We start from the raw sequence: 144,179 nt of genomic DNA on the forward strand, positions 1-144,179 counted from the left end.
GGGTCATTAGACTAGTGTAGGTTAGTGTATGAGAGACCCACCTATTGGACTTTGCCAGCAGATGCTAGCGAGGCCTTCTTTGGTTGAATAGTGCTGCATGCGGGAGGCCATGCTAGGGTCAGGGATCCCAGTCATAATAGGGGAGGGAAGGTTTGACGGTGGGCATAGGTTACGAAGACAAGGACGGAATCAGAGATATGGAAATGCTCAAACTCCCTCCAACCTGTGTCGCATCCCGAGGCATATTGATTGTGGGGCTAGGACGAATTACCCATCTCCTTCACTGGTGTTGATTAATGCCAGGTCCATTAATAATAAGACCACTACGCTGCGGGATTTCATTGTGTAGCAGCAAGTGGACCTGACATGTATGATGGAGACCTGGGTACAGGATGGTGAAACTGTCACCTTGAACCAGCTAACCCCGCCTGAGTTTGCCATCCTCCACCAGTCTCAGACAAGTGGGCCGGGGGGGGGAGGGTTCTGTGCTCATCCAAGACTCTTTTTCTTTCAGGCATAGAGTGCACTGGCCTGATGTGGGAAGCCGAGGAGAGTGTGGCAATCTGGATGGACCACCTAATGCACCACCGGAGAGCCTACCTATCCTGCTGGACGCGGCATCCACCTGGGCATTGTACTTCCCCAAACTTTTAGTTCTGGGGGATTTTAATGTCCATGTTGATGATGTGGCATCCTCTCAGGCTCAGGACCTGGTGTCATCCATGGAGACACTGGGACTCAGCCAATTTGTGTTGGCTCCCACACACCAGGCCAGGCACCCACTGGATTTGATCTTTGGGAAGGGATATTGGTGGATCTGGTTACAGCAAATGCTGTTCCATGGTCAGACCACTATGCCTTGAAAGTCCGGCTGAACTTGCAGCCGTGTTTAGGCGGCGAGCGGATTTATGCTCGTCCGCAGAGCCAAATGGACCCAGAGCAGTTTCAGAAGGCCTTGTGTGATCCGATGCCCCCTGGTGGGTCATTAGATGAGCTTGTGGTATTCCTGACTCTCCACAGCCATTGACAACATCGCCCACAGGTGCCCTCTTCACTGTCGTACTAAGGCAATTCCCAAGACCTGCTAAGGATGAAATGACAGCTTAGACGGTAAGAGTGTGGTGGTGTGCTCGTGATGAAGAGTCCAGAACTTCTTATAGAATGCTTATGAAAGTCTATGAGAAGGCTGTGAAGTCCGCTAAGAAAAATTTCTACACTGCCTCCATAGAGTCTGCGAAGTCACGCCCAGCTCAATTTTTATCTCTGACAATTCTGCCATCGAGCAACCAAAAAGATAGGGAATTGGATATTGGTTCTGAGGCCTTTGCGACATATTTCACAGATAAAATCTTGACTCTCCACCAGGACCTCCTAGCCATGGTTGATACAATATATGAACTGGAGCCCTTGGCCGTCGCACGGTCCAATATTGAATCACTTCAATCGATTCACATTGGAGGATGTAGACAGGATCCTGGCTGCAGTGAAGCCTACTACCTGCCCCCTGGACCCCTGCCCATCCTGGCTTGTGAAGGCTTTCCAGGATGATATCAGGGTTTCTCTGGGTGATATTGTTAACCTGTCCCTGACAAGTGGGACATTCCCAGAGAAATTAAAGAAATTAAAGCAGGCGGTGATTTGGCTGCTTTTGAAGAAACCATCGCTGAACCCTAGGTTCTAGATAACTACCGCCCAGTTTCAAATTTATCATTCCTGGGAAAGGTAATTGAGAAAGCAGTGCCTGAGCAGCTACAGGTTTTCCTGGATGAAACATCCACCCTGGACCCATTCCAATCCGGTTTTCACCCTGGCCACAAGACAGAGACGGTATTAGTCGCCCTCACAGATGACCTAAGAAGACACCTGGACCAAGGCGGGTTGGTGCTGCTGACTTTTCTCGACCTGTCAGCAGCGTTTGACATGGTTGACTATGATCTATTGACCCACCGCCTTGCCGTTGCCAGAAAACGGGGGATAGCCTTGCAATGGTTTTCCTCCTTCCTCCAGGAACAGGGACAAAGGGTGATGCTTGGTGAGCAAATCTCCCTGCGACACTCACTTATATATGGAGTACCGCAGAGAGCTATTCTCTCACCCATATTATTTAACATCTGTATGTGCCCCCTTGCCCAGATTGCCCAAGGCTTTGGACTGGGTTGTCACCAGTATGCTGATGACACCCAGCTCTATCTGCTGATGGTTAATAGACTGCTTTCCGCCCTTGAATATCTGAGGCGTTAGGAGCCATGGCAGGATGGCTGCAGCACAGCCGATTGAAGTTAAATCCCACTAAGACGGAGGTACTGTGCCTGAGTTGAGGGGGGGGTGAGTCCATTCACCCAACTCCCAAACTTGGACGGCACTGTTTTAGTGCCAACCCAACAGGTGAAGAGTTGGGTCGGCACTAAATCCTGGATGCCTCACTTTCTATGGAAGCCCATGTCATGGCAGCTGCCAGGTCTGCCTTTTACTACCTACAGCAGATCAGGCAGCTAGCACCATATCTATCCCCCCCCCCCAAGAACTGGCAACAGTGACCCTTGCAATGGTCACTTCCAGTCTAGATTACTATAACTCACTCTACGCTGGCTTGCCCTTGAAACTGATCCGGAAACTGCAGTGGGTGCAGAATGTGGCAGCTCACCTGCCGACAGCATCACCTACACGGGTGAGCATACAGCTGGTGCTCCGCGGCCTGCACTGGCTGCCTATAGAGTTCCAGATCCGTTTCAATATGTTAGTTTTGACTTTTAAAGCCTTACGCAGCCTGGGATCAACATACCTGCAGGACCATCTCTTCCTGTATATGTCCTGGAGGTCACTTCGTTCGGCCTCCCAAGATAGATTGACCATCCCAGGCCCAAGAGATGCCCATCTTGCCTATACCAGGGCCAGGTCCTTTTTGGTCCTGGCCCCAACCTGATGGAATCAGCTCCATAAGGAGATCCGGGCCCTACCTGGCTTGTTAGCCTTCTGTAGGGCCTGTAAAACAGAGCTGTTCCGCCAGGTTTTCGGGTGAGGCAATGGCCATCTATCCATTAGATCGGTTGGCCTCCCCTACTGTACTATCCTACCGCGCTGATTTGCTGTACTGTTTGGACTATCCTGCTGTACTGAATATTGTAATTGGTTTTTATTATGATATTATGATTTTATTTTTTATGATGTACTCCGCTCTGAGCCCCTATGGGGGAATGAGCGGAATATAAATAAACAAATAACAACAACAATAATATGCAAATGAGTTGTGCTAATGAGCTCCAGCACCTCTTTTTCTACAAAATGACCCCTGCTTAGTAACATGAACTAAAATGAACACCAAATGTTAATACTTCTTAAAAAGTATTTGTAAATGACTGATTGTTTTGCTTACTATTGAAATAATTGGTTGTGGAGCAATATGCAGAGATGACAGGTTCATGTTTTTTGGGGGCGGGGCAGGAAACAAGGTCTCTCATTGGGCTGTGTCAGAACACACATCCATGAAATGCAGCTGATGGCACTGTACTGTTCTGTGTCAATATACAGAAAGTAAACTACCAAATGGGTGATGTCACTTCCGGTGATGGCAGAGAGTGTGGCCTAATATGCAAATAAGTTCCTGCTGGGCTTTAGTTCTTATGTTTCAGGCTAATAAGAGTTTCTTAAGCTTTTCACAGTGATTTTAATTTTAATGTTGAGAGTTTTTTGTTCCAGTGTTTTCCTCAAACGTTTCAATACACTTTCTTTGAGTATTCTCTTTTGATTTCCAGAAGGCTAGTACACTCTTTCCAGTACCCAACCCCCTTCTCTTGAAACATCAATACTTGTCTTGAGTTTATAACTTATTCTTAAGGTCTCTAAAGGTAGTTCTAGTCATATCAGACCAGGTATCTCTGTACTCTTCAGAGCTAACTCTACTTCTTGTTTGACTGGGTAGGGAAATTCTCCTCTGACTAGGAGATCTATCCCCTTTCTTTGGCCTGAATAGGAGATTCTGTCTAACTTCTCACTTGTCCTTGTCAACTTTCCCCAGTTCTCCTGTCTGTGTTAAACTGCTCTCAGTAAGAAATGAATTCTGAAAATTCAATATTTAACTCTTCTCAGCTAGGGCTGAAATCAGACTGTCAGTAAATCAGCTCAGTCAAGGCAGAAATCTGACTAACTCTCTCCTCTCTGAAGGTTTTCTCTGCTCAGCTGATGCTCAGATACATTGGAGCAGCCTGTCATTCAAGCTTCTCTCTGTCAGTTAAGAATTAACCCTTCACAGTCCTTCAGCTTTTTGTACAGTTCTTCTAAGCTTTTTAAAAAGTGCACTCCATCACACCTGCATTGGACAACAATTTTTAAGTGTACCAAGGAACAGAACTACATGTTCCTGACACCTTGAGGGGGCAGCAAAGAGGTGGCATTTTGATACTAGTTTTAGTAGTCAAAACCCACTGATATAGGAAGCTTGCTGGCAAAGCAGACACTTTTTATATTACATTTGAAATACACAAGTCCATTCAGGCACTAAACATAAAACTGTTTAGTACCAAAGAAAACCTACCAAATGTCTCCAAAGTTAATTCATTGCCATGACAAGATTGGTAGAGTTGCTCCTGAATTCCAAAGAAGCTATTATAGTTTTAAAAGCAGAAATTAACTGTGTTTCCGTTTATATAAATGGGCAGCAGGGGGCGTGGGGAGGGGAAATACTGCAAGTGATTTTCCCACTGCTTATCATTAGATATATTTACTGTGGTTTTGCCCCAAGTGTTGCCATGATTGGAGCATTGTTTACCATAGTGGAAAGGGTATAGATGTACTTTGCATAGAGACCCTTAGGAGCTAGCTAGTCTGAGTACTGCAGGAAAATATTTGCAAAGACTTGACTTTGATGTCTGAGCCATTTTAAGTTCCACCTGCCTTTCCCCAATTTTTGAAAGAGTTGCTCCAAATAAAGACCTCATTCCACAGCTGCAAGGCTTGATCCCTAAGCTGCTGATTCTGAGGTTTTGTTGTGGTTTCTTTTAATATTATGTCTTTATTTAACAGCTGAGATAGCAGTTTTAGGCTCAAGTGCCCTTGGGGAAGATTTTAACATTAACAGTTATAAAAAAACACCTAAGAGGTGTAGGAAAATTTTTTAGATGTTGTGGGAAATGGCCATCTACAAGCTTTTGTCAATGTGGCAGGGACAGTCACCACCCAACATGCAGACTTACCTATGTTTTCTCTTATCTCATCTGCTGTCTTAATTTGACTGAGAAATTAATTTGGCGAGCAGGTATAACAAAAGGCAGAATGTTAGTGGTTTGTTATAACCTACCACCTTCCCACATTTGCCAACCGTTTTGTGTATTGGGGGGTTTACATAGGGCCTCTTAACAAAAAGAGACCAGCCTGCATGACTGTCCATTGCTTATTTCCTTGGAAAGGCAACGCCTTTTAAAATAAAATGTTAATATCTGATGAAACACCAAGAAAGCTAATACGAAATGTGTTTTGATGGCTAGGATGAGCCAGTTATGTCATTTTCCATAAAAACTGTAACTCTGAAACTAGTTGTACTCTGCAAAGTCACCAAAAAAGCAGGTTTAATTCATAGAACTGTTTATAAATCTGAAAGTTTACAGTCCTTTTAGGTCAACAAATATGTATCATCTGTGCTTCCTGATTTCATTCTTGTATCACCCCCTTCCTCAAAGACCACCTTCCGCCACCATTAACACAATAGCAGATGAGTGGGTCAAACTGTTCTTTGTTGTATCATTTTAGTCTGTGGATGGAGAAGTCTCTCGACTGAATACTGCACTGTACGTACATTGAAAATTAAGAGGGAGGGAAGGACTCCAGCACAGACTTCTCACTGATGTGCTACTTTTCTCTGTTTAGTTTCAGAGGGTAGCCATGTCGGTCTGCAGTAAAAGAGCTCTATACTAGTCCATTAGCACCTTAGAGACCGATAAGATTTTCACGGCATACATTTTCAAGCATCAGAGGTATCCAACAAAGGGAGCTTTGATTCTAGATAGCTTATACCCCCAAAATCTTGTTGGTCTCTAAGGTTCTACTGGGCAATAGGATCAGAATGGACAAAAGGAAATTCTGCTTCACACAGAGAGTGATTGAAATGTGGAATTCACTGACAGACGATATAGTGATGGCCACAGAAATAAACAGCTTTAAAAGGAATTAGATTCATTCAGTAGCTACTAGCCATGGCAACTAAGGGTCCACATTCAGAGGCACTAGACATCTGAACCCCAGAGCCAGGAGGCTCTGAACCACCGTCGGGAGGGACGGTGGCTCAGTGGTAGAGCATCTGCTTGGGAAGCAGAAGGTCCCAGGTTCAATCCCTGGCATCTCCCAAAAAGGGTCCAGGCAAATAGGTGTGAAAAACCTCAGCCTGAGACCCTGGAGAGTCGCTGCCAGTCTGAGAAGACAATACTGACTTTGATGGACCCAGGAGGGTCTGATTCAGTAGAAGGCGGCTTCATATGTAGGAGGGATGGTGGCTAAGTGGTAGAGCATCTGCTTGGGAAGCAGAAGGTCCCAGGTTCAATCCCTGGCATCTCCCAAAAAGGGTCCAGGCAAATAGGTGTGAAAAACCTCAGCCTGAGACCCTGGAGAGTCGCTGCCAGTCTGAGAAGACAATACTGACTTTGATGGACCCAGGGTCTGATTCAGTATAAGGCAGCTTCATATGTTCATATGTTCATATATGTTCATATGAGGCAACATCAGGGAAAGGCCTTGGACTTTAGGACCTGTTGTTGGCTGTCCAGAGGAACTGGTTGGCTGCTGTGTGAGACAGGCTGCTGCACTAAATGGACCACTGGTCTGATCCAGCAGGGTTCTTATGTTCGTATCTTGTGTTTCTCTGTTTAGTAACTTTTCTTCTTTATGTGGAAAGTTCAGACATAGACGGCCAATCCTCCTGGAACTTACAGTAGGCCCTGTACTAAGAGCCCTCTAAGCTCTTGGAGGATTGGCTACATCAGGGGAGCGTGGCCTAATTCGCAGAGGAGCTCCTGCTAGAAAAAGATAGACCCGCCATCTCACCTGTTATTTCTGTATGTGAAGTCAGTGTAACTTCCTCTTTAAAAACCCACAGTGACCTTTTACATTTGCTCCAGCTTTCTGAAACCTTTTACATTTCTTGGATAGCCATAATGACAGTCTGAATGAGACTGGAAATGAGGAGTGTCCTGACCTAAGATTTTAGCCAACTCAAATTCTACAGTGCAGTTAGGTTTGCTGCTTGCCCCTATACACCCTGTATTTTTGATAGGAAAAGTGTGTCATTATTCAAACAAATTCATTTCTATTGTGCATTTATGGACCTATGTTCACTTTATATTAGGAGGCACACAATACATATATTCATTAGGAGGAGTTCATTAGGAGACACACAGTAAATATGTAGCTAGTTGTCTCTTAGGTTCTGTTGTAACCCAGAACATTTTCAAATCTCCACTGTCTCATGGTATACTGTTAATATTCAGCAACCATTAACTATTTAACTATCTGATATTTTTCTAGGTTTTGCTTAAAAAGAGCATGTTGCTTCTTTAAAGATGATTTTCAACTGAAGACAGTGGTTGGCCCTTTTCTACAACCATATGTGGAAATATATAGCATACCTGCTTTGGAGAGTTGGGGGATTGTGGGGGTTGGGAGAATGGAAAATATGCAATGAAGGATCTTACTTTTTCTTTTTGCTACTACAGACTAAAATTGAGCTATTAGAGAGCTTTTCCCACTGAACACCCACTAAGCACATTTTTGAAATCTGATTTCTTGGCCTTCAGGGAAAACAGAAGCAAGATCTCACTATGTTTTTCTTGCCTCTTGGAACTGGGCCTTCCTTCATTAAATTAAAAGGGGCAGGGAAGACGAAAAACAAATCAACAAAGGAAACAGTATAAGCAGCAGCTTCTGCAACATTCCTATGACATGATGTCTTTCCTTGTTGGCTCTCAGTTAGGAGTGGATTGTCAGACCAGGGAACTGTGTGGTGTAGAAGTTCTGCTGGAGTCAGACTGTCACTGGCTGTTTGCGACAAGGGATTACATCACGCCATACATGTACCTATAAATCTTGTCTTGCAAAATGTGCCCCTGAGAAGGACATTGCAGATTGGATCCTTTGTCACTTGTCTGAGGATAAGAGGAGCAGCATGTCAGACGCACTCAAGGATGCTGAATGCTGGCTGCTGAACTGCTAGAAGAACAGGCTCGGAAAGATAGGGATTTAAGTTTAATTATATCGAGCACCAAAGTGGGTGCAAAGTGCTTGGCAAAGCAAGCAACAATGTAATTTCATTTGCCGAATGACCTTACTGCCCAAATGACTTCGTTCTTAAAATCTTTACTCTCAAGAGGCCGCAGCTCTGAAGACACTTTTGCAAGTAACTATTGAGGAACACATAAACTTGTGGTTCTTTTACATATACAATTGGCTTTGCTTTGGAATTTTTTTTGAGAACACCAATGTGATATTTTTTTTTTGAAGTGTCATTGTTTGCACAGGGTTACAAAAACAGGGGAACCTAGTTAAACTAGTCAAGAAATGTTGATGGGGAAAGAGGACAACACATGAATTGTCTTTTTGAAATCTGACGTCTAATGGCACTTAACCTAGTGCATTAACTAAAATTAGTCTCCAGCTTTGTTAATAGGACTACTACATTTCTTCCGCTCCTTGCCTTATAAGGGGCCTGATTAGTTATGGAGAGATAACTGATAGACTATTGCCTTTTTGTCTCAAAGGGAGAGTGGCCTTTTTATTGTTTGGTGCATCTTGAAATCTGTTTAATTCAATTAAATCTGAAACAAATCATAGATACCCCATATACCCTGAAACAACCTTTTCTCTTTCCCTCCTGCAGCCTTTTTTGGGGGGGGTGGGGGTGGGGGGAGAATATTTGTTACATGAGTAATGTGAAGAGTTTGGAGAAACATAAGCTTACTCAAACTACTATGTGTGATCCAACCTACCACTGTGTTTGAAATATCTCAATGCAGCAGCACAGCTACCTGAAATCTGCGCCCAGAAAACTACATGGGATCCAGGATCAAAGATAAATGGGTGATTAAATCCTTAGAAGTATTATCTGCTGGGCAAATAGGACACGGCCAAATGAGTAATCAGTCAGTAGATGTTATCTACTGAAGTACTCCATGGGCCAACTGCTTCCATGAAGACACACTCAGTATCTTCCATTCAATCTCCTGAATGAGTCAATCCTTCATTTCCATCTGCCAGTTCTGAATATTTAATCCATGTTTAGTGTATTAAGCAAGCAGGCACTAAATCCTTCCTATTTAATTTACAAAGAAGTCCAGCTTGTCTAAGGATAACATGCAGAATTTAGCGCTGTGATTGCTAAACTGGAGGAGGGGCAGCAAATGTTAATATTCTGCACACCAACCAATTCCTATTACATTGCTTTTACTTAAACGGCATGTTGTACCTGCAAGCACACCTTTTTATATAAGAGGAAGACATTAGCCTGGCTGCTATTTCATCGTCTCACCTTCTATTTCTGCTCGAAGAGCATAATGTAATAACCTGTTCCAGCCTGTTGCCTGCATACATGCTACATGACAGCTCTCACTCTATCCTTGCCAGCAGTCAGGAGAAAGCTCGTTATTAGTCAGCTCCAGAGATGACCAATTAGGTACCTCAGTTCCAGCAGATTTCTCTTGGCGGGCAATCATTGTCCCATTGAAAGAAGGTGGAAGAAACCCCTTGTGCCAGCACATATAGCTCTTGCTTTTTAATTTCCTCTGACCCTGATTTCACACTCTGTGGGGGACCTTAAGCAACTAAAATTGCTCGCCTAGAGCCCGCCTCTTGCGTTTCTACCCTCCCTGCATGCCCACATGGCTCCTGAGCGGCTTTAACAGCTACATATTTATTTCAATTAAAATCATGAGCAGATGCGAGCTGCAGAGGCTCTGAATACTGACTATGAGCGCTCCACTGTTAGCTTTCAGAAGGTATGTGGAGTTTTGCAGGGGCTAAGGACATGTGATTTATTTTGATTTTATTTATTTGTTTATGGTTTCTTGCTCGGACTCGATGTGGATTACACAGAATAAATCAGTACAGTCAACAAGGTGGGATATCCAATGGGCAGTGCCGTCGAACGAGACTTGAAGAAATCTCCAACCAACCAGAGGTGAAGCAAGGCATAATACATTACCTATGTTACAATGATATGAAGATCATGATATGTTTGAAATTACATAGTGGGAATCTTCTTACAGCAATTGATAGTGTAGCGGGAGAGCTATACGTTACTACGAACTGTACACAGCTATATGAACTGTACACAGCAGTGTACTGTACAGTCTAACCCTTTACCTCAAGCTTCTTTCTGAACCATATTGTTACAGTACAGCCCTGCTCCTATGCAAAAAAAGTGTGGGATAATGCAGCTTTAACATATATAGACCTGTTTTATTTTTTATTTTTAAGCAAAAACACGGGGAATGGATGGTTTAAAGGGATTGGTAATAGCATTTATAGATGTACAGTTCAAAGCTGCTGGTTTTAGTCCTCAACTAGGTTAAAAAGGTCTTCCATCATAACAGCTGGTTTTAAACAGATTCTTAGGTCTGCTTTCCAGTAGATAAATGTATGTGCAGACATCTGAGGTAGATTTTTGTCTCGTGTAGCCCAGTAAACACTGCCACCTTTTCCCTTTTATATTGGTTTTTATCCTGTGCCTTTAGTATTATTTATTTATTTATTATGTTAGATTTATATTTCACCCATTCTGCAAAGACTCAAGGTGGCTAACAACATAAAATAAACAGAGGCAACATTAGGAAACAGTATTAAAACAATAAAACAGTCAAATAAAATCACAATGATGCTACTACATCTATTATAGGCAGTATCTTCCTCTCTCCAAAGCCGTCAAATCCTAGGCAGTTGGTACTCATACAAGATAGGTCCAGGTGAGGTGGCAGCCCTTTCACATTTAGATGTCATATGCCATCTGGAACAATTCAGTCTTGCAGACCCTGCGGAACTGTGATAAGTCCCGCAGGGCCCTGATGGCTTCTGGGAGGGTGTTCCAGATTATTGGGGCTGCCACTGAGAAGGCTCTGGTTCTGACGGAATTTAGCCTAGCCTCTTTTAGCCCAGGGACAACCAAAAGGTTTTGGGAACTTGATCAAAGTGCTCTCTGGAGAACATGTAGGGCAAGGCAGTCTTGCAGATAGATACATCCTAGGCTATGTAGGTCTCTGAAGGTTAATACCAGCACTTTGAAATGGATTCAGTATGCAACAGGCAGCCAGTGCAGTACCCTCAGCAAAGGCTGAATGTGCTCCTGCTGAGGGAGCCCCATTAGTAGCCTGGCTGCAGCGTTCTGCACCAGTTACAACCTCCGAGTCTGAGTCAAGGGCAGCCCCATGTAGAGGACGTTAAAGTAATCTATTCTCGAGGTGACCGAGGCATAGATCACCATTGCTAAGTCACTGCACTCAATGTAGGGGACTAACTGCCGTATTCGCCGAAGATGGTAAAAGGCGGATCTGGCAGTGGCAATATGACACAAATTATTTTGCTGTAGGTGCAAATGTTCTGCTTCTCCTATCTCTATGCATATATCCTCACTCTTAATTGTTGTACCTCTGCATCCTAACTTCAACTGGCCCTTCTTTGTAACACCCCTCCCACCTTCTGATCTGGATATAAGAACTGGTGGATCTTCATTCTGTTTGTGGGCTTTGATTCTTGAAAGCTTATGCCCTAGAAAATTGCGTTGTACTTTATTGGACTCAGATTTTGTTCAACATGACACACAGAAATTTTAGTAGGTGAGGTTCTTCCTTGCATAGAGTTACACCGTGAGGGGGAAAAAAATCAACTAGCTAAAGTTCTGCATGCCAGGCTGCTGTTCAGGCCACAGAAGGAAGACAAATTGTAAACCAAATACAGTCCATGGACTGTGAGTCTCCCAGCCTTAAATTTTTCCAAGCTCTACCTGGATTTTTGAAAACTGGCAATGCCTGGGATTAACGCAGGGTTTTGTTCATGTAAAGCACATGTACTGGGTTCAAAGCATGAAGACGCCCAAGAGATAGTGAGTTCAGCTCTTTATTCAGTGATTCAGCATAGTGAGATGGAACAGAACTGTCTGGCAGGACCAAGGGCCCTGCTTATATGCACGCAAACCTCCCTACCCAAAAACCCATTACCATCCTCCCATTACACACAACTATAGGTTAATAGCTGGCCTAATGATCCCTGATGGGCCTCCTTCCTGAATCCAGGTGGCTATTGTTTTAGGGTCTCCAGCTCAGCCAAGCCACTGCTGGCCCTAAGGCCAAACTCCAGTTCCAATACATAACACTCTACTACTGATTGCTCACTTTAACAGAGATGCCAGGGATTCAAGCTGAGGCCTGGAAATGCCAGAGATCAAACCTAGAATAGCTGGCAACTTGCTCTGCCTTGCTGTCAGCCTGAGCAGAAATTACGTTTGAGATAAAGAGCATGGGCAGCAACTTGAAATCCTATTCTTGTGGTTGCACTCTATAGGACTGCATGCACTGTCCTTAGCATTCTCAATAGGACTGGAGAAAATGCCCTGACCCTTTAATAAAGGCTTAAAGTGTGGATTGGCAACTGAAGTTTTTCATAGAGGTAAATAACAACCCCTGGTAAATAACAAACCGTTAAGCCTCCATTAAAGGAACAGAATATTTTCCTCCAGGCCTGTTGGCAACACTAGTTGTCCTCCATGACTGATGTGTGGCCATATTCAAGACAGGGAAAAGCATTCATGGAAATGGAAATTATTCTGTAAGATTTACATGTGAAACTGTATTTTAAAGTGTAGATCTTCCCAGAGGAGGACATGCAGTATTTAAATCTCACTTGCTATGTTGCCTGGGCAACATAAACCTTAATTGCTCCCCCACCATGAAGCAGCAGTGTCTTGAGGGGGAAAATTCTAAAAACATGCATTTTAATTTTGTAATTGAGCAGGACCTGTGGTACTGGATTCACTTCTCTCTCTCTCTCTCTCACACACACACACACAATTTAAAAAAAAACCCCATCACAAACAGGGACATCACTTCCCATGCTAAGTAATGTTTATGCAGAAGCTTATATTATTATATGCAGACGAATGTCAGGACAAATTCATCTATTTCAGTAAATTAATCCTGCAGCGGAAGATTGTCCTGGAAACTGCCTGGGTCACAGGGGCTGCTTGTATCTTGTATCCAGCATGTCCCTAGCATGTTTCTCTTTTGAATTGTTTTAATGACGTCCTGAAGAAGCAAATGTCTTGCAGTTTGTTGTAACTTTTCTTAACAAGCCTTCCTGTCAAAATAATAACAAATGTCAGAAAGCACATTCTGCACGGTGTGGCTTCATGAAGTCTTGTTTGCTTCAACTTCCTCCAATAAACTAGCTTTGGTTAGTCAACCAATTATTAAGATGATAAGCTTTTATTACTAGGCTGATTTTTATTACCTTTGACGTCACTCTGATATGCAGAAATTTAAGAAAGTTAATCTATTTATTTATTTATTTTGCTTCTTGTCTCCGAAGAAAAGCTTCCACTGCTAAATATCTAGGTTGTGTGTGTGAAGTGTCTTCAAGTCGCAGCCAATTAATGGTATCCCTAGCAAGGGGCTTTTGAGGCAAATGAGTAGCAGAGGTGATTGGCCATTGCTTTCTCGGTGGTCTCCCTTCCAAGTACTGACCCTACCTAGCTTCTGAGATCTGCCCAAATCAGACTATACCGTGCCCCCTTCCCTCTCTGTCTAAATTAAAGCCCTAGTAAAGATACGAAAGCAGGGCTAGTGAAAAAAAGAAACGGGCAAAACTTAGATGTAGCAGAGAAGGTTTGTTTTATGTTGTGTTGTTACAACTGATATCTATCCAGGCAGAGTACTGCAGAGTACTCTATATGATGTTTTCAATCAAAATTATTCAGAAATGACAGCTGTATATGGGACTATTTGCTAATGGAGAAAATAACTGCAGGCCTATAACTCTCCCAGCTTGATTCTGCTCATAACTCTTTTGTCACCATTTGGTTTCCTTTGATAGACTTTATATCTCATAATCTGTCCTTATTTAACTTTTAACCTCCTATTGATATTTTACTCTTATAATGCATTGCCCTTTCTGGCTTTCTTATACTGCACATACCTCTGGTTTTGTTTTATGATTGGAATTGCACCTTCCCTCTTTTTCTTACTCCCCCTTTAAAAATGTTATTATTATTATTATTATTTTATTTTATTATTCTTATGGTTGATAATTAATGTTATTTATTTATATATATATATATATATATATATATATATATATATATATATATATATATATATATATATATATATATATCACATTTTTGCATTATATTGTATTAATTTTATTCTCTCTTTTTGACTTGCTAATTTAATATATGAACATATGAAGCTGCCTTACACTGAATCAGACCCTTGGTCAATCAAAGTCAGTATTATCTACTCAGACTGGCAGTGGCTCTCCAGGGTCTCAAGCTGAGGCTTTTCACACCTATTTGCCTGGACCCTTTTTTAGTGGAGATGCCGGGGATTGAACCTGGGACCTTCTGCTTATCAAGCAGACGCTCTACCACTGAGCCACCATCCCTCCCCTTTTATATTGTAATATGCTTCTTCTTTTTTTCAATAAAAGTTTTCAAAAGTTTTAAAAAAATGAAATGACAGCTGACTTAGAATGCAACAGGCAGACTCCTGTTTTGGACAGACCTGGACGACCATAATACATATGTCTTTTACAAACTGCACTTGTTACAAATTGGTTCTCAAACACAACAAAAGATGCTGTTTTAGCCATTAAAGCCTTACACAGCATTTCCCTTTTCTACTTGAAAGGACAGTGTGTCCCATCTTTCTCTCCCCATAAATTAAGATCTTTCAAGGAGGTCCTGTTGCAAATGACTGAGATGACTTAGATAAGGCCAGGTACTGAACCTTGGTGTTGCTTCTGCTTAAAAGAAATTGTTTTGTATCATGTGGCCTTTACAGGGCATGCCCAATGAAGCAAAACTCTTTTCTCTTGTGTTTTCTGTACAAAACAACTCCCACCCATCTTTTAAAAAGTAGTCTGTGCTTCTGTGCCATTGTATTGTGCAATTCCATATCACACAGATTAATTGCAGGTTGCAATTCACATACTCCAGTAAGGAATGGTGTCTTATGCATTGTTGGCTTCTGGTTTCCTACATTAGATGACACTAGCAGAGCTCCTGGTGAATATGGTCCTTGTCTGAAAGCCTCCCCCACAAGTAGCAGGTGTAAGAAACAAAGTAATGGTTAACAAACAAAGTAATGGAAGCTGTAAAAGGTAAGAAAGACTCCTTTAAGCGGTGGAAAACCAGTCCAAGTGAGATTAGTAAAAGGGAACACAGGCTGTTGCAAATCAAATGCAAGACTGTGATCAGGCAGGCAAAAAGGGACTATGAGGAGCATATTGCAAAAAACATAAAGACCAACAATAAAAATTTCTTCAAATATATTAGAAGTAGGAAACCAGCCAGGGAGGCAGTGGGGCTCTTGGATGACCATGGGGTAAAAGGTGTCAATTATTGGCCACTGTGTGACACAGAGTGTTGGACTGGATGGGCCATTGGCCTGATCCAACATGGCTTCTCTTATGTTCTTAATCTCTTAAGGGGATTCTTAAGGGGTTCTTAATCTCTTATGTTCTTAATCTCTTAAGGGGATTGATTGCAAGGTAACACACACTCTGCACTTAGTCTTTATTATTCATGTATTTCTGAATTGAGTTTGGCACTGAAAACATGTTCCAGAGCTATGTCCTGATGATCCATGGTTTAGATTAAGCCAAGTCTGATGATATACCTTGCCATATTTTGCAATTAGCAAGGAATTTGTCACAGACATCTGAAAAAGTGATTCCAGCTATCTATCAGACCATAATACTGAAGTGCACATTTTAAACAACACGTGCTGTCTCAGTCAAATTTATATATGAAAGCAGCCCTGTTATGTGACTCACATGTAACTAGATTAATGATTCATTTTCTGTGACAACCCAGAAAAAATGTATTTGGGTTTTTGTTATCCTGGAAATGATTGTCATAAGAAGGAGGTGAGGTATATATAAAAATCTGGTGGATGATGAGCTACAACTGCTTTCTTTGGCATGATGTAAAAGTCTAGTTTCCTTTTATCAATGCACTGTGTCCTGAAAAACTGGACCATTCCCCCCTTCTTTGAATGTGTTCCACAGCTAGTTATTAATACTGGGGGGGGGAGATACAGAGGTCCTATAAATAGGACTAAACCACTGAAGTCAGTTTGTCCTGTTGAACCCAGCGGGACCTAAGGATGCCTTAATTGTTTCTAAACTGTGTTTGCCAGATAGGAAAGGATGGGGGGGGGGAACCATTTAACCACCACCCCTGACACCCATATGAGAAAGCTGTAGCATGAGTAAACTCTATTGGCATTTTGTTATTTTCATTATGTTTCTTATCAATAGTTCTAGACATTCTGTTTGTTAGGAAGTTATATAAATGGCATGCATGGCACAATTCTACCGTGGCGAGGAGGAGAAGGACCCTCAATACATTTTCCTCTCAATGATTTCTGCAATGCAGTCCAGAGACAAAGTATTTTACAGTCAACAATACTGATTATCTGTAGAAACATTCAGTGTAATGTAATCCTTTAACAATATATAAGGAAAAGGCTGCTCGTAATTTATGTAGCCCACAGGCTTCTGTCACAATGTAAGAACTGACAGTCCTTGAACATTAAATCTGTTCAAAAAGACTCTAGACATCATGATTTATAGAGAAAGCCTGCAAGAGTGAATGAGTAAAGTTGACAGCTTAGCAGCAGATACAGTTATCCCCGATAAGTGTAATTTCAGGAAGGCTTGAAATGGTTTGCAAAGTAATAAGGTATGAGTTGAAGGTTCCTGTTGCACATCCTGGCATGAAGGATCATTGGAAATTAAGTATTATAAACAGAGGAGCTCACTGAGCATCATAGAAATGTTCCATACCCACTAGTCACTCACCCCATGTGAGTACCTTTAATGCAGTGCATATCCATAATTAGCTAAATGAAGTGCAACCCTCCAGTTGTGTGTGCCTTTAAATCTCAGTAGGAGCAAGGTTGAATGGGGGGGGTGGGCGGGCTGAGCCAGCAGAGCATCACACTGTTGACTCATGTTCAGCAGTATGGTCCATTAAGACCCCAAGATCCTTTTCGCACATACTACTGTCCAGACAAGTCTCCCCTAAAATCTATATATACAGGATTCAACTTCCAGAAGTTCTTACTAAATTTACAGAGGACACTAATTAAGTCAAACAATTATGATTTTATTACAGAAGAATATAGAACACACACACAAGACAATAGATACATATAACATACAGACAGACCTAATAAAAATAGAGAGAAATATATAGAGGTAACATACGGATGGACAAACAGGGTGATAATTACCGATTGTAGTCTTCGAGGAAGGCTCCAATGGCGACAAACTAGGGAAATGGGGGAAGAGACCCTAAACTGATCAGGAATCGAGGATGTATCTAAACAGCAGTACTGGGGTATTGTTAGATGCACACCTGTGGGGAGTTGGGCCAGAGGTTATAAGGACTACCTTGAGCCCTTAGGGGGTAGGAGGTGCAGGGGCAGATGACAGGTGGTCAGCTGGTATGTGACCTCAGAAAAGGGGAGGCTCCGCAATGACCATAAGGGCTGGACTTATGCGGTGACCAATGGCCAGTTTATTAGGGACATACCCATATCCACCCAATGAGAGGTCCTGGCCCTAGTTACCTGATTGGGCTTCCAAGTAACAATGGGTAAAAAGGGGGAGGCTCCAGAGTGACCATTAGGGTAAAGAATGGGTGAGAGTGTTGGGGTGGAAGTGATTAACAAGCTATCAAACTTATCTATATGTGACAATAGAAAGTCAAATTGATACCTAAAGTGACACCCGATTTATACAATAACTTTGGCCCTGAGTGAAGCTGTTCTTCCTCTTCTTTACTCCTCTACTGGCACCATCTTTTGTCTTGGGTTCTGTTGGACAGAAGCTTAGGCAGTCTGGCAGGATCCACGCCTAAGATAAGCTTGATTGCCTTATGCATGTGACAGATGTTGAGTACGTGAGCCTCTCGCTTCGCGGTTATGGAGTCTGGCACTGCAGGAAGATAATTGCTGATGATGTTAGCCTACCAACATGGTTTTCCTGGTTAAGGCTGGAAGCCGCTTGCCCAGACAGTTCCTGGCGGCGCAACTTCTTTCACTGCAACGGCCGAGATAGCGCACGCACGGAGCGGCTGGAAACCCATCTGTCCTCCTGGCTAGCACTCCTCCAGAGTGCTGCTGCAATGCTTTGGCTGCTAGTATTCACATAAGTCTCTTACACTCTGGTAGACAAAACCCACGCCTCCCTGGCAGATGTGTGTGAGCTGAATCGCCAGGCACCCTGGCAACCAAACAGGTGATTACAATGTCTGTATATTACTGAAATTAGGGGTCTGTTTCTCACACTGGGGAACAAGGAAATGAAGACTGTCTTCAGGGGAACTACACTGCTGTATTTTTATTTATTTATTTTAGGGAATGGGAATGTCTCCGGGCACCACCCCCAAAGTCCCCAAGTATTTTCTGAGTTGGACCTGGCAACCCTAGTTAAGATAAGGGAAGTTACTGTGAGCTGGGTTTTTTTGTAGTCCTGAAACAATTTGGAGCAGTTCGCTGGGTTTTCAATATTACTTATTGTGCAGAATGCAGTTTGAATGTAGGCCTATGCTGGTAAAGAGGGCCAGGGGTCATTTTGTAGAAAAATAGGTGGTGGAGCTCATCCAGGGATTGTTACGCAGCTGCACATACTATTCAATGAACAAGGAGCTGGAACTCTCAGGAAAGAAGGTGGAACTCTCAGAAAGGTTCAGGAGCTGCACTCCTGTGAGCTCCCACTGAATCTGAGGCCTGAAGAGGGCTCTGGGCCACATCTGACTAGCAGACAGTAGATGTTTAGATATGTCTTTGTCCCTAACTGGGAGGTATTATAATGGATGGACTGTGCTAAAAGGGAAATGAAAAAGACAAAATGAGTACTGAAGATTGTACTCTTGCAAGACCCTGTCTTGGAGCCTGTGAGGTAGAAGCCAACCATAGTGGTGTTGTGTGACTGCTGGTTATTGAAAGGAGTGATGAGACAGAGCTGAATTGACTGTTCTGTGACTTGTACAGTGTGGATCATGAGTAGGACTTTCCCCTTCTATAGGACTTATGCTAGTTCTTCTATAAGACTTGTACTAGTTCTTAATGAACCATTTTGATGTTTTCTTGGATTCTAGAATGTTCTTTGTATTGTTTAATTGCATTTTATTTTTTTTTTGAAAATATATATTCATCATTTATTGAGATTAGTATATATAACAAATCCATAGTAATAATAAGTATTTAACAATTAAACAAACAAAAATTACGTAGTTCACAATTATCCACTCATCCAGCACCCTGTGACCCATCACCCTTGTTGCCCATACTTATCTATCACTGCCTATTGTATGCCTAATACTTGATATAGCTCTCTGGACCACCTTGGCCCCCACAGCCTAGAGGGAACTATGTTCAAAATCACATCCCGGACCCTGTAAATTATTGACAGCCGCCAAAAATGGTGCCCAAATGTCCTCGAATTGTTGTTGTTGCATCATTCGTCGGTAGACCAGCCTTTCATCCACCGCCAATCGCAGCATGTCCTCTAACCATTGCGCTACAGTTCCTGAAAAATCCGTTCTCCACATCTGCATGATTATCCTCTTTGCCGTCATCAGTGCCCGAAATCCCCAATATCGCTGTGGGCGAGACAACACCCATGTTGACGGGAAGTAGTTTAAAAGAACTTGCATGGCTGTGAATCTCTGCTGACCTCCCAATACGCGGTTTATCCACCTGAGTATATCGCCCCAGAAATCAAGCAGCACCGGGCATGACCAAATCATGTGGCTTAGCCCCGCTTCACCTCCCTGGCATCGCCAACATGCTGGTGAAGTCAAGAGGTTAAATTTGTGTAGTCGAACAGGTGTCCAGTAAATACGGAAATGAATTTTTTGCTGAATTAATATCAAGCGTTGATCTTTAGAAACTTTTCGGATCGCCCTGTTGATTGTGAACCATTGGAATGGTAGAATATTAAGGTTCAGTTCATCCTCCCATTTTACCCGTAATTCTTCAATTAGCTGTTGTTGTTGCGTCCCATATCGAAAGTACGTGTACAGGGCTTGCACTGGGTTATATTGCTGCCATGTCCGCCTTAATACAGCTAAAAGGGATGGTGGATCAGGGGCAGCCAAGGCATCCGGACCCAGCAGCTGCGTCAGCGCCGTCTTTATTTGGTAATAATGTAGCCATTGGTTAGATTCAAGATTATACTTGTCTTGAAGCTCCTTAAATGTCCAGAATTCTTCTCTGTTTGGGTCTCGTAGATGATCAAGAGTTGTTATCCCTTTTTCAATCCAACCCTTCCAGACCACTTGGCACCCTCCAATCCTCAATTCTGGGTTTCCCCAAAGAGTCATTGATCCATGTAAGAAGGCGTTAAAGCCTTGCTTGGTACCTATTAGCTGCCATAATCGCCTGGTGGCCTGAACTGTTGGAAGCAATACTTCCCCTTGGTGGTGCTTCGAACCCAAAACCTCTAGCGTAGAAAGAGGGGCCACTGTTGAAGCCTCGAGAGCCACCCAGTCTGGAGATTCCTTCCCTACATCTTGCCTCCACTTACTAACACTTGCCAACATATAGGCCCTATGGTATACACTTAAGTCTGGCATACCAAAGCCACCTTGATCAATTGGAAGCTGGAGCCTAGCCAAGGAAAGTCGCGGCCTTTTCCCTTCCCACAAGAAGTTTGTTATTAGAGTTTTGACTCTTTTAAACCACTTCTGTGGAATATACTGATGGAGACCTCGGAGAACATAAAAGAAGCGGGGGAATGTAACCATCTTGAGGGCATTCACTTTACCCCACAATGACAATGGGATGGGTTTCCATCGGGTAAAGTCAGCTTGTGTTTTCTCCAGGATCTTTCTAAAATTCATCCCCACTAAGTTTTGACTTCGATTGGGAATTTGTATTCCTAAGTATTGAATCGAGTCCTCCTGAAGTCTAAACCGCCTTCCAACTGCCTCAGGAGTCTTCTTACCGCCCACTTGGAGTACCTCTGTTTTCCCCCAATTCACTTTATAGCCTGCAAGTTGGCCGAATTCTTCAGTAAGCTTAATAATTGCTGGAAAAGAGGACTCTGGCTCAGTCACCATCAAAAGGGCATCGTCTTCATATAACATAATTTTAAATTCGCTGAGACCGTGCTTCATACCATATATATTCGTCCTTTGGCGCACCGCCTGGGCGAGAGGCTCAATGCAGATGTTAAACAGGAGTGGGGAAAGCGGACACCCCTGTCTTGTGCCGCATGCCAGATCGACTACTCCAGACTGCTCTCCATTGACTCTAATTCTCGAGGTCGCATTCTGATATATCAACTGGGTCCACCGAAGGAATTCTTCCGGCAAGCCCAGGTATGTCATCGTCTTTCTCAGGAACCCTCTGTCCACACGATCAAATGCCTTCTCAGCATCAATAGAGATTAGAAACGCAGATTCCGGCTTGTCATTATAAGTAGCTATTAAGTCAGTAATTAACCGGACATTATCAGCTCCCGAGCGACCTCGGATAAAGCCTGCTTGAGCTCTGTTCACCACCGAAGCTATTACTGATTGAAGGCGTTGTGCTAATATAGCCGTCAGTATCTTGTTGTCAACATTTAACAAGGATATTGGGCAATAGCTTGAACAGAGATATGCGGGCTTCCCCGGTTTAAGAATCAGTGTAATCCAAGCCGCATTGAATTCTTTTGAAGGCATACCTTTGTCAAAAATTGCTTGATATGTCTTCAGCAACTTAGGAGCTAAGATATCCCTGAATCGGAAGTACCAGACTGGAGAATACCCATCTGGCCCCAGGGCTGAACCATGTCGAAGTGATTCTATTGCAACCATTACCTCATCCAATCTTAGGGGCGCTGAGAGGATCCTTTGAGCCTCTTCCGACAATTGTGGTAAGTCAAGCTGACGTATAAAGGCATCCTGTTTGTCATCTACCTCTTTAACATGACCCATGTACAGCTCTTGGTAAAAGAGGCGGAACTGGTCTGCTATTTCAGAAGGTGTAGCATGAACACTTCCCCTGTCATCACTAATCTGAGTTACCCATTTCTCTTCCTGTTGGCCCTTTAACCTTGAGGCTAATATTTTCCCCTGCCTTTCGCCGAACTCCCAATACTGGTGTTTTATCTGGGCATATATAAGTTCAAACTTGCGTGACTTGAGCAAATTCAGTTGAAAAGTTAACTGTTGAATTTCCGTGTAGAGGGCTGGAGACGGATTCTGAAAGTGCTTTTCCCATGGGTCTTTAATTAACGTCTCTAGCTCTTCCTCCCGTTGGGCTCGTTCTCGTTTCTTTGCTGTGGCATACGCAATTATACGACCTCTCATCACTACTTTAAATGCTTCCCAAATGGTTAAGTAGTGATCCACCGATCCTTCATTACTCTGAAAAAACTGTAAAATCTCCTTTTCCATCTGCGCACAAAAAACTGGATCATTAACTAGTGAGTTATTAAAGTACCATGTAGACTTCTTCTCAATCCGATTTCTCATATCCAGTTCCATGGTAACAGCATGGTGATCCGAGAGGGAAAATGGGCAGATTTGGGAATTCGTAACCAGGTGAAACCTTGACCTCGAAATCAAAAAGTAGTCAATCCTTGCCATACTCTGGTGGACGTGCGAGTAGTGAGTAAACCCTTTTTGGTCTTTATGTTGTTCTCTCCACACGTCCACTAAGCCTAACTCCTTCATTGCTGCCGTTAGCGCTGCCCAAGCCCTTGGGGACCTTAGATCTGACTTGGTACTTCGATCTTTTTCATTATCTAGGACTAAGTTAAAATCTCCGCCCATAATTATCCATTCGAAATCCACTTTCATTAGAATAGAGACCACATCCTTAATAATGGCAGGATCATCCTTATTTGATCCATAAAAGTTTACCAAGGCAACCTTTTGTCCATACATTAAGCCGCTTAGAACAATGTAGCGACCCTGAGGATCAGAAATCTTCATTAAGTTACTCCAGCCCAAGCGTCCACGAATAATTATTGCGACACCATGGGCATTCCTCTCATATCCTGAAGTATAGACCTGGTCACCTTGGAATTTAGCCAGCAAGGAGCTTTCATTGTCCAAAATATGAGACTCTTGGATTAATACTATGTCCGCATTCCGAAGGACCTGAGTCCTTAAAACCATCGCTCTCTTCTTAGGGTCTCTAAGGCCACGTGCATTAAGCGATGCTACTTTAACTGACATCTTAGTTCAACCTCTGGTCGTTCGGCCAGGGGCCAGAGAGCAATCCTCCTCCTCCCATACCATCTTGGCAATGCTACTGCACCCCGTGTATAAATCCCCTCCATGGCGAACCTACACCCTGGAGGGTAGTTTCCCCCACCTATTCTTCCAACTTCCATGTTAGAATCCAGAACAAAGCAAAAAACAAACAAACAAAAGAAAGGCGATCACCCCGGGCTAAAAAAACCCCCATTAATCTACTCAGTTCATAGAAATCAGTAGTCTCTTTTTGGTCTGTACTATAACCTTATATCAGCTTAATGCAAGAGCCAGGAGGGGTTGAGGGCAAGATGTGTGAAACAAGGGAATTTGCAGGATGTTAATTTTAGGGTAAACTTTGTACTGGCAAGGCTGGACGTTGAAGGGAATGAGAAGATTCAATTTGTCTGTGTACTAGGTGATTAAGTAGGACGGAGATGGGCCCATAGAGGTCTATTAGGGACCCTAGAATTTGTTTAATTGCATTTTATTAGAATCTCTGAAACACTGGGAGTAAGTCTTACCTTACACTACAGAACCTGGCCATTACAACAAAAAGGGATTGCACTTGGATAACTACATCTTATGTGAGTTTGGCAGTCTTGTTCTTGGCCTTTTCTAATTAGACAGTTCTGGAACAAATGCTCTGTTACGATACGGGAAGTTACTGTGAGGAAAAACCCCTTACAGAACATCGTAGTCACCAACTTGGTTGCCAGAGCACCCGGAGAAGTAGCTCACACACGTCTGGTCAGAGAGTGTGAGTGAACCTATCCAGGGGCGAAAGGGACTTATGCAGTACTAGTAGCCATAACGCTATGAAGGCACTCAAGACTGGTACAAGAGTGTCCACCAGGAGAATAGAGGGCTTCCCGCCGTTCTGTGTGACGTCCATCTCGGCCGTGGAGCGGAGGAGACTGCGCTGCCAGGAGCTAACCGGGCAAACAGTTTTGAAGCACTGACCATGGAATCCACTGTGGAGGGCTAACACCGCACGCAGCCATCTTCCTACCAGGCCAGACTCCATTCCAGCAAAGCAAACGGCTCACGTACTCGCCAGATGTCACCTGTAATTGCAGGCAATCAACCCACCCCAGGTGTGGTCAACTGTTCAACCGCCACTGTCTTTGTCCAGCAAAACCTTGGACAAAACACTGGTGACAATAGAGGATTGAAGAAGAGGAAGAACATCTTCACCCGGAGTCAAGTGTCTTTTTACTGACTGGGTGTTACCTTAGATAACAATTTGGCCATCTATTGTCACCCTCTTAGATAAGTGTGATAAAACTCAAGCACACCACCACCCAGTGATTTCCCCCATTCTTCTCTGTACTGTCACCATGGAGCACCCCCACCCTGGTCCATTTCAACCTGAAAGTTCACTCAGGTAACCAGAACCCTATTCATTGGTCAGGTATGGGCACCCAATTAGGTGCCACCAATGAACTTTCTATTGACTGTCGCAGTAGTCCAGCCCTTATAGTCACTGCGAAGCCTCCCCTTTTTGGGAGGTCATGCATCAGCTGACCACCTTCCTCGTACTTCCCATCCCCTAAGGGCTCAAGACAGTCCTTATAACCTGTGGACTAGCTACCCACAGGTGTGCTTCTAGCAGTAACCCAATTCTGCTGTCTAGATCCATACCCGATTCTAAGGGCAAGTTTTGGGTCCCCTCTCCCACTTCCTCGCTCGTCGCTATTGGAGCCTTCCTTGAAGACTATGATCGGTAAATATCACCCTGTTTGTCTACCCATGTGTTTCTCTATATCTCTCTCATTTTTCTTAGGACTGTATGTATGATTTTATGAGTATTTTATCTTGTATGGAAGCCTATATTTTTTTGAAATAAAATTTAATTGTTTTACTAATTAATTTTTAAGCATTAATTTCTGGACGTGGAATCCTGTATACACAGGTAAAATATCCTGATTAAGCCAGGTGCCCACCTGACAATTCCCCATCCTCGTTTTGAGGGCATTTTGGCTTACATTACTGTGAGCCGTCTTGTTGCAGTCACTCGTTTGGAGCAGCTAAATGGGTTTTCAGTATTACTTATTCTGCAGAATGCAATTTGAGGATGGAAACTCCTTGCCACACCCATTTGAAACTAATATCAACAAACATGGCCATAATGTAACTCTCCTGCAGGCTTTGTAGACTCCAGACAGGAAACATCTTCTGTTGCTCTGCAGCCAAGGACAATTCAAGATGCTCTCTGAAGGAGGAAGGTTTTCCGTTGACTGCATGGAAGTTCCCTACATCCTCTGACTTAAACAAAACACATGCGCGCACACAAAACCTTAAGAAAATTGTTTCTCTGAATGACCTGTTGAGACCTTGAGCATCCTGTGCTTATGCTGAGAGTAGGGGAAGGAAAACAATTGCTTAGGCTGTGTGGGTGGCATGATAGCTCTGTCTAGGTTGGATTCCTGTACATCGTGTCTTCATTTCTTGCACAAACAGCTCCTGAATGTCCATTATGGGAATTGATCAATTCTCTCCACCATGACTGGCGTAATTATTATTGATGTTCTCTGCTTTATTGGCTTTGAGGCAATAAGATCCCAAGATAAGGAAATGCCAACAGATCTCTGAGCAAGGAAGGATTTGCTCTTAGCTAGTCCTATGATGCTTAAACCAATATTTCTTTGAGTTTGTCAGTGAATGGGCAGATGCAGGACTAAGGACATTCTGTTTGGAAACAGCTATTACCTGCTGGATAAGGCACAAAAGAAATTGCTTCATTCATTGAGCATTCCAACTGAAAACGAGTGGTTCCCATTATATTCTATAGAGTATTATCATTTCAATGTGTTTGTTTCCATGCTTAATTATGTTCTACTGGCGTATTTCTCAGATACTATTCTTCTTTTCTGTGCTTACTATAAATTAGTTACCACCTCCCTCCTTGAACATTCATTACAGTGGAAATGGAGTACAATTTAATCATTTACATTTATATGGCATCTTTCATATCCAATATCAGGAATGACATCAGAGAGATGTTTTTCTGCAAATATGCAAATTCATACACACATGCAAAACCAAGGGAGGAACAGATGCAGCTTAAACAGAATTCTAGCTAGATGAGACAAAATTATTTGCCTTCTCTCTCAAGTCTTGTGTAAGCATGAAAAGGAAGACATGGTAGAAGATCATAGAAAGGAAATATGGGAAGCCTCTACTGAGACTTTTGTGAGAAAGGCAGATTGTAAATAAAATAAAGTAAATACATGAAGTGAAAGTAGTTCATAAGAACATAAGAGAAGCCATGTTGGATCAGGCCAATGGCCCATCCAGTCCAACACTCTGTGTCACACAGTGGCCAATAATAGCCACTGATGGACCTCTGCTCCATATTTTTATCTAACCCCCTCTTGAAGTTCAAGTTAGCCTTTATTGGCATAAAGAAGTGGAAGTAAATTTTCATCTGTCATCATTGCAGCCCCAAATTGGGACTGCGCTTGCACAGGCCTGCCCCGGGTATGTTTGTTCCCTAGCTTAATACAATCAAAGGGGGAGCTCCTTCCCCTCAGAGCTAATGCAGTGGTGCTCTGCACCCAGACCAGTGCATTCCAAGGTGGCATGCCCCCTTACCCTCAGTTCCTTTTCTGCTGCCATGTAGATAGGTTATTTTTGCAATTACTCCATGCTTCCTGCTCGCTTTTCTCCACCTGTAGGTCTTTCCTCTCACTCCCTTGGTGCTTCTGGGCTTCTTTAGTCATGTTTGGATTGTCAAGAGATGTGTTCTTTGTATTGGTGAGGTGGGTTTTGCTGACCTACCCCTCCCTTCTTATTTTGTTGACTGGCCAACATCTCCCCGTCAAACCATCAGTGGCATCCACCTAAATCTTCTTTGGGATCCGATGTCATTTTTGTCCCTCCTCATACCCCATCGCTGCATTTGTCCTTCCTGGATGTGCAGATGTCGGAAAATCACTTATAAATTGTTTTATATGTGTTTTAATTTTATAACCATAACATATTGTACTGCTGTATTATGACTGTGAGGTGCCCAGAGTCCATATACGGAGTGGGTGGCATACAAATTTAAAGTAAGTAAGTAAGTAAATAAAATGAAGGGGGAAGAAACAGCCTTCCATGAGAGGATACACTATCAAGATGAAACTGGAGAGACATGCTCCATCCACAGTGGCATCCATACTTTAAGTCTCCAGCCTATTTGCAACAGTTGAGATTGTTACTCACAGCATCCTTACCCTGGTTCAATACGTTATGCCACTCTCAGCGAATTTTGGTCAATTTTGGTCTCAATGCCATGTGATGCTCTCAGCATTTTTAGAGTCTGAACCTGAAGAAGGGACTGTTGTTTCATAGAATCATAGAGTTGGAAGGGACCTCTAGGGTCATCTAGTCCAACCCCCTGCACAATGCAGGAAACTCACAAACACCTCCCCCCTAAATTCACAGGATCTTCATTGCTGTCAGATGGCCATCTAGCCTCTGTTTAAAAACCTCCAAGGAAGGAGAGCCCACCACCTCCCGAGGAAGCCTGTTCCACGAGGAATCGCTCTAACGGTCAGGAAGTTCTTCCTGATGTTGAGCCGGAAACTCTTTTGATTTAATTTCAACCCACTGGTTCTGGTCCGATCTGGGGCCACAGAAAATAATTCCACACCATCCTCTATATGACAGCCCTTCAGGTACTTGAAGATGGTGATCATATCACCTCTCATTCGCTGCCTCTCCAGGCTAAACATCCCCAGTTCCTTCAACCTTTCCTCATAGGACTTGGTCTCCAGACCCCTCACCATCTTTGTCACCCTCCTCTGGACTCGTTCTAGCTTGTCTATATCCTTCTTAAAATGTGGTGCCCAAAACTGAACACATTACTCCAGGTGAAGTTTTACCAGAGCAGAGTAAAGTGATACCATCACATCATGTGATCTGGATACTATGCTTCTGTTGATACAGCCCAAAATTGCATTTGCCTTTTTAGCCACCACATCACATTGTTGACTCATGTTCAGCGTATGATCCTCTAAGACCCCTAGATCATTTTCGCACGTACTACTGCTAAGATAAGTCTCCCCCATTCTATAACCATGCATTGGATTTTTCCTACCTAAATGCAGAACTTTACATTTATCCCTATTAGAATTCATTTTATTGGTTTTAGCCCAGTTTTCCAGCCTGTCAAGGTCATCCTGTATCCTGTTTCTGTCTTCTTCTGTGTTTGCAACCCCTCCCAATTTAGTATCATCTGCAAATTTAATAAGCACTCCCTCTATTCCTTCATCCAAATAATTGATAAAGATGTTGCACAAAACAGGTTCCAGGACAGATCCCTGAGGCACTCCACTTGTCACTCCTCTCCAAGAGGATGAGAAACCATTCACAAGCACTCTTTGGGTGCGATCTGTCAACCAGTTACAGATCCACCTAATGGTAACAGTATCCAAACCACATTTTACCAACTTGTCAACAAGGATACTATGTGGAACCTTATCAAAAGCCTTACTGAAATCAAGATAAACAATGTCTACAGCATTCCCCCAATCCAGCAAGGTAGTCACTTTCTCAAAAAAAGAGATCAGGTTAGTCTGACATGACTTGTTCTTGAGAAAACCATACCGGCTCCTAGTAATCACAGCCATTCTTTCTAAATGTTCCAGGACCAACTGTTTGATGATTTGTTCTAAATTTTTTCCAGGTATAGACGTCAAGCTGATGGGTCGGTAGTTACTCGGATCCTCTTTTTTCCCCTTCTTGAAGATGGGGACAACATTCGCCCGCCTCCAATCTTCTGGCACCTCCCCTGTTCTCCAGGAATTTTCAAAAATAATAGCCAGAGGCTCAGAAATTACATCCGCAAGCTCTTTTAGAAGCTTTGGATGCAGTTCATCTGGCCCTGAATACTTTGGTTCAGAGAATCAAGCAGAAATCTCACCAGATGATAGGGTGCAGGACCTCACTCCTGTTTCTCCTAATGAGGATCTATCTCTTTATGGGGAACAAATGCTAAGTACTGCCAAGGTGCTGGATGTAGATGTTGCCATATTTGATAACAGGCCAAAAGACAAAATCGTGTGCCATCTCTACCCTGATTCTCCTGTCCTAGAAGGCCTGGCAGATTTTAGGTGTGGCAGAAGCCTGCCTCCATTCTGGAGGCTTTGCAAAGGGTTAAAATGATCTACAAGACAAAAGGACAACTCTTGTGAGTTTCTAGTCAACCAAAGGGTTGCCAAGTCCCCCACGACGTCTGGCAGCGGACTATTTAGCATGCGCGGAGTGATGTCACTCAGAAGTGACATCATCACACTGCTGATGTCGCACGCTTGACGCACTAGCGATTTGGGAGGAAAACTGTATGGTACCAGTGTGGGGAGGTGGGTTGGGAACCTTCAGGGTGGGAGAACCCCTATCCGGACCAGGAATTTGGCAGCCCTAGCCAACCATCCTCCACCTTCCTCATCATCCTTGGGATGCAGACACGTCAGAGGAAGAAGCATGACTTGCCCCCATTGGACAAGTAGAGCAGACACTTAAACTGATTAGGCTTGTTCTGGTGTTGGAGCTCTTTTCCCTGATGCTTCCTTCTGATTTTGCACAAGCTGCTGCACTGCAGCAACTTGGCCTGCCTCTTTCCCAGGGCAAGCAAGATCCTCTGAAAACCAGTTTCTGCTTGCTGTGGGGAAAAAGCAGGCCAAGTCGCAGCCATGGAGTAGCTTGTGTGAAATCGGACAGAAGTGTTGTGGGGGGGAGCTCCGACACTGGAACAAGCCTCGTGGGGAATCGGTCTTAAGATTCTTTTTGACAGAAGCTATATTTGTCAGCAGGCTTGAATTTTCAAATCTCAAATTACCAAGCAATCATGGAGGGCTAACAGGGGTGGCCAAACTTGCTTAATGTAAGAGCCACAGAATAAATGTCAGATGTTTGATAGCCACAAGACAGGAAGGAAGGAAGGAAGGAAGGAAGGAAGGAAGGAAGGAAGGAAGGAAGGAAGGAAGGAAGGAAGGAAGGAAGGAAGGAAGGAAGGAAGGAAGGAAGGAAGGAAAATAGATGGAGAGGGGAAGGGAGGGACAGGTGGAAAGTAAATTTTAACATTAAATGCAGCCTGGCCATATGCATGATTTAGGCCTCCATATTCAAGGGGGTACCCAAAATCATGGCCAAACTCTTGATGGACTGTGCCAGTGCCAATGGCACCCTGTTGAGAGTGGGAAGTCTATGCCCCAGCACTAAAGCGCCCCCCCCCCCACTCCACCACAGAACCTCCATCTTCGTTGGATTCAGTCTCAACCTGCTCTTTTTTAACCACTCCACCACAGCCTCCAAGCCCATGACCAAATTCTGTGGGGTGGTATCTGGGTGGCTGTCCAATAACAGATACAGCTGACAGGAGAATCAAGGTAGAGATGGCACAGCTGGGTGTCATCAGCATACTTTAATGTCTGGGGGGAAAACCCTCAGAGTTCCTCACTTTACATTAACTGGATATATGATACTGTTTTTATTTCATTGTTCTTAGTTCTGTTATCAGTTTTATTGCACTGTTATATATATTATGCTTTTGTGTGTGTTGTATATATTACTGCATTGCATTGCTTTCTAATTCTGTAATCTGCCTTGAGCGTCAACAAGAAACGCGGGCTTTAAATTAAATATATAACTAAAATGTACATAAGGCAACTTAATGAATACAAACAATCACCAAAAATAACAGACAATTTAAGAACAATTTACATTAATTCACTATTTAATGCCTTGTGTCTTATTTCTCCTCCACCTGCAGGATGGCAATATTGAACTCATTTGCCATGTTTTCCTCAGGACTGAGGCCCTGAACTAATGTATGCCAAGCAGCTTTTGAAACATAACAAGTGCTGTATGAATTCTCCACCCCCAAGCTGTGTCATATGAAAAAGGAAGTAGCTCATAGCTTTTCTTGGGTGAGGGGGTGCTGGGGAACTAAATTTATTTTTTTCTGGATATTGTAATTATACAGTAATTATTAAATTATATTGTAATTATAAAAGGTGCTTAACGAGCACCTTTTGGAGGCATATATCACATCATTTATATAACAGTTGACATAAGATTTAAAAAATGGCAAAGCTAGACAATATTAAGGGTGTAACTGAAACAAAGTAAACAATTGTAAGAAGAAAAGCCTTAAGTCGTGAGAAATGGATTTCTTGGGGGATACTAAGAACATAGCAATTGGCAATTCATTATAGGCACATTAAGCAATTGGAGAAGGCCCTAGTCATTTCCCCCAAAGCAGCTGAGAAACTAGGTTGCTGGCATTATAATCTGCTGTTAATAAATTAGGTTTGTACTGATGCTTCATCTTGGCTGTTGCTGAAAAGGATTCGCCTATAGTTACATACAACTTCTCATTAAGAAATTCAAGAATGTTGTCTGGTAGCAATGGTAATTTAAATTTCCATAGGAACTTATATTTACATATGACCTTTCCTCCCACAGAACCTGAACCCCAAGGGGATATACAGACTCCACATAAGTCATTTTAAACATCCACACAAGCTCTCTTTCCTTAGGTGCCAGTAAATACAGTTTAATTCATTTAAATATGATCCCAATCTTTTGAGGAAAATATGCTTGTTTAGCAGCAGAACTCTGTAGCCACTTGAGGCCCAACCAGATGTGGGAGTTATGTGTCTATATAACTCCTGGAGATTTAAAAAAAAAATTCAGTTGTGCACAGACTTGATTTGGATCAGGACCACAGCACATGGGGTGGGAGTTGCCTCTTAAGTAGGGTTGCCAATCCCCAGGTGGGGGCAGGGGATCCCCCAGTTTGGAGGCCCTCCCCCCGCTTCAGGGTCGTCAGAAAGTGGGGGGAGGGGAGGGAAATGTCTTCTGGGAACTCTATTATTCCCTATGGAGATTTATTCCCATAGAAAATCATGGAGAATTGATCTGTTGGTATCTGGGGCTCTGGGGGGGGCTGTTTTTTAGGGTAGAGGCACCAAATTTTCAGTATAGCATCTAGTGCCTCTCCCCAAAATACCCCCCAAGTTTCAAAAAGATTGGACCAGGGCGTCCAATTCTATGAGCCCCAAAAGAAGGTGCCCCTATCCTTCATTATTTCCTATGGAAGGAAGGAATTGAAAAGGTGTGCCGTCCTTTTAAATGTGATGGCCAGAACTCCCTTTGGAGTTCAATTGTGCTTGTCACAGCCTTGATCTTGGCTCCACCCCCAATGTCTCCTGGCTCCACCCCCAAAGTCTCCTGGCTCCACCCCCAAAGTCCCCAGATATTTCTTGAATTGGACTTGGCAACCCTACTCTTAAGCCTTCCCACGCGCTTTTTTCGTGACCAGAAATGGTTGAAAGGAGCCACAATATGAACCTTTGGGCAAACCCCTCTGCTTGCATGCTGTAGTCATCATCATCCTCATAGACAAGGGGTGTCCAAACTGCAGCTCAGGAGCCACATGTGGCTCTTTCACACATATTGTGTGGCTCTCAAAGCCTCCACTGTCCTATTGGCTGGCTTGGAGAAGGCATTTCTCTCTTTAAATCATTGCTCCAAGCCAAGCCAGAGAATGCCTAGAATGCATTTAAAGCTAAAGTTGCTTTCTTTCTACCTCTCTCTCTCTCTCCATTTGGCTTCCTTCCTTCCATGTGGTTCTCAAAGATCTGACGTTCGTGTCTTGAGGCTCTCAAATGTCTGATGTTTGTTCTGTGTGGCTCTTAGGTTAAACCAGCTTGGCCACCACTTTCATAGACCTTTATTGGCATATCAACAGTCATAGAATACATAAAATGCCCAGTCCATAATATATAAAATTAATCAGGTTTAAAATTCCGTACAAAAATTATACCGGATAAGACAATACTATCTAAAATTCCCCTGAATTTTGAGAATGATTTACAGACATTGAACTGCAAAAATTACAACTGACTCAGCCTTATATTTGCTCACCTGCCTGCTTGGTCTCACTAATTATTTAGGCAGAATGGCTTGATATCTCCATAACCTTGATATCCCTCTACAGTGTTGAACTTTTTTTTACTGGCCAGGATAAATGCATTTCCTTCGAAGATGCTTTATGGCAGATATCACCAGATCCCAAGGCAAGAATGTCTGTGCCCCCGTGGTCTTAACTCTTTAGATACAATTGATCATATAATTGTAGAGTGCCCTCTGGATGAGTCCCCTTGGGAAAGACTGCATTCAAATTTATTAGATTCTAAAAGATACCTGAGTAACAGCCTTAAGTGTCAGTTTTTTTCTGAATGAATTGGCTCTTGAAATTACCAAGGTTGTTGCATGCTGTAGTCCTCTCACCCAAATCAGCCCCCTGCTTTTGAACTGAAGGATCAAGGGTGTCAAACTCATTTGTTACAAGGGCCATATCTGACAAAAATGGGACTTTGTGGGGCTGGGCCATGTGTGTCATAAAATGTAATGGCAGGTAGCGAAGATGTAAACGTTATTATTTATTTATTTTAGTACATTTCCATTCCCCCCCCCCCATTCCCCATAGGGCTCAGGGCGGAGTACAACATATGATAAAACAATAAAATGCAATAAAAACATTCTATAAACAGACAACTCAACAGCACTCAGATTACCATGTCATGTCAAAATACAGCTCCAGGATACAGACAAGCACAATTAAAGATATGATTTTTGACTTAAAATACCAACATGCTTAAAACTCTTGTGATATTTTGTTTAAAAAGGAAAGATGGGGGGATAGTGGGATTTGCATAGGAACTTTTAAAATAAAGCATCAAGAAAAAGCACAAGGATCACAGCAGAAACAATAAATATAAACTAAAAAAATATAAAATGCTCTGAGCCTGGGAAAACAATGAAATGGCATTGCAAGCTTGTTCCCCCTCCCCCAGGTCTACTTAGAGTGGCAATGGCTCTCCAGTGTAACATCCCCCTTTGGATGTGGGTTCCCATGCTAGACTACTCACTAGGCACTCTCACTACTCATTAGGCTCACTCTCAGGTCCATTCAGCAGAGACAAGAGGGCTCAAAGCATCAACACTTTATTTGCAAGGAGTTTCAACTGACCATTCAAACACTGGAAAGCTAAACTACTTGAGCACCACTCCATAGAAAAACATTGCAGCACAAACAAAGTTGTAAGGAAAACATGGAATAGATTTTCCATGAAGGTCTCTGGATCCAAACAGACTACTCTGGGAATAGTCTTTCCCCCCTCCCCCTCCTATCTTCCCCCTTCAAAGCTCAGAGACTACCAAAGTTCCTAGCTCCTTCTGCCTTGTCTTTGCCTGCTTCAACAGGAAGCTCTTCTGGGCTTGCAAAGCTGCAAAGAAAATGTGGAATGGGTTTTCCTGGACGCAGAGACCTTAATGGAAAGCCCATTCCACATTTTCTTTGCAGCTTTGCAAGCCCAGAAGAACTTCCTGCTGAAGCAGGCAAAGACAAGGCAGAAGGAGCTGGGAACTTTGGTAGCCACTGAACTTCAAAGGATGAGGACAGGAGGGGGAGAGGGGAGGAGAAAAGAGCTGTGGGCTTGATTAAAGCCCGAGGTGGGCCATAAGTTTGACACCACGATCTAAGAGATGATCAAGTGTCTTGTCCCTTCCATAAAACACAAATTTCAGGCTTGTGGAACCTCAGTTTACCTCAAGATCATGCAGGGAAGGGAGGAGATCTTTAACCTTTAAACTTCAGTTTTATTTTGAAACTAGACTTTCTGTTTTGTTGTTAACATTTGAAAGCGAAAAATAATAATCTTTTTAAAAGGTCATATCGTTTCTCCTTTAATGCTAGTGACAAAACAAAAGAACCCTGTTTTGAATAGTGACAATAAGTGGGGGCTGACGAGTTAAAAGCCCTTTCCCTTCTCTGCACCATGACAAACTGAGGCTGCATAATGCTGCAGGTTTATTGACAAAATCGAAGTTACATGACAGGTACATCGTTTTGGAACTTTGTCTAGCCTGCCCCTCCTGTTCTTTCCTACCTCTTGTTCTTCCAGCTTTTAGCTCTTGCAAACTTTATGCCCCACCAAGAAGCGCTCCCAGACCAGTTATTTATGGGCAATACTGTCTAAAAATACTACATGATACAAGATCATGGAATGCTGCATGCAGCAGTTGTGTCCTAGCACAAAACTAGACTTTACAGTATCCACAGGTATGACCCACTGCAACCATTTCAGAGGTTAACTTGGGCCATTTAAATATGCCACAATGTGGTGGGAACAGTTGCTCATCTCCCCTTACCATGCCTTTTCAAGTGCTTAAACAGCCTCCCATAGCCCTTGAGAAGCACCAGAGGGGGGAGAGAAAAAAGGAGCAGCTGATCTCAGTGCACTGCAGACCTGATCAGAATTGGGACCTCACGGCATATTTAAGTTGCCCAAATTCCAAAATGGCAGTGGCATCCAATGGGTGTGACCTGTGGATCCTGTAACATCTCGTTTGGCCCTTAAAATCAGTTTTGTTGTGTGTGTTCCCACTGTAAAAGGCTTGGGAAGCGTTGTACTAGACATTTTACTATGTTTTGGTTTCTTCCCCATCCCTGATTTGCAGCTAAGAGGGTCTCTTGTAACTTTCATTGACGGGTAGTTGTATCCTGCAGCCTTGTTTTATTTTGATATATTTTGGCCCTTCTTGATCTGTTTAACAATCTAAAGGTACCTACTGTGGAACTTCTCATATTTTGAAGGGTGCATTAATATCTCCACCCGATACATTATAAGCAGAAAGAGAAATAACGTCTCAGAAGTTTTTCATGTAAATGCATCATGGAGAATAAGGAACCCTGAACCAATCGTTGTTGTTTTTTAAAGAACCTTATTTAAATTGTGTTTGGCATTCATTAGAATAATAGCTTATTACTTTTCGGTGACTTATGCTGATGTTCTTCCAGTTGCCTAGTGTTTATATGAATGTAGTTCTGCTGGGAACTGCCAAGACGATTTACTGGTACTTGAGCCTGTACTATCTTTTATAGCACCCAATTTTTATTCTAACATATCTTGGGACAGGAATAATCTTATATTACTTTTTCCCTCCTATGGCACAAAGATGACTCGCCATCACTTCTGGTCTCCTGAAGTCACCTGCTACACCTAGTTTGCTCTCCACTTCCCAAGAAGAATATAATAGGGGCAAAAAAGTGGGTTCAAGAAACAGGAAATGATACCATCTGCTCCCACGTAGTGGTACAGGAGGAGAAATGGAAGATTTTCTGCTCCGTAGCCCCAATAAAGGATATCTGGGCAATGAGAGTGGGATGGGAAGGGTTATGGGTGCAAAGCTCTCATTCAGCCCTCAGTCTGGGTGCAGCCGCCCCATTTGACCATTTTGGTACAATGGAGGCAGAAGAGTAATTGATCGTCTATGCTCCACATTGGTGTAAAACCACAAAATCTGAAAGGAATGTAAGAGGCACTGCTTTTCTTCCCCTTTACGTTGGAAGAGTGAACTGGATAGATGTTTAATTTTTCCAAATAAACATTGCTCTGGCAAAATAATGGAACTACACAAATTCTCAAGGAAAGATTTAGAGAAAGGCACTACATTTATTGCGTTTGTTTCATAAAGGTATGTTCTGTACTTTGTGTAATTATAAATTGGATTGTTCCTCTCTCGTGTAAACTTCTTCCAGCAAACCCCGCCCCCCCAAATATGGAGATTACCCCCCCTCCTAACAAACAGTTCTTAGATGAACAGCATTTGACTTCACTATTGGATGCAAAACAACATGGTTACATTCCTAGGATCCTTCTGTTAGTGCACACAATAAATAAATACTTCTACAGCACAATAGATCGATTAAAGCAACATAAATTCTCCGGTGATTTATTCTTCTTGATGAAAAATACAAAGTAGCAATGTGGCATTTCCTTGCAAGCCTCAAAGAAATAAATGGGGCTTGTGTGGGAGCAACTCATATAATTGTTCCTCAGGAAAGCAAAAGTGAGCTGCTATTTAGAATATGGAAATCCAGCTGCAGAACAATATAATTAGATCTGCCTCACTTCCCCAGAAGTGTGAATAATCTGAAGGAAAGCCTCTCTTCTGAAAAGCAGCTCCTGCCTGTGCTCTCTAATGAGGAGTGTTTTCCCATTCCTCTTCTCTACCCTACCTTCACACACTTCCCTTCCTAAAAGGGAACACATTTCAATCTTGGCTTTTTTGCAGGTTCTGTCTTTGACTTACAGCAACCAAGCTCATGGCATATGTAGTGCCCAAATTGGAGGTTGCCTCTTTTTAAAAAAAGTTTGCATCAAAGATTTTCATGGTGGACATTAGCCTTGTGAGGTGTATCTGCTTGCCATGCTCAGCCAGATTCTTGGTGGCATGAAGAATAAAAAAAAAATACAAGCAGGTGACCCACAAGAACTTGCAGGGGGCATCTCATTTTCCCCTGGATCCTCCTCCCCATTATTTCCTCTTTGGCAGCCCTCATAGCCTCTCTCCTTTTCCTGCTTCCCTCTCTAGTACTTGAGAATTATATCTCAAAATATTTATAACAGGTTAGGCACCAAGCCTCTCTGCCCCAACACCCCACTCCATAATTTTCCTTATAAATGTGTATCAGATGATTCCCCTCTAATTTGCATCTGAAGAAGTGAGTTTTGACACGAGAAAACTCATTATGTTAGTCTTAAATGGGTCACTGACCTTTCTTTGCTACAGTAGACTAACACCGAGGTGGTTTGCCTTTGCCTTCCTCTGCAGAGTCTTCCTTGATGGTCCCCCATCCAAGTGCCAACCCGATGAGATTGGGTTGCACCTCACCATTCCACATCCATATATTCTCATGTACAACAGACTATAAGCCATAATGAAAACCACAGAGTACTTTCTTTTGCATTAAGCAATAGTTGCGTAGCTTTTAGATTAACCAGATGCTCTCTGTATTAGGCTTTTAACATTCATAAGTGGCCAATAAGGAGCAATTTGGAAACTCCATCTCTCAATTCCTTCCCCCTAATTCCGTATGCTTTCTGGGATTTGGGAAGGCTAATCCCCACATTTCCCCCCTTTAACGGCTTTCTATATTATGTCCCTTCTGAGATACTCAGCCTTTGTCAGGGCGGATTTCAAGTTTTTTCCGTCTTCATTAATTTATTAAGTCCTATCTTTCAGCATAGGCAAAAAAGCATCACGATATAGCCTGATCTTGTCAGAGCTCAGACGCTAAGCAGGGTTGGTACTTGGATGGAGACTACCAATGAAGACTCTGCAGAGGAAAGCAATGGCAAACCACCTCTGCTTCTCACTTAAGGTCACTGTAAGTCGGCTGAGATTCCTATCCATATGGCTATCCCTGATGTATCCAGAGAAAGGAGGAAGCTGTACATGTTTACTATCTACAACAATATTTTAGGCAAACTTTCAGTTTCTTATGTTAAAAGTGTGCATGTGACAGAATGAGCAGTTTTTAAAGCCAGTTTTCAAAAATCATCCTACACTGTATATAGGAGAACATGAATATGATGTGAGTGAAATGACCAACATTAAATGCAGTATACATGCAACAAAAAAAGAGAGAGAGAAACATTTTTACGTATTTGAAAAAGGTGGTGCACAAATCTCATGAGTAGCAGAGCTCGCAACCTACTAGAATGACTTTAAAGTAATGTCAGGCAGCTCCATTCAGTCCTATGACACCGTGAAGACGAAGACACTTATCATGGTAGAAAATTTCATGAGCCAGATCCCACTTTGTCAGATGTATCCGGTGTTGAACATGTGAAGCTGCCTTATACTGAATCAGACCCTGGGTCCATCAAAGTCAGTATTGCCTTCTCAGACTGGCAGCGGCTCTCCAGGGTCTCAAGCTGAGGTTTTTCACACCTATTTGCCTGGACCCTTTTTTGGAGATGCCAGGGATTGAACCTGGGACCTTCTGCTTCCCAAGCAGATGCTCTGCCACTGAGCCACCGTCCCTCCCCTAAATTGCATTTAGTTAGCAGATTTGCATTTAGTTAGCAGATTTATACCCAGGTTTCACATAGCAGGGAGTGTGGAGTAAACTTCAAACAAAACTATAATTGATCGACTTTGTGTGCTGGTATTTTTTTTGCAAAAATCACCCCACTTTTAATTAAGGATCTTCAGATATGTCAGTTTTGAAGAAAATTCTCTTTGGAAAATAGAATGATTGTATAGTCACTATTTGCATATTAAACAGAGTTCCATTTGCCATCTTCTATTCAGAGTTCTTGGCAGTCCCCGTCAGAATTCTAAAGCTACCAGCTATAAAGATGCTTGGTTTCATGCACCAAAACGGACCTATCTTAATCTGGGCCTCCTGCATGCAGCCTCGTTGTGATTACACCCGCTGTGCATACATGGCATGGGTCCTAGCAGAGGCTCCGCTCAAGGACCCTCTGGCTTGACAGGAAAGGTCGAAGTAGGTAGAAAGCACAATATGCAATTACTCTAAAGCATCTTTAGCATGCTTATTATAAATATGTGACGTTTAAACCAACGCAAGTTACTCTTGAATGAACCGGATAATAGGTTAGAACTGTAATCATACTCTGATTTTGCACAGGGCAAGAAAGAGACCAAGCAAGTCGATTCCAGCTCTCAGCCATCCTACAACACTGTAGAAATATCTTCTTTAAAAACCTAGTGACACTATTGTGTTCCCACCCCTCCTTTTAAAATCCACACCCATACATTCAGTATTGGGAGGTGTGGGGGTTACATTCTATGCATGCTTGGGATCAGTGTCTAAGGGTGGAGGGGCCACAAGCTCACTAGGTTGCCTTAGGCATCGCCTCCTCTTGTCTGCAATATGGGATCTACGCTATAAGGTGGTAAGGATTACAGAAAGAAAAATCTACGGGAAGCGCTTTGGACACTTACAGTTCTAATATTATTATTACCATTATTATTCTGTAAGGTAACGAGAGAGCCAGCGAAATTCTCAGTTCGCCGCCTTCACTGGTTAGTAACATCCCGTCCAATAAAATTCTGACTCCCTACTTTCCTTGACAGTTCAGCAAATTCAGCTTCCTTAGGTCTTTATGCTTTCTGCGGCAAAATGCCCCATTATCTATCAGACTTAACCATTCCAAGTCATCGCAGGGCATTTATGTTGGCTAGCCTAAATGCGTTCCCCTCCAAAGTTTTACAAGGGAGATATCGAGTCCCTTTAGGCAACAGACTCTGTTCCTGCGGAGCGAATATTCCCGACTCAATTCAGCATATATTGCTTGATTGTCCCTTTTATCATAATCTCCGTAAAGCTTTATTTTGCAAGCTTTTTTTCTCCCCAGATCAGTCTATTCTGCCACCCTGTTATTATTCATGGAATGATACTGAGGGGGAGGTTAGCGAGGCGGTGGCAAAATTTTTGGCTGACCTCCTTAAATTTAAATCCGACCATGTATGAATGCATCTGTAAGCTTGGTTTCATTTTGATTTTATCTCCGGTGTTTACATTTTTTATATTCTGCGTATTTTTCTTTGCGACTGTTACGCCATTAAAGGTTTGGGATGGTGCGGTCTAAGGGTGGAGGTGCCACAAGCTCGTCTGCAATATGGGATCTACAATATGTCTGCAATATGGGATCTACGCTGTAAGGCGGTAAGGATTACAGAAAGAAAAATCTATGGGAAGCGCTTTGAATACTTACAGTCATATTATTATTATTACCATTATTATGCTGTAAGGTAATGAGAGAGCCGGTGAAATTCTCAGCTCGCTGCCTTCACTGCTTAGTAACACCCTGTCCAATAAAATCCTGACTCCCTACTTGGACGGTGGCTCAGTGGTAGAGCATCTGCTTGGGAAGCAGAAGGTCCCAAGTTCAATCCCTGGCATCTCCAAAAAAGGGTCCAGGCAAATAGGTGTGCAAAACCTCAGCTTGAGACCCCGGAGAGCCGCTGCCAGTCTGAGAAGACAATACTGACTTTGATGGACCGAAGGTCTGATTTAGTATAAGGCAGCTTCATATATAGGAGGGATGGTGGCTCAGTGGTAGAGCATCTGCTTGGGAAGCAGAAGGTCCCAGGTTCAATCCCCGGCATCTCCCAAAAAGGGTCCAGGCAAATAGGTGTGAAAAACCTCAGCTTGAGACCCCGGAGAGCCGCTGCCAGTCTGAGAAGACAATACTGACTTTGATGGACCAAGGGTCTGATTTAGTATAAGGCAGCTTCATATGTAGGAGGGATGGTGGCTCAGTAGTAGAGCATCTGCTTGGGAAGCAGAAGGTCCCAGGTTCAATCCCCGGCATCTCCACTAAAAAAGGGTCCAGGCAAACAGGTGTGGAAAAAACCTCAGCTTGAGACCCCGGAGAGCCGCTGCCAGTCTGAGTAGACAATACTGACTTTGATGGACCGAGGGTCTGATTCAGTATAAGGCAGCTTCATATGTTCATGTGTACTTTCCTTGACAGTTCAAGTTCAGCCACCAGCTTGACGAGAAACGGAGTCGCCTCTGGTGCCCAGCGCGGCCGCCCAGGCCTCCTCTTTCCCGGAGCAGCGACGAGCCGTCGGGCAGCCCGAGAGAGCCGAGGCTGCCTCTGCCCGCGCTCATTGTGACGCCACGGCCGCCTCGCCTCCCTCGGGGCCTGCAGCGCCGCGGCTTCCCCGCTCCCTTCCCTTACGTAGGACGAGGCAGACTGTTGCCAACTTTCAAACAATGCGTGCGCGGCGGACTCCGCCCCGGCTGGGCGGGGAGGAGGGTTGGGCGCGGAGCCCTCGGCCAACCCCTTGGAGGCGGCTCCGGCCGCGGGGAGCTCAGGACGCGGCTGCCAGCTTCAGTGCGGGGAAACTCCGAGCGAAGGCAAGAGCGGGCGCCCCCCCCCCCCGTCCCCGTCCCTGCTCCTGTCAATGGCCCTTCAGAGCGCCGGGCAGCTCCGGGCTCCGAGAGCGTCGTGCGCCGAACCCCTTTGCGCGGCGTGAGCGACGGAGAGAGTGATGGGCAACACAGTGCACAAGACCCTGCCAGGTAAGGGGGCAGTAGGGAAAGGCAACGACCGGCCCTCGTGGGGGAGAGCCGGAGCCGTCTGGAGACACCCCCCCGGCGCCTCGCCTTGCTTCGCTCCTCGTGCTCTCCGTGCAAGGGCTGGAGGGGGCGCTCTTCCCCCCTCTCCCCGTGCCGTGCTCCGGGGAGGGAGGCGCCCCATCGCATTGGGAGCGGTTGGCCCGGCAAGAGGCTCGTTTGTGAGAGCAGATGCCGCCCCCCCACCCCCAGTTTCGTGGCCGCACGTGCTTGCTCCCTGGCCCTCCCTGTTTGTGCTGTCGTCTGTCGGAGATGACAGGATACCTCCGGCAACTGTAGCTCGTCCTCGCGCTGTGCTCATGGCAAGCTGTCAAATCCAAATTGCATGGCTGAATATGGAAGCTGGGTTGTTGGAGGGAGGAGAACTTAGCCATGCATTTGTCTGTCTCCCCCCCTCCCCTTTTCCTTTGTGACTTGTTGAAAGGAGGGGGGGGGGAAACATACCCTCCATTTGAAACCGTTTTTTTCTCGAATCGTTACAGAATGGAAGAGCTTGATTTAAGATACAACGATCTCTTGTAGGGGTATTCTAATCCTTTCTGACGCTCAAATGGACCCCGCGTTCTCCCCGTGTGCGCTTCACTGTTGTGTGCAGAGGTAGCGGCTATAGAGATGTGAAACGTTGGTCTTCTCTGGTTTTGTCCTGGAACCTGGGCAAATCCTCGCGCAGCCCAACCCACATGATGCTTATTCAAAAGGAAACCCCATTAGGAGGGGAAGTGGCCACAGTTCAGCGGTAGAGCACCTGCTTTGCATCCATCCATAAGGTCCCAGATTTAGTCCTGAGAATCTTCAGTTGAAAAGGTTTTGAGAAGGCACAGCCTTCCCTTACAACCATGAGGAGCTGCTGTTAATCACAGCAAACAGTGCTGGACTTAGATGGACTGGTAGCCTGATCCATGATGAAGGCGTTTCCTGTATTCTTAGAGAGGAAAGAACTTTACATATATTGGTTTAGCAACGTCTTATTAGATTTATTTTTGAAACCCTCTGTGTTCTGTGAATATATCCCGCACGATGCCGTGTACTGCCTAACAGATTGCTAAACGTTGTGTGTATTTGAAAGACTCTGATCCTCAAGTACATGTGCTTGGATGAGATCGATAGGATTTCCTTCCAAATCAATCAGCTTGGTTTGTGCTGAGGATGAGGTCACAGGGACTGCAAGGCTGGGGCAGACACAGGGAGAGAAAGCTGTTGCTTTGTAATGGGCATGCTTGGTGGATTAGGCGTTGAAGAGGACAGATGCTGAAATGGGTAGCCTTTGTTTGATGGCCAAGCCGAAGACAGAGCTGGACAATGTAGAAGCAGGCGGGTTTTCTTGGACAGAATTGTTTTGTTCTTCCTGTTGGACTGTTTCTGCATAGTAGGAAAAAAAATATATGCTTTTAAAACTTCAGGCCCTTCTAGGGTCCAATCCTCTCCCTCACTCCAGAATTTAAATAAAGACCTTTAGCAGCAACTGGGGTAGATCGTGATCCCCTGCAAACACAACAAAAGAATAAGAAATTGAGTTTCCACATGAAGAGACACTGATGCGATTGAATAGAGAGAGCTGTTGGCCTTCCTTATGAAATCTTTGCATATGTGTGTTGAGCTTTATTTTTCCTTCCAGTAACAAACAAACAAACAAAATGATTTGAAAGCACATCTGAAATTTGTTTGGCGCAGTCAATGGTTTTATTTAAAATAAAAGCTGTATTGCCCTAATATAATAAAAAGCAAATATTCCCTTCCTGCTTTTTCTAATTGGGACTCCCCTTCACCCTTTTGCAGCAAGAGCAGTTGGTTGACGAAGAATTAACAGTGCTATTGAATTACTGGTTGGAGTCCTTTTGAGAGTCGTTTCTTCAGCTGTTTTCTTTGCTTTCCTTTGGAGCACTCTTAACGTGTTGCTTGTGTGGTACCAGATAACTACTACGGCCACATGTATACTTCCAAATTGTGGTTGTCCCACCATTATGAAGCTCTCTTCCAGCACAGAGACAAAACCCATGCCTGAACTTTTTCAGTAACCTTTTGATAGTTCAAGTTTAGGAGCAAGGGTTTCCAAGTGTGCTGTCTATAGCTTGTTTTTTTTAGCTGATTGATAAACACACAGTTTGTCACATGCATATTCTTCAAAAGGCATAGAGATGAGGTTTGCTTACAAGTGCGAATAAATTATCTATAGCATTACCCTTTGATCCAGCAGAGAGGATATTATTTCATCTATACAGTAGCCACGGTATGTAACGTATACTTGTGAAGCTAGTAGGCTTGAGGTGCATGAAAAGCTGAGTCCAGGTCTACAAGCTTTCAGCTCAACAACTTTAGCCACAGACGCTCCACCGTCTTATTTGCAACAGACCACTTATGTGTAAAATGATCTATTCCTGCTAACCAAGGGATCAGGATTGATGTGTTTTCACATACCTCTGCAAATGAAAAGAGATTACTAAAAAAAAACCCACTCTAGAAATACATTTGACAGTATCTTCAAGCCTACCATCTGAAAGAGCGACACACAATCCAATCCTAGGCAGACTGAGTTAGGTGTGTCTCAACCTACTGAAGCTGGAGGAGCTACAGACTAGATGAGATCAGGCGGAAAGCAGCCCTGTTGTAGAGTGGAATGGTCACTAAATCACAGAAATGTGGAAGACAGGGAGGGAGGGTGGGTGGAAGAGAAGGAGGAGGAAAGCTTTACATCATCATGTGACATGGAAAGAGCTAGAAGGTCTCTTAATGTAGACACACATGCACACAATGCATAAGGGTGAAGAGGTGATAAAGGCTTTTTCTGTCATTTTGTTAGGCTTAACCACTTATCTTTACCTAGCAAGTTTTTCAGTAGAACAAGCTACACAAACATTAATGTTAATAGCCGGGAGTTTAACATCCTTGACTTATGCAGGCCCTGTGCTGTTATCTAGCATAGAGCCTTCTCATGCACTCACTCTTTTGAACACACATTTGTCTCTGGAATTGCATGGAGTTACTTTTGCAGTGATCATAAGTCATTGTTTGTGCGCATGGGCTTGTTTGGATTCCATTCTGAACTTGATTGCCCAACTTGCAACATTCATGCCAAAGAGCAGACGATTTGTCTTCCTTGCTTACAAATATTGCCCTCTTCTTATTTGGTTCACACTTTTGTCACACAGTATGTTTATACAAGAAATAAGATCAGAATGTTCTTATTTAGGTGCAAGCAGTTAGTTCCTTAGGGTGAAAATCCATTTCTCCATTTTGTTATGGGGGAATAGTCATATATAGTTTATGACATGCATAATTTTGTTTGTCTTAAATTGAACTGTTTTGTACCATTAAACCCCTGTTCCGCTCCAAACTGTGGTATACTGGGATTGTTGTTTACAAATGTATTTTGCTGCTATTTTGCTCTATCGAAGAGAAATCAAAATTTTAATGCAGAAACAAGATAGCATTAAAATGGCACATTATTTCAAAGAGAGGACTTATCTAGAAATACATAGACACAACACTTATAAATACCTGAGATCTAATAACAGTACCTGTGTCTCACATTCTCCAGATATGCAGAATTGTGTACATATTTTTAACACAGGTGATCCTCCTGATGAAATGGCCATTCCAGACCATAGCATGTCTTAGCATTTGTCTGATACTGTTGCTAAAGAGCTGGAGACTCTGCACATATTTGGTTCCTGGGTGACTTCCCATTTGAAAACAACCATGGGTGTTCAGAATGATTTTGTGACTGATCCATTGTCCTTAGAGGTATTGCTCTCCCTTTCTGTAGAAATCCAAGGGATTCCTCCTTTACACCGCAGCAGAAGGTACTCTTTCTTGTTTAAGCAAAATAGTTTCTCTTTTCATATCATAGGGACAGCAGTACTTTTTAGACAACATAGGACAACCCGGACTAATGTTATCCAAGCATTTAAGCAAAATTTTATTATCCGTTAAAGGTCATCACCACTGGTTTCATTTTTGTTAATTTTTCTGGCTTTTTGGCATTAGAGCTGAGGTTTGAAGCTTGACAATTCCATTTAAAGAGAATCCACATGTGCCATTCTCACTTCCATTCTGAGAGAAAGAAACCCAAATAATAACAATTTCTGATATACTGTCAGTTTTAGTGGGCCGTATTGGGGGGAAAAAATCAAACAATATGTAATCCTTTCCCTCTTCTACACCCCTATATTTATTTGACTTTAAGAACATAAGAGAAGCCATGTTGGATCAGGCCAACGGCCCATCCGGTCCAACACTCTGTGTCACACAGTGGCAAAAAAATTTTATATAAACACACACACTGTGGCTAATAGCCACTGATGGACCTGTGCTCCATATTTTTATCTAAACCCCTCTTGAAGGTGGCTATACTTGTGGCCGCCACCACCTCCTGTGGCAGTGAATTCCACATGTTAATCACCCTTTGGGTGAAGAAGTACTTCCTTTTATCCGTTTTAACCTGTCTGCTCAGCAATTTCATCGAATGCCCACGAGTTCTTGTATTGTGAGAAAGAGAGAAAAGCACTTCTTTCTCTACTTTCTCCACCCCATGCATTATCTTGTAAACTTTAGATATTTGGGTACTTACTTGAGGTTACTACTAACTGTTCTGCTCCTAGAATTCAGAAAATGTTTTAAGGGAGGGTCTTGATTTCAACTTTTGCTTGACCTGCACATTAACAGGTAACATGCAGAAGATGAAGGCAATTGTCATATTAACAGCAGTGGCACAGTATTGGAATGTGTAATGCAGCAGAGCTAATGAAATGCTATTTCTGTATTGGGGATGGTAGTGAAGAGATGTTTGAATGGAAAGAACTAACAGAAACGGCTCCTTTAAAACAGAGTGGTAAAAATTGCTTTTATTTAGATGATGTCTTGCAGATCCATGAGGCTTGCTTCTCTTAGGCCGTTTTCGCACTAGTGTTTACTCCGGCGTAGCACCCCATTTACCTCCGGATCTTTTCCTGGTTTTCCCACCTGTTGCTCCGGCGCTGCGGTTTGCTCCGGCGCTGCAGGGGTTTCACGCCGGAGTATCTAGATCCACCTCCTTCCGGAGTTTTTGAAAACCTCCGGATCCACTCCGCGGAGTTTTCTGTGGGAAATCCATCCACGCCGGATCGACTGCTGTGTGGGCGGCACCCTCTCCCTTTCCGTCCTCCCACCCCATCCACCCCCTTGGCCAATCATCAGCCTTTCGCGGCGCTTCCCCAAAGTGCCGGCACGGCCATTTTTTTTTTAAACTTCACAGTTTTGCATAATAGCGATATTTCGAAATTAACAAATAGAAAAAAAAAAACCCTCCTGGAATAGCCTCAATTGCCACTTCAATTGGTTTCGTTAGAATTTTTTTTTATTATTATTGACTTTAGTTGCGTTATTTCGCTGTTGCGTTATCTCGATAATGCGAAAACGACCATTGTTGGGGGGGGGGGAATCTAGTGCCGGTGCGGGCCAAAGCGTTCATGTGTGTGTGTTTTAAAAAGGGAATGCCTCCCTCAGCTGTGCCACCAGGATTTCTGGACCTGCACAAAATCGCCATGTATAAAATGGGAAGTTGGAGTCCTGCATTCTTCTCCCTGGCTACATTCCGCTCAGTTAGAAAATAGACGCGAGCTCGCTCTTCACACGCGCCACAGAAGGGGAAGGAGAGAATGGGGTGGGTGGGGGGAGCTCTGGCAGCAGGAATCAGTCAGGTCCCCGTTGCAAGCGCCAGCCGGGGAGGGGAAAGAGAGCGGAGGAAATCCCAGCTTCGCCACCCGGGAGGGAGCTGCCACACACACACACACAAACCCTTCGCAACTTCAGAATTTGGGGGGGGGGGAATCTAGTGCTAGGATTCTCCACTGTGAATGCTTCTGTTAATACATAAAGGGCTGTGGAGGATTCTACAGCTGCAGCCAATCCATAAGCAGCAGCAGCACACGTGATGCGGTTTGTCCACGAAAAGAAGGGGAGGGAACAGCTCGATGTTACGTTAGTACGTTAGTACGTCCTTACGCAACCAGACTTGCGCTTAAAAAAAAAATGATTGACAGGGCATCGAACTCAAGTCGATGCCAGTGGGAAAACGATTTGAGCCGGGGCTTCAGGGAAGGCGACTCCGCAAAGTCACTAGTGGGAAAACGAGAAAAATGATCCGGACATAATTGCGCCGCGGAATAAGGGGAGCAAACGCTAAGTGCGAAAACGACCTTAGTGTTGTTGCGTGCACACTTGTTCAATTGTGTACTAACTAAATGCAACACTGGAACTATAGTGGGCTAAACAGCACAAGGACTGTTGCTCTACTTTGTCTCCTGCTTTCACCCTGAAGGGACCACCAGTGTTCCTGAGCAAGCTGTGTGTGTTGATTTAGTTTTATACAAGATGGTATGCCAGTTTTGTAAACTGTAGAACATGTCTAAGAGATTAAAACTCTTCTCCCAGAGGTCCCATTCAATTTCAATAGAAAACATGCGGGGCTGTGATGTTTGTTCTTATTTTGGAAATCCAGGGGAAACAGAATGAGAACACCCTGTCTATACCCAGACTTAAAGTAGTTTAAGATTGGTTTGTTGGGAGAGCGAGTATCTAGAGACCTTCCTCAAAAATCCACAATACTCAAGATTCTTTGGGGGCAGGGTTATCAACAGTCCTAAAAACAAGTGCCTTGGCCCTTGAATAAAGGCTAAATGTGTGGAAATAGGCAGCTGAAACTTTTCTTGGCACGGAGGTAAATAACATCACCTGATAAAATAACATCCCATTAAGCCTTTATAAAAGAGACTGGACATTTTTCTCTCTCCAGGCAGATGCAAACTCTGTTTGGAGGAAGTCATTGCCATTAGATTGGAATCAGACTGATTTATGGTATAGATATGTCATACATTCAGGCCCAGCTGTGCAACGGTGCGCTGACTTCCAGTGCCATTTCAGGGGGACAAACTGCCAATTTCGTACATCCTGCAGCTGATAAACTAGGTTTTCAACATTGCAGTAGAGAAGTAAGACTTGTTCTGGCATGAAAAGCTGGCTGAGAGGTAAGTTGATGTGCTTGGGCTGTGTGCAGAAAGCCAGCATATAATTTTGTGACATTTCAGTGGCTTTGGAGGTAATAATATGCATTTATGGCATGTAGCTAATTTCCCCATATCTAATTTTGCTGATTGCGTGCTTACTTTTAATTTATGGGCTTACTTGCTCATCGTTCACAGGTGGAACTTGTCTGGTTATGCTCTGTAGCTCGCTTCTGACATTTATTTCACCCGTCTTCCTTTTTAGCCCCACTCTGTGTATGTTTAATTAGTACCTTCTTCATCTGTGCCATTTATATGTGCTATATCTCAGAAGCTAAGTAGGGTCAGCCCTGACTAGTATTTGGATGGAAGAGTGCCAACGAATATTAGGATCATGGTGCAGAGGTCGGCAATGGCAAACTAACTCTGAACATCTCTTGCCTTGAAAACCTTACAGGTCCACCACAAGTCAGCTGTGACTTGATGGCAAAAACAAGCAAACAAAAACGGATAATGCAGTCCTAAGCAGAGTTATACCCTTCTTCCAGCAGGATTGTGCTGTGATTGTGGTTCACAGTGAGATCAGACTACTAATCCAATCTGGAGGAGGGTGTTGAGTATTCCTTTCCAAATGCCATTGAAAGAGGCATAGATGTATAAAGAACATAACTCGAAGAAGTGTCTTTTTAGAAGCATGTTTTTATACATGTCCACAGTGCATAACGAGATTATCAAAGTGAGATTTCAGTGCTTAACATTTCTTCTTTCTTAATTTTTGAAAGTTCTAAGAGTACCTTCATTTTTTCCCCTGCATTTTCCTTCAAAGCCCATTAAGGCCTACACTACATTCTTATGGGGAGGATACAAAAGCCAGTGTATCCCATGGCTTCCACTGTCAGCATTTTCTCTGGGAGTGATACTTTGCTCCTACTTTTCCCCACCACCTATTCTTTTACAAATATACTCTCTCCAGCTTCTATTTTCTTCAGTCTCCTTCACCCTTGGTGAGAGTTAGGTCCTTCTCTGTACCTAAGATCTACATAAATCTCTTTTAAAAAACACTGATTGACAGCTCTCTCATTTTCTGACATCCTCAATCAACCCCCACTCTTCCTCTTCTCTACTTTTTAGGAAGCCTTAGAGTTTGCTCTGTATTTCCACAAGTGTTTGAAGTAGGGTTGCTGACTCCAATTCAAGAAATATCTGAGGACTTTGAGGGTGGAGCCAGGAGACTTTGGGGGTGGAGCTAAGAGACATTGGGGTGGAGCCAAGATCAAGGCTGTGACAAGCATAATTGAACTCCAAAGGGAGTTCTGGCCATCACATTTAAAGGGACAGCACGCCTTTTCAATTCCTTCCTTCCACAGGAAATAATGAAGGATAGGGGTACCTTCTTTTGGGGCATATAGAATTGGACCCCCTGGTCCAATCTTTTTGAAACTTGGGGGGTATTTTGGGGAGAGGCACTAGATGCTGTACTGAAAATTTGGTGCCTCTACCCCAAAAAACAGCCCCCCCAGAGCCCCAGATACTCACAGATCAATTCTCCATGATTTTTTATGGGAATAAATCTCCATAGGGAACAATAGAGTTCCCAGCAGACATTTCCCTCCCCCCCCGCTTTCTGACGACCCTGAAGCGGGGGGGTGGGCCTCCAAACTGGGGGATCCCCTGCCCCCACCTGGGGATTGGCAACCCTAGTTTGAAGGGGTGTGAGAGACTTTTTTGAAATATCCCTATACTAGACTATCTTGAATCAGGGAGCCTTTAATGTACAGACAAAGTGTACACTTTTGAGAGAAGGGGAGGCAATAAAAAAAAATTCTAGACAATGAATGGCAGGCATGCAGCATAATCTAAGCAGCTGGTCCAAGCACATATTGAGAAACATACCAGTTGGCTGTCAGTGGAGGTTTGGACTTAGTGCTTTGTTCTCTATTGACATGGTTGATGGTATAAATTCCAGCAAAGAATATTGTAAGCTAGTGGATGAAAGTACATATTTGTTTTCCTTTGTTTGAATGAAATCATAATCTCACTGAGAAAGTTGGGGGGGGGGGGACTCTCAGTTAGCGACTTAAATTTAATTCAGTTTGCAGTCTTAATAATCCGTGGTTTGGGACTCAAACATTCTTTGTGTATCTGAAAATGAAAAGAAGCTTTACAAATACATGACATATAGCATGTATTTTGTATTCAATCATATGGACCAGAGAACAAACGGACTGTGGTCAACTGCAAAGGTTTAGCTGTGATTGGGAATAAATTATTGTTTATAACACAGATTATTCTGTAGTGACTCATGTTCTGAACAGATTACCATCCAATGCATATCCTTCCTTATATGTTTGATCTGTAAGGAACTGCAGCCATGCGGTGATGATCCTTTCTTTCCCTCTAACTGGCGTGGCTGCTGTTGATTCCTAATAGCTTTATTAAGTTTTTCCACATAAACAGAGTAGCCAAGAATATTTAATTGTATCTGTGGGCCTAAGGAATCCAGATGTTGCTGGAGTATTGAGGCTGCATTTACATGGTCTGAGCCATGCATGTAGCTGAAGTTTCAGTTAATTGTTCTAGTATATAACTAACTTCCAGAGTTGGCTGCAGTGCCAAAGCCTAATGTCCAAATGGATCTCTCCATTACCCAATAGATATGGGTACAATCGACTTAGAAGTTCTCCTGAACAGTGTTATTTGAAGCTCTTCTGTGCCTCCTATTCATTGTAGTGGGGTTTGTAAAAAAAAAAAAAAGAAGCCCAGCCCTGGATTAATAATAATAATTATTGTATGCCAGTTTGTGTAGTATAGCCTGGAAATCCTATTTTGCCTCCCACTCTATTAGACTTAATAGTACCCAAAATCTGCCAGCTTGAACTGAATACTTTTCTTATTTTAGAATTATTGAATTGATTGAAAAGTGAAGTTTGGTAACTGGGTTTGACAAGATGTATAATTGGCATACATAATGTGATTAAACAGGAGTGTGTTGCTTGGGTAAGGGTAGGAAGAAAGCGAAATATTGTGGGATGCTAGATTGTGCTACTGCTTCCTTTGTGTCTTTCCCACCTTCCTGTGTTGACCCTGAGTTATAACACATTTTCTCCATTGGCTGAGGCTCCTCCCTTGGGGAGGAAGGGGGGAGGGAGAGCTTCCTTTGCCAGGGTCTCTCAATCGCACAGCAGAGCTACTGATCCAAGCCTCTCTTCCTTCTATTGGCTGAGGCTCTTCCCCCTCCTGGTCCCCTGGGGAAGGAAGGCAAGAGCCAGAGCTTCCTTTGCCCAGTTCCCTGGATCCCATGGGAGAGATACAAAGAAAGCACCTTTAAGACTATGAGTACTAGTGTTTTAAGCATGTTTTATTTTAAGGGTTTTTAAAAAACACTTTGTGTTTGTCTGTATCCTTTATAAAGTTTATATCTCTGCTACCTAATCTTAAATAGGTACACACACAGCACGGCCCAACATGGCCTGGCCCAACAAGGTCTCATTTATGTCGGATCGGGCCCTCATAACAAATGAGTTCGACATGCCTGAAACCTTTAGATGTCGGGAGGTCTCTCTCACTTTTGTCACTGGTTACCCAGATAGCCTTGTTTCTGTGAAATGAGGTAGGGAGAATTCTCCTTACTGTAAGGATGCATATTCCATTTCACTTGAGAAATAAATTCACTCTTTTCTTGCAACATCCACAATGGAGAACCTTTTGTCTTATTCTTTCGCACAAGAAGATTTACTGCTCCACCCCATTTGTGATATGTAGCAGCAAAGCTATTATTATGTCAAACATTCTTTGAATTCAGGTTTCCACCATTATTGGGGGCTCCCTCCCCACTTTCTTTAACATAAGACAACTTGCAGGAGCAAGTAAGATTAGATCCAGTAATCAGGTAAAAATGCACTCTCTCTCTCTCTACCGCTCCCCATCCCTCCAGTTACCGTTTGTTTGACAATGGTTTTGTTCCAGAGTTGGTTGTGTTCTGTTTTGTACAGAGTTGTTCTTATTTTATTTTTGCAAGCACCAGTGCCTTCTCAATTGTTATCAGGCCTCAGATTCAGTGGGAGCTCACAGGAGCACAGCTCCTGAACCCTTCTGAGAGTTCCTCCTCCTCCTTCTGAGAGCTCCACCTCCTTGTCCATTGAATAGTATTGCAGCTGCATAACAATCCCTGGATGAGCTCCACCACCTGTTTTTTTCTACAAAATGACCCCTGGTTGTTATCTTTAGCTTGCAGTGTCACTGCTGCTGAGGATTGTTCTGTGGGTAGGTAGCCCTCTACTCAGCAGTTTAATTCTCATTGCCCACAATGCTTCTGATGAAATAGACTCTTGACTTATTACAGTTATTAATGGACCCTCTGTTGTTTTTGCTATGAAAGAATAATTCAGTCATATTTTTTGATGGTTGCATATGGCAATTTTTGAATATTGTCCCATTTTATTAAGAATAACCCCTAATCATCATACTGTAGGAATTTGTTTGCATGTTACTTATGAGATCATAAATTGTTTTGTTACAGAGTTTCAGATGATGTCATAGGCCATAATAAGTGGAATTCTTACAAGAAATGCAAAGGCAGGGCCAATGGAAATAATGCCACTACTACAATCTCCAGGCAGCAAATTTTCCATTGCCTCTTTGCTTTTTCCAAAGTGAAGTTGTTTTATTTCTTTGTCTCAGAGTACCTGTTAAATGTTAAAGCTGCTTACCAAGTCTGACGAGCTCATGATTAATGAAAAACTACTCAAGGTTTTAAAAGGTAGGAAGAAGGACACAATGAAGTAATTCTACCCATGTTTATCTATTTTTCTCTCACACACATTTAAACATTGTGGCTATGAGGCTGTTTTTTTCAAATGTGTGTGATTTATATCTGCTTTGTGAGGGAGGCCCTTAATCATTCTTCAGCCTACAGGGAACAAATAGAAAGTTCTCCTTGATCTTCTATGATAACTTTAGAGGGCACTTTCACATGTCACAAAATTGGCTCCATAGTAGCGTAGCGCACAGGCATCTTGGGGCTTGCTGAAGTAACACAGTACAAGATGGTGATGTTGTGAATATAAGTATGTAAGACAATAATTGGCATGAATGAAGGACACCCATTTAAGTATTAAATTATTATTAAAAATTAAAAATATTAAGAAACTATTACTTGACCTTTGCTGGCCTATGTAGGCTTGTCAGTCCCAGGTCCCGGCAGGGGATCCCCCAGTTTTGCAGGTTCCTCCTCACCGCCAGCCAGCTGGCTTGGAAACTTGGAAGGTGTGTATGTCTTTAAATCTTACTAGGAGCAAGACTGGGGGTGGGGTGAGCCAGCAGAGCCATGTGACTGTTCCCAGTAAGTCTGTGACACTGTGAGAGCCCAGTCCCTCCATTTGTTTTACACTCCTTTCAGAAGTAGTTTGCATAGTAAAAAGTAAACTAGAATCTTTTTCTTTCCTGTGTTAGTCTGAAGAAATTGGTGAAAATACAGCAGATGGTTATGTTCAGCAACTCCTATGAGTAAATTGCCCCAGTGAGATCACAAAAGTGTGTTTGCAAACTGTGTTTATTTTGGCTGCTTTGTAAGTGTGTCGGGTATGTGTTCACTTTCATTTAGTGGAAGTGTAGCCAGCTGCTGGGGGACAAGGAAATGAAGACTGTCTTCAGGGGAACTGCATTGCTGTATTTGTATTAATTTATTTTAGGGAATGGGAAAATCTCCGGGCTCCATCCCTTAAGTCTCCAGGTATTTTCTGAGCTGGACCTGGCAACCCTAGGCATATGGGATCAAATAAATAGGAAAGAAAAGAGTATGCATCCCATATTGTGTCATGCTACCATGTCAGACCAGTATAGTACAGCTGAGGCCTGTGGAGAGGTTTCCATCAAATAAAGGACATTCTTATTGATTAATTGCCATCTTAATTTGTTTGTCTGTTTTACCCCTCACAACTCAAGCCAAAGAACTTCTGCATTTGTCTCAGGATGCTTGTTAGAAGAATAGTCCTGTGCATGTATGTACTTCCTTGTCAACAAACACTCTGCCTCTGTCCCACTGCACATAGCCAGGAAGCAGCAGAGTTACCTCATATGGAGACTTTGGTAGGTCTGTGTTGGAAAATACCTGTAGACTTTGGGAGTTGGTCTAGGAGAGGGTGGGATTTGGGGAGGGGAGGGGAGGGGCTTCGACATGGTACAATGCCATAGAGTCCACCCTTCAAAGCAGCCATTTTCTCCAGGGGAATTGATCTCTGCCGGCTGGAGATCAGTTGTAAAAGTGGGAGATCCCCAGGCCCGACCTGGAGGCTGGGACCCCTACTTTAGCATGTGGAGAGAAGGATAATCAGAGTTGAAGCTATAAGCCTGCAAAGCACTCAGGAACAGAATGGAATGAGAAACTTGTAGCTAGACATGGCTAGAAATTTCCTAGAATTATTTTGACATGCGTATCCACATCCTTTTATTCTATTTTATTTTATTTATATACTGCTGTTGTAGGGTTGCCAAGTCCAATTCAAGAAATATCTGGGGACTTTGGGGGGTGGAGCCAGGAGACTTTGGGGGTGGAGCCAGGAGACATTGGGGCGGAGCCAGGAACAAGAGTGTGACAAGCATAATTGAACTCCAAGAGAGTTCTGGCCATCACATTTAAAGGGACAGCACACCTTTTTAAATGTCTTCCTTTCATAGGAAATAATGAAGGATAAGGGCACCTTCTTTTGGGGCTCATAGAATTGGACCCCCTGGTCCAATCGTTTTTAAATTTGGGGGATACTTTGGGGAGGGGCACTAGATACTATATTGAAAATTTGGTGCCTCTACCTCAAAAAACAGCTCCCCCAGAGCCCCCGAAACCTCCAAATCAATTCCCCATTATACCCTATGAGAATCGATCTTCACATAGGGAATAATGAAGACGTTTCCCTCTTCACCCCCCTTCCCCCCCCATTTCTGGCAAATCTGATGCAGGGGGACTGGCCTCTCTACTCACGAGTTGCTGCCAGCTTCTCACAGCAACACAGGCACACCAGCTGGGCACTTTATGGCATGGAATAGGAAGCCGGCAGAACTCACTCACCTCCGGAGGTGCAAAGGCACATGGTCCTTTGGAGGCGGGGCTGGGATCCCCTCCCTTCACCGGCCAGCTGACTGGGGGCATGAAGCAGCCTGAGAAAACGGAAAAGCTCTGGCTGCTGCGATCGGGGCTGGGTGGGAAGGGCTGCCATTCTCCCCCCCTCCCGCTTTCCCTTTTTTGCCGCGTGGGGGGAGGAGGCTCCAAATCGGGGGTCTCCAGGCCAAGCGGGGGATTTGGGAAGCCTATGCTGTTGTGAGTAAAAAAACTCAAGGAGAAGTATCAACTGCCAAATCCAGTTTTGGATCCTGAAAACAGGCGATGGAAGTACACATTCTGTTTCTTCTCTCTGGCTTGATTTCTACCCTTCCTCTATCTGGCCTAACCATAGTTAAGTCTTTGGCTGGTATCACTTTAACTGGGGTCAATACCAAACAGATTCCATTTTTAACCAGGGTTTGCAAACCTTGGTTAACATGGTTTACCCGTCAATGTTACCTGCACATAACATTAACATGAATGCAATGCTTAACTGGTAGCCTTCTGTTTCTTACCTAAGCAAAAAAAAAATGTTTACCATGGACAAATATGTGGCTGGGATGTCCTCGATATGTTGTGTGATAGTATTAAAAGTCTCCTTAGCAATATCTCAATGCTGTTTGTATTTTAAAAGTCTAATGTTAACAGTATTTCAAAGCATATGTACTATAGTAAAACTCAGACACACATAAAAGCTTGAGGCCTTACTGTGTTTTCTTCTTTTCAGGAGAAGACAACATTGGTTTATTAAGTCAGTAGCTTGTAGTTAAGGTAACACCTAGTGAAACTTTATAATCTTGACTTGAAAATGGCTTGCATACATACCCCTAATCCCTGGTTTAAGATTCTCTGTACTGTTTGATGGCTGGTTCATCCTGATTTTTTTAAATAATGTCTAATAGTAATGCGACAATCTGCATGTTTTACATTCATTCTTTGAATAGCAGAACTGCCTCTTAATAAACAATTGGTCTGAAAGCCCAATAAAAATGTAGTCTTAGAAGCCATGTAAGTAAAAGAAGGTGGTCTGAGAGGCAGGCATTTTATGTGTTTTAAGTACATCCATCCATATTATTCATAAACTCTGTGAAAAGATCTGACTATGTATTATCATCACAGCTGACAAAAATTAACTTCTCACTGAGTTAACATCCTGGTATTTCATGACAATTAGTGCATTGTAACAAGACGTTGCGGGGATGATGGTAGGGAGTCCAATCTATGTACAGAATGTCTTTAGAAGAACTTTCTTCCTTAGCCATTTGTGCTCAGGCTTAGAGTTTGGGTATTTGTGTTCTGACATCAGAAGACATATTCTCAGCAGAGATGGGGTGCAAAAAATTTCCCTGTGGATTTTTTTTCAACAGCAATATTTACATTTCTAAGGATGCATTGTTTCATAAAAACCTCTCAGCTGCCCGCCCAACAACTTGTAAATTGGACCCATGCCCTTCCTGGCTTGTTAAATCCTGCCAGAGGGATCTCAGATATCCTGTATGGGATATCATAAACAGATCCCTGACGGAAGGGCTTTTTCCAGCGCCGCTTAAAGAGGCTGTTGTCCGACCCCTCCTAAAAAAAACCATCTTTAGACCCGGCCCAATTGGCACACTATAGGCCGGTCTCAAATTTGCCCTTTCTGGGCAAAGTTATTGAGAGGGCAGTGGCGAGGCAGTTACAGACTTTCCTGGATGACGCTTCCATCCTTGACCCACTTCAGTCCGGCTTTCGCCCGGGCCATGGGACGGAGACGGTGTTGGTTGCCCTGGTAGATGATCTTCAACGGCATCTGGATCGGGGTGGCTCGGCAGTGCTGATGCTGTTGGACCTATCGGCGGTGTTCGATACGGTCGACCATCGGTTACTGACCTGCCGCCTCGCCGACGCGGGGATTCAGGGGCTGGCCTTGCAGTGGCTTTCCTCTTTCCTTGAAGGTCGGGGACAAAGGGTCTCGATTGGGGGGAAACTATCCTGGAGGCGCACACTTAATTGTGGAGTGCCCCAGGGAGCGGTTCTCTCCCTGATGTTATTCAACATCTATATGCGACCCCTTGCCCAGATTGCCCGAAGGTATGGGCTGGGGTGTCACCAGTATGCTGATGACACCCAGCTCTATCTACTCATGGACGGCCGACCGGTCTGCGCCCCAGAAAATCTGGATCGGGCACTACAGGCCGTGGCTGAGTGGCTCAGACTGAGTGGACTGAGATTGAATCCTGCGAAGACAGAGGTCCTTTGTTTGGGTCGTCGGGGACCGGGGGGGGGGAGGAAATCCCCTTGCCAGCTTTTGACGGTGCGCCGCTGACGGCGGCGGATAGGGTCAAGAGTCTGGGGGTGCTATTGGAGCCTTCCCTAAAGATGGAGGCTCAGATAGCAACCACTGCCAAGTCCGCGTTTTTTCATCTTAGACGGGCAAGGCAGTTGGCTCCCTTCCTGGACCGCGACGACCTAGCAACAGTGATCCACGCTACGGTCACCGCGAGGTTGGACTACTGCAATGCCCTCTACATGGGGCTGCCCCTGTGCCGGACCCGGAAATTGCAGCTGGTGCAGAATGCCGTGGCCCGGCTGTTATTGGGCCTCCCAAGATGGGGGCACATTCGGCCGGGCCTTCGGGCTCTGCACTGGCTCCCAATAGCATACCGAGTCCGGTACAAGGTGCTGGTCATTACCTTTAAAGCCCTATATGGCCTGGGACCTGCCTACCTGAAGGACCGTCTCTCCCCACATGTTCCCCAAAGAGTACTGAGGTCTGGGACTCAAAACCTTCTCACCATCCCCGGGCCTAAGGAAGTCCGTCTTAAGACAACTAGAGACAGGGCCTTTTCCACAATGGCCCCTACATGGTGGAACCAGCTGCCGGAAGAGGTGAGGGCCCTGCGGGACCTTGCTCAGTTCCGCAGGGCCTGTAAGACAACCCTCTTCCGGCTAGCCTACGCCTGACTGGGAAATAAATGTAGCTTATTAGACTTCTGTGAATCATACTGTATAGATGTGGTGTTAAGATTTTAAGGCTTAGGTTTTTAAATGCTCTGATTTTTTAAATGTTTATATATGTAATAATATTTTAAACTCTGTTTTATTGTTTGCTGTGAGCCGCCCTGAGCCATTTTGTGGGAAGGGCGGGATATAAGTCATGGAATAAATAAATAAATAAATAAATAAATAAATAAATAAATAAATAAATAAATAAATAAAAAAAATATAATAACAATGAATGGATGCCATTGCCAATATAGTATTAGGCAAGACTGGCAGTATGAAAGTTGTAATTCATATTTTTCAGGTGACCATCCCTAGGAATTGTGTGAGAGAATATGTTGAAAATATGAACATATGAAGCTGCCTTATACTGAATCAGACCCTGGGTCCATCAAAGTCAGTATTGTCTACTCAGACTGGCAGCGGCTCTCTGGGGTCTCAAACTGAGGTTTTTCACACCTATTCACCTGGACCCTTTTAGTTGGAGATGCCAGGGATTGAACCTAGGACCTTCTGCTTCCCAAGCAAATGCTCTACCACTGAGCCACCGTCCCTCCCCATGTTTGACTGATTTGTAAACCAGGGATGGGTGGGAAAGGCCACAAATTACAAGCCAAATTAAAAACAAGTTATGAACTCACCTACTGATTATGCAGGTCAAATCACACTAAAATTGTTGTTTATATGACCCCTTTCATAATGTTGGGGGAAATTACAATCACCTGTCTGATATAGAACTAGCAAATGATGAGGTGCCCCAGTGATCTCCATGGATGAGAGTTAAATTCTGTTGAAACAGAGGAGTGGACAACTATGTCCATAGCATATTATGTACCGTTCTTTGCGTTTGCCAAAATTACAGTGCAAACCTATATTTAGAAGTATATCCCATCTGAGTCCAATAGGAATTATTGTCTAGTAAGTGTACTTAGAGCTTTTGTATGTTGACAGCCTTCAATGCTTTTGGGTTCCTCACTTAAATTTAGGCCTATTCCCCACTGGCCCTGCCCCAGTCTTGCGTCCCTACAGCTGCAGAAGGAACTTGGGAAAGAGACAGGGCAAGTTGTGGCCCCATGGCAACATGTGCTGGAAAAAGGAGCACAAGACCGGGGCAAGGCTAGTGGAGAATCGGCCTTAATCAATCTAGATCAGCGGTCCTCAACCTTTTTGGCACCAGGGACTAGTTCTGTGGAAGACAATTTTTCCACAGACCGGGGAGTGGGGGGGCGATGGTTTCAGGATGATAAAATTGTGCACTTTATTTCTGTTAGTTTGGTGTGGTGGTTATGTGTTCAGACTCTTATCTGGGAGAACCAGGTTTGATTTCCCACTCCTCCACTTGCAGCTGCTGGAATGGCCTTGGGTCAGCCATAGCTCTCGCAGGGCTGTCCTTGAAAGGGCAGCTTCTGGGGAGAACTCTCTCAGCCCTACTCACCTCACAGGGTGTCTGTTGTGACGGAGGAAGATGGAGACTGTGAGCCACTCTGAGATTCCAAGTGGAGGGCAGGATATAAATCCAATGTCGTCGTCTTATTATTATTTATTACTACATTGTAATATTATAATAAAATAATTTTACAACTTACAGCCCGGTTGCTAACAGGCCTTGGACCGGGACCAGTCCACAGACTGGGGATTGGGGACCCCTGATCTAGATAATATGCATGTTGTATTGTCTTAAAATTTTTACAAATATTATTCAACTAAAAACAATATCTGCATAGGCCTTTGCACTTCTCTGAATGTAACATTCATACCACAGGATTTGTATGAGTGTTTTACCTAATCATATATTTAGGGTTTTTTTTGTTTGTTGCTTATTGGAACATCAAATTAACAGAAGGCACTTTTAAAATTTGTTTACAAATGATAAGTGAAAATAAGCATGCTAAACCAGTTCATGTTCTATTTACAGCATCAGACAATTTTTTTTGGGGGGGGGGGGTGGAATTTCCAAATGCAATTTTTTCTAGAAAGCTTTAAACACTGGCTGCCCATAATTTTGCATTCGAAAAACTTTCCGAGGCTTCACTTTTGGGCTACATGAGATTGTTTTAAACTAGATACGTCGGGGGGGGGGGGGGGGGTAACAATCACTTTGAAAAGCATGTGTAGGCCCCTCACCCGATTTTTCAGAGAAGGTACATGGGAAGGAACCTCACTTTTACGGAAGGAAGGGCAAGTCCCTCAAGATTCAAACCCACAAATGTTTCCTACTTTACCTTACGTGTACTAGTTGTCAGTGACACAGGAGGCGTTCACACTACACATGGAATAGAGTTTAATCAAATTCTTCCCAGCTTGATCAGGCTTCAGTTTACTGTGTTGTCTGGATCCTGCTACCTCACCACATTGCCATTTATTTCCCCCCACAAATTAGGATTCTGAACCTCAGATTACAAGCACAGCATCCACAAACCCCAAATGTGGGCATAGATCACAGCAGTGCCAGATTAAACCCTGTGGAGGCCCCTAGACAGTCAAAAGCTTGGGGGCCCCCTCGCAAATTTTCTTAGAGTCAGAGAGCCCCCCCACCGCTGCCCAGGACCCCCGCTGCAGCCACCTTCTTAAAAGTCCCTTTTACTAAACTGCAGGGGAGAGGCAGAGAGAGGCAAACTTGGCAACAATGCCAGCAGCAGCCTCACCAGGCAAGTCGGGCAAAGAACAGCTCAGTTGCTGGCTGGGAGGGCTGCAAGCAGGGGGGAAACTGGGGGAGGGGCCGGCCCGGGGCCCCTAAATGCATGGGGGCCCATAGGCCAGTGCCTCCTTGGCCTAATTGTTAATCCGTCTCTGCATCACAGCTAGCTTCTGGTGAATGCCGCCAGAGGGACCGATTGTTCTTTAGCTCTGGTATTTTAAGCCTCCCATACACTGATTATAAGCTGTACATTTACTTCATCAGAGCTTTCTGCCGAAGGTTCTCGCAGCATTTGGGGGCTGACGTAAGTGAAGTATGTTACTAGAACATTTCTTAGTCTCAGAAGTATATTCTGTTCCTCATTTCTTCCTGCAAATCTTGTGGAGCCTGCCAGGTTCTCCCACATATCATCTGTTTGTTGTATCATTTGTCCCTGTAAATGGTTATCAAAGCTGTGGATCTTTCAGGACATTTTGATTGGATTCTTATGCAGTAGAGATGACTCTGATCCTAATTCACAGAATATAGTGGCTGAGCTTCAGTCCTCAGATTATGTTCTCTAGAAATTTTGAAGTGATTAGTCCAAAGCAAGTGGTTGGAGGATTACAGGCTATATATTTCATGACATCCAGACATTGTGTTCAGACACAGTCTGCTGTTGATATTCATGCAAGGAGAGGGTATGATCTGCACCAGGCTGTAATATATGCCTGTGTACTTAAATTCCTGGTTTTTCCTCCCTTCAAAGAAGCAAAAGCTACATATTAAATAATAGATGTTCTTGGTAGAAGGGGGAAACATGTATTTCCCTTTTCTTGGCTATGGTTCTGTCTCTCCTGTGACATCTTCAGAGTCTTTGTCTTCTTTGTCTTTATTTTCCTTAAAAGTGAATTTAGGTGGTTGTGTTAATTTGCCTTGCCTTTTTGTTAATATATTTTAACAAAGACTAGGGGCCCCTTTTGTGCTTTGGTTTCTTCTCTTACCACGACAATTATATTTGGAAGCCAGCACTATGTGGGTAGGGCCAGTTGCAGTTGCAGTTATCCCTGAAAATTAGCTCTCCTTGTGCAGGGAAGGATCAGATTAGGGAAAATCTGCATAATTGAGCCTACTCAGATCTTTCCATCTTCTAGATGTTAGCACAATATTGTGGGAAGCAGCTACAGTCCCTGCAATAAAACACAGAGGATCCCAGAGTCTGGCTATTTTGTAGCTCCTTTTCTTGCTGCATATTTTTTTAAGCTATTCAATCAGATATACAGTTTGCTGTAGTACAATTTTATAAAAACAGCATTTGCAAAGGCAAATTTAACACAAAAAAGTACGTGGTAGAAACATTTGTGCACAGGAAATACACAAAAATTCGTCCTGGGGAAATGAGGAAGAAAACAAGGAGTTAATGCATTGAAATCCAATGAGAGGTTGGTTTTGGATGCCCCCTAATGATTCACCAGCCCACACAGTCTTTGACTCTTTTCACTTTTCTCTGTTCCAAGGACCATCAGTGTTAATCACACATGTTGTGATATATGTCCCTTCTTTTCTTTGTAAACAATACTTACTGTTGGATTCATGTCATTCCCTTTTAACTAAACAGTCAGATGTTCTGTGCCATTATATGGGCAGCAGAACAAAAGGGAAAAAATGCCAGGTGATAGATGACTGGTTTATTATCATACAAAGCCCCCTATGCATTTTGCTGCGCAGGCTTCATCAGGGGGATCTATAAAAAGATAACTTTGCGTTAAATACAAATAATAGAAAACCCCATGATAAAATCATTACAAATTATTACTAAAATATTCTGTATTTTGACATGTTCTGTATTTTGACATGTTCTGTATTTTGACATGTTCTGTATTTTGACAAGTATGTATCTATTTAAGAAATTAATTTTAATCCTGTCTTTTAAACTAACACTCTTTTAATACTGGACCAATGAACTCCGCTACATGTGCATCCTTTGAGTCCAAATATTTAGAATTTCTTCCCTCATTCCCTTCTCTTAGTCCTTTGCTACCAAACCCAGCTTTCCCCAAATCTCTGTGAGATTCAAAACAGTCCATTTCCATTGGTCAGTGACCTGCAAATGCCTCTGTTCTGTTGGGTTTTTTAAAATTTATGCAGGGGTGTGTGAAGAGGATGCTTGCTTGCAAGAAAAAAAAATCTCGCTTCGCCTTCTCCAAGTGAAGAGATTTGTCACTTACCGCTTATCTGTCAGGAGTCATTATTGTTTTGCTAAGAAGTCATATGTCTAATGGGCTTCTAAGAAGCATCTTTGCACATGGGTGGAATAAGGCATGAAATTCTTTGTGACTTGCATCTTAATTTGAAGAATGCTCCAATTAATTTGAATAATTTGTGTTCATAACTGGTTTACGGTAAGTAATTTAAACTCTAAAAATGTTTTGAGTAGCAATCTGGAATCTTTGTTTCCTCTGTAAAGCTTCTCATATAACAGCAAGTTTTTATTTATATAAATGGCAAATCACTTTGCTTATAATTTAATGGTTTGATGTGCAGTTTGAACTGTGAGATGAATAGATGATTAAAAAGAACTAAAATCAGGCAAATGTATGCAGTTTGCAAGTTGACTGTGTCAATTTAGATGACAAAAAATGCTTTTTAAACACATTTTAATATCTTGGGTTTAGCCAGAAAACCAATAAGTCTGTCTACAGTTGAGAAGCACTGTGTGGAAAGGTGAAGAATAAATGCCCTCATTAAGAAGAAAATATTTTTTTTAAAGGCTATGTCTCCTTTAGTGTCTGGGGGCTAATCTAAACATCTGTGAGAGGAAACATCCCCCCCTCCGACTACTAGAGTCACTCTGGTTCTCTCTTAGCACTGCCACTACTAGCTAGGTGCTTGTGTTAGGGTATGCTCTTCCTGAGGACTAGCACCCAGAAACCCTCTATCACTAACTGCTAAAGGAGCAGCTCAGGCTTCTTGTCTTTCTCACCTGTTGCACTCACAATTGTGAATAGACTAGTTATTTTACTCACACATACACTAACAGAGTGGGGCTCAGCTGTTGCCTGTCCTCTGTGCTCTCTGGGTATGCGTGACTGAACAGGACTTGGCATAAGTTGCAATGATCAGATAGACCACTTTCAAAATGTAAAGAATTTAATAACAAAATAGAAAGCACACACATTGTAAGTAACTGTGATAAAAGAAAAAGGTGAGAAAACTGCAGTCCTCCAATCCCAACTCTTACATACCCTAAGTGATGGAAAACTAAGTTAGGCCATTGCTTCTTCAATTGCAGGCACATTTAGAAAACATCCATTACCTTGATCCAGTGCTTATCCCTTTGTAGTCTCAGAAATGTGACCAAGATGGAGTCTAGTATAACATAAGACTGCTTAAAGAGGCTTACAGTAAAATGAAGATTGAGTTTAAGGGAGCCTCTTGGTGAATGTCCGCCCAAGAAAAGACGTGATAACTTTAAAAGGGGGCAGAAATCTCTGAAAACAGAAATGTTGTCTGTACTTGCCCAGACCATACTCCTGAGCTAACCTGGTGGCATCTATCCTTCTCACTTATGTGGGGGACTTCTGAGGAGAGAATATGGCTGCTTGAGCTGGATAGGGCCGGAACCACTGTTGCTTCCCTCTTCTGCTCCCCACAAACTGCCGGGGAGGAGGACAGATGGGGAAACACTGGGCAGCAGGCAAGCAGAGCAGGGAGGGGTGAGTGATCAAGATTCCCCTTCCCTGTGAGTTTGTGAGCAGGCAGGGAGGGGGTGAGAAAGTTAGTGAACAATGGACCCATGAGACTCATGGATGGCAGTTCATATTTTCTAAATTGGACAGTCCTGACTTTGCTCATAGAGATGGTGATCCTTGGTCATTTTAATTGACCCTTTCCAGCTCCACAATATCATTTTTGAGGTGGAGCAATTAGAAATGTACCCAGGATTTTATGGCACAGTCACATGTGGATCTATTCAAGGGCATTACAATAGTGGCCATATTTTCAGTCCTGTTTCCTAATAACCCCTAGCATAGAATTTGCCCTTTTCACAGCTGTTATCTGCATCCAGCTTTTTGCCATTTTGAGAAACCTAAGAATTATATATTTGTGAGAGGCTGTACATTAATGTGGGGCTTTTAAAATATTAAAACATTTAAGTGTTTAAAGAAAGAGTGATCTCATCTACTGATCTACATGACTTTCAAACCAGCTCAGCAATCATAGGCTGTTGCTTGTGTACCAAGCATTCTGCGTAGCCCCGCTTAAGTGAATGGAGGTTGTACTCTGGCATTGATTGCTTGATGGCATGCATCTGGACTTCAGAAACACCATTAAGGATACCCTCTGCTCATCAATTTGCATTGCATCGTATCCTGAATAGTGCCTCATGTTTTGGCCATTGTTTGAGTCCTGCTGATATATAGTGGAAGAAAATCATCAACAAGCGTCTGGGTAGTATGTGAATGCTGTTGCGCTGTGCATTATAACTTCGTTTCTGAATGGGAAAGAAAAAATCATGCAAAATGTCAGGAAATGTAGGTGCAAAAATAGCATTCTGTGAGTTGGGAAAATTTATTTCCTAGTAAGGTGATAGAATCATATGTAACATTTTAAAGACTGTTCCCATTATAGATGATAAGTTTATACTTTCTCCTGTGCTTTTAAACAAGGCAAACGCTCAGCTGCAAATTCCTATCTTGGAGCAATGATTAGTGGGAGACTTGTTCTTTGTGAATGGCTGAAAACAACTTTTGGTTTTAATACTTTGGTATATGCAATTGTGACACATTCGACATGAACACAGAGTATGGAGAACATTAATCTAGGTTTGTGAATTTCAATAACTGATTGCGAGTTTTTTTAGAGAGACCTTTAAATTTGTGACTATGCTTTAAAATACATTTGAGACATCTCCTATGTTCTCTGTGTGCAAGATACAGAGTCTGAAGGGAAAATTTAATAATCATATAAATACACAGAATGCAGTAATTGAAGATATTACTGTATGTTGTGTTACCTTTTAAAGTCATGTCTGTTGAATTTCTTCTTGCTGTTCATTCTCCTCCCCTTCACCAGTGAAATGTTTTACTGCAGTTGATGCTTTAAAATGATGCAACATCATTGAGGAGATTCAAAACGTACTCTGGATTTTGTACACAGAAGTGTCAGCAGCAGAACAGAGTCAAAGAAAACATTTTTTTTAAAGGTTGGAATACTTGAGGGCAGACTTTTGTGTAAAATAATGATTCCCTTTTCCCTAATACATGAGCAGTGCAAGAAAAATAAATAATACAGTATATTAAATGAACCTCATCCTATGTTTTCATAGTGACTGGGGGGACTTTGAAATGCCTGGTGAAGATAACATGCAAATTATATATTGAGGCTGTAGTCATAAGTAATCCTGTATTGGCAGTTAGGTTTAAGTTCTGTTAATGGACTTCCATGTATGGTATGATATAGAAGGAAGGGCCATGAGTTGGTGGCAGAGCTTTACATTCAAAATCCCAGATCGATCCATGGCATCTCCTGGCAAATAGTCATGGGTGGCAGATGTCAGAGAAGACCTGTTCTCTGCCTCAGGCTCTGAAAACTCACTCCCCATTAGAGTAGACAACACTGGCCTGAGACAGTTTCATATGCATACATTTAGAAGATCTTATCGAGAGTAACAAGTTGGATTACAGGTACTGAACTATATTTGAATTGGTGATCTTGTCTTTAAGCCAGACATTTTAGGTCACCTTGATTGAGATATACATGCTGCTGTTGAAAGTGACTTAAAGTTAGAACATGACGTGAATTCTGCAACCGTCCTGCACAAATACATAATTTTGTACTGGCTGCAAGATCTTAAGCATTTTGGCTTTGAAACCTAAATGCTCAGACTTACAGTTACAACAATAGGCTTCAAAGCACAAAAGGTGATGCCCGGTCAAATCCTCCCCTTAGTACACAGAATATGTTTTGCCCAAAAAGGAATTTATTGGTATGTGCTAACATTCATCATTTATACAGGTGGCACAATTTAGCTTTACTTAAAGCAGGATTTCAACTTGCTTCAGAATGTTTGATTTTTGTCGCATGTCGCCTGTATGCAGTCTTGAGCCACCACCCCTAAAAATGGCTTTACAGATGAAGACATATTCCACAGGAGCTCTCATTTCAGAGATCAATAGAAGTTCCTCCCTCATTTTGCTTCGTAGACTCTAAAGGCCTTGTCACGTTGTGTCTGAACAACATAAATGTTTGTCAGTAATTCACGGCTTGTTTTATTAATTTTGTGAGAAGGAACATCTGAAATCTCACGTCCCAGAGGTGAAACAGCTGTGCGCTATTGCCTAACAACCTTCATTTCAAAACTGGCAGTTTCCGCAAGAAATACCTTTCCTTTGGGCACTTATCATTAGACACTTGAAAGCACAGATCTATTTCAGAAGCAGCTGGATTTTGACTGATTGACTGACTGCCTAAAACAACCAGCTAATATGTGCTGCTTTATCTGACAGTCACCTTGGCAAGAAAATCACATTCAGTAACTGGCAAGTACCAGTGTGTGAAGCTTTAAAGAAATGACATTATCCTGTATGAACAAGGTTTTCAAGTCCAACTCAAGAAATATCTGGGGATTTTTGGGGTGGAGCCAGGAAACTTTGGAGATGGAGCTAGGAGTCATTGGGGGCGGAGCCAGGAGCAAGGTTGTGACAAGCGTAACTGAACTCCAAAGGGAGTTCTGGCCATCACATTTAAAGGGACCACATACCATTGGAAATAATGAAGGATAGGGACACCTTCTTTTTGGGCTCATAGAATTGGATCCCTGGTCAAATGTTTTTGAAAATTGGAGGGTGTTTTGAGGAGAGGCACTGGATGCTAAGCTGCAAATTTCATGTCTCTACCTCAAAAAACAACTCCCCTAGAACCCCAGATAACCCCTATGGTAGGGGTTCCCAACCCCCGGGCCGCAGACTTGTCCGTGGCCTGTTAGTAACCGGGTTGCCATTCCCTACCCTCCGCCCCCCACTGTCGCCACCCCCTGCCCTTCACAGCGCCGCAACACGGTGTTGTGCTCTGTCACACCCCCCCCCCCCAAACAATGAGGCTCAGCTCACCTATGTAAGCACCTTGTGCTCCTCCTGCCCAAACAGCATCATTGAACATAGGGAACTACTGACTCTGGAGGGCTTTTCCCACGTTATGACCATCCCTACATTCTCTAGAGCGCTGCCTTAAGCAGGTTTACTAAATCTGTTCCCTGGCACTTTTTCCTGAGAAAGAGTTCTTAGAACTGCACCGTTGTTGCTGTTTTTTTACCAAAAGCTGGAGACTGAATGATAGAGAACTAATCTATGTTCTTGCTACTGCTGTCCATCTCCTGTTATTTCTGTAGCACTTATACAGGTGACTTGTGGTGCATTCTGTACTTATATATTTCCACAACTTCTGACATGTCTTTAAACTGGGAGAAAATGGCCAGTAGATCCACCCAGAGAACAATGACTTCCACCCACACACTGCTTTACTTCTTTCAATTAAGCTTTAATTAGGCTGGGGGAGGGGTTCTGACATAAGATGAACCATATCCCTTTACATTGCAACGTAAGCATTACTAATAGAAGTTTTGTAAGCAAGCCATTTAAGCAAATAGTTTTCTTCAAGCAAGGCACAATTTGTGCCTGAAACTTTAGCAGCTCTTTCCCCACCCCTCCTTTCCTGGTGACAGACAGAGGTTTCTTGTCTTCCCTACTCTTTGGTATGAGATGTTTACTTTGTTTAAAGAGACAATTTGTATTAATTTTTTCCAGCTCCCAATAAAACCTCTCTAGTTTTGCAAATTATAAACAGCCTCATCCTGTGTCTGATTCTTTCTGCCCCAAAGCCACTCATACTTATGTTCTGAAACACAAAATGCTAAGATTATCTGGGAGCAACATGAAAGATTCTAACAGACCATTTGCACCCAACAGTTAGGGTGACCATAATGTCTGAAGGCCAGCCAGGGGACACCTTGGGGGGGGGGAAGGTAGGGGTGTGCGCGCGCAAAGCGCGTGTACGCCGCCGGAAACAGGAAGTGACGTCACTTCCGTGATGTCATGCCACCGCCGGAAGCAGGAAGTGACACCACTTCCTGTGACATCATTTCCCCGCGTCACCTGCCGGAAACGGGAAGTGACATCACTTCCTCTGACATCACTTCCCCCAAATGACATCATTTCCCCAAATGCCACTGCCGGAAACAGGAAGTGACTTCACAGCACTTCCTGTGACGTCCCCAAAAATCCCCCAAATATCACCGCCGGAAACAATTTTGTTCTCAAATCCTGTATATACTTCATCAGTATATGGGATAAGGCACTTTCTCAACTGTGCTGCATAATGCAGCCTATTATTTTGTCCTGTTTGCTCTGTTGGCTCTATCTGCGCCACCTTCATCACTTTCAGGGTGTGGATCCCCCAGTGGGGTGCTCTCCCGACTCCCTCCGCCGGCTGTTTCTGATAGCCCTGCGCCCCCTCTTTCATTTGATATGTGTCCCGTGCGGGTGCCACCCTCCCGACGGGAGATGCCACAAAATGAGCCCCCTTGAGGCTTATGGCGGCAGGGCTCGGGGGAAGCAAGCTAGACTGCTGTTCTTTTGAGGGGTTATAGAGTGTTTCGAGCCCGTCCCTGTGGCATCGGTCCCATCGTTGTGGGACCCAGGGGGCCGGCGCAGCGGCCCGCCGAAGCAGCCTGTCACTAATAACACAGGTCGAGATGCAGGACAGGAACCCGGAAGTGACTGACAGGCTGCTTCAGCAGGCCGCTGCGCCGGCCCCCTGGGCCCTACAACGATGGGACTGATGCCACAGGGACGGGCTCGAAACACTCTATAACCCCTCAAAAGAACAGCAGTCTAGCTCGCTTCCCCCGAGCCCTGCCGCCATAAGCCTCAAGGGGGCTCATTTTGCGGCATCTCCCGGCGGGAGGGTGGCACCCGCACGGGACACATATCAAATGAAAGAGGGGGCGCAGGGCTATCAGAAACAGCCGGCGGAGGGAGTCGGGAGACCACCCCACTGGGGGATCCGCACCCCGAAAGTGATGAAGGTGGCGCAGATAGAGCCAACAGAGCAAACAGGACAAAATAAATAGGCTGCATTATGCAGCACAGTTGAGAAAGTGCCTTATCCCATATACTGATGAAGTAAATACAGGATCTGAGAACAAAATTGCACCAGAAGACACAAACACAAAGCTCCCTTACACTGAATCAGTGCTTGGGTCCACCAAAGTCAGTATTGTCCACTCCAGTCACAAACACAAAGCTCCCTTACACTGAATCAGTGCTTGGGTCCACCAAAGTCAGTATTGTCACATAAGAACATAAGAGAAGCCATGTTGGATCAGGCCAATGGCCCATCCAGTCCAACACTCTGCGTCACATAAGAACATAAGAGAAGCCCTGTTGGATCAGGCCAGTGGCCCATCCAGTCCAACACTCTGCATCACATAAGAACATAAGAGAAGCCCTGTTGGATCAGGCCAGTGGCCCCTCCAGTCCAACACTCTGTGTCACATAAGAACATAAGGAGGGAAGGAAGGGAGGAGGGAGGGAAGGGAAGGAAGGAAGGAAGGAAGGAAGGGGGGAGGGAGGGAGGGAAGGAAGGAAGGGGGGAGGGAGGGAGGGAAAGAAGGAAGGAAGAAAGAAAGGAAGGAAGGGAGGGAAGGAAGGGAAGGGAGTGAGGGAAGGAAGGGAGGGAAGGAAGGAAGAAAGGAAGAAAGGAAGGGAGGAGGGAGGGAAGGAAGGGAAGGGAGTGAGGGAAGGGAGGGAAGGAAGGAAGGGAGGAGGGAGGGAAGGAAGGAAGGGAAGGGAGTGAGGGAAGGAAGGAAGAAAGGAAGGAAGGGAGGAGGGAGGGAAGAAAGGAAGGCCGCCCACCGCCCCCCCCGCTTTCGGCCCCCTTACCTGCTTCCAGGGCGGCGGAGAGTCCAGCGGCGGCGAGTCCTGCGGCGGCGGCCTCTCCCACGCTTCCCTGGCCTCCGCCGGGCCCCGCGCGCGGGCGGGGAAGGCGGCGAGGGAGGGAGGGAGCTACCGGCGCTGGCCTCTGGAGGCCTCCAGGGACCAGCGCCGGCTGCTCCGCGGCCTCCGCTGGTCGCTGGGGGCCCTCCAGAGACTCTGGAAGGCCCCCAGCGACCAGCGGAGGCCGCGGAGAGGCCTTAGCTGGTCGGCGCTGGTCCCGGAAGGCCCTCCAGAGTCTCTGGAAGGCCTTCCGGGACCAGCGCCGGCTGCTCCGCGGCCTCTCCGCGGCCTCCGCTGGTCCCTGGAGGCCCTCCAGAGACTCTGGAGGGCCTCCAGGGACCAGCGGAGGCCACGGAGAGGCCTTCGCTGGTCGGCGCTGGTCCCGGAAGGCCCTCCAGAGGCTCTGGAAGGCCTTCCGGGACCAGCGCGGGCTGCTCCGCGGCCTCCGCTGGTCCCTGGAGGCCCTCCAGAGACTCTGGAGGGCCTCCAGGGACCAGCGGAGGCCGCGGAGAGGCCTTCGCTGGTCGGCGGTGGTCCCGGAAGGCCTTCCAGAGGCTCTGGAAGGCCTTCCGGGACCAGCGCCGGCTGCTCCGCGGCCTCTCAGCGGCCTCCGCTGGTCCCTGGAGGCCCTCCAGAGACTCTGGAGGGCCTCCAGGGACCAGCGGAGGCCGCGGAGAGGCCTTCGCTGGTCGGCGCTGGTCCCGGAAGGCCCTCCAGAGTCTCTGGAAGGCCTTCCGGGACCAGCGCCGGCTGCTCCGCGGCCTCTCCGCGGCCTCCGCTGGTCCCTGGAGGCCCTCCAGAGACTCTGGAGGGCTTCCAGCGACCAGCGGAGGCCGCGGAGAGGCCTCCGCCACCGCTGCCGGCCCCGCGCGCGGGCGGGGAAGGCGGCGAGTGAGGGAGGGAGCGTCCCTGCGCGTGCGCAGGGGCCCTGCGCAGGCGCAGGGACGCTCCCTCCCTCACTCGCCGCCTTCCCCGCCGGCGCCCGCGGCCCACCGCCTCCGGGGCTGGCTAAACCGGGACCTTTAATGGTCCTGGTATAGGCAGCCCGGGATCCGGGATTGGGTGGCCAGAACCGGGAATGTCCCGGGAGACCGGGACGGTCTGGCCACCCTACCCAACAGACATTTCCTTTATTGATGATTAAATGGGGCTAGATTTTGACACATTTGAGACATCCAACCCAAGCTACTTTGGGTAGACACATTCCAGAGAGAGGGGTACGTTACTCTGTTGCAACAAAAGTGATTAACGGTATGGCACCCTAAAAGGTTTATTGTGGCAAATGTTTGCATGGATTCCTTCCTTCCTTCCTTCCTTCCTTCCTTCCTTCCTTCCTTCCTTCCTTCCTTCCTTCCTTCCTTCCTTCCTTCCTTCGAGATCTGCTGAATTGCATTTGTTAAACTCAATTTGAATTCTTTCTAATACCCTACAGGCCATAAACATTTCCTATGAAAGACATCCTTTTCTGAGCTTTTAAATTATATGATTAAGAAGCAAGCTATATTCCCAACCCCCTCCAATGCATCAGCTATAAACAACATTGTTCCTCCATGTAATGTCTGAAATGAGTAGCTGAATTATAGTCCTGATACAGGTTTTAAAGAACAGGCCACTGATTATTCAGCTTCCTCAATCATGCATTCTTCCCAAAGCATTTTCCTTCCTTCTTGCCAGAGTACTGTTTATACAACATGTAAATAAAAACTGAAATGTCAGTCTGTAATCCAGTATCCTGCCAGGTAACATATTCCTTGAAGCCTCAGTACCCTGTCGGTTGTGAAGTTGATTGATGTGTGTCTTAAAAGAAGCTAGAAGCTCCATATATATGCCTTTTGTCTCCCACTAATTTGGTTGCCTTACAAGAATTGAAACAGAACAGTGATTTTCTTGCAAAAACAAAACTGCATCTGCTCTTGGCAGCTGTTCGAACAACAGTTGCTGTTGGAGAAAATGAAGTATAACTAGAAGTGGCTAAGAAAGAGCCTCTTAGGAAGAGAAGGAAAGCACTAGGAGTACTACATGCGACATGGAGTTTCCTTTGAGAACATTTAACAAAGCAAATGGATTCTTTCTAATTTTTTTTGTGCATGGTTTATCAATTTGGGAGGTCTTTGCTATTACTCTCCTTTTTTCCCTTTGTCTTGCACACCTTTTAAGTATCCAGTAATGCAGTCCTAAGAAGAATCACACCCTTCAACTCATTCAGGCCAATGGCTCAAAAGGGCTTAAGTTTGCTTAGGGTTGCTCTGTAAATAGCTGTTGGCATGCAGAAAACAGCTTTAGTCTTGTGTGGGAAAAAATGGAGGAATTCCACTTACTGCCTCCATTAACATGCAATCTGCAGAGTTACTGTTAATAATTCATACTTTTAATGTCCTGGTTGCTTTACAGTCTTTAGTTTCTCTTTGCAGCAGTTCTAGGAAGTAGGTCATTGGTGTTCCCCTTTAAGAAATGAGAATTGAAATAGAGAGTGGAGGCATTTTCACTCCCCCCCCCCAAAAAAAACACCCCTTGAACTCTTTGAATCAATATGCCTTCCTGCCACTGCAAATTCTGAGAATCATAACCTTGTAAGGTCTTAGAATTTCTTGTTGGAATTAGAATGACTGCATAAAGGAAGCAAATAAATATTCTACAGAGGCAAGGATGCGCAGAGGAATTCATATCATTTGCACAACACTGTTGTCATTAATCACACTAACATTTCTCAGTTATTATACAGTGCCATCAATATAATGGCATTTTACAGGCTAGCAAGGCAAAAGCACAAGGTCAGTTCTGTGACCTAAGGAACTTACAACTAAAAGTTTGAAGGGGGGGGGAGATGGGTGAGGAGAGATTGGTGCCAGGGATGGAATGTAAAAGGGTAACTGTTTTAATTATGTCAAAAGCAATGCATGTCTTTGGCTTGGATCTCATTTCTGTTATACACTCACTAGGTGGTCTTAGGCAAGCCATTTGCCCCTCAGTATTCTATTTATTTAGAAAAATGGTATGCTGCCTATCCAGAGATGTGCTTGAGGTGGCTCACAAACTAAAACTACCATAAAATCATTATAAAATTAGTAACAAGCCATAAAATCCTGCCAAAGCATTAAAGCTGCATTATCCATACAATATATCCATATAATAGTTCTTGGTTTAGAAGCAGACCATAAAACGATTTTTAAAACCTCGTATAGCCTTGATAAACGAAATGGTTTGGCGTGATGTTTAAAGGAAGGAGGCAGGATGCCACCGCTGAAAAAAACTGTCTCTGGTCCCCACTTATTTCATTTCTTCAGGTGGGGTCTCATGATGGCTGAACAGTACAGGCAAGAAGTAGTCCTTCAGGTAACCCGAGCCCTTAAGCTGTTTAGGCAAGGACACTGCATAAAGAAACCTGAACAGAAGAACATACAATTTGAATCATGCTGAGAAACAGTCAGCCAGTGTGATATCCAGCCCCCACCAGTGTCCTGGCTGCCATATTTTGGACCAACAGAAGTTTCTGGACATTTTTCAAAGGCAGTTTCCCACCTGCAGTTTGAGGTTAATAATACTAAGCAATGTTACTGGTGGTAATTGATCTAGAGCACATTGAACATTCCTGAGAACTATATAAATGCTAAATATTGAACATTCCTCACCACAACAATTTTACTGGTGGGTAACTTAACGGAGTTACACCCTTTGAAGTCCGTTGAAGCCAGGGGGGTTAGAAGAGTGTAACTGTAAGGTTGGGAAATGAAGGCTTGACCAAAAGTATAATAGGGAAACTGTAAACTTTTGACTCCTAGGTCCCAAGCCGGTTGACATCCCATGCCATATCTCAGACAAAATCACCCGCACTGCTGATCTACAATCTTAAATTTAAAGTATATATTTTTTAAAAAAAAACTTTTCTTTTTGTGCTTATGTAACCATTAATCTTTTGAGTGTAACATGGTGACCATTTGTATCTGTAGGGGATGGTGTGGGTTTCCTGCCTCCCCGGGACAACAAAATTCTTTCCTTGTTCCTGTCTATGCAGAAAAACAATGTATTCGTGCATGGAATAGTGTACAAATGAACACACCTTTTCCATGGCCCACTTCATTTGAATGGTGGAACAGAATGAAAGGTACTGTCACAGTTATTATTGGTACAAACAATTTGAAAATAAAGCCTACTAGAAACCAGAATCTGTCAAGCTACAGCAGAGTTCTGTAGTCTTATTGCGGTACTGCCCCTTGGAAAATACCAAGTTTTTTTATAATATTAAACTTTAGCATAAAACATGGCTTTGGCACCAGTAATGGGAATGAAACATGAGCAACCTTGAATAGCAAGGTACCATTCTGAAACAAAGAGGAAGCTCAGACGCTATCTTTAACGCAGCAAAAAAGTGACGCATCAGCAGTAAAGTCTGACACTTTAACATACAGTACACTTGGTATGCTAATACAGCTTCAAATGTTTCACAAAATCTTTTGGACATACATTCCTGTTGTGGGGTATTAAAATGCTGATATTATGCTTTATCCATGCTGTAACCCCACCACATAAAGAAACCTGGAGATAAGAGCAATTGGCTTTAGCAGTGAAGGGGAAAAGTAGCAAGATGCGAGAATGAAATTATATGACATTTGGACTGAATATTTTGAGTTTTATGAAACATGATATAGTATTTATTTGTAGTTGTTTGAATACATTTTACTTTCATTTCCTTTCTCCCTTTTTTCTTTGTTCAGCATGTGTTTTATAACGTTTTACATTTTTTTGTTTATTATTCTCTTTCAGTTTATATCCTCTTTTTTTCTCCTCTCCCTTTTACTATTCTTCTGTTCATCTTTTCTATACCTGTTTAGGGCCAGGGAGAGGGGTGATTATGGAATAGGGAACCGTTTGTCAAGATTGTAAAAAAAAAAAAAAACGTATAGAAATGATATACTTTAAATGAAAAGACTGATGTACCTGATGTTTATTGAGTTTTCTGAACACATGGTCTTTCAGTCATCTACTGTATCGCTTTTGGTGAAGATCCAAGTTTGGAAAATTCCTATTCACGGTTACTTGAAAGTAAGTTTGAGCTGAATGGCGAGTAAGTGAGCATAGGACTGTAGACTGGATGCCAAATAGACATCTTGTTTATGAAATACTCATACCAAAAGTTATTATTAGGAAGGAAAAATGCCAGAATGGTTTTTTCCTAGAATAAATATCGAAATAAATATTGGCACTCTCTGGCAGCAGGAGTGGGAAGGGAGTGGGACTCTGGGTATCAAATTTGTTCATTGTGGTACTAAGTGGCATTAATTTGTGCTGGTGGAATGCAGTGGTTCCACAGCACTGTAGCACTTAAGCAAAGCCTATTAATGACCATTGTCTAGAAATTGACAAGTAGACTCAATTGTAATGATTAATTGAATGACTTGGTGACAGCACATTTTTCTTTAACCATGGCCAAAGATTTCATCCAACTTTGAATCCTTTATTTTAATACTTTCATTTCCTAGCACATGGACAGTCTGTTGAAGTAAATACAAAAGGAAGAACGTGGCTGTCAAATGGATGTGATCAATTATAACCATACAAACAACTTTCAAGGTCTCCATCCATCTCTTAGGCAGTTGCTTTTAACACATTTGTGCACAAAAATATTGCGGCAGACTAAATATCACTTGGCCTGTCCCCTTGGAGAGCCAGTTTTGTGTAGTGGTTAAGTGTGCGGACTCTTATCTGGGAGAATTGGGTTTGATCCCCCACTCCTCCACTTGCACCTGCTAGCATGGCCTTGGGTCAGCCATAGCTCTGGCAGAGGTTGTCCTTGAAAGGGCAGCTGCTGTGAGAGCCCTCTCCAGCCCCACCCACCTCACAGGGTGTCTGTTGTGGGGGAGGAAGGTAAAGGAGATTGTGAGCCGCTCTGAGACTCTTTGGAGTGGAGGGCGGGATATAAATCCAATATCTTCTTCTTTTCCATCAATTTTTCTCACTCTTACTAGTAGTTTCTAAAAGTTTGCAACTAAAAAAAAAGGCTTGGTCTGAACTGAAGCTTACTTTTTATTCTTCAAAAATCTTATTTTAAGGATGTTAAATAAAACATACATGTAGCTATTTTCATGGATTCTTAAGTAATAACCATGTGATACTATCTGTTTTTTGTCATGAGAATTAGATTTTTTAAAAATTAAGAACATTTGATCAGTGTAAACTCTTGAGAATAAAACTGAGAGTAAAACCATGCCCATCATTACAGTATCAGCCTGAGACTTCCATATGTGAATGACCCACTGTGCATATTAACCACCACAGAATGGCGGTGGGATATGATCAACTGAAGTATAATGGCATGTATCCAAAAATGCAGAACCTCTGTTGGAGCACCATTTCTGTTTGCAGAGTGGAGAGGCAATTTTCACTGTTCTCATCACCCGCCACCCCCCCACCCCCCAGATCTCCACTTTGTCCCCTATGCTATTCCTGAGTGTTTAATGATGGTCACACTCTGCAAGTTCTTATATGGTTGGATACACAGCAATGTCTGTCATCAGAGCAAGGCTACACATTCACAGTGAACTGTTAAGGAATACATATGCATCTGTGAGCCATCTTGATAGTTTAAAATATGCAAGGAAGGCAATGTCATTTCAATAAGTCATGCTACTGTAACTTCAAGTTCCCCACAGTTACTTAGGAGTCTTCCTGCAGAACCATGCTGGTTCAGATTACTCCCCAAGAGACTGCTCATTTTTAATATGTGTTTCCTCTGCATTGCTCTCAAAGACACCCTGTGATTCTAGACAGACCATACAAGTCAGTGGAGGAATCTGAACTAATTTAAGGTAGAACACTTTCTTATATACTTACACAAAATACTTACCAGCTCTTTGAGTTTTAATGGCATTTATCTGCCAGATAGGAGAAGTTAGCTTATCAACTGAGGTAGAATTACCTCCCCAAAAAGTCTCATAGATCAGTAGTAGAGCCCAGGCTGTAGCCAAGGGTGTTGTTGTTGTTGGGGGGGCATTTAAATTCCTTAGGAGGTAGTTAAGTTAAAGTTAATGAAATTAGAATTAATTAAATTAATGTTACAAACTTACAAACAAGGTTACACAAATGGCTAATCAGGTGCCAGGGCAGCAGGCGAGCAAGTGGCCAACTGTGGCAAGCCCAGCTCTGGCCACTTAGCAATGAAGAGCAGCACCTGGGGGTCTCTCACCTTCATAGGTCCCAGCCTGCAGTATGGTGGCAGCTCCACCAGCAGCTTCAACCACTTGACCAAGTAGTTTGCCGCATCCACCGTTCTAGCCGGGAAGATGAGGGCACTAGGCACGAACAAGCAGGTGCTGGGCCCAAGCCTCTCTAAATGCCAAGGCCAACACTATTGGCCATTAGGAGCACTGTGGAGCCCACACGCCAGTCCCACAACCACTTCTGCTGCAACCCAGTGGCCTAGAATTCTGAGGCAAACTGGTAGGCATGGAGGAGAAGGCGGAGATGACAGCCTATGAGAGAAAGCAGGAGGAGCTGAGGTGCACAACTACCCATCGTCTTGACACAACTTAATTTTTAAAAAGGTTCCTGGCATGTCTTTTTGTGTGAGGAGTGGCTTGTAATTAAGGGATGTGGCCTCAAAATGACCCACCGTAGCTACAGGCCCATGGAATCACCAAGCAAAAGGGACTGGAAGGCAGTCAAAAGACTTGCAAAGTGCTTGAATGGCACTGCAAATCTGATAGTTGAGTTACCAACAAGCGACAATCCAAGACTAGTGGGATACGTTGATGCAGATTGGGTAGGAGATACAGAAAGTCAAGCAGTGGACATTTATTCTTCTGTGGCAGTGCAGCAATCAGATGGAGCAGCAGGAAGCAAGAAACTGTTGTATCCTCAGCAGAAGTGTGCAAACCACTAAAATGGATACTGCAACTAATACAAGACTTTGAGGTAGATGAACTCAAACCAGTACAACTCTTTGAAGACAACCAAGGGTGCATAAAACTTGCACAGATGGAGAAGATCAACTCAAGAACTAAACACATGGATATGGAGCATTGCCTAGTAAGAAATGTGCAAGAAGAAGGGCTTGTTGAATTGGAATACTGTCCTACAGATGAAATGATTGCAGAGCCAAGCCACTTTCTCAAGAAAAATTTGAAAGTCTACAGAAGAAGATGAATCTTGTAGACTTTATACACTAGATCTTGAGAAGGGGTGTTGGAAAAAGCAATGTCTGGTGTACAAAGAAGAGAAGACCCTGCAGGGGGCAGCAAGAAGACAGTTAGATAGGATAGTGAGGTCAGCACCTTCTCTCCTGTTAAGTGTCATTTGCTTGTCTGTCTCCAGATTGCTACTCTGTAGGGGAATTTCCCCCTTCTCAGAAGTGCCACATTCAGTCTTACCCTTTTTCTCAGATAGAGATGTAGTTAGGAACCTATTTTTCTCTCTCCTCTTGCCTATCAAGTAGATTAATTCCGAGAAAAACCTTCATCTACACTTTAATCAGGTTGTGCACTGTTGATATGTTAATTACCCTGCCCGCAGGCATCACCACTTAAAAGGGTCTTTAGTAGCAGGTGGTGAAAAAATACCTTTCTGTACCCAAGACCAATACAGCTGCTAGTAGTCAGAGGAGACAAAATGGAGCTAAATCAAGCTATCATCTGACTCAGTATAAAGCACCTTCAAACAGTTACAGAGACTAGAACTTGAAGCCCAGGATTAAGAGCATAGAGAGGAGGCGAAGTGAAGTGGAAATCAGAAAGTTTTATACTATGAATTCCCCAGTTAATTGCCAGTTCTTAGGACAAAGAAAGTGGGAGCCATGAAAAGCAGGAACTATCTAGAAGTGACAAATGGAGAGTGACGTGGGTTCTAATTATTCATGGAAGAGTATGATTTTTGCCACTGTCCTTCAGTAGTGCTTCTAACATAGTGCTGTTTCCTGGAAGTTAGAGCTTTTCCACACAATTGATGAAAGGACACACCACCTGCATTTAAATTTTGCATCAGAGGCCCCCAAAATGTTCCTAGTGCTACTTGCCAATCCCTCTTTCTGAGTATGTACAATTGTGTGTTATGGTGGAAATTGCTGTCAAACTGAAGATATGGGTTTTCAGGAAAAAGCCGGACAGAGGTGGTTTGCCATTGCTTGCCTCTACATGGACAATGAGAGGATACGGGGCCCGCTGATAGATATTGTCACTGGAAACAGGGTCCTATCTGGAGGGTCTTAAGGGGGCTGTGGTTATACTGCTCTTGAAAAAAAACCAATTTTGGATCCTGTAGATCCTGCCAACTACCTCACAGTGTCGAACCTATCATTCCTGAGTAAGGTAATTGAGAGAGCGGTAGCTGAACAGCTCCAGGGTTTTCTGTATGACACATCAGCATTGTACCCCTTCCTATCTGGCTTCCACCCCTGCCATGGGATGGAGATTGTGCTGGTCACCTTAAAAGACAATCTCGGCAGACAGCTGGCTTGAGGTGGGTTGGTGCTGCTACTGTTATTAGATCTTAAAGCAGCATTCAACATAGTCGACTACAATGTGCCAACCCACATCCTCACCAATGTAGGAGTTTGGGGGTTGGCCCTTCAATGGCTCTTCTGTTTTCTCCATGGTCAGGGGTAGAGGGTTGGACTGGGTGAGAATGTATCCTCCAGATACCTGTTAACATGTGGGGTCCCGCAGGGGGCACTTCTCTCCCCAATGTTGCTTAAAATGTATATACTCCCCCTCACCCAGCTGGTGTAGAGTTTCAAGCTGGGATTTCATCAATATGCTGATGCCACCCAGCTATATCTGTTATTGGATGGCCACCCAGATTCTGCACCACAAAATCTGGCCACAGACAAAACCAAGATGGAGGTTCTGTGTGTGGGGGGGGTGGCTTTGGGTTTGGGGCTTAGATTGCTTGCACTTGATGGGGTGCCACTGATACTGGCACAATCTGTGAAGAGCCTGGGAATGATACCTCCTTGAGTATAGAGGCCCAGGTTGTGCACATTGCCAAGCTGGTGTTCTTTTATCTATGCCAGGCTCAACAACTGTCTCCTTTTCTGTCATGCCCTGACTCACCACAGTAATCCACTGTGACCTCCAAATTAGACTGCTGTAACTTGCTTTACACTGGCCTGCCCTTGAGATTTACCCAGAAACTCCAAGTGGTCCAAAATATGGTGGCATGAGTTCTGATGGGAATGTCACATATACACTTTGCGCTGTGCCAGTTACACTGGCTCCCAGTGGAGTAACAAGTCAGGTTCAAGGTCTTTTGACCTTTAAGTCCTGGAGCAGTCAGGGACCAATCTATCTACGGGACTGTCTCCTCCATTACGTCCCCAGGAGGGTGTTGCTCTCTTCAGACAGCAACCTGCTGGTGGTCCCCCAGCCTTAAAGACATCCATCTGTCCTCAACTAGGGCTAGCATCCTCTCCATCCTGGCCTCAACCTGGTGGAACTCTCTACCAAATTCCATCAGGGACCTGTGGACCTTATGCAATTCCACAGGGCCTGCAAGACAGAGATGTTCTGCCAGGTTTTGGTTGAGGACAGCGACAATTTCCATCTTGGCTGGCATCCACCTCTGTTTTTCATGCTTCCTTTGCCCCCTTCCACCTGCCTGTGGAGTGGTTTTCAGTCTGTAAATTTGGATAATTAATGCACCAGTAGTTGCCATCTATATTATATTATATAACATAATGTTTGTTTACATCTGGTAAATGTTTTAATGAACATATATGAACATATGAAGCTGCCTTATACTGAATCAGGGTCCATCAAAGTCAGTATTGTCTACTCAGACTGGCAGCGGCTCTCCAGGGTCTCAAGCTGAGGTTTTTCACACCTACTTGCCTGGACCCTTTTTTGGAGATGCCGGGGATTGAACCTGGGACCTTCTGCTTCCCAAGCAGATGCTCTACCACTGAGCAACCATCCCTCCTATATATGAAGCTGCCTTATACTGAATCAGCCCCTGGGTCCATCAAAGTCAGTATTGTCTACTCAGACTGGCAGCGGCTCTCCAGGGTCTCAAGCTGAGGTTTTTCACACCTACTTGCCTGGACCCTTTTTTGGAGATGCCGGGGATTGAACCTGGGACCTTCTGCTTCCCAAGCAGATGCTCTACCACTGAGCAACCATCCCTCCTATATATGAAGCTGCCTTATACTGAATCAACCCCTGGGTCCATCAAAGTCAGTATTGTCTACTCAGACTGGCAGCGGCTCTCCAGGGTCTCAAGCTGAGGTTTTTCACACCTATTTGCCTGGACCTTTTTTTGGAGATGCCGGGGATTGAACCTGGGACCTTCTGCTTCCCAAGCAGATGCTCTACCACTGAGCCACCGTCCCTCCCCAAATTACTGTACATCACTTTTTAATGATGTCACTGTCTGGGTGATGTACAATGTTACTGTACATCACCCAGAGCCCTGCAACATCAGGGAATGGGTGATTCACAAATCAAATAATAAATAATATTGACCGTGGACTTTCTTGGTGATCTCCCATCCAAGTACTACCAAGGCTGGCCCTGCTTAGTTTAGGAGATTGGGCTAACCTGGGCCATCCAGGGAGTATGTACAGCTTTAAACATTTTAAACGCACTCTCCCACAGTGATGTGGGCATGGGAAGTAAGAATGATGTCTCGTTAGCTCTTATTTAACGGCCACTATCCAATAAAAATCCATGGCGTTTGCACAACTGCAATAAGCAAGAGTTTGAGCTAGCAAAGCAAAGAATCGTGGTTTCCAGCAACAAAATATTTCAGTTTGTCGAGACATGAAAGATCTTTACAACAGCAATGTTGTCTTCTGGGCTAGATATCTGGATACTGAACAGCAAAGGAATAACAGCTGTGCATTTATTGTATGAAAACGCAATCGAGTGGAAAGACATTTTAGGCAAGGAAATATCTGATGGTAGCTTCACATCTCATACTTCTCTACATCTTATTTTCACGATGGCTTCTGTAGAATGCAATCACAGCTGAACGTTGTTGTAGGCTTTAGGCAACATTTGTATAGAGAGGAAAGTTTATGATGACCCATTGTTGGCCTCATGAATGTTTGAGCAAAGGAATTGTTCTTTTAAATGGGACGACCAGAGTATATTTGGGGAATCGCTGTGGTAATTTACTGTGGGTATCTTGTGATATTCAGCAAGGGAGAAAGGAAATGTTGACCATGGTATATTTATTTATTGCTGCCAGTGTAGTGAAGATTTTAATACTATTTTTTTCATGGTTGAAATAAAGCTTCCTTTGTTCTGTATTTTTGCTGGCCAAGATTGGGGGCGGGGTTAATACTATCTTCAGTTCAGCAGTTATGTTTTTCTCTGTGCCGTTTGGCTTATGATACTAGTACAGTTAAGAGATGCTCAGTTAACCAGAATAACATGGCCCTGAGGTTATTTTCCCTTTCAAGGTAACAGTTCTGTCGTGTGCAGCTCTTTAATGATGTCACTGAACTGTGCCTTTGAATAAGCTCTTCTAGTACTGCAAAGAACATGGTTGTTTTATTTTTAGAGGAACTCCATGCATAAGGCTTTAGTGCTCGAGGACATATCATGGGGTACAAGATGAAATGAGTATGGGAAAAAAAAAATCTCAAGTCACAAGTGAGACTCATGAAGTTTGCTCTGGCAACAGTGCCATTTTCAGTTCTGCAAGTAGCTGCAAGATAAAGCAGCAGAAAGAAAATGGGCTGTTTTCTTGCTATGCTGGCATGATAGTGAATGAAGTTGTAAAGATCCCATTTCCTATTTAAAATAACTGAGTTTGTATGTCGTGGAGACAGAGCAAAGATAATGTATCTGATATATGCTGTCTATAGACTTTCATTTCCTCCCACCCAGAATACCCTTGATTTTTGGAAACTGCCATTTTCTTCTGGGATGCTGCCATATGCTCAGTGTCCTCCTAGTTTGGTAAATTGTCTTTGCCACTTCTGTTAGGGAGCATTTCAGCCAGCTAGCTCATGAACTACAGTACAGTAGTTTATACAAAGCAGTAAAACACCCTCTTTTAAACCACAAAGCTAAATTGTACATTCACATTTTCAAGTGGTATAGACATAGGTTCAAAATGGGAGCTATCAGATTTGACACACAGGTGTCTGTTAGCTTCTGCTAAAAGGTACAGCAACCAAGGGTTGTTTTGTAGAAAAATAGGTGGTGGAGCTCATCCAGGACTGTTATGCAGCTGCACCCACTATTCAATGGACAAGGAGGTGGAACTCTCAGAAGGAGGAGGAGGAACTCTCAGAAAGGTTCAGGAGCTGTGCTCCTGTGAGCTCCCACTGAATCTGAGGCCTGACAGCAACAGTGCCATGGAGCCGTCTTTCCTTCATGTGTCATTTCCAAAATGCACAAATGAAAAGGACATTTGAATCTGTGGCAGTGCTAAGGCTGCCTTGGTTACTTCCCCTGTACAAGGATCGTTCGAAGTCTTGAGAGCTTTCTGATCAGGGGTGGTCAAACATTTGTTATGAGGACCGGATTTGACATAAATGAGACTTTGTTGGGCCAGGCCGTGTGTGTCATAAAATGTAGTGCCAGGTAGCAGAAATATAAATGTTATAAAGGATACAAACAAAACGATTTTTTCTAACTTAAAAACATGTTTAAAACATTAGCACTCTAGCAATATTTTGTTTATTGAACAGTCTCTGATCTTACCCCTCTTGCTCTGAATTATTGCATCAAAACATCTGTAATGTAGCAATCTTGTATTCATTTAAGAAGAAGAAGATATTGGATTTATATCCTGCCCTCCACTCTGAAGAGTCTCAGAGCGGCTCACAATCTCCTTTACCTTCCTCCCCCACAACAGACACCCTATGAGGTGGGTGGGGCTGGAGAGGGCTCTCACAGCAGCTGCCCTTTCAAGGACAACCTCTGCCAGAGCTATGGCTGACCCAAGGCCATGCTAGCAGGTGCAAGTGGAGGAGTGGGGAATCAAACCTGGTTCTCCCAGATAAGAGTCCGTGCACTTAACCACTACACAAGACTGGCTCTCAGTAGACAAACATTCTGTGAGGTGGGTGGGGCTGGAGAGGGCTCTCACAGCAGCTGCCCTTTCAAGGACAACCTCTGCCAGAGCTATGGCTGACCCAAGGCCATGCCAGCAGGTGCAAGTGGAGGAGTGGGGAATCAAACCCGGTTCTCCCAGATAAGAGTCCGCGCACTTAACCACTACACCAAATTGGCTCTTTATTTATTTATTTATTTATTTATTTATTTATTTATTTATTTTGTACATTTATAGCCCGCCCTTTCCTGTGAAGGGCTCAAGGCGGATTCCAACAAGCTAAAAAAATTAAAACCAACAATAAAACATCAAAATACTTAAAGCAATTAAACCAGTACATTAAGTCAATCATTTAAGACGGCATGGATGGTATAAGCACTTGTTTATACACATCTATACTATTTAGATGTGTATCTGTAACCTGCAAACCTACTTTTGATTTATTGTCTACTAAAGATGGGCATGAACCAATCCACAAATCGTGATTCGTGCACAAATTGGGCCGACTTGTGGTTTGTTGTGAACCAGTCAGGCCATTGGTGATTAGTTTGGTTCATTTTTGCAGTTCATTTTTTTCAGGCAGCCTGGCTCTGATTCAGTCGGTTTCTATTCAGGGGTGGTGGTGGACTTCTGGGAGCTGTAGAAACACCCATAGCAGTTGTCCATAGCTTGATTGGCAGCTCCCAGAGCCCATCATGGCGCTCCCATTCAGCAGCACAATGAGAGAAGAGTTAGTTGTTGTGAGAGCTGAAGCTGAGTTTCCCTGGGGGCAGTTGCTTTGGTGGGCTACAACGCAGACATTCCAAATCCAATCTTCACCAAACATGGGAGGGCAGGTAGAAGAGAGATTTCTACTGAAGACTCCCAGTGAGTTTTACATCTCCTGAACCAATTGAACCAGTTTGGGTAACCATACAAACAATGAACGAACATGAACCCTGGTTCATGCCCATCCCTTATATCTACCTATATGTAACTACCCTGAAGTTGATATGCAGAACATTCCAGTTCCCTGCTTCTGACCTACCATCACAGCTATAAGAGCTATAAGCCTGCATTTTAAAAAGTAGAAAAATGTAGTGTTCAAGGTTTACATCCTGTAGTTACATCTTTGCTTGTGCAGAATTGCAACATGTGCTGAATTCTGAGTTTTGTGAATTGATAATGCAGAAGGTTAAACACAGCATCTAGAATGTTTCTCCAAACTGATCAGTACAGTAATAAACATCTTTTGTGTACATAAAATGCAGTTCCCTTTGTCCTTAATAATCTAGGTTTATTTCCCTTCGTGTGTAATCTTTAGTTGTGGCTGGTGAGTGTTAAATTCCAGTTTCCTGTCACCTGTCAGTTGAGAAAACTCTGATTGTTCATCTGGTACAAAAGGCTTCCTCCCTCAAAGGAGTTGCACCATCAAAAGCAAGGCATGTGCTCCTCCAACATGTCAGTTTGTAGCAGTATTCTCTTTGGAATGATGGTAGCAAAAAACACTGCATTCCCTGTGGTCCATATTCCTCTAATTTTGTTTCTCCACAGCTGCACTTTCACTGCATGGAAAGCATCTTTTAGACCTCAGATATACACATCCAAGTACTGCTATGGATATGTCTGTTTGCTTCAACTTATTCTGAGAGCTTTAACCATCAGGCTCCTCATAAGACTGTGTTCCTGTCACCAAAATGTTATTATTTAGCTTGATAGTTCTCAGGGCTTTTTTCCTTGACTTGCTCCAAGTTTCTGTCTTCCGCTTGAGATGTCAGTACATTTGCTATCCATGGAAGAATATATGAATGCACTAGTGTCCTGTAGGAAATGAGAGGCTCACAAAGAAGATATCCTTGGAGAAATAAGAATGATAAGCCTTCTTTTCCAAAATGGCTCCATATTTATAAACCTTACACATAGTCAGTTTTCATTGGCATAGAGTCCAGCTTCATTAAAATTCAGCAATTCATTAAAATGCAGTTTTTAAACACTCATGAGAAATCAGTGTCAAATGAAGCATTGTTGAAGAAGTAACTGATTGAGAGAACAAAATCTGAGGTGTGATACAGAATTCCAGGATTCTTGTCACATGCTTTAGAGCAGGGGTGCCAAACGTGGCACAGGGGTCAAATCAGGCTCCTATCAGGCCCTTGAGCAATTGACTGTCATCTGCTTCCTTCTCCCTCTCTCTTGCTTCATTCTGCATAACAGCTTGCTTTGCAAGGCTTGCTCAATTGCGCAGGAGCTACAGAGCAGTCTCTATTTTCTCCATTGGCTGAGGCTCCTCCCTTGGGGAGGAAGAGGGGGAGGGAAAGCTTTCTTTGCTAGGCTCTCTCAATCGCACAGCAGAGCTACTGAGCCAAGCCCTTCTATTAGCTGAGGCTCCTCCCCCTCCTGGCATGGAAAGGAAAGAGCCAGAGCTTCCTTTGCCCTATTCCCTGGATCCCATGGGAGAGATACAAAGAAAGCACCTTTAAGACCAATGAGTACTGATGTTTTAAGCATGTTTTATTTTAATGTTTTTTAAACAACATCTTTAATTGTGTTTATAAAGTTTATATCTCTGCTACCTAATCTTAAATAGGTACACACATGGCCTGGCCCGACACGGCCGAGCCCAAAAAGATCTCATTTACATCAGATCTAGCCCTCACAACAAATGAGTTTGACACCCTTGCTTTAGAGAAGAAGAAGAAGAAGAAGAAGAAGAAGAAGAAGAAGAAGAAGAAGAAGAAGATGATGATGATGATGATATTGGATTTATATCCCGCCCTCCAGTCCGAAGAGTCTCAGAGCGGCTCACAATCTCCTTTACCTTCCTCCCTCACAACAAACACCCTGTGAGGTGGGTGGGGCTGAGAGGGCTCTCACAGCAGCTGCCCTTTCAAGCACAACCTCTGCCAGAGCTATGGCTGACCCAAGGCCATTCCAGCAGGTGCAAGTGAAGGAGTGGGGAATCAAACCCGGTTCTCCCAGATAAGAGTCCACACACTTAACCACTACACCAAACTGGCTCTGGTAAAATTGCTCCTGCATTCTGTTGCTAAAAATGAGTGTACTTTGTTTATTTGATTGATTGATTAAATTTCTCTCCCACCCTTCCTGTGAACAGGTACAAGGCAGGTTACAACATTAGATTAAAACAATAAATCACACATTAAACTTCTTAAAACTATTACCCTAACAAGATGGCATTCAGACAATGGTGTCCCAATAGCATTTAGTATAAAAGATAGTAAATGCCCTGATCTCAGCCAAGTGTATCTGTAACTCATTGGATGTCCAGTTACTGCTTCATTGATACAGGTAAAGTGTTGCAGACTTTTAGAGAAGTCCTCAGTGCTCTGCACAAATTACATAGAATAGTTTTGTTTTTAGCCTGTAAGCCATGTTGACATTGTACAGTGGCTTTTCTGAGATGCAGAAAGCGTATGCTCAGAGTAAATTAAGAAATAAGATTTATCAACTCTTATTAAACACAGTTGTTGGAGAAATTTGGAGGGTTATTGAAGTCAGGAACAAGGAAGTATTAATGCTTACTTATAAAGCACTGATATAGTTCATCTGGAATACTATGGCAATTGTTAATTGTCCATGTTTATAAAGAATGTATTAAAAATTTAACAAGCAGCAAGAGCGACATCAAAAATGATTGCAAGAATGCGGAACCTCTCTGTATCCAGCAGTTAAGAGTTTGGCCTGTTCATCTTTGGGGGAGAAATGGATAAATACTCTTCCATTGATTAAGGAGTTATGCCATATTACTATGTCAGTTTTATATAGAAAACATAGTGCTTGAATATGCCCTCATTTGATGAAAACTGATTTTTCCCCATGTCCAAAGCAAATGAATGTAAGAATCTGCCTTATGAAAGGATATGACTGAAAATTCAGATGAAGGAAAACTTTACAATATAAAGTGACTCTAAAATTGCCATTTAGGATAGAAATTAGAAGGCTTCCTTGAGTAGTTTTGAGTGATATCATGGAATACTCTATGCAGAATACTCTATTCACTCTACTCAGGCTTACCCTTGTGACTGTTCCGGAAACTCCAGCTGGTACAGAATGCAGCAGCCAAGCTGTTGGTACTTAGCCGGGCACACACCCAGCCAGCACTGCACAAACTGCACTGGCTACCAATTGAGTACCAGATCCGTTTCAAGGTTTTAGTTTTAACTTTTAAAGCGTTACACGGCCTGTGTAACTACAGGACCACATCTCCCCATGTATGCCCCAGAGAACACTACAATCTGGCACTCAATATCTGCTGACCATCCCTGGCCCAAAGGATGTCCGACTAGCCTCGACCAGGGCCTTTTCAACCTTGGCCCCAGCCTGGTGGAATCAGCTCCCCTCAGAGATCCGGGCCCTTACTGAATTGTTACTTTTTCGTAGGGCCTGTAAGATGGAGTTATTCCACCAGGCATTTGGTTGAGGCGGCAGGCATCCTATTTCATCAGTTGACCCTATGTCGCTGGAAGACCAAGTTTATATCTGATGTTCAGTATATTATGTTGTGCCCAACTGAGCTGCCAAATTGTACTGTTTGCTATTATTGGGTTTTTTTAATAGTTGTTTTACTGTTTTAAAATGTTGTTATCCCATCCGGGAAAGGGCGGAATATAAATTGTCTAAAATACATAAATAAAATACTAGCAGCAGTGAGAAAATGACTTGAATATCTTCTTCCTGTGCAACAGCTGGCAAGGGAACTTTTATGTCTTAATGGTGGTGTGGGTGTGGGTTTCCACATCTCACAACAGACACATGAATTCCCTTCAGATGTTACACCCCAGAATTGCTGATGGAGGATGTCAAAAAGGTGACTCTTTTGATGCCTCTCTGTAGCATCCAGAGTCACTCTCAGTATTGGAACTGAACATCGCTCTTTTAAAGCAGTTGATAATTACATTTATGAAAGTTCTCTTGTGATACTTGATTTGCTGCCTCAGTTGTTGTGGCATATTTGTGAACTGGAAGAATGTTTTCATGGCTAAGATCTCTCTTCCTTTTCCTTTGGGGGTAGTTCCCATAGGTTGGTCTAGGGAGTTGAAAAGTTGGGAGTTTGTCCATGCAATGTAGATGGGAATGCTTAACCTTTTACTGTAATGTAGACCTTGGTTTGCTGGTTTCATACTTGCCGCAGAATGTACTTTAAGGATATTTTAGTTCTCCCTGATCTCTTCTGCCCTCTGCTTGTGACACACCATAGTCTGACTCTGGATTTTATGGTTAATATGAACATATGAAGCTGCCTTATACTGAATCAGACTCTTGGTCCATCAAAGTCAGTATTGTCTTCTCAGACTGGCAGTGGCTCTCCAGGGTCTCAAGCTGCGGTTTCTCACACCTGTTTGCCTGGACCCTTTTTTGGAGATGCCGGGGATTGAACCTGGGACCTTCTGCTTCCCAAGCAGATGCTCTACCACTGAGCCACCATCCCTCCCCTGCTCTCCAAGGTCTCAAGCTGAGGTTTCTCACACCTGTTTGCCTGGACCCTTTTTTGGAGATGCCGGGGATTGAACCTGGGACCTTCTGCTTCCCAAGCAGATGCTCTACCACTGAGCCACCGTCCCTCCCCTGCTCTCCAGGGTCTCAAGCTGAGGTTTCTCACACCTGTTTGCCTGGACCCTTTTTTGGAGATGCCGGGGATTGAACCTGGGACCTTCTGCTTCCCAAGCAGATGCTCTACCACTGAGCCACCGTCCCTCCATAATATACAGAGGATTGAGCAGTATATGTCCTACCTTGGGCTGAGGTATCAGTCCCCTTCAAATGTAAGCTTTTATGGTGCCAGATAGTCTTTCACTCTTTGCATTTACTTTTCGTGAGAAGAGTATGCTTACAATTTGTCTCTTTAATTTCAGCCTTTCCTCCAGTTTGTCTGGATTACTGTCATTGCCCTCCAGAGACGCTGAACAGTTCAAACTGCCTGAGTGTTCAAGAGGCAAACATTGTGTGATTGTAATGTTGATAAGTGTGGCTGGGGACAAAGAGACAAAATAGATTTATGCTAGAGAGGAGGATGCAAAGTGTATTTTGAGCATTTAGGGGGATTTTTTTTTTTCTTCAAGCATTGTTTACAGGAAGAGTTTTGTGCTAACATGGAAATTTGAGCACTACAGTGAGATACTACAGTTCACACAGAAAAAAAAACCAAACCAAGGGCCAGCTTATGCTTCCCATTTTCCCAGTTTACAGAGCCAACTATCCCCACCCCCTTGGAATGTACTAAGGGCAGCTATTTTTCATTTTGCTTCTTTAGAAAGCAAACATGAATTTTAGACGTATCAATCATGGTGGGATTGGGTTTTTCCCCCTTTAAACTCTTATGATTGCCAATGAAAAGGTCTTCCGAATTCAGCATCTGGGCTCCATGTCTACACACTAGCCTCTTCCAAATCCTTCTGTGTAGGCTAATTAGCTAATTAAATTAAATGAGATGTGTATCATATGAGTACGTATGATGAACTGTCAGAGAGGAACTAACACCTGGGAGAGGAGATGCTGTTCTGGAGGAATGAAAAACAGTGTTTCTAGTGAATAAAACTGCAAGAGGCAAATTCACGTTACTAATTCTGAACTAGGGATGGACATGAACCGGGAAAATGGGGTTTGTGGCAGAACCATGAACTGAACCCCAAACCAGGAGGCACATTTATGAACCAAACTGGTTTGTGGCCTTTCAAACCCCATTGAAATGACTGCAGTCCCTTTAAATGGTGTTTGCAGAAAGCCTGAAAAACAGCTGAGCTTGCTCCCCACCCCTCAGCTGTTTCAGGCTGTCTTGTGCAGTTTCTTTAAAGTTTAAAGTGCAAAAAACAGCTGCATGGCATGGAAGCACTCCCTGCCACACAGCTATTTTGGGCTGCCTTCTGCAATCCCATTAAACTTTAAAAGGACTGCAGAAGACAGCCTGAAAGGCAGCAGCCAGCAGAAGGAGGGGTGGAAATCTCTCAGGAAGGGACTTCCCCCACACACCTTGCTGCCAGGTAGCAGAAAGAAATCCCCTGGTGTTACCCGAAGTGGTTATTTAATAATTAGTGGGGGAAATTAGCTTTGCAAGAGTGGGTAACTCGGATTCTCCACCAATGTTTACTGGGATCCTTCCCTTAGAGCAGTGTTTCCCATTTGCAGGGTCGTGACCCGGTACCGGGCAATGGAAGCCTCACTACCGGGTCACAAGAAAAGTCAAAGCTAGCCCTGCCCCCAACAAAGCTAGCCCCGTCCCATCTCTGTGTTGTGCAGAGAGGAGCTGGGCTGCCTCTCTTTCCTTCTCCCCCACTCCCAGTGTTTGAGAGAAAAGCTGGCATCCACTGGCACTTTTGACCCATGGAGTGTTCTTCAGGGTATGGGCTTTCATGTGCCTTGCAGTATATTCTTTTGGGGAGATTTCCCCAGGAGGCCTGGGCGGCAAAGAAGGGTGTGTGTGTTTTTTTTTTCAGCTGGGAGGGGCGGGGAGTGGGCATTCCAGTAGCTTTTTTTTTTTTTTTACGAAATGGCCCCTGGGAAGAATTGTTGCTGGCTGGGGTCATCTGGTGGTGAGAAAGGCCTTTTCCCCTTTTGCCCTCCTTTCTTTCTTTTCCTGCAAATGACGCTCTGTTTGTATTCTTGGAGCTGGGAGTGGGGGAGCAACAGTGGGAGGGCTTCTAGTGCCCTGGCCCCACTGGTGGACATTCTGGTGCTTTTTGGGCATTGTATGAGGGAATTTTGGACTGGACGGTCCACTGGCCTGACCCAACATGGCTCCTCTTATGTTTATGTTCTTTCTTTTCATGTCTTTCTTTTCCTTTCCTTTCCTTCCATTTCATTCTTTCCCTTTCTCTTTCTTTCTTTCCTTCCATTTTTACTGGATGAAACTTTTCTGTTCATCATACTGTTGTTGCAGACATAGGACCTCTGCCAATGAAAAGTTGGCACCCCAAGTTATAACCAGCTGGCCTTCTATGAGATTTCTCTGTGAGTGAGTGAGAATGGGAGGTGTGGCGCAGAAAGAGATTATTGGAGATTACTGTGGTATATCTCAACAGCACTGGAAGTGATGATACTATGAACTTGGCACCATTTTACTGGTCCTGCTTTTTAACAGCTGTCTGACACCAAAATTAAACTCCTCCTGTAAATATTAAAAAGGATGAAAGAAGTTCACTGGCTAAGTATCTGCACAACAGGTTGTTTTTAAAGGCATGGGAAACACAGCCAATAAAAAGCTGCAAGCCCCTCATAAATATCCTTTTGGGATAGCTGCAGAAAAGCTTGTATGAACTTCATATAACTTGAAATTAATTCACATCACTTGGCCCTTGACACTACAGGAAATGACATAATTCCTGTCTCCAGGCTCCACCCCCAAAGTCTCCTGGCTCCTCCCCCAAATTTTAGTGAGCCACAAAGGAGAAGTGTAAAAATAACTGGGCCACGGGAAAGAAAAGTTTGGGAAACTCTGCCTTAGAGAACTCTCAAAGTAAACCAGGCTGTTTATTTTCTGTCTTTGTTTCTGTCATAAAGAAGCAGGAGGAAGAGGGCATCTTTCAAGAGATGTTTTAGACTAGGAGTGTCAAACTCATTTGTTATGAGGGCCAGATTTGAAATAAATTGGACTTTGTTGGGCCAGGATATGTGTGTCATCCAATGTAATGCCAGGTAGCAGAGATATAAACTTCATAAGGAACACAGACAAACAGAAATTAAAGATTTTTTGAAAACTTAAAATACAAACATGCTTAACACATTACACCTTGAATGAACCTTATACCTTTGAGAATCGCATTCCATGCAAAACATTTTTTGCAAGGGATTCCCAACAAGATCTGCCATCGAGGCTTGAGTTATTTCAGCCCCTCATTTCCCTTCCCTGACCAGTCTCTCTCTCCCCCCCCCCCCCCCCCAGTAACCCCAGTGGGATTTTAAAGTGCTAGAGAACAGCTTGTGTGGCAGAATCTTTGAAACTTTCTGCTCAGATAGAGGGAGAAGCCCTGCCTTGCCTCCTCCACAGCTCCCCTTTTCCAACTTTTCCAAGGAGCAACAAGGCTGTAATCTAATGCACATTTCTTCAGAAGTATGTGCTCCATGGCAAATGCCTTTCCCTCTACCAGGGGCTGACTCCCAAGGAAACCAGATTGCCTCCCCCCTCACCTTTTGTTCACCTTGGCAAAGAAGGGCTCCACAGCAGTGGCAGCCTCTCCAAGAACGCTCACTTCCTCTCCACTCTGCAAATGCCTGCAAGCAATGTCCGGGCACATGTTGTTCCTCCATGGCGGTGGCTTGCTCCTGAGGAACTTGGTTCAGCTCCCCCCTCCCCTTTTCTTCTCAACTTGACAGAGGGCTCATGCCCTGGCGCTGGCTGCAGCAGTCCAGAGGCAATTCACTCATGGAAACCTCCAGCCAGGCTTTGTCCCTCCGTGGTGGCTGTGCACCTCCAGCCCTGACTCTCTCTCCCCCCCCCTCCCCCAATAACCCCAGTGAGATTTAAAAGTGCTGGAACACAGATCATGTGGCAGAGACTTTGAAACTTTCTGCTCAGAGAGAGGAGAGAAGCCCCACCTCACCTACTCCACAGCTCCCCTTCTCCAACTCCTCCAAGACACATTTCCTCAGGAGTAGTTCCCATGCAGCATGCACTCAATGGCAAGTGCCTTGCCCTCTGCTGGGGGCTGACTCCCGAGGAAGCCAGCTTGCTTTTGTTCACCTTGGCAAAGCGCTCCTTTGCTACAGTGGCCTCTCCAAGAACACTCATTCCCCCCACACACACACACCCACCCACCCACACACTCTGCAGGTGTCTGCAAGCAACCCACGGGCAGGCTTTGTTCCTCTGTAGTGGTGGCTTACTCCCGAGGAAGCTGGGTCCACCCCCCCACCTCCCGCCTTCTCAACTCAACAAAGAAGGACTCTATCATAGCAGCAGTGTTCTTGAGAAAACCATGCTGGCTTTTAGTAATCATATCCATTCTTTCTAAATGTTCCAGGACCGACTGTTTGATGATTTGTTATAAAACTTTTCCAGGTATAGACGTCAAGCTGATATTTTCCTTTGCCATTTATTAAATTGTTTACTGTCTTTCACAATCGGAATAGTTTGAAACAAATACATTATTCTTGGCAGAATATTCATCATAATTGCAGCTATTCTGCCAAGCAACGACAAATTAAGTTTATTCCATTTTATCATATCTTCATCCATTTTACGCCATAGCTTCTCATAATTGTTTTTAAACAAATCAATATTCTTCATTGTTATCTCCACACCCAAATATTTTACCTAAGGGGTAACTTCACAACCCGTTAGCTTCTGCAGCTCCTTTTGTTTGCTTACTTGCATATTTTTACATAGAAGTTTTGATTTTTCTTTATTAATATAAAGTCCCACCAGTTCTCCATATTCTTGTATGTAACAAAGGTGTTACTTGTATGGGATTTTCATTTATAAGTAAATCCTTTTACTTTTAGACCTTCTATTTCTTTGTCTTCTTGGATTTGTACCAGTAAAATTTCAAGAGTCCATATAAACAACAGTGGGGAAAGTGGACAGCCTTGTCTCGTACCTTTGCTAATTATCATATCTTCTGTAAGATCTGCATTTATACATAGCCTTGCACGTTGTTCAGTATATAATGCTTTTATCATCATTATAAAGTTTTCCCCCAACTCCATTTTCTCCATTACTGCAAACATAAAGTCCCAGTTTAAATTATCAAATGCTTTCTCTGCATCCGCAAAGAATAATGCAACTTCCTTTACTGGATGTCTTTCATAATATTCCACAATATTTACAACTGTTCTAATATTGTCTCTTATTTGCCTTTTGGGAAGAAACCCCGCTTAATCCTCCTTTATAAAAATTAATCAAATTATGTTTAAGCCGTTCTGCAAATATTCTTGTATATATTTTATAATCATTATTTAATAGTGAAATTGGTCTATAATTTTTTGCATTCGTGACATCTCTATCTTCTTTTGGAATCAAGGAAATAACAGCTTTCTTCCATGTATTTGGTATTTTCCCTTTTATTCTTATAATGTTCATCAATTTCTGAAGTTTCAGTATTAATTCCTCTTTGAAGATTTTATAAAATTTAGCTGTATATCCATCTGGCCCAGGTGCTTTTCCGTTTTTTGTTGCATTAATCGCTGCTTCAATTTCTATTTTTTCAATTGAATCATTCAAAACTTTTTTCATATTTTCTGTTAAGGGTGCTATTTTAATATTTTGTAAATACGTTTCAATTTTTTCTTTCTTTATTTTAACATCCTTAAATAGTTTGGCATAGTACTTAAAGAATTCTCTTTTTACTCCTTCCTGATCTACCAACTCTCTTCCATCAACCATTAATAATTTTACTTTCTCTCTTTTTTTCAGTTGCCAGGCCAAATACTTTCCAGGTTTATTTGCTCCCTCAAAAGATTTCTAGTCCCAATTGCTTATTCCATAAAAATGTATAATCCTTTTGTTTGATATGTACTTCTTGTAAACAAATTATATTACAGTTTTGCTTTTTAATCCAATTAAACGTTGCCTTTCTTTTTTGTGGTGAATTCAGTCCATTTACATTCCAAGATAATTTGTAATCCATCATGGTGCAAATTCTTTATGTTCTTCACAAAATCTACGCAGTTCCTGTTTGTTTGTAATTGTAATCCTTTTTCCTTGAAGTTCAAAGCTCAAACCTTCAGGTATTATCCATCTATACCTCATTTCATTGTCCCGTAATTTTTCTGTCAGTTTCTTGTATGCTCTTCTGTCATTTATCACTTGTCTTGGCAACTTCTTCATAATTCTTACTCTGCTGCCTCCCACTATCAATGTCTTTTCAAAGTTTTTATTCATGATTTTTCCCACCATTTCTTTTGTCATATATCTTATAACCACATCTCTTGGTAAATTATTTCTTTTTTTTGCATAAAGTGAGTTCACTTTATACATATAGTCATACATATTTCTAGTCCCTTCAGGATCTTTCTCCAAAAATTCTGCAATTATTTTTATTATATATTCTTTCAAATCAGTTTCTTCATCCTCAGGTACTCCTCTCAGATGTATCTGGGTCTCCATCAATTTGCAGTCATGAATTGCCACTTTTTCTTGTATTTTTAAGAAGGTGGAATCATGTACTTTCACTCTCCTTTCCACCTCTTGCACTTTCTTTGATGTTACCACAGTCTCATTTCTGAGATCTTCTGTATCTCTTTTTAGCTCTTCAATATCTTTTCTAATTTCTTTTTTGGAAGCAGTTATCATCTCCTTCATCCCTTTCATTATCCTGGCTTCCATTGCATCTAATTGGTCCTGCATTTTCTCCAGTGAAGCAGTCCTTGCTCGGGTTTGCTTGTGGTCTGACGTGTAAAAACACCGAATATTTTGACCTCACCAAATTAAATTTCAACTATCAGGTTTAAAAGAGTGAAGCTTGCTTTCTTCAATAAGCCTAATTTCGCCGTCCTCAGAGCCTCCTGGGCTCAGATATTAATTTTTAAAGTTTTTATTTTCTCCAAAATGGCGGTCGTGACTTTCTGCCTCACTTTTAAAAAAAATTCTTTTTTCTCTAGAGGCTTTTAAAATAGTTATTAACAATAATGTCCAATAGCATTTACCTTATAAACGTCACCTCTGTTGGCTTCCCAATTTTTAATGTCCCAAACACTTTAAACATTTTATTTAAACTTTAGCCTCCTTGCAATGGCCGCCGATGTTTTTCTATGATATTATAATCCTAGAGTAGGCTGGCTGCTTCGATGATTTCTTTTTTCCATCCAATGCTTCTGCTTTACTTGCCACCAAAACCCGTTTTCGCTGGTAGAGAGATCTCACGATACTTGACGTATTTCCTGTGTTGACTGTGGGAGCTGCAATTCTATGACGATGGGGCTTTTTCTCAAAAACCGCAAGTAGACCAAACAATAAATTCCTTTCCACTTTTTAGCACTGTTTTTTAAATTTACAAAGTCCAAATTTCGCCCCTTCTCCCCTTCTTCTTCCAAGCTTTCTAGATTTCAATTTCCCGCCTTCTGATTTTATTTTGTTTAACTTTAATTAGTCCCGGAATGAAAGATAGCAATCTGTACCTTTTCTGTAGTTATCCAGATCAACACTGGTCTTGTGTAGCTTTAGATGTTTAGTAGTATCAAAGAAGATTAGGATCCTGTCGAGCTTATGTCAAATAAATGACTCTGGAAACTTTTCAGATGATGAAAATGCAACTTGTCTCCGGAGAACCCTCAAAGGAGCCCCCCCTCCCCCCCAGACTCCCTTTTAGCCAAGGTAAATCTCCTCAAAATTTCCTGTGCATATCTTGGACTGATCTCTGATTGAGAAAAGTAGGCAGTAGGCATTAAACTGCCTTCCACTACCCCGAACAGAAGTTCCAGCCTGCTCCTCTTCTGAGAAGCAGTTCAGCTCGGCATTTTCCAACCCCAGAAGTCCCTGGAGGGCATTCATGTGAAGCCAGCAGATGTAAATGTTATTTTGCCAAAAGCAACGCTCTCTGTAGATGACTTGAGTAGCAACGTTTGTTCTTTGCAGTAATACCTCTTCTGGCTCCAGTCACAGGCTCTATTTTTAAAAGGGTAAGTAACAGGTGTTTGTGCGCTACTAGAGGATGGCATTATAAATAAATTATCCATTCATTTCCTTTTGAATAATTTCCTATTGTATAATCACAATGTGCTTTCCTGTTTTATTTTTTGGTTTTTGGTTTTTTTTTTAAATCACCCCTGTCCAAAATTTCCCGTTCATCACATAAATATGAAGTTAGTGTTTTGAATACAGATCAGTTTTTCCAATTTTTTTTCCATTCCTGTTTTTATTCGTAGGTTCTTGTCTGCAAAACACACACACACCAAAATCCTATATTATATCAAAAACTGCACTGACCTGGATGGCCCATGTAAAATGTGTTCCGGTGCTAATATAAGGGATTGCTGTGTTGACTTCTCACAACACCCTGACTTGGTTTATAATGGTGTGCTGACTGTCTTATTTAAAGTGGTGAAGTGGCCTTGTACTTTTCTTTGGCATCCAGGTCTGTCCATGGCGGTTGGGCCAAGTGTCTGACAGTAGAGATTATCATCTTCAGTGAATCAACCAAAGAGATTGAAAAAAAATATTATTTTAGAGGACAGTGCAGCTTAAAATACAAGAGAGGAAGATGCTGAAATAGTTTCCTCACAATCAGTAACTTAGATCGGGGTGGCCAACGGTAGCTCTCCAGATGTTTTTTGCCTACAACTCCCATCAGCCCCAGCCATTGGCCATGCTGGCTGGGATTGATGGGAGTTGTAGGCAAAAAACATCTGGAGAGCTACCGTTGATCACCCCTGATCCTAGATCGTGTTAACCGGAACTCCAGTAGTATGTTATTGCCCTTGAAAGATCTGAGGGTTTTATTACATTTTATCATTTGCTAAGTAGATATATACTGGTACGTACCAACAGCAATACCTCGGAGCAGGTTGTCGCCACAGTCACAAAAGCCAATTTGATAATGGCTTTAATGCATTCTTCAACAATATCTCTAAGCTTTTTGGCCTTATCATGTCTTTGTTGAAGTTTATGATAAAGCTTCTACTTTCCAGTGGGTGTAAATTGTGCCTTGAATGCTCTACTGTTGAATGTATCAATAACTTGCTGTTCATGAGACGTAGAAAAATGTGTCTCCAGCCATTATTTTCCATATCTCCTTGCACTTATGATAATGAAAATAAATATCTAAAGTGTTTAGCTATTGTTTGTAGTTCTCATATAAAGTTAGAACTGATGCTTAAAAAATCCTTAAAGGGCATGTGTTTTTCACCTTTTCGTAAATGCCAGATCTAGGTGTTAATATTAAAGAGGGTGAAATTCCCAAGATGCTGTGCCAGATGCAGTATATTTTCACCTACAGAAAGTTGCCATGAACTCTTAGCAGGTTTTTTTTTTTAACAGAATCCTTCTGCACAGAGAAGGGCAGAGAGGGCCTTGCTGCTCTTGAGAGACTCAAACACTTGCTGTTTTAATTTGTAGATCTTGATTCAGTATTTGTGGGTGGGGGAATGCTTTAAAACAATCCGACATTCTTTGGCAAGATGTTTACATTACAAACACACTTACGTAACCTCCTGAGAAACACAGCTTTTGCTGGAGATTTACAGTGCAGTCCTAAGCAGAGTTATACTGATCTAAGACCATTAACTTCAATAGATTTGGCAGAGTGTAACTCTGCTTAAATTGCACTGTTAGGAGGAGACAGATTTGCCATTTTTTTTTAACAAGCCCTTATTCCTGTTCTTTGCACAGGCAGTTTTGTCTGTAGATATTAGCAGGTGGTAATGCTTACCTCAAACGTTAAAAGCGTCTTCAGCCAAATTCTATGAGGCAATTTGCTGTTCAAGTCTTCAGAGCAGGCCAAACTGTTTGGGTACTCCCAAAGGAAGGTAAAATACAAATGTGAGACACCAAAGCAGAAAGAGTTGGCTGTTGTGTGACCATCTCCTATGCATGTTTGCTGTGGAATAAGACACACTGTGTTTAATTTGACATCTACCAGGTACATATGCCTTGGATTGCAAATTTAGGCTGCTTTTACAGAAAGGCCCAGAGAAGCAGGTTCATCCCTTGAAAAGTATGAGACTTTGGATCTGAGAATTGATCCCTTGCTGGGGATGTTGGGAGATGTACTTGTGCACAAGCAAAAAAGGTCGTTCCTGGGTGCTGAGCAGTGTCTGGAACATGTTAAGATTGAGATTGTTGTTGTTGTTATTGTTATTGTTATTTTGCCTCATCCCGGCCAACACCAGGCTCTAGGTGATGTGTTGTTGTTGTTAAGTTGCACAGTCAAGTCTGACTCTTTGCGACCTCATGGACAAAGTCACGCCAGGCCCTCCTGTCTTCCACCATCCTCCAAAACCTGCTCAAATTCGTGTTTGTTACATCAGTAACGCTGTCCAGCCATCTCATCTTTTGCCGTCCCCTTCTTCTTTTGCCTTCTGTCTTTCCCAGCATCAGGGTCTTTTCCAGTGAGTGCTCCCTTCTCATTTGCTGGCCAAAGTATTTCAGCTTCAGCACCTGACTTTCCAGGGAACAGTCTGGATTGATTTCCATTCGGACTGACTGATTTGATCTTTTTGCAGTCCAAGGGACTCTCAAGATTCTTCTCCAGCACCACATCTCAAAAGCATCTATTCTCCTGTGCTCGGCCTTCCTTATGGTCCAGCTCTCACAGCCATACATTACTACTGGGAGTACCATTGCTTTGACTATACAGACTTTTGTTGGCAGGGTGATGTCTCTACTTTTTATTATACTGCCCAGGTTCACCATAGCTGTCCTCCCAAGGAGCAAACGTCTTTTAATTTCATGGCTACAGTCACCATCTGCAGTGATCTTGGACCCCAGAAATGTGAAGTCTGTCACCACTTCCATGTCTTCCCCTTCTATTTGCCAAGGTGTAATGGGGCCGGATGCCATGATCTTAGTTTTTTTGATGTTGAGTTTCAAGCCTACTTTTGTGCTCTCCTCTTTCACCCTCAACAAGAGGTTCTTTAGGTCCTCCTCACTTTCTGCCATTAGAGTGGTGTCATCTGCATATCTGAGGTTGTTGATGTTTTTCCCGGCAATCTTACTTCCAATTTGTGCTTCATCCAGGCCAGCGTTGAAGTACAACATGGAAGTACAGGCGATGTACAACAGTAAAATACAAATACTCATCAATAAAATCGGTTAACTTAAAAACAAATTTCAAACCAACGACATATGTTATAACTTGCAACAATCTGCTTTCTAGAGTACGTATCAGGACAGGGGACCCCCCCCCTTGGGGGTGTGGGGAAGGGAATACCAGCCCGGCAACTGTCGTCCTCAAGCAAAAGCCTGGTGAAACAACTCTGCTTTACAAGCCCTACAAAACTGTAAAAGATCCCACAGGGCCCTGGTATCTTCTGAGCAAATGTTCCACCAAGTTAGCCCTCGTTGAGGACAACGGGACCTCTTTAGGGCCAGGGATCACCAGAAGATTGTGACCTGTAAAGCAAAATGCTCTTCCAGGGACATAGTGGAGAAGGTGATCCCAAAGATACGTTGGTCCCAGACAGCTCAAGGCCTTAAGGGTCATAACTAGAACCTTGAATCTGACGCAGTACTCAACCAGAAGCCAGTGTAGCTGGTGCAGCACAGGTAGAATATTTTATTTTATTTATCAGATTTATATCCCACCCTCCCCTGATGGGATCAGGGTGGCTGTCTGTCATGGGCCACCACATTCTGGACCCATTGAAGTTTCCAGGTCAACGTCTAGGGTAGGCCAGTGTAGAGCGAGTTACAGTAGCCTAAGCTGGAGGTGACCGTCACATGGATTACTGTGGCTTGGTCTGAGTGAGGCAGGAGGGGGAGCCAGTTGCCTAGCTTGGCGTAGATGAAAGAATGCCATATGAACATATGAAGCTGCCTTATACTGAATCAGACCCTCGGTCCATCAAAGTCAGTATTGTCTACTCAGACTGGCAGCGGCTCTCCAGGGTCTCAAGCTTTTTGCAGTATGTGTGACTTGGGCCTCCATTGAGAGAGAGGCATCCGAGGTCGCTCTCAGGCTTTTGATGGTTGGCACTGGTGTTAATAGCACCCCGTCAAGAACAGGCAGTCTGCGCTCTTAACTCCAGCCCTGGTCCTCCCAGCCACAGAACCTCCCTCTTTGAAGGGTTCAGTTTCAACCTGCTCTGTTTTAGCCAGCCCACCAAGGCTTCTAGGCCCTCAGCCAGAAATGACAGGACCAAAGCTGATTGGTCACCCAACAGCAAATAATGCTTAGTGTCATCTCTGTACCAGCGGGGCAAGGGGTCTTATGTCAAGGAGCAGGGAAATTTTTTCCTCAGAAAAACGGGTTTTCTAATGGGATAGTTATTCTAAGTGTGGCTCTGTGTTCAACTAACTCCTATTGTGAGTTTTTTATTACTGTTTTTGACATGGGATGAGAATGCTTTTGATTGTGTGGATCCCCATTTGCAGTTTGAAATAGTATACTCCAGGAAAGTCTATATCAAGTGATAGCTCTGAACACATAGTTCTCAGTGAACTTATACCTGAAAGAGTCCTTGTCTCCCACATATAATTGTAGAATTTCATCCGCTAAACCATACTAGCTGACCTTAGTTTTTCATAAGCGTCTTCTTATCCCTTTTTATACCTTGCTCCTGCCAAACTGAAAGGAGGGATTGGTCAGATATGTGGAAAAATGTCCGAGTAAGCATGTGTCTCAGATATATGAAACTTCTAGTATGTGGCTACTTCTCGTGGGCAGTGTCTATAAAGTGGTCTGACGTTTGGTTATGGTTTTTTTTTTGTGGTATGTGACTATAATGGATAAAAGTATTAAATTTGCTTTACTGAAGTTCATGTGTTTTGTGTATTTTTCATTAAGAACAAAGGAAATAATTACTGAATATTTCCCATTACACTATTCCTGCCATAAAGGGAAGTCATAGATTAAACCTATCAAAACAGTTTCACAGCAGCCAATTTCCTCCTGTGACATTCTGTATATTGCTTCAGAATTTTGTAAATCATTGTTTTTCAGCTTTCTGTCTCCCCCTCTTTCCATTTCTTTTAATTTTATGGTTCAGCACTGGCCCCATATCTTTACACTGAAAGATAATAAAGGGGAAAAAACATGCCAGTTGTGCTAAAACACAAAAACAGATATCAAGTTGCTCATCTTGAATTCTCAGATAATTTACCATCATTGTCTCAGGGTTTGAAGCATCTGCCAGTATCAAAGCTGTGAGGCATGTGTGCAGAATCAGGTGTGATTCATAGCACAGAATTAGGTGACTTACGAAAGCCATACAATAATGCTTAGTTGATTTGACTGATGTGCTGGTTCAACTCAGAAAAGTTGTTAGCTTCAGGCCTCATTTCCCCTTTTTTAAGATAATGGAAACGTTATCCTGGAGGAGGAGATGGGCAGTTAAAATATTGACCTTGGAAACATAGTTGCCTTGAAGCATTGTATTGCTGCTGAATGTATGTGGTGGATAAGAACATAAGAGAAGCCGTGTTGGATCAGGCTAATGGCCCATCCAGTCCAACACTCTGTGTCACATAAGAACATAAGAGAAGCTATGTTGGATCAGGCCAATGGCCCATCCAGTCCAACATTCTGTGTCACATAAGAACATAAGAGAAGCCCTGTTGGATCAGGCCAGTGGCCCATCTGGTCCAACACTCTGTGTCACATAAGAACATAAGAGAAGCCATGTTGGATCAGGCCAGTGGCCCATCCAGTCCAACACTCTGTGTCACATAAGAACATAAGAGAAGCCATGTTGGATCAGGCCAATGGCCCATCCAGTCCAACACTCTGTGTCACATAAGAACATAAGAGAAGCCATGTTGGATCAGGCCAATGGCCTATCCAGTCCAACACTCTGTGTCACATAAGAGAAGCCATGTTGGATCAGGCCAATGGTCCATCCAGTCCAACATTCTGTGTCACATAAGAACATAAGAGAAGCCCTGTTGGATCAGGCCAGTGGCCCATCTGGTCCAACACTCTGTGTCACATAAGAACATAAGAGAAGCCATGTTGGATCAGGCCAGTGGCCCATCCAGTCCAACACTCTGTGTCACATAAGAACATAAGAGAAGCCATGTTGGATCAGGCCAATGGCCCATCCAATCCAACACTCTGTGTCACACAGTGGCCAAAATTTATATATATATATATATATATATATATATATATATATATATATATATATATATATATATACACACACACACATACACATACACATTGATGGACCTCTGCTCCATGTTTTTATCTAACCCTCTCTTGAAGCTGGCTATGCTTGTAGCCGCCACCACCTCCTGTGGTAGTGAATTCCACATGTTAATCACCCTTTGGGTGAAGAAGTACCTCCTTTTATTCGTTCTAACCCGACTGCTCAGCAATTTCATCGAATGCCCACGAGTTGGATGCCCACTGGCTGATTTGTTTTCAATTCCCTTCCTAATAATTCCCAGCATGGCGTTGGCCTTTTTTTATTGCAATCGCAATGGATGGCACTGATGACCCAAAAACATAGCTTCCTCTGCACTGCTAAGCATATCTCTAGGGCAGTGCCTGGAAACCAAAGTACTAGGGAAGCAGCAAGTAGCCCACACTCTTGAGCTTGCCATCCTTTGTTACTGACTGCATACAAATCTAATAAAGTGGACACTAGCCTGGAAAATCTTATACCATGGGCTGGTCTTTAAAGAGCCACAAGATTCTTTACTGCTTGTGGCTCCACCAGAAGGTTCCTCTCTCCAGTTTAAGAATAAGGTTTCCTAGAACTGGTGAGGGATGGGGTGGGACTTCCTGTCAGGACCTCGAGTCAAGGAGTCACACAGTCTGATAATTCAGCAGTTTATTTCATAGACATCTTAAGGCAGGACACCATCTTTGCTAAGACTAACATCTTAGCCTAGTGGCTCTCTTTTAACCTCTCGCCCCAACCATTAATTTTCAAGCAAATGTGGGGATGCAAAGCACGGGAATATTTTTGGCGGGCCCCCCTCCCACCGAAAATCTTGGAAGTCCAGGTGCATAATCTTTGCTTCTTCAGCATCTGACCTTGGAGGCTGGCAGAGGCGGCTTGAATAATAAGTTCCATAGATAAGAAGTGTGCAATGAAAGGGAAGGGGGAAAGCTAAGCAAGCGCAAAAGTATAGCAATGGTAACAACACAGAGTTCATGGCAGGAGGAATACAGATACTGTGCTTAGATATATGACTCCTGACCCTTACGAGGAGAAAGAGGAAGACCCAAGCCACATTGCCAGCATTGCACAGGAAGTGATGTCATCACACTGTTGTCACTGCAATGGTCTGGTATTTGGGCAAAAACTCTGTGGTAAAAATGGCTTCTACCATAAGCGTTTTTATCCAAATACCAGTGTGTTGCCTGGACGTCACTGGTGTGGTGACATCACTTCCTGTGCGATGCCAGCTACATAGCCTGGGCCTTCCTCTTTCTTCTGATGTCCCTCTGCTGGCCAGCAGATTGGTGGCAGGACCTTGGAACCTGGTGAGCAGAACCCCCATTGAGGGGGCTGGCAACCCTGTTAAAGAACGAGTATTTCTGAGAAGCCTTTTGGAATAATAAGAATAGGCACTATCTGAACTTTGATTCCAAATTTGCCTAGTACTCCAGAGTCTATACATCTCAGTTTATGATGCTGTGTAGTAAAGAGAGAAGCGGGTGTGTGTGTCACATTCTAACTATGAGTGGTACTGTAGGAGAGAAGTTCCTAATGATACCTTTTCTTTCTTTTTTGCAGACACCAATCAACAGGCTCGCTCGGTATCCCACAGGCCTTATTACACACTGCCTAACGGTAGCCATGAGAGGCGGTCTGTCCTCACCATTACTGAGCCTCCACGATTCCACTTCCAGGCCAAAGGAAAAAACATACGTCTGGATGCCCATTCCCGCAAGGCCAACCGGAGGAACAGCTTTTGCAATGGCATCACTTTCACTAACCGTCCCATCCATCTGTATGAGAAAGTGCGGCTCAAGCTGATGTCTGTGCACCATGGGTGGAGTGGAGCACTGCGCTTTGGCTTCACCACTCATGATCCATCGCAGATGAGTGCAGATGATATACCAAAGTATGCTTGCCCAGATCTGGTAACACGGCCAGGCTACTGGGCCAAAGCTCTGCCAGAGAGGTTTGCACAAAGGGATAACATCCTGGCTTTCTGGGTTGATCGCCATGGGAGAGTTTTCTATAGCATTAATGATGAGGAGCCAATACTTTTCCATTGTGGCGTCAAAGTCTCTGGGCCTCTCTGGGCACTCATAGATGTCTATGGAATCACCCATGAAGTGCAAATACTTGGTAAGATCTATTTTTTAAGCCTTGTATATGCAGTTCCTTGTCAAATTACACACTGAGAGAAAAAGTAAATGGAATGTTTGGTCTTTGTGATAAAGTAACAAAATATAATCTATCATCGCTTTGCTGTTACCTTCATATATGAACATATGAAGCTGCCTTATACTGAATCAGACCCTTGGTCCATCAAAGTCAGTATTGTCTACTCAGACTGGCAGCGGCTCTCCAGGGTCTCAAGCTGAGGTTTTTCACACCTATTTGCCTGGACCCTTTTTTGGAGATGCCAGGGATTGAACCTGGGACCTTCTGCTTCCCAAGCAGTTGCTCTACCACTGAGCCACCGTCCCTCCTACATATGAAGCTGCCTTATACTGAATCAGACCCTCGGTCCATGAAAGTCAGTATTGTCTACTCAGACTGGCAGCGGCTCTCCAGGGTCTCAAGCTGAGGATTTTCACGCCTACTTTCCTGGACCTTTTTTGGAGATGCCGGGGATTGAACCTGGGACCTTCTGCTTACCAAGCAGATGCTCTACCACTGAGCCACCGTCCCTCCCCTTCAATTGAACTTGTCCCTGTGATTGGATTTTTAAAGTTATTTTGTACTGTAGGGCACCTACAGTTTATACAGCTTGGAAGGACGTTCTAACAAAAAAAAAAAATTATTAAGTGAGCTATGTGTTGCAGTGCTAGACACTTTTCTCACAAGTGACCTGAAGATCTGGGGGCCCCAGTGGAACAAAGAGAAATGTTCCCAAGCGGCCTGTCAAAAGATTCTTCCGTGGACAGAAGTATAGAGAAAGCATAGAATGGAGTATTTTGCACACCATTGCACTTTATCCATAATAAGGACCCAAGGCAGCCTTCCCCATGTTTCATTTCATCCTCATAAGACTGAAGAACACTGGTCTGAGAATACAAGACTAGCCCAAGATCAGCCTATATCAGCATATTGCAGCGGCATACCTGAAGAGTCTATCGCAAACACCGCATGCCACAAAGAACCACAAGACTTATAAAATAAAAAAATGGTCCCAGAGGTGTCCTGCAATGTGTTGTGCTACAATGTTTTTCTGCTGCATGTATTTCCTTCGCCAAACAGGGTTATTGTGCTGGTGTCTCAACTGTGAAATAGGACTTCATTTCTGGTGCTGTTTATGCCCGTGACGGAGGAGGCCAAGCCAGTGAAATTGGGCCTCTGTCCACTTATGCATTGGCTCCATCAGTTGCCAGCTGTGTCTGTGTGTGTCCTGGTCCAGAGCACCGCTGTGACTCATCCTACAGGCGTGTTCCTTTTCTCCCTCCCAAGCACAGGCTTTAGATCTACTATCTCCTAGAAGGGCCACTTAGAGCCTCTCACATTACATTCCTGCCCTATCGGGGTTTTTTAGAAAGCGCAGCACCTAGACACAAGAGAAACACCAGCTTCTCTGCTTATCAGAGGACTCCAGTGGGGACAGCAGTGTTGTAATTCTCTTTCCAAGAGCTTTGAAACTTTTCCAAAGCATTGGGGCTTTTCCCTCTTATTTAAAATTCTCCTGTTTAGACAAGTGATTTGCTACTCTTGATTTTATCACTTTGTCCTGCGAGGGCGATAACTTTGCTTCAGCCACCCTACCTAAAAGTACAGCTCAATTATTTTTTCCCTTACAGACAAATCCATTAGTATGTTTACAAAGCACTTGCTACTGTGATGTAACTTGCTGCCTCAACCGTTCCCAGAACATGCACCAAACATATTCCCTTGGGCTACTGTGAGGTTATCTACGTAAAGCCACCATAACCACCCCACTTTTCTTCTCTTTTTTTTGCGTTAGATGTATCGCATGTATCTGCTCTGGCACTCCAGTGGGCCTGATTGCAAAAGGCAATTGAGCTTAAATCAGTAAATACATTAATGTGACTTTGTTCAAATTACTTTGCAGAGGGCCTTTTTTTATGTTAGCATGCATAAAATTGGAGATTCTTTTTTTTTTTAATGATATACGGGAGATGTTGAGAAGAAAGCAGACTGTTGCTGTTTCCTTTCTCCTTTTCTTTCATGCGGCACTTTTTTGGACTAAAGACTACATAGACAGTTAGCATACTACTAGCTGTGAACCTTGTGTAGAGTGCCTAGAAAAAGGAAAGAGTTGCTGAAATTTACCTTGCACTTTGCAGATGTGTTGATGCCTTGCTGAGCCCTGAACTGTTACTTATTAAATGACAATCATGGTGTGTCACTACAGATATCTTTGAGTTCACATGTTCTACCTCTCTGCTTCCTTTATGCATGACTTAGATTTAGAGTTGAGATTTAGAGTTGAGAGTGAGCAGTGAAGTGGCCAAGTTTGCAGATGACACAAAATTGTTCAGGGTGGTGAGAACCAGAGAGGATTGTGAGGAACTCCAAAGGGATCTGTTGAGGCTGGGTGAGTGGGCGTCAACGTGGCAGATGCGGTTCAATGTGGCCAAGTGCAAAGTAATGCACATTGGGGCCAAGAATCCCAGCTACAAATACAAGTTGATGGGGTGTGAACTGGCAGAGACTGACCATGAGAAAGATCTTGGGGTTGTGGTAGATAATTCACTGAAAATGTCAAGACAGTGTGCGTTTGCAATAAAAAAGGCCAACGCCATGCTGGGAATTATGAGGAAGGGAATTGAAAACAAATCAGCCAGTATCATAATGCCCCTGTATAAATCAATGGTGCGGTCTCATTTAGAGTACTGTGTGCAGTTCTGGTCGCCGCACCTCAAAAAGGATATTATAGCATTGGAGAAAGTCCAGAAAAGGGCAAATAGAACGATTAAAGGGCTGGAACACTTTCCCTATGAAGAAAGGTTGAAACGCTTAGGGCTCTTTAGCTTGGAGTAACGTCGACTGCGGGGTGACATGATAGAGGTTTACAAGATAATGCATGGGATGGAGAAAGTAGAGAAAGAAATACTTTTCTCCCTTTCTCACAATACAAGAACTCGTGGGCATTCGATGAAATTGCTGAGCAGAAAGGTTAAAACGATAAAAGGAAGTACTTCTTCACCCAAAGGGTGATTAACATGTGGAATTCACTGCCACAGGAGGTGGTGGCGGCCACAAGCATAGCCACCTTCAAGAGGAGGTTAGATAAAAATATGGAGCAGAGGTCCATCAGTTGCTATTAGCCACAGTGTGTGTGTGTGTGTGTGTGTGTGTGTGTATATATATATATATATATTTGGTCGCTGTGTGACACAGAATGTTGGACTGGATGGGCCATTGGCCTGATCTAACATGGCTTCTCTTATGTTCTTATGTTCTTATGACTTGGATTGAAGATGTCCTGGTTCACAACGACCCAGTTTGTTGTGACATCCATATCAGATGAAACCACAAACTGTGGTTACATACGCATATTTGAAGCCACTTTATACTGAGTCAGGCCACCTGTCCCTCTCTACACATACACTGAATGCCTGTGGCTCTCCACAGGTAGAAAAAAGTATTTGATTTTTTTTTAATGGGAGAACCAAGGACCTTCTGCGTGCAAAGCAGGTGTTGTACAACTGAATGTTCTCTTATTTGACAAGACATTATTCCAAATTACGATTTAATGCTAGTTTGGAATCCTGATGCGTAGGCAAAAGTCACTTTGTCTGATCCAGTTATCACAGCAAACTCTAGTTTGTTGGGAATGTGGAAGTCTTCATTCTCTCAGTTGTATACCTGGAGGAAGGGGAAAGGGAGTGTATGAGCTTGAAGTCTCCCAAGTTCATGGTCCGTTGTTATAGTTGAATGCACACAGTGACCTTTTCACTTGATCCTACCGAAAGTCCTTGGCAACTCACCAGAGTTTTTCACAAAAGGTCCAGAAGCTGAGATCTTTTGAACAACCATTTGTTGTTCCTCCTGAATTGCAGAGGGTGATTCTGGGGGTGTGGCACTCAATTTGTTTTAAAAGGCAAATATTCAGTGCTAAGCCTGTTCAGAAAATGATGAGAACTATTTGGCCTATCAGATCCTGCCTTATTCTTCTGCACGGAGGGGCATCGTTTCCATGATGTGTGGTTTATTAAACTGCTAGTGGAAACAGCAAATGGAAGGAAGGACATTAAAACATATTAGTTCTGAAGCACACCAAATATTATTATTAGGCAAATAGTGCTTTACTATATAAGCAGAAAAACCAAGCTCCTGCATGCAAGGAACGTAAACCACACAGTATTGCCATTCTACATGTAGTGAACTAAGAGTTAGCAACTCTCCCTGTGTAGCAGGTCTGTTCTTCATCAGATGTCCTGTTTTGGAAGCAACAGTTAAACAAATTCCAGTGATCCATTGTTTAAACAAAGTTGGTTCCCAGACGTTTCTCTGCTGAGAAAGCTTATAGGATTGAGCAACATTGTAAGCTGTGCTTTTGCTTGATTGTTGTATAGTGATTGTCATTGTTCAGAATTGCTTTGGAGAAAGAATCTTGTTAAAAATTAAAATCTGATAAATCGAATGTTCTAGTTCAAGATTTTGAGTGCAGTAATCTATATTTCTTGTTAGCAGTTCTCCACAAGAATACAGCGGAGCAATTCAGAATGAATGCCATCTACTGCTAGTTTTTATGCTCTTGGGCTAGAAATGTCAGGTTTTTTGACATCTGATGCTATTAGATGGGACATAGTTCTGGGAGAGAGTTTGTGGCTTGCTCACATTGCCTGTCAATAACAAAGAGTCTAGTGTGCTTTGAAACATTTTTCAGAGGTCACAACTGCTATTTTAGTATGCCTGTTACACAATTTATTATTAATGGTCTATAAAGTGATTAAATGGATTCTGTATCCAGTTTCTCTTACGTGAATTAAATTGGCAGGGACTAAGGGAGCTGGGACATGGGAAGGAATACTTTTTCTCTGTAATAGGTTGCTTGCAAAATCTACCCACGCTTCAGTGAGGCGGATTAGTAGTCAGAAACAGGTTTCTATTGGTGGAGCTCCTTTCCTGTGTGTACGGAAGGGGGGCTGCAAAGAAAGGGAGGTCCTGTATATATCATTGAAAGTGTGATTACGATTTCTAGATGCTGGACTCATTTGATAGCAAATTTGCTTTGTGGGGCTTTTCGACAAGAATACATAGAAGCTAATGCACTCCCCTTGTTTAACGGATCAATTCTTGTCTTGACTGCCTGGTAATTTTGTACTTTCAGATAAGTTTCTCTTATGTAACATTACTGATTTTAAAAGAAATGAAAAAAAAACAAACAAAAAAGACCCACTAAATATTAGATTTAAGGTATGGTGAAGAAGTAGTAGGAAAAACAACTTCCTAGCCTGGATTGACCACTGTTTCCAGCCTGCCTCTAATACCGCTTGTCTTTGTCCTTGCCTCACAGACAGCATGTTTGCAGAGACAATGACTTCCACGCGCCTCAGCAATGCACGACTCAGCACTTGCCTTCCTCAGAGCAGCCATGATTCAGCCAACTTCAACAACAACGAACTAGAGAACAATCAAGTGGTGGCCAAAATTGCCAATCTGAATTTGAGCCGTGTGCCCGGGCTGCCGACAGATAACCACACCATTCCTTGCTGCCCAAGCAGACGGCAGCTTGCCCAAGTGGTGCCTGCCTTTCTGGATACCGATTTGCGTTTCCACCCAACCCGGGGGCCTGATGTTAACTTTTCTCAGGACCGGATGTCTGCCTGCACCAACTGGCAAGAGAGCAATAGAACTTTGGTTTTTTCTGACCGACCTTTGCACATTGGTGAGAACCTCTTTGTGGAAGTGGGACACCTGGGGCTGCCCTATTACGGAGCGCTTACGTTTGGCATCACTTCTTGTGATCCAGGTACATTACGGACAAATGAGCTCCCAGCAGATCCAGACTTTCTTCTGGATCGCAAGGAGTATTGGGTGGTTTATCGAGGATTCCCAGTCCTCAGCAACGGTGATGTCCTCAACTTTGTAGTTTTGCCAAATGGAGAAGTGCACCACGGAATAAATGGGATAAATCGTGGGATGCTGATGTTCGTGGACACCTCGCAGTCTCTGTGGATATTTTTCACAATTCATGGCGTAATCAATCAGCTCAAAATATTAGGTAAGTGCATCTTGGAAATAATTTGACTAAAACAAAGCAATTCAGGTTAAACGCTGAATGCTCTTCAAAGACATCTCTTTGTTTGCTGACAAGTCGCAGGTGACTTACGGCAACTTTATGGGGTTTTCAAGGCAAGAGACATTCAAAGGAGATTTGCCATTGCCTGCCTCTGCACCAAATACTAGCCAGGGCCTACCCTGCTTAGCTTCTGAGATCTGACTAGATCAGGCTAGCCTGGGCCATCTGAATCAGGCATCTTGTGAGCGCTTTAAGGCCACACTGGCACGTGCAATGGCTCACACTGACGTTGCTGGGTCATGATTTCCTCTTTGTTAGCTGAGCAGAGCAAATTGATTCTGCCTCATTTCTCATGCAGTCTCCTTATTCAATTGAGGCTGAGGGGAGGTTTGTTCTGGTCCATGCTAATGTAGGCCAAAAAGACAGAGGCCCGTCCACATCTGACAAGAGGACCACAACACAGCAGAACTGTTTCAAGTAGGGGTTAGGATGTGAAGGAATGCTGAAAGTACCTGTTAAACTTTTAGCACTGATACACAGGCACAGGTGGTCTCCTATAGACCAACACTTGGGCCGTTTTCCCACGGAGCTTACCTCGGAGCGACGTCCCTCTTCACCGCGCAGCGTCTGCGCGGATTTCCCACCAACTGCTCCGAGGCTGCTCCGAGTAACCAAGTAGAGTCGCGGCTTTTGCGTCGCTATCGTAAACTGGTTTTTAGCGGTTTCCATTTGCGACGCAAAAGGTCGGGAACTTCCTGGTTCCTCGGAGCAGTTGGTGGGAAATCCGCGCAGACGCTGAAGAGGGACGTTGCTCTGAGGTAAGCTCAGTGGGAAAACGGCCAAGGTCTCTTTCTTGATGGTTATACTACATTTGATGGGTCACTTCCTTAAGTTTATGTATCAGAGCATTAAAGATATTATGTGCCTGTTCAATGTGTACTATCATTTGAGGATAGGATTTTTTATCTTTAGCAAAGAAGATTAGAATTCCTTTGTAGGACTGACAACGATCTAACAAATCAACCAGCTATTTCAGTGAACTATCAAACGATAGTCATGCCCTGTTCTTTGTCCTCGACATCTGTATTTAGAGATAAACAGACTCTGAACAGGATGGTCTGTTTAGCGATCTGGCTAAATAGATGTTTATAGGTCTTTCTCAGGTAGCTTGATTTGAAAAAGGGACCCTTCTGGCTACTAGGTAGTAGGCTGTGTTACAATAACTTGTTGCATTATGTCTTGGAAACCAGCATCAGCCTTTGTAAAGTCCATTGCTGCAGTCCTTCATGAGACTCTCTAGCTTCACAGAACAGAGTTGAGTACCCATTCAATAGAGTTAGGCAATGTGTTCCTCCCTATATGGTAATATTGACTAAATACAACCCCTGACTTAACTAGAGAGCCAGTTTGGTGTAGTGGTTAAGTGTGCGGACTCTTATCTGGGAGAACCGGGTTTGATTCCCCGCTCCTTCGCTTGCACCTGCTGGCATGGCCTTGGGTCAGCCATAGCTCTTGCAGAGGTTGTCCTTGGAAGGGCAGCTGCTGTGAGAGCCCTCTCCAGCCCCACCCACCTCACAGGGTGTCTGTTGTGGGGGAGGAAGGTAAAGGAGATTGTGAGCCGCTCTGAGACTCTTCAGAATGGAGGGCGGGATATAAATCCAATATCTTCATCTACCTCACAGGGTGTCTGTTGTGGGGGAGGAAGGGAAAGGAGATTGTGAGCCGCTCTGAGACTCTTCGGAGTGGAGGGCGGGATATAAATCCAATATCTTCATCTACCTCACAGGGTGTCTGTTGTGGGGGAGGAAGGGAAAGGAGATTGTGAGCCGCTGGGAGACTCTTCGGAGTGGAGGGCAGGATATAAATCCAATATCTTCATCTACCTCACAGGGTGTCTGTTGTGGGGGAGGAAGGGAAAGGAGATTGTGAGCCGCTGGGAGACTCTTCGGAGTGGAGGGCGGGATATAAATCCAATCTCTTCATCTACCTCACAGGGTGTCTGTTGTGGGGGAGGGAGATAAAAGAGATTGTGAGCCGCTCTGAGGCTCTTCAGAGTGGAAGGCGGGATATAAATCCAATATCTTCATCTACCTCACAGGGTGTCTGTTGTGGGGGAGGAAGGGAAAGGAGATTGTGAGCCACTCTGAGGCTCTTCGGAGTGGAGGGCGGGATATAAATCCAATATCATCTTCTTAATAAAGGGAGGGTCTCCTAGCTCAATATTACTAGTCAGAGACCCTGAATAAGGTGGGAATGGAATGTGCCTGGCCACAACAATGTAGGGTATTCATATATAACTAGACTGAAAGCAAGCTTCATTTTCTTTAAATCAGTTGACAAACTAATAACTAATCCTGATCTGGACAGCCCAGACTAACTTAATCTGGTCAAATCTCAGAAGATAAAACAGGGTCAACTCTGGTTAATACGTGAATGAACCATAATTTGGCTGCAGTTTGACAGCAAAAAAAATAAAAGGCAGCCGTATGGACTTGGGAACTTAAAAACTTCTGAAGAAATTAACTGAATTCTGTTGTTCCAGAGTAACTTAAAATTCGGTACTTAAGCCTGTGAAATTTGTGCCTCGCCTTCAAAGCTGATTGAACCCGTATTGCTTTTTCAGGCACTGCGCAGTCCAGCCCTGCAGCTGTCTCCCCCTCAGGATCCCCTGGAGGCTCTCAGTATGACAGTGATTCAGACATGGCTTTCAGCGTGAACAGGTCCTCCTCTGCTTCTGAGTCGTCCCTAGGTAAGGCATCTTGGCTGGCCCGTTGCCACTGGAATATGAACATATGAAGCTGCCTTATACTGAATCAGATCTTTGGTCCATCAAAGTCAGTATTGTCTTCTCAGGCTGGCAGCGGCTCTCCAGGGTCTCAAGCTGAGGTTTTTCACACCTATTTGCCTGGACCCTTTTTTGAAGATGCCAGGGATTGAACCTGGGACCTTCTGCTTACCAAGCAGATGCTCTACCACTGAGCCACCGTCCCTCCCCTGCTCTCCAGGGTCTCAAGATGAGGTTTTTCACACCTATTTGCCTGGACCCTTTTTTGGAGATGCTGGGGATTGAACCTGGGACCTTCTGCTTCCCAAGCAGATGCTCTGCCACTGAGCCACCGTCCTTCCCCAATATATACAGTAAACTGTGGTAATACATAAACCAGATCTCACAGGTTGACGTTTGCCTTGTCTAAAGGTAGATGTTGCTATTTGCACAGCCTATGCAGAGTCTCAGCATAACTCTCACATGGTGAGAGGAGAGCCTGCATTTTCTAAGACTCCCGTGATCCCTTTAATTCAGAGAGGTTGTAATTCAGAAGGTCCTAAAAGAGAAGATTATAAATCTTTTCTAATGTTCAGAAGAGACAACGAAGTACAGAGCAGTAAGAATGGTTTAATAGTATACTAGTATACATGCGCAACGGTACCCGCCTCATCTCATATCACCTCACCTTGGTCTATTGGTAACATTGTGGGGAAAGGAGGTGGTGGTGAAGGGATGCACCAGAACTTCCAAGAGCCATTTTACAGTTATTCTTTTTATAAACAGTTCATATTATTCAGATACTATGAGTGTTCAATGGTTTCATGAACAGTTCTTGCTCCTCCTTAAAAGGGGGCTAAAGGGATGCAAGCGGGGCTACATGTATTAATAAAGGTCCAGGTCTTCCAGCATGCATAGGGTCTTCCCTGACAGTGCTCCTATAGTCAAGTCATCTCATCTCATGTTCCAGCAAAGTGCTTATGCTGGTACCTTGGTCTTGGGAAGTAAAATTAAGGAATTACAGCATTCTGACACATGATCTGCTGTACTTTCTCCCATCCCCTGTGCAAAGGAGACTAGTTCTAGTCACTATAGAGAATCATCAGAGTCAGAACATATGTACACAGGACCGCTCCAAACATTCTGAATGAGTGGCTGTAACAGGTAGCTTTGGCTATTATGCCATTCTAACATCTAGCAGGGTATAGTTTTTGCATCTGCATTCACTATCCTGGCTGGAATTGGCATGACTGTTCTCTATCTTGGCAAAATAATAGGACCACCATTGGTTCATGTTACAGTTGTCGCTGGAGTGAGCCCTGCTAAATTGACCTGGGGAAGATTCTGAGTAGACTTACTTAGGATTGTACTGTTGGTGTATGTTGACTGGTGTAGTTGATATGTGAAATGTTATAGCTGGACACAATATTTTTTAAAAGAATAGAAAGGGTTTGCTACTCATGGTGTGCATATGTATTGGGTTGGATCCATCTGGCTTTTTTGCCCAGTCTCATCTTATTTCATCCCTTACTACAGCTGCCATCCCACATGACTTCCAGGGGTGGAATTCTAGCAGGAGCTACTTTGCATATTAGGCCACACACCCCTGATGTAGCCAGTCCTCCAAGAGCTTACAAAAAAGAGCCTTGTAAGCTCTTGGAGGATTGGCTACATCAGGGATGTGTGGCCTAATATGCAAAGGAGCTCCTGCTAGAATTCCAACCCTACTTTTGTCCATAATGACTTTTGCCTAATAATTCCCAGCATACCCGTATCAGTGGTCAAGGGGGATTGGTTCTTCTGATCTTTTAGGGCTGTTACCTGATTTTTTTAAAAAAGTTGATTAATCAAACACATTTCAAAATTTATTTCTAATCTACATAAATTGTTCTGGGGGGAAGTAGATCTAAAGGGAAAGCATACTTCTTCACTTTTAGAAGATGCCCATGAGTTTCAGTAGGCATGCTTTACAAAGGCATTTCTCTGTTTCTCTCAATTAATGCCTCTTTCTGTGACATCCCTCACCATCTGCAGATTTTTGTAAGTTAGAGATACTGTGGCTTTGATTTGTTTTTATTTGCTTTATGCGATGCATTGAACAGTTTTCCTGGAGAGGTGGCAATATATATCTTCTATTTTGAATAAATATTTGCAATCAAAATAAAATCTACTGTCTGATGTAATTATAGTTAATTTTGAGTCAGTCAAAATGTTCTTAAACAGTTAATCAGCTGAGACTGCACAGCCCTTGTTCCTTTTGCCTTACTGTCACTTTCAGTCAAACACTTTTTTCCCAAGATTTTGTCACATTACACAAACCTGTTTTCTGGAAGCAAGCTTGGGAGTAGCTTTGTACACTGTGGGTCCCCAACATAGTGTGCCTGTGGGTGCCATGGTACTTGCCAACACCTCTTTTGGCACCCACCAAGTGGATGGGGCCAGGGAGGGCTTTTGGCGAGCAAGGCTTTTGACTGATTATTGGAGATTTGGTTGACTGTATAGATTTTGTTAAAATGTTGCTTTGGCAGCAGCTGCTAGCGCAGCACAAGGATTTACGCTGTATTGCCAAAATTCAGCTGTGTTAATCATTTTGTGACTGGCTGTACCTCCTGTGGCAGCCATTTTGTTTCTGCACTCACTGTGCCTTGTCAGAATTCCAAATGCATCCGCAGGCTCAAAAAGGCTGGGAACTCTTGCTGCACACTATGCACATCAATCCCTGATGTGAAGCAGCTTTAACTCCCTGGAACAAACTTATGTCTTTTTCCAGCCTGAAATGGGCGAGCCAGATTACAAGGGAACCATTCTGACCAAGTCGTCTGTCTTCTCTGTTACTTGCAGTGACTGCTCCAAGTTCTCCTCTGAGCCCTCCAGTATCTCCCGTGTTCCCACCTCCGGAGACCTCAAGCAGTAAGAATGGGGAGTGCACCGTTTGCTTTGACAACGAGGTGGACGTGGTGATCTACACGTGTGGACACATGTGCCTCTGCAACACCTGCGGTCTTAAGCTGAAGAAACAGCTCAATGCCTGTTGCCCAATCTGCCGACGGGTCATCAAAGATATCATTAAAATCTACCGCCCTTAACCTTCACCCCTTGGGATGTGAATGGTGAGGGGCAGAAGAAAGAATGTTGTTAGCAAATTGCCACACCCTTACTGTCCCTGCTTTATGGGTTATTGTGCTGGTCAGTGGTTAACTGAGTGGCTCTTTTGTCTATATTTCCATGTTTTCAACCAGTAGGAACAAATCAGGGAAAATCAAGTCAATCGGGAAACACTTTGGTCTTTGTAGAGACCAAAGGTACAGCTGCGGAATGGGAAGAGCTTTATAAAGATGCTGCTCTAATGGGTTAAAACAGCATGTTGTACATACCTGTGCTGTGTTGATTCCAACAGGAAAGGAGGGGTTGGCTTGTGCAGTGGTTCTAATTAAAATACATGGCTGTCCCACTTCATGAAAGGTATTGAAGAAATCAGTTCTTTGATCGAGTTTTAAATTCTGGGCACCTTTTTCTTCTGCCATAATCAAGAAGCCTGTTAGGAAATCAGGTAGTTCCCTAGGCACTTCCAAGTATCTGTTGGGGGGGGGGGGGGTGTTTGTGTTGAGATTATATTCATCAAACATTTTCTGCAAATATCAGGGAGCAGTATGTCCCCTGCCCCAATGGAGCAGGGGGAAGTAAGGGGACGTTGGATGGAATGTTCGTGCATTTCAAGGTGTTATTTTCCCATTCTAGGAACACCTTTGGGAGTATGAGGAATAAAGTAGGCCAGGGGTCTGATTTGCTAAACCTTCCAGACAGTTAGCTGAGGCTGCATTTTGAAACCACCAAAGGAAGAGAAGAAGTGAATAAATGCTGTTGCATTGATTTTTCATTTCCTAATGTGGTCCACCCCTTCACGCTTAGTGCCCCCTGTTTTTTCAAGGGCAATTGAATTTGCAAAGCTAGAAGCAAGACATTGCATGGCCAGTGATGACAGTGAAATGGAGGCTAGAAAAGGTATCGGGTAGGGAAAAGGCAAAAAGCTCTGAGTAAATTGCATTTTCTTCCTCTGTAGGGCACAAGGTGAAACTTCCAGCTGTTGTACTGAACAGCTGCTTGGCACATCTTGTGATGGAGTTTGATTCAGCCTCCACATACAGAGGAGGAACTCTTAATCTAACATCAGAGTAAGCCAGGCTGGGACTGACTAGTTATACCTAAACATCTGTGAGCTGCAACATATGGAGGTTGACAAGACTGCCGAGAGAGAGGGTGATGGAGGATTCAAGCTTCCAGAGCCTTCTTATTTGTGCTTTGTCAACAGCATGTGGTTGATATGTTCCTCCATTCCTCCCCAGGGGTTTTGTCAGCAAAGTATGTAGCAATGTGGGATCTCTCATTTCTTCCTCTCCAGAAAGTTGTCTTTCACTCCACAGTACAGGCATCTTGGTGAAATGAAAAAGCCTTTTTATACTTGCCATTTTTTGCTGTTAAAAAAAGAAGAAGAAGGGCAAGCTCTTCTTAGATCCTGAGCTTGAAAGGTAAAGGAATTTTGGTTGTGATCTGAACTGCTATAGTCTCAGTAGGATGTGAACTATGCATTGCAGCTTAGGGAATGGATGCTCTATGGAGGGTGAAGGGGGATGTCTTCCCCCAGTCACTGACTGTCTCTTCTTAATCAGGCGTGTTGTAGTAGAATCATATGGCAGAGCACAGGCCTGTGACTATTCCTTCACTAATCCCTAGGGCAAGACAACCTGTCTCTTTCTACTCAGCCACAGCCTAGCAAGAAGAAATGCTAATGACTCAGATGACAGCTGTTCCTACCTTGATAAGTGTTGCATTCCACTGTGCAACAAATGCTGTCTGAAGCTAAAATGCTTGGGTTTGAGCTGATTTATGGCCTCAGCCTATGATCCACAGTACTGAAGCAGAAGCTCAGTGCAGAGTTTGCACCATAACTTTTCCCCTGCAGGGCACAGGGGGAAAGACCTTGGTTTCCCTTCAGGGCAGAATTAGGAACCCAGCCTTAGCTCTTACTCCAGGCTGCTTGGGCATCTCATCATTCTAGCACAGCACATACATTCTGAGCCATTGTGCCTCCTCATTCAGCAAGGATCCCTTTTTCCCTCTTGTAATAATGCCCTGTATGGGTTTTTATAGTTTATGAGAAGAAAATTGGTGCAAACTTTGAAGAAGAAGAAGATATTGGATTTATATCCCACCCTCCACTCCGAAGAGTCTCAGAGCGGCTCACAATCTCCTTTCCCTTCCTCCCCCACAACAGACACCCTGTGAGGTAGATGAAGATATTGGATTTATATCCCACCATCCACTCCGAAGAGTCTCAGAGCGGCTCACAATCTCCTTTACCTTCCTCCCCCACAACAGACACCCTGTGAGGTAGATGAAGATATTGGATTTATATCCCGCCCTCCACTCCGAAGAGTCTCAGAGCGGCTCACAATCTCCTTTCCCTTCCTCCCCCACAACAGACACCCTGTGAGGTAGATGAAGATATTGGATTTATATCCCACCATCCACTCCGAAGAGTCTCAAAGCGGCTCACAATCTCCTTTACCTTCTGCCCCCACAACAGACACCCTGTGAGGTAGATGAAGATATTGGATTTATATCCCGCCCTCCACTCCGAAGAGTCTCAGAGCGGCTCACAATCTCCTTTACCTTCCTCCCCCACCACAGACACCCTGTGAGGTAGATGAAGATATTGGATTTATATCCCGCCCTCCACTCCGAAGAGTCTCAGCGGCTCACAATCTCCTTTCCCTTCCTCCCCCACAACAGACACCCTGTGAGGTGGGTGGGGCTGGAGAGGGCTCTCACAGCAGCTGCCCTTTCAAGGACAACCTCTGCCAGAGGTATGGCTGACCCAAGGCCATGCTAGCAGGTGCAAGTGGAGGAGTGGGGAATCAAACCCAGTTCTCCCAGATAAGAGTCCGCACACTTAACCACTACACCAAACTGGCTTTGGACAATCAAGGATAGGTTATGGGGATCTCTTGGTAGCCAACAGAGTTTCTGTTGTGCTGCAAGACTTCCAGGAAACTATATCAGCTTGGTAACTATGGTATGTTGAGGTACAATTTGTGATTTAGGCTTCCTGCGGGTATTTGGCCAATATAGCTTGGGAAGTTGTGTCTAACAGACAACATAGCAATGTTCTTGCTCACAGTGCAGGTTTTAATTTTTTTTAACCCTTCAATTTCTGACAAAATGGCTGTACCAGAATATTTTTATTGCTCTTGGGCTACACTGTAAGTTATCAGAAACTAGTATGGTTACAGTTATGCATTATGTAAGGAAAGATAATTCAATTACATTATTAATGAAGAGAAAAGATCCTTCTCCTTCTAAGTCTGCGATGCAGTCGACATCCTTAGCCTTTTACTTTTCAACTTTCAGGTGGTGTCAGATAAAACATTGCTTCAAGATGCGCACCTGTGATTTTACAATGCTTATGAAAGTCTATTATAGAAAAGTGGATGACTATGAGATTAACTTCACAGCAAAGCTGGTCAATAAATAGTTGGGCTGCCCAAATTGGAAGCATCTGTCCTGTAGGAAGGTGGCTGATGCCTTCTGCAGACAGCTAAAATACGTCCCCAATGCAGAAAAGCTTCAGCTTCAGTTTTAACTTCAGGAGCTGTTGTTTTGTTAATAGTGTGGAGAGCTGATTGAGCAGGCAGTATTGTGAAGTAGCCCATGTTCAGATTTTCCAGCTATTTGCATTAAGTAGATTTTGGAATTCCCTCCCCACGCACACACGCACCCTGGCTTTTATCTTCCTTCAACTCCACAAAGAGCTTTTGCTGCCTGCTCTTGACGGACAAGGTCCAGGTGCAAAATGAGGTGATGTTAGAAAGAATCGAGAAATGTGGTGGGTTGGATTCAACCCCTCTGGGACCATCTTGGACAGTCAGTTGCATAATCTCTGTTGAAAAGCCAGGCAGAGCATCACAGAAGGAGGACTGTTGCATGAAAGCTGACCCGAGACAATGATTTCAGAACACCATGCTTTCATGATAGCAGTCGCACTTTATAACTGTGAGTATATGAACCAAAGATTTTTACCCAATTATGATACTTTCTAGGCCAAACCACCAACATTGACCAGGATCTATTGGCAGCTATAGGTTGGATAATGCAGAGTGAGGTTCTTTTGCTCAGTATGTGTCAAATGATTTCTAACAGTATAATCAGAGCCTCTGGTGCCACAGACTTTGACATGGTTATTTCTCTAATAGCCTAATTCCAGCCTGCATATCTAGCATGCCTGCAGGCCACAAGATAACTATAAATCACAGTGCATTTTGAATGGAATCTTTTTACAGCAGCTGACACTGGTTAGTCTCCAAAAAGGTCATAGCTGGAAAAGTGGTTGGAGAAACTTGACAAAAAGAAATGAACAGGTTTACATTTGTTGCTGAGCTGTCCGGGCATGTATTTTCCCCCACCTGAGTGTCAACTACTACCTCCATTCTGCTGCTGTCACTTTGTGTTACTTTGTGTTGATTTCTTTTTCCCCCAGAGCTGCCGATTTGGTTCCATCCTTTCAGAATTTAACTGGGCACTCTTCCTGTACCTCTGGTCTAGAATGAGTTTCTTCAATAAATGCAGAACTCTGCGCTTGTTTTAGCGGCTGCCGTTACGATTGGACTGACTTGCTAAAAAAACAAAAATTGTAGACCTAAAATGGTATCAAATGCCATGGGCCATGGATTAAACGTAGGACATACAGTGCATAGTTCTTTCTGTTGGAAATGATTTCCCAGTAGGAGAAGAGCAGCATCTAAGAGGGGCTCAGAGGGCTTTTTTTGTCTAGGGCAGGAGTCAAGGCGGTTAGGGAAAGAGGCGTTCGTGGACATGCAGCTCTTCTTATTCTAATCTCACAAGGAATTTTCAGACTCTTTGACCATTAGTTTTTAGGTAGTAAAGGCTACTTAGCAATTTGTTAGTTCTTGTTATTGCTTTTTTACAAGAAAAATTATGTTCAGAAGATCTCTGTTTGTGCCTTATGAGGGTGTATGTGCACTTTTTATCCTTTTTAATGCGACTTTAAAAATGGAGGAGGAAAAAAAAAAGAACCTAACACAAATGTTTGGTAGTTTTATAGACTTGTATGTGTTCACCAAGAATTCTGCTTTTTGATATTGGAGTGAAAATATGTTTCCATTGAATTTTTGCTGGCACTTGCCTCCCCGTTTCCTGTTTGTATAAAAGCTTTTTAAAATTTCCAGCTTTCTAAAAAAACCTCTTGATATTTTTTTCTAGTTTATGACTGTGAATATAGGTCACAATCTGAACTAGACCAAATTTTAATCTCTCTGACATAGAATGACACAGCAAGATTATTTGGAGAGGGAAGGTTGCACTTCTCTACATGTTAAATACGCTCTAGCATTTGTGATCTGGATTGTGTTTGTGTACGTGTTTATGTGTGTGTATTTTTTTTTTAAAAAAAATTGGTCTGTTTTCAATTAATATAAAATTTTACCTGTTTATGAAATAAATAAAATGTTGGCTAGTAAATAATTCCCTCTTGCCTAAAGCAGACAAGGGTAAAGTCACAGGGGGCACAGACAAAGATGAAGAAACAGACTGGATCATAGTCCATAAATTCCTTGTGGCTCTAGCACAGGCCTTCTTCTGTCTCTTGACTGGAAATCTGGTACAGAACTCAGCCCTTGACACTTCTATGTGAAGTCAGAACCCAGCATGTACAATGCAGAGTTGGTTCTCCTTTATTAAGTCAACTGGATAGAGGAGTGGTAAAAACAAAGACGGATAGGGTTGCCAATCCCCAGGTGGGGGCAGGGGATCCCCCGGTTTGGAGGCCCTCCCCCCGCTTCAGGGTCGTCAGAAAGCGGGGGGAAGGGAGGGAAATGTCTGCTTGGAACTCTGTTATTCCCTATGGAGATTTATTCCCATAGAAAATCATGGTGAATTGATCCGTGGGTTTCTGGGGCTCTAGGGGGGCTGTTTTTGGGGATAGAGGCACCAAATTTTCAGTGTAGCATCTAATGCCTCTCCCCAAAATACCCACCAAGTTTCAAAAAGATTGGACCAGGGGGTCCAATTCTATGAGCCCCAAAAGAAGGTGCCCCTATCCTTCATTATTTCCTATGGAAGGAAGGCCTTGAAAAGGCATGTTGTCCCTTTCAATGTGATGGCCAGAACTCTCTTTGGAGTTCAATGATGCTTGGCTCCATCCCTAATGTCTCCTGGCTCCACCCCCCAAAGTCTCCTGGCTCCACCCCCAAAGCCCCCAGATATTTCTTGAATTGGACTTGGCAACCCTAAAGGCGGATCACACTTGCTTCTTCAAATCTGACTTTGAATATAACAAAATCCTGCCTCATAGCAGCTCTCTTCAATCTTTTCAACATGACGGCAGATTTTGACTCTAGTGGCACCTTTAAGACCAACAAGGTATGAGCTTTCACATGCATGCACACTTCCGCAGACCCACATGGCTGTCACCCTGGATCTGTCTTTTCATCATGGTTTAAGGGGAAAAGGTTAAGCTCATTTGAACTGCATAGTGCCTACATCTTCCAAGTTTGCCATGTGAATCTGGCCTCTGCCCTGTTCAGAAGAATTGGTGTGCTTCTATCACAGCCCTTGCTTAAGAAGACTTGACTTGGTAAGAGAGCCTAAGTGGGAGACTATCTACAAAGAATTCACTGTTCTCAGCACTCTGGATTGTTACTAGTAGTTTGAAAACAAGACAACTCCCGCTAACTAATAATTCCACCAGACTCTGAAAGCGAACTGCTGAAATCCAGAGTTCTCTATCCTGCATTGCACCACTGGGGGAAAAAAAAAAATCAGTGTTAGTTGTTCCTTGCATCATAGTTAAAACCCTCAGTTCCAAGCCAAGTATGTTTACATGCTAATACCGAAGTCCAGGGTATCATTGGATAGCTAAATCTGGTGACTGGAGCTGTAAATGGGCAAGATAGATCTTTCTGCAAACCTCAAAAGGGCTCTAGGTTTTCAGGAAAATGTGAAATCTAAAAAAAAAGACTAGGCAACCTTTAAAAAGCCAAAAATGTTAAAAGGAGCCCCTGTAGCTTTAAAAAAAATTGATTCCCTCAGGGGCTGTTACTACAACCATTGTATTCCAAGATTGGTTCTGTCAGTAAAAGACGGGAAGGGGGCAGGTCCTTTTCCAGACCAATTTTGGCCTTTTGAGGAAGAGATCCTTGAGGCCAGGCCTGACAGAGGTTGCCAACTCTGTTCCAGATGAAAATTCCTAGCAATTTTGTGGTAGAGTCTGAAGTATGAGGGATTTGGGGAAGGGGTAGGCCTCAGCTTACCAAAGCAGCTTACTACTCTTTTTTTATCTACAGAACAACCCTGTTAGGTAGGTTAGGCTGAAAGTATGTGATTGGTCCCAAATACACAGATGCTGCATCTGATTTCCTGTTCTCTGACTGGCAACCACTGGCCTGGATGTGAGGCACAGAAAGGTTCAGTGATCAAACCTGGGACCTTGTACAGGATGTGTGCTACTACTTAACTATGGTACCACACACAGAGAGCCAGTTTGGCGTAGTGGTTAAGTGTGTGGACTCTTATCGGGGAAACCGGGTTTGATTCTCCACTCCCACTTGCAGCTGCTGGAATGGCCTTGGGTCAGCAAAAGCTTGTTGTCCTTGAAAGGGCAGCTTCTGTGAGAGCTCTCTCAGCCCCACCTACCTCACAGGGTGCTTGTTGTCTGGGAGGAATATAAAGGAGATTGTGAGCCGCTCTGAGATTCAGAGTGGAGGGCGAGATATAAATCCAGTATCATCATCTTCTTCTGTACATCCCTTTAAGTGCCATAAGACAGAGGCTAGCATCTACTTTACTTTGCGTTCCCTTCCTATAAACAAAGGCTGTTTAGGGAACACTGATATGAACCTATTGTGCTAAGGCAAACACATTGGCAGAAAAGTAATGCAGACCTCTAAAAGGCACTGCGTGTGCTGATATGCTTTGAGAACTCTCTGCTTCCTAGCTATAACTGTAATTATCATGCTGCCTTTTGATCGCTCAGACCCTCCTTCCCATCCCTGCTAATTCCACCAATGGCTGAGGCTTTGGGGAGACCCTTATATTCAGAAAGAGCATTCAAGTTAGCCTGTGAGAGGTTTCTTCCTCTCCTCCTTTCATAGAAAGGAGGCAGGAAGAGGGAACAGAGGATATAAAGAGACCCAAGTACACCAGCAACAGATATAGAGGTTGTAATAAGCATTAGCAAGTTCCTTCCTCACTTGCGTACCCATAGATATGTCTGGGTACTAGAGCTATCTTGTGCGAACCCCCGCCCCCACACACTTACTTACTTAGCGTCCCTTTCATTGTAGATAACTTGAGATATACTTTTTGTAAGCTTGTCAGAGGCTCTCTCACTGCCTCCGTTACAGGCATTAGAGAAAACTTCTAAGGTTCTTGACCCTCAGTTGTTCCCGTAACCAGGTACCAGCCTTTGTGCCAGAACTCTCCTTTCCATTGCAGCAGATCTAACGTCAACAGCTTATATTATTCAGTTAATTTTCTATAAGTGGTGAAAGGCTTCCACTAAAGCATATCTTAAAAAAAAAAAAAAAACACCGTTTCACATGGTTGATGTCTGTGAATGTTGCATAAACGCATTGGCTGCATATGTAAAGCAGAGAGAGCACCGGTCACCACAAATCAGAACATGCTTCTTGCTGCGGAGATGTCAACAAATTTAAACTACATCCACTGAACAAAGTATCAGTAAACTACTATGCTTAGGGTTTGTAGAATCTTTCGGGCTCAAGTGCCGTGTTCTACTGGAGAAAGTTTTTCTTCCAGACGTTTCGTTTTCAGCTACGGAGAACATCCTCAGTGTTCTGCGGAGAACATCCTCAGTGGCGTTGCAGCCGGAGCAGGCGTTCTGACCTTCTTGGCTGCTGTGCACAGCAGCCAAGAAGGTCAGAGCGCCTGCTTCGGCTGCAACGCCACTGAGGATGTTCTCCGCAGCTGAGAACGAAACGTCTGGAAGAAAAACTTTCTCCAGTAGAACACGGCACTTGAGCTCGAAAGATTCTACAAACCCTAATGATGATGCCAGCCGTGAAAACCTGAAATCTTTGATAAAACTACTATGCTGTTCTTACCCTATATTATTACTTATTGAACCTGCATCCCACCTTTCTTCTATCAGGTGGGCAGAATGGGGATTCTTCAAGGGTCTCACAGGACACTGACTAGCTTACCACAGCTAGGCTGCTATATCACAACTCCACCCATGCAATGAGCCCAGTATATGCCAGCTGCTGTGAGAGATTTCTTGCAATCATACCTTGCAAGGTACAACCACTAGGCAATGTAGGGTATGCTCTAGTTCAGGGGTGGCCAGCGGTAGCTCAACAGATGTTTTTTGCCTACAACTCCCATCAGCCCCAGCCAGCATGACCAATGGCTGGGGCTGATGGGAGTTGTAGGCAAAAAAAACATCTGGAGAGCTACCGTTGGCCACCCCTACTCTAGTTCATACCTTCCATCCTAGATAAAGAGGTCTCTGCAAAACATATTTAATTAGAATATAAGAGCCCTGTTCAATCAGGTCAAGCATCCAGGTAGCCCAGTGTAGTTAAGGTAAGCTCTGGTGTATGCAGGATAAAAAATTTGCAAATCTATTTTATAGTGGTCCCTGCATATGTGTGGAGATTCAGAAGCAGGGCGTGGAGCCAACCGGACTCCTATACTGTTGCTCCCTAGCAACACTGGTATAATGTCCATGAACACAGAAGTTCCAGTTAGTCATCATGGCTAATAGCTATTGATCTGTCACGATAAATTTCTCTGGTCAGTTTTTAAAGTTATCACATCTTCTTGTGGTAGCAAGTCCCATATGTTAATTATACACCATATGAAGAATGACTGTATTCACGGAAGCCATATTTTAAAAGCACTGGTAACCAGCTTCCTGATCGTAAGAAACACATGAACACAAAACCACTTGTAAACTATTCGCTGGAAATGCACAATGCGGTGTATTTTATAACCAAGATAAAGCTATTTGTGGCAAAATGTAGGGGACGGGAGCCAATTTGAACATATGAACATATGAAGCTGCCTTCTACTGAATCAGACCTTTGGTCCATCAAAGTCAGTATTGTCTTCTCAGACTGGCAGCAGCTCTCCAGGGTCTCAAGCTGAGGTTTTTCACACCTATTTGCCTGGACCCTTTTTTGGAGATGCCGGGGATTGAACCTGGGACCTTCTGCTTCCCAAGCAGATGCTCTGCCACTGAGCCACCGTCCCTCCAGTTCTGATTTTCTATATGGCACCATCTGCAGAGCCAGAGATTGGGGCTGTGGACAGAAAAAAAAAAGATCTTTCCACAAACCTGACAAAAGCTCTGGGTTTGCAGAAAAACTGAAAGTTTTTTCAAAAATTGGTGGTTAACCCTCTCTACAATAAAGGACCACCAAAGCTTTAAGAAACAGATTCCCTCAGCGACGGTTGCTAGGAAACCACAATAATATTGCTAATATTCAAACCTTGGTTTCAGTCAGTAAAAAATGAGGAGCGGGAGTAGGCTTCCCAAACCTCCCGCCCTGCCGGGGGACCCCTGGATTAGCAGCCTTTTCCCCTGCTCTCCAAAAACGTGGCAGCGGGAGTGGGGGGGTGGGGAAACGGCGCTGCCTCCCTTCGCGAGGTGCATGCTGGGACTCGTAGTCCTTGCGTCCTCTCCGGCTGCTACAGGCATCTCCTCGGGGAGTCTGGCCGGCGGAGGGGGGGAGGAGCTCCGCCCCCAGAGGACCATGTGCGTTTCTACCTCCAGAGGCTTCAGTCGCTGATTGAAAGGCTTCCTCTTGGGATGGGGTGTCTGTGTTACTTTGAAGAAGTTGGCAGCAACTCGTGAGTAGAGAGGCCAGTCCCCCTTCAGTGTTGCCAGAAATGCGGGGGGGGGGGGGGAGTCTGCTGAGTACTTCATTATTCTCTATGTGGAGATCGATTCTCATAGGGTATAATGGGGAATTGATCTGGAGGTTTCGGGGGCTCTGGGGGCGCTGTTTTTTGAGGTAGAGGCACCAAATTTTCAGTATAGTATCTAGTGATTCTCCGCAAAGTATCCCCCAAGTTTCAAAATGATTGGACCATGGGGTCCAATTCTATGAGCCCCAAAAGAAGGTGCCCCTATCCTTCATTATTTCCTATGGAAGGAAGACATTTAAAAAGGTGTGCGGTCCCTTTAAATGTGATGGCCAGAACTCTCTTGGAGTTCAATTATGCTTGTCACACCCTTGTTCCTGGCTCCGCCCTGATGTCTCCTGGCTCCACCCCCAAAGTCCCCAGATATTTCTTGAATTGGACTTGGCAACCCTAAGCGGGAGGGCTCTTTCAGCCCTGTTTTGGTCTTTGAGAGGAGGACTCACTGGAACTAGGCCCTCCAGTAGCCACTGGGAGATTTGCTACCATGCAACTTACATGACTCACCCAGGCCTGGCTCATAGCTGTTCATCTGCATCCACCCTGCAAGAGCCAATGTAATGTATTGGTTAGAGTTTTAGACTGGAAGATCCCTTCTCTGAATCCCTGTTTTGTAGTGGAAGTTCAATGGGTGACTTTGGGTCAGTTACATAGTCTGGTCCTATCTTACCTCACAAGTTTGTTGTGAGGATAAAATGGAGGAGAGGAAAATGATGTAAGCTACTTTGGGTCCTCCTTGGGGGGGGGAAAGGCAAGATTTTATAAATAAAGTAAATAATACATATGGCTTAAGGGGGGGGGATAGGTAAAAGATTGGTTGGTGGGTATAAACGAGAAGAAAGCAGGGAAACATGAGGCTAGGTTATCTATGAGTAGGAGTGAAAGACAAAATGGTGGGGAGTGGGATGCAGCTGGAAGTGCCCCCATAAAAGTCCTTGAGGGAGCCCCCCACCATACAACTAGGCCAGCAATCAGCGCTACTCACCTCAGACCAGCCAGGCAACTGGCACCACATAACTGGGCCATAGGTTTCTTGGGTAGTGGCTGCCAGGGTGAGGAAAGGAGGAAAAGAGAGTACAGGAGAATGGTGGTGGCTGGATGGTGTGTGGGAAGGAGAGAAGGAAGCAGGAAAAGAAGAGATGCTATTGGGGGCTTTCAGAGAAGGGAAAGATAATATAGTGGGGGAGGGGAAAATAAGATGCCCCTGCAAGTCCTGGTTAGCCCCCGGCTTGTTTCCATGTATGAGTCAGCTGACATCAGTGGTTTACTTATCTCTGTGACTTCTCCACTGTGTGCATCTCTCAAAGTGGCCTCTGGCCCATGGAAGTTTATGCCACGTTATATTTGCTGGTCTTCAAGGTGCCACAAGATCTTCTGAGTCCTCTTCTCCACTGGCAAAGTGAAAACAAACAAGTGAGCAGAACTGAACTTCCAGCACCATAATGATACTTAGATGCTGTTGACGATAAAGGAATTTAAGCAACTTTAAGCAGTAGTTATTTACATGAAACTGTTCAGTATCCTCAGTTCTGAGTTATATATTCAGTTTTCAATTATTGCTCTTGCCAGATGTCACACTGCTCAGTGCTCACACAAAGGTACATGAATGCAAAAGGGGAAAAAATGTGTATGTGTATATGCTTCTCCTTCCTTCAGTTCAACAATTCTTGGAGTGGAAGAAGATGTAATGGTGGACAAGCTCTTTCTCAACCAATACATATTTTTTTAAGGTTCAGCTGTTTCCACAGATACCATGAAAACATGGTGTCTGGATGAATGTGCTGCCTAAAACCCATGGTTACCTACAACAGCATATTGCACATGGAGAGAAGAGACATGGACACTCATCCCCAATTCATCTAAAGTGTGATACAAGGAGGCCAATCTGCACGTCTTTTTGCATAAATATGTACCCTAAAAAAACAAAATGCTAACTGGTCATGGAAAATGGATAGCGGCAACTCCAGGTTTCTGTGTCATACAGTACTTAAGTGCAAAAGGTACCTTTGAAAATGTGTGGCAAAATGAGAAAAAGAAAGAAAATGCCCTGCAAAATTAAAGCAAATCTACTGGGTTCTGAAGAACAGAGGATGGGCTTATGCCAAGCAAACAAAGGAAAATAATGGAAAAACAGTGTTGTACTTACCTATAACTGTTGTTCACTGAGATGTCTTCTGTGCAGGCATGCAGTGGGATGGGTTTGCACAGGCCAGCCACTGGAGGCTCTCTTCCAGCTCGATCTGGTATTTTTAACACTCCAATGGGAGCCCCTCTCCTGCAGAGCATATTGGAGGCTATCTTCCCACCCAAATGCTCACATGCTCTGCAGAAGTTCTCCCCCTTTCCCTTAGTCCTACTGCACCACCACAAGACTCCCTTCAGTTATGACAATCTCCCAAATAAGTGTGGCTTCTCTGCACAAAATTTCCTTGTTAGTTTATATAGAATGTCATTGCAGTAGTATTATGTGTAATGACCAGGGGGAGGGACCAATATTCTTGGTTCCACTCTATTGGACCTGGGGGGGAAATGGCATTTAAAAAAACCCCAAAACTGAATCCCAATACTGGTATGGTATTCAGATCCAGGATTCTTCAGAAGTCCTGAATTTGTGGAGAGTCCAGTAGACCCAAGAAGAAAAATACTGATATATTTTTTAAAAGCCAGCCCAGCCCTAGAGCTGGCTTGGCTTCTCCTGCAGTGTAACTTAAACACACTGCAGAAGAAGTTGGCCCCAAGAGCCACATGTGGTGGAGAGGCAAGAGAGGATCAGCTGGGGCAGTGGGAGCTGAGAGCTCTCTCTGCCACCTCAGCTGGGGCTGACTCCTCTTGCAGCTGAGTTTAAACCAAGCTGCAAGAGGAGCACCCCCAGCCATATTCCCAAATAAAAGTTGGGAAAAGCACGCTTTATTTGGGCTCAGCTATACCAGTAGCTGATCAGATCCTCTGATCTGTATTTGGCTTAAATAATATTCAGCTTGGTTTATGCCAAATGCACACCCTTAGTAATGACCAGGCTGACCTTCCATTTGGTTAGCTCTGCAAATGAGATAAGGGCATAAATTATTGCACATGACTCTACTTCCTTAAAAACAGTTCTGTTGGGGTGCATCCACAGACATCCATACAGAGGCATCAGTCCCAGCAGCTTCTGAAAAAATGGACTGACTGGAATCTATTATTCAACAGACATCTGACTAATGCTTTAATGTGTGTGGCCGTGTCCATGGGTAGGGATGTCCTGGCTACAGTAGAATCCAGAAAGGCTCCAATAAAGGAGACCTGTTGAGAGTGCTCAAGACATGATTTCTTATGATTGACAACCAATTCTAATTTTTGACACTCTTTTATGATCAAGGAAACCTGTGATTCAAGCTCCACACGGGATGATACAGTGATGAGACAGCCATCTAAATATGGGTAAACAGAGCAGCTCATTGACCTTAAGAACATAAGAGAAGCCCTGTTGGATCAGGCCAATAGCCCATCCAGTCCAACACTCTGTGTCACATAAGAACAAAAGAGAAGCCATGTTGGATCAGGCCAATGGCCCATCCAGTCCAACACTCTGTGTCACACATAAGAACATAAGAGAAGCCATGTTGGATCAGGCCAATGGCCCATCCAGTCCAACACTCTGTGTCACATAAGAACATAAGAGAAGCCATGTTGGATCAGGCCAATGGCCCATCCAGTTCAACACTCTGAGTCACATAAGAACATAAGAGAAGCCATGTTGGATCAGGCCAATGGCCCATCCGGTCCAACACTCTGTGCCACAGAAGAACATAAGAGAAGCCATGTTGGATCAGGCCAATGGCCCATCCGGTCCAACACTCTGTGCCACAGAAGAACATAAGAGAAGCCATGTTGGATCAGGCCAATGGCCCATCCAGTCCAACACTCTGTGTCACATAAGAGAAGCCATGTTGGATCAGGCCAACGGCCCATCCAGTCCAACACTCTGTGTCACACAGTGGCCAAAAATACACACACACACACACATATATATACACACACAGTGGCTAATAGCCACTGATGTACCTCTGCTCCATATTTTTATCTAACCCCTTCAGTGTGCTACCACCACAGCTATACACTTCAAAAAAATCCATGGAGCAGTAGCCAACCCAAACAGGAGGGCCAAATACTAGTATTAATTAGCCAGTTCTTGTGGATCAAAACCTGGCTAATTAATAGGAAACAGAGAGTGAGCATAAATGGGCAATCTTCGCAGTGGAAGACAGTAAGCAGTGGAGTGCCGCAGGGCTCAGTACTGGGTCCCATGCTCTTTAACTTGTTCATAAATGATTTGGAGTTGGGAGTAAGCAGTGAAGTGGCTAAGTTTGCAGATGACACTAAATTGTTCAGGGTGCTGAGAACCAGAGAGGATTGTGAGGAACATGGTGACTGCATTTGGTGAAATCTATATGTCTGCTGAGGCCTGTATAGAGTGACCAATCCTGCTATGATGCCAAATGAACAAGCTGTCTGCTTGTTCTGTTTGATTTGGGATAGTAAGTAATCAGTTGAAGACAGAAACAGTGTGGTTCCCTCAAAGGGAAATCCTCAGCTTTCTATCAAGTGTCCAGAGGAAGTGTAGTGGACCTCTGAAGTCATTGTCCTGGAGGAAGAGTCAGCAGCAAGTCTGCCTGCATTAATTTGTTTTTTGATAGATGCAGGGTCTCTGCTTGCAGTTTAGCCACGGGCTCTTGTCTTCAGGTAGGTGCTCAGGTAGGCCATCTTTTCGCGGAGGAGCAACTGGTTGTTGTTGTTCAGTCGCACAGTCAAGTCCGACTCTTTGCGACTTGACTGTGCGAAGGACGGTGGCTTGGTGGTAGAGCATTTGCTTGGTAAGCAGAAGGTCCCAGGTTCAATCCCTGGCATCTCCAAAAAAGATCCAGGCAAATAGATGAGAAAAACCTCAGCTTGAGACCCTGGAGAGCCGCTGCCAGTTTGAGTAGACAATACTGACTTTGATGGACCGAGGGTCTGCTTCAGTAGAAGGCAGCTTCAAATGTTCATATGTTCATGGACAAAGTCACATCAGGCCCTCCTGTCTTCTACCATCCTCAAAGTCTGCTCCGAAACCCAGCTTGAATTTCTGGTAGTTCCTGATCTACATACTGCTGAAGCCTAGCTTGTAGGAGCTTCAACATGACCTTGTTGGCATGTGAAATGAGTGCAATGGTGCAATAGTTTGAACATTCCTTGGCATTACCCTTCTTTGGGATTGGAATATAAACCGATCTTTTCCAATCCTGTGGCCACTGTTGCATTTTCCAAATTTGCTGACATAATATGTGCATCACTTTAACAGCATCATCTTTTAGGACTTTGAGTAGCTAACTGGGATACCGTCATCTCCACTCACTTTGTTTTTAGTAATGCTTTCTAAGGCCCATTTGACTTCACACTCCAGAATGTCTGGCTCGAGGTCAGCAATTTCACCATCATGGTTGTCTAGGACATTGAGATCCTTCTTGTATAATTCTTGCCACCTCTTCCTAATCTCTTCTGCTTCTGTTAGGTCGCTACCATTTTTGTCCTTTATCATGGCCATCTTTGCATGAAATGTTCCCTTGATTTCTCCAATTTTCTTGAAGAGATCTCTTGTCCTTCCCATTTTATTATTTTCCTCTATTGTTCCTTCAGTAAGGCCTCCTTATCTCTCCTCGCTGTTGCTGTTGTCTGGAAATCTGCATTCAGTTGGGTGAATCTTTCCTTTTCACCTTTGCCTTTCGCTTTCCTCAGCTATTTGTAAAGCCTCATCAGACAGCCACTTTGCTTTCTTGCATTTCTTTTTCTTTGGGATGGTGCTGATTGCTGCCTTCTGTGCAATGTCATGAACCTCCATCCATAGTTATTCAGGCAGTCTATCAACTCTAGTTCCTTAAACCTATTCTTCACCCCCACTGTATATTCATAAGGAATGTGATCAAAGTCAAACCTGAATGACCTAATGGCTTCCCCAGTTTTCTTCAGTTTAAGTCTGAATTTTACAATGAGTAGCTCATGATCTGAGCCGCAGTCAGCTCCAGGTCTTGTTTTTGCTGACTTTAAGGAGCTTCTCCATCTTTGACTGCAGAGTATATAATCAATCTGATTTCTGTGTTGCCCATCAGGTGATGTCCATGTGTAGAGTCACCTTTTAGGTTGTTGGAAGAAGATGTTCGCTATGACCAGCTTGTTCTCTTGACAAAACTCTATTAGCCTTTGACCAGCTTCATTTTGTTCTCCAAGGCCAAACTTGTCAGTTGTTGTGGTTACCTTTTGACTTCCTACTTTGACATTCCAGTCCCCTATGATGAGGAGGACATATTTTTTTGGTGTTGTAGATCTTCATACAAATGGTCCACTTCAGCCTCTTCTGCATCAGTGGTTGGGGCATAGACTTGGATTACTGTGATGTTGAATGGTTTGCCTTGGATACAGTCCGAGATCGTTCTGTCATTTTTTGAGATTGTATCCAATTATTGCTCTCCTTACTCTCTTGTTAACTATAAAGGCCACACCATTTCTTCTACGGGACTCTTGCCCACAGTAATAGATGTAGTGATCCTCTGAGTTAAATTCACCCATTCCTGTCCATTTTAGTTCACCGATTCCCAAGATGTCGATGTTCAGTCTTGCCATCTCTTGTTTGACCACATCCAGCTTATCTTGATTCATAGATCTTACATTTCACATTCCAATGCAGTATTGTTCTTTGCAGCATTGGACTGTTCTTTCACCATCAGAACCATCCACAGCTGAGCATCCTTTTGGCTTTGGCCCAGCTGCTTCATTCTTTCTGTGGTTACTTGTACTAGCCCGTTCTCCCCCCGTAGCAGATTGGGCACCTTCTGACCTGAGGGGCTCATCTTCCAGTGTCATATCTTTTAGCCTTTTGTTACTGTCCATGGGGTTTTCTCGGCAAGGATACTGGAGTGTTATCAAAGATTTCTGGTTTTCACGGCTGGTAACATCATTAGGGTTTGTAGAATCTTTCGGGCTCAAGTGCCGTGTTCTATTGGAGAAAGTTTTCCTTCCAGACGTTTCGTTCTCAGCTGTGGAGAACATCCTCAGTGGCGTTGCAGTGAGGCGCCACTGCACTGCAACGCCACTGAGGATGTTCTCCGCAGCTGAGAACGAAACGTCTGGAAGGAAAACTTTCTCCAGTAGAACACGGCACTTGAGCCCGAAAGATTCTACAAACCCTAATGATACTGGAGTGGTTTGCCATTTTCATCTCCAGTGGATCGCATTTTGTCTGGGATCTCAGCTGTGGCCTGTCCATCCTGGGTGACAATGTATAGGGTGAACACAGCAGAGGAGTAAGCTTTTCTGCTCATAGTGTCAATCTTGCATTCTTCTCTATCCATTGGAAATGAGTGTGCACTGGTGTGTTATTTATAAATCGATGGTGCGGTCTCATTTGGAGTACTATGTGCAGTTCTGGTCGCTGCACCTCAAAAAGGATATTATAGCATTGGAGAAAGTCCAGAAAAGGGCAACTAGAATGATTAAAGGGCTGAAGAAAGGTTGAAACGCTTGGGGCTCATTAGCTTGGAGAAACGTCGACTGCGGGGTGACATGATAGAGGTTTACAAGATAATGTATTGGATGGAGAAAGTAGAGAAAGAAGTACTTTTCTCCCTTTCTCACAATACAAGAACTCGTGGGCATTCGATGAAATTGCTGAGCAGACAGGTTAAAACGGATAAAAGGAAGTACTTCTTCACCCAAAGGGTGGAATTCACTGCCACAGGAGGTGGTGGCGGCCACAAGTATAGCCACCTTCAAGAGGGGTTTAGATAAAAATATGGAGCAGAGGTCCATCAGTGGCTATTAGCCACAGTGTGTGTGTATATATAAAATTTTTTGCCACTGTGTGACACAGAGTGTTGGACAGGATGGGCCGTTGGCCTGATCCAACATGGCTTCTCTTTTGTTCTTATGTTCTTATTGGAAGAGAAGGCCCAGACACTGTCTCTTAACCTCAGTCTCCAGAGAGGGGTGGTTACAAGAGAGTCAGATAAATTGTCAGATGAACTGTGAGTTTCCTTCCTTTTTATTCTTCAGCCTTTAGCCCTTTGATGTGTAGATGCTCTCAGGGAATTGCTTCTTTCCTCCTGTTCACACTTCTCTCTCTCTCTCTCTCTCTCACACACACACACACACACAAAGAAGGAGCACATTTGCTTTCCATCTGTATCCATCCAGGTATCACAAATTCTGTTCCTAACTCTCATCTAGCCTATCTAGAATGGAGTTCACTAAATAAAGAACTCTTTATTAGTTTGAAACTGACACATGGCTCTGTGTAACTTTGCTAGCACATACAGAACAAAGAAGCTCTGTTGTGTGTAGCTCGTTGGTGCATTCTGTTAAATTGATTCGGGATTCTGGCTTACCGTAGCAGTGAATCTAACATTATTTAGCTTGCATTTCTTCGGCTATGAGAGATGAGGTTGGTGGATGGTTTAAAAAAAAAATGGGTACAACCCTCCTGCTGTACTCTATATAAAATTTTGGTCTGTTTGGATGTGGCTGTTTTGGCAGAGTGCCTTGGATATGTCATCTGTGCCTTCTAGGATTGAAAAGGCAATTATACCTGGTGACTCTGAGTATAGTTTGCCTAAGATCTTATCACAAGGTCTTGGATTGTTGGAGGTTACCTCAATTTCCAAAGATTTTGCCATCCATATCATTTGCTCTATATAGAGCCATGGATCTTCATTAGGGTATATCAGATTGGGGTCTCCCATGGTTTCATCAGGGGATGGGTCCAATGGCAGGTCCACCATTAGGCCCAATGGGGAGGCTCCTCCTGGCTGTGGTCTTCCTTGGCATCTCAATTCCCTACCAGGGGATGAGAAGGTACCATGGGAGGGTGTCCACTGGAGGGCCCATAGCCTCTTGATTCTGAGAAGCTAAGTCTTGGCTCTGGCTTTGATCTATGTGCCTGCCATTCACCCCACTCTTGCAAACGAGGAGAGGAAAAGTAATTAGTATTGCCAAGGAGGTGGGGGCATGGATATTTGCCATGGAAGTGCTTCTGATGGCTGACTTGCAGCTGGAATAACAAGTGCAGCTTGGCTGGGTTCAATCTCTTCTTCTGAAAATGACTGTGCTTGAGAGGAAGCATGTACAGAGGGTGTTCATGGGGGAGAGGCATAACAGGGTTGCACTTACCTGTAGCTGTTGTTCAACGAGTTGTCCTTGTGCAGGCACACATGGGATCTGCGCAGCTGCAGGCCAGCCATATCGGAAGCTTTTTTCTTAAAAAAAAATCTTAGCAACAGACTGGGAGGACCCCTTCCCATCCAGAGCTTAGTGAGCCATCACCCGCCCTAATGGTCACCTGCTAAGGGAAGGGGTTCCACACACGTCCTCAGTTCTTCTTTGCTGAGGAAGGAGTGGTTTTAGCTACAGCTGTGATTTCCTGTCAGAATCCTGCCAGAACCTTTGCCAAGTGGGTATTTCCTTGTCCTGGGCTATAGCATCTTTTATGTACTAGTACAATATAAAAATAGGAGGTCTAGGTGACTCTGGTAAACATGAGTTCCCAGTTGCTGAGAGGAAGTAATACTAGAGTTCAACAGGACTAGCATCGTTCCCGTGACCTTAATTCACTGTGACAAGAAGCTCTTGTCTTACAATATGGGTTCCAGGATGGTAATTACCAAAATCTGCTCACGCATAGTTGATCTAAAGGGCAATATGTTCTTCCAGTGTGACAGGAACTCCAACATGAGGCAATTCAGAGTTGTGAGATTAGGTACAGTTTCAAGAAGAGCAAAGAAGACAACTTCTGTACTTGGCTTTTTGAATTTGTGCTTCATAAACGAATGTTAACAATGAATGGAATTCAAATTTCAATTTAGCGGCAGGAGCCTCCATTATAAGACTACGTCAAGCAAATTAATGCATTCATTTCAATGTATTTTTAAAAACAAGAGATATGAGCAGTTGGCAAACGGCCACGACATAGCAGAATGTGGTATAACAGGCTGTAATATTTCATATTTCAGTCACATTTTTGTGCTCCTCTCTGCAAAAACTCCATGCAAATTATCTTTTCACTTACTGATGGAAAAGAACTTTGAAAAATGTTATCTCTCACCTGTTGCCTGATGTAGTATAGTCTATTATGCCACCTTGGCATACTTCATTCTCCTGCCATGTGTATACCAACCAGGTCCAAGTAATTATTTTTAGCTGCAACAAACCAAAGAGACCCATTCTCAAATAAATATAGTGAGCTTGTGATCTTTTAACGTTTACTTTGCCGCTAAATCACTGGCTCATCCACAGGGGCAAAAGTTACATTCCCCTGAAGTCAAAGCCAAAGTTCATTGTTATGGTACCTATATAGTCCCGCAAGTGTGGCTGCACAGGTGACCACCACTGGATGAAATTAGTTACAGGTAAGTGTGACTAAATTAGCTTCAAAATCACCTCTTTTTCTCTCAGTTGTCTGTACTAGCATTTTTACTACTGGCACCACATTGGCAGCACTCCTTTGAGCCTAACCCTGTTCAATGTTCAGAGCTGAACACATGAAATTGCTTCCATCTTGCCTCCAGCTAAATTGCTGCTCAACGGCTTAGAAGGCTCAATGCTGAGGAAAAACATGCGGTGGCCCTTAGTAACTGCATTCACAGCACCACATAGTGGTCATTTGAAACTCAAAATACAGGTTTAAAAAAAAAAAAAAAAAGCTGAAGGAACTAATGTGCACAGGAAAAAGTCATTGTAAAGCCAAGAGGGATGGGAGCTGAATCCTCTCTTCAGATTCTTCGTAGGGAGATAGATCATAGAAAGCAGGCGAGAACTCATAATAGAAGAAGAAGATATTGGATTTATATCCCGCCCTCCACTCCGAAGAGTCTCAGAGCGGCTCACAATCTCCTTTACCTTCCTCCCCCACAACAGACACCCTGTGAGGTAGATGAAGATGTTGGATTTATATACCGCCCTCCACTCTGAAGAGTCTCAGAGTGGCTCACAATCTCCTTTACCTTCTTCCCCCACAACAGACACCCTGTGAGGTAGATGAAGATATTGGATTTATATCCCGCCCTCCACTCTGAAGAGTCTCAGAGCAGCTCACAATCTCCTTTACCTTCCTCCCCCACAACAGACACCCTGTGAGGTGGGTGGGGCTGGAGAGGGCTCTCACAGCAGCTGCCCTTTCAAGGACAACCTCTGCCAGAGCTATGGCTGACCCCAGGCCATGCTAGCAGGTGCAAGTGGAGGAGTGGGGGATCAAACCTGGTTCTCCCAGATAAGAGTCCACACACTTAACCACTACACCAAACTGGCTCTGCCTTGTTCTTCTCCGGCAGCTCTATGCTGGTTTGTTCTAGGCTGATCATGTTGATCCTAGAAAGAAATGCAAAATAAAACAGTCCGGTAGACCAAATTCACTTCTTTTGGAAACAGGCCAGGCATTTGATTGGCACAAGGATCTTTGAAGAACCGTGTCCCAAGATTTCCTTTTGAGAAGGCATGCAGCTGAATTTCTCATCAACAACAAGGAGTCATTACCTTGAGTGGCAGCAGCAAAATGAACAATAGACTTGGGATGCCCAATTGGATACTTACTAATCATGACCCAACCTGAACAATACCCCGCTGCAAATGCCAGCATTGTTGAAAATCCAAATCCAATACAAAATGTAGGAGCAGGTGAAAGGCTTCTGTTCTGAGGATGATTCTGATAACTTGCTGTCTGGCTTGAGTTTGCTGGGCAGGAGTGGGGCAGAAAAGAGGAAAGAGTGACTTTGCAGCACCAAGTTGATGTATGGCAAAGGTAAGGAGTAGAAGCGTCTTGACTGGCATTTTTGTGCTCAGTTTTTCCACTTGCCACCAATCACAGCAACGTCTTGCTGGCTTTGGGATGACTTTTATTACATTTCTACACTGCCCATAGCCAAAGCTCTCTGGGCTGTTTGCAAAAATATAAATAGAATACAATAGATAAAAAATTTAGATTAATTAAAGACGAAAAATAGACCTGACCCCAAAGATCTGATCCAAAGTGAGAGGAAAACTCCTGACTAATCATGTCAGACTCCTGCATAACTAGGGAGGTCTTTAAAAGGTTTCTACAAAGAGGACTGACTTGACCTGGCACCAAAAGGTAGCAAATTTGGTGCCAGGTGGACCACAGCAGGGAGGTTGTTCCAAAGATGGGGGCACTACTGAAAAGGCCCTTCCCCTAGTTGTCACCCTCCGAGCCTCTCAAAGGGTTGGCACCCAGAGGAAGGGCCCAGAGGCTGAACATAGTGTCTGAGTAGATTGGGGCTGGGAGAGGCACTTTGACAAATATTGTGGTCCCAAGCTGTGTAGGGTCTTATAGGTTAGGACCACCACCTTGAATTGGGACTGGAAACATACAGGCAGCAAATGCAGTCAAGCTAGAACTGGTCTTAAATGCTCAGACTGCCAGGTCCCAGTTATTAATCTAGCTGCTGCATTCTGCACCAAATGCAGCTTCTGCACCATCTTGAAGGACAGTCCACAGAGTGTGCTGCAGTAATCTACTACAGAGAATCTCCAGTGGAGATTACCAGAACATAAATGACTGAAGCCAAACTATCCCTGTCCAGGTAGGGGAGCTACTGGGCCACCAGCCAAAGCTGGTAGAAAGCATCCTGAGCATCAAGTGACAGAGATGGATGCGGCACCCACAATCTGCAAACCTGCTCTTTCAGGGGGAGTACGACCCCATCCAGAACCGGTTGTACACCCTGTCACATTCAGTTGGAGGAATCACCCACAAACAGCATCTCAGTCTTGTCTAAACCGAGTCTCAGTCCAGTCCGTTATTGTAGCCAGACACTGGTTTAGGATGTCCTCAGCCTCACCTGCCGATTATGAAACGGAGAAATAGAGCTGTGTGTCATCAGTATACTGATGGCCAGGGGTTGTTTTGTAGAAAAATAGGTGGTGGAGTTCATCCAGGGATTGTTATGCAGCTGCACCTACTATTCAATGGACAAGACAGGAAGGTGAAGGGGGAACCCTCAGAAAGGTTCAGGAGCTGCGCTTCCGTGAGCTCCTATTGAATCCGAGGCCTGCTGATGGCAATGCACTTCAACAATCCAGATGACCCCACTCAGTAGTTTCATGTAGATGTTAAATAGCATGGGGGACAGAACAGATCCCTGAGGAACCCCATGCTGGAGAATCCACAGGACTAAACAATATCCCCCAAGCACCACCTTCTGGAAACAGCTCTCCAAGTAGGAATAGAACCACTGCGATACAGTGCCCCACTCCCATCTCAGTCAGCTGCTCCAAAAGGATACCATGGTCAATGGTATCAAAAGGTGCTGAGAGATCTAACAGTATCAACAGGGTCACATTCTCCATCTTGCTCTCAGCAGAGGCCATCACACCAAGGTTGTTTCCATGCCAAAACCAGGCCTGACCCCCAATTGAAATGGATCCAGATAATCTGTTTAATCCAAGGTTGCCTGGAGTTGGTTGGCAACCATCCTCTCTAGAA

At 43.7% G+C, this 144,179-nt stretch overlaps 1 protein-coding gene and 1 non-coding gene across 2 annotated transcripts; one reads left to right on the plus strand and one right to left on the minus strand.

Moving 5' to 3' along the window:
• Window positions 1–14,553: 14,553 nt before the first annotated feature.
• TRNAI-GAU (transfer RNA isoleucine (anticodon GAU)) lies at window positions 14,554–14,628 on the minus strand. Its single transcript has one exon. It is a non-coding gene; the product is annotated as a tRNA-Ile (tRNA).
• Window positions 14,629–42,097: 27,469 nt separating this feature from the next.
• On the plus strand, window positions 42,098–120,168 carry NEURL1B (neuralized E3 ubiquitin protein ligase 1B). The gene is made up of 5 exons (XM_060240584.1): window positions 42,098–42,347; window positions 107,334–107,894; window positions 113,230–113,937; window positions 116,579–116,704; window positions 119,561–120,168. The coding sequence occupies exons 1-5, from the start codon at window positions 42,317–42,319 to the stop codon at window positions 119,803–119,805; spliced, it is 1,671 nt and encodes a 556-aa protein (XP_060096567.1). The 5' UTR covers window positions 42,098–42,316; the 3' UTR covers window positions 119,806–120,168.
• Window positions 120,169–144,179: the final 24,011 nt, after the last annotated feature.

This window comes from Heteronotia binoei, chromosome 5 (assembly GCF_032191835.1).
Source record: "Heteronotia binoei isolate CCM8104 ecotype False Entrance Well chromosome 5, APGP_CSIRO_Hbin_v1, whole genome shotgun sequence".
NCBI classification, from domain to species: Eukaryota; Metazoa; Chordata; class Lepidosauria; order Squamata; family Gekkonidae; genus Heteronotia; species Heteronotia binoei.

Excerpts from the sequence above, each read along its gene's own strand:
- NEURL1B (XM_060240584.1), top strand. The coding sequence starts at position 42,317 with ATGGGCAACACAGTGCACAAGACCCTGCCAG. Across the intron at positions 42,348-107,333 it reads AGTGCACAAGACCCTGCCAG|ACACCAATCAACAGGCTCGC; the intron begins GTAAGGGGGCAG and ends TCTTTTTTGCAG. Across the intron at positions 116,705-119,560 it reads TGCTTCTGAGTCGTCCCTAG|TGACTGCTCCAAGTTCTCCT; the intron begins GTAAGGCATCTT and ends TGTTACTTGCAG.